The sequence below is a fragment of the Sciurus vulgaris genome (genome assembly GCF_902686455.1).
Source record: "Sciurus vulgaris genome assembly, chromosome: 10".
Taxonomy (NCBI): domain Eukaryota; kingdom Metazoa; phylum Chordata; class Mammalia; order Rodentia; family Sciuridae; genus Sciurus; species Sciurus vulgaris.
In genome coordinates, this window is record NC_136470.1 from 142887090 (window position 1) to 143031268 (window position 144179).

A 144179-nucleotide genomic window follows, 5' to 3' on the forward strand; every position below is an offset into this window, starting at 1 on the left:
GGAACTTTAAAAAAAAAAATCCATTTGCTATTCTCTGTTGATTGGAGAGTTCAGTTCATGCATTTTAAAGTAATTATTCATAGGTTAGGACTTATGATTACATCTTCTTAATTGCTTTCTCTTTGTAGTTCTTCGACCTCTTTGGCTGTCTCTGTGATTTATTGATATTTTTTACAGTGACGTGCTTTGGATTCCTTTCAATTTTTCTTTTGTGTTTCTGTTGTAGGTATTTTCTTTGTGGTTACCATGAAGCTTATGAAAAGCTTCTTATAGCTAAACAGTCTATTTTATTTTTTTGTGTTTTTTATTAGAACTTTATAGTTATACATGGTAGTTGGGCTCATCCTGACAATCTCATATATGCATGATAACCATCTATCTTAAACTGATTTTTTACGTGCAAAAACTAATTTAACCTCTGTCTATATTTTGTTATTGGTGCTATACTTTACATATTTTATATTGTGTGTACATTAATGAATTTTCGCATTTATAGTAATTTTGAACACATTTGTTTTTTGAATTTCATGCTAGAGCTAAAAGGACTTCCCACATCACAGTTTTTCCTCTGTAGTATTTTTTGTACGTCCAGCCACTTCACCTTTACTGGTAAGCTTTATACTAATGTGTCTTTGTGAGGCTGTTCAGCATCCTTGCATTTTAATGTAAAAGGTTCCTGTTAACATTTTTTGTAAGAGATTTGAGCGGTGGTGAACTCTCTCAGCTTTTGTCTGTCTGGAAAAGCCCCTTCCTCCTTAATTTCCAAAGGGCGGTTTTGCCAGGTGGGGAGCTGTTGGCTGGTGATTTTCTTCGTCAGTGCACTGAAAGTCTCTGGCCTGCCAGGCTTCTGCTGAGAAATCCACTGTCTTATGGGGGTTCTTGTACTTGATGAGGCACTTTTCTCTTGCTTCTTCTCAAGTTTCTCTTTGAGCTTGATTTTTGACAAATCGATTATAATGTGTCTCAGTGTAGACTTACGGGGTTAACCCTATTTGAGGTCTCTCGAGCCTCATGAATCCATTTATCTATTTCCCTCCCCAAATTTGGGACATTTCCAGCCATTGTTTCTCTGCATAGGCTCTCTGCCCCCTTTCTCCTTCTCTTCCTACCAAGGGACTACCAAGGTACATGTGTAGGGTTGCCCAATAGCGTCTCATAATTCTCTTAGGCCTCTTCACTCTTTTTCATTATTTTTCTTTTCTCACTGGATAGTCTTAAATTGCCTGTCTTTGAGGCCGCTGATTCTTCTGCTTGGTAAGTTGGTTTTTGAATCCTTCCAGTATGATTTTTAGTACAGTGATTGAATTCTTCGTCTTCAGAATGTGTTAGGTTCTTCTTTATCATTTCTATTTATTTGTTAATATTCTCATTTTGTATCATTTTCTTGTGTTCTGTTTGTCTGTCTGTATTCTTTTGGAACTCACTAAGCTTCTTTTCGATGATCATCTTTGACTTTTGGTCAGTCAGTTCCCATGTTTAGGCTCAGTCACTAGAGATTTCTTTTGTGCATCTGATTGTATCAGTGTTCCTGTTTCTCTATGTTCCCTGTGGCTTTGCACTAGTGCTGGCACGTTTGAAAACACAGCCCCACACCCAGTCTTTATGGACTAGCTGTAATTGGGAAAGACTTTCCCTGATCAGCTTGGGTAGAGATTCTGGTTCTTCGGTCCTAGATGCCCCAGGCAGCCTGAATTTTATTTTATTTGGTAGCTCGTGATCTCTTTCTTCTCTTGATGTCTGCTCATGCCAGTTCTTTCAGCACTCTGTGCAGGACAGGACAGAAGCCAGCCTCCTGGGGAGTACATGGACAGGCCAGAGACACTGGATATTCATGATGTCCCCCGAAGAAAGAGTCACGAGGTCCCTCATTATTGAGCTGATGCAAGTTAAGTGAAATTGTTCATCTAATCCGTATCAGTGTGACTGATCCTGATTTTGGCTCATATGGGAGTACTACAACTTCTTAACGAGATTCTGAACTTCTCCTAGAGGTATTTTTGTTATTTATACTGTTGTCAAATTGTGTTTCTGTGGGGAAAGAGGACTGGGACTTACTAATCTGCTCTTTTGCTGATGTCGTTATTCAGGTGATGAACAGCAAATGCTAAATTTTGGAGCCACTGGCCAGAGTGTTTCTGGGATTCATCCAGTTGCACAAGTTCAGGACTGTGTTAGTTATTTGATTAGTTAAGGCATCATTTTTAAAACTTATCTGATCATAAGAAACAGCTGGTATGATTTTAAAATACTCTAGAGATCCTGATTAAGCTGGTCTTGGGCAGAGAGGGTCTTGGAGTCTTATTTTTTAACAAACATCCATGGTGATTCTTATACTATAGAAATGTGAAAACTAGAAAGTCTGTAGAAAATAAGTATTTTCTACATCAGAAAAATGACTCTTTTCTAGAGCAGAAAAAAATTCTTAAAGAGAAATCAATTATATGGAAGGAAAATGAGCTCTTTGAAACAGGACCTTAAAAGCTAAGAATTATCTGAACATTGTAAACGGAATGAGATGAACTTTCTTACCTTTTGTAGGCCGAGACTGGGAAGTTCTCTTCTGCACAGCCTGCTCTGGTGTTCTGCACCAGCACTTCAGGTCTAGACACAGCAGATACTAAAAATGTGCTACTCGACATGAACCTTGCTTGTTTATGATGTGTGGACCCCTGGGCCCCAGAGAGCTTGGGCAGGTGTGGAGGAGATGTTTCAGATGTCGGCACTGCGGAATCAGGCAGCCTTCAAGCCTGGGTAGGGTGAAACCTCACCTCCAAAAGTGCCGCAATTACACAATGTGACGGACTTAAAGTAAAAATAAGCAAACTTAAAATAGTGTTCTGGGCTCCTGTATCACCTCACTAAAGGGCTACAGCGCTGCTTTTTGATAGAAATCTTATATATATCGGAACATCAGATTTGCTGCTATACATGGTCTCATTGCAGGACCACAGATGAAGATCCCACTTTATACACAAGAAGATTGGAAGGAAGGAAGGGAGGAAGGGCAGAAAGAGGGCAGCATCTTACAGTCTTCGTGTGTTCTTGACTTACATGCTTTAGAAAGTCTTAATTATGTCCTCCTTCAGAGTTCTCCGAGGCTCTTTCTAGAGATTCCTGGGTGCGATCACTCGTCTTTATTTTGATGTGTCCAGCCACTCTGCTTCCTTCTTTCAGCTTTAGATTCACTCGAGGAGCAAGGGTGTGTTTCTTTATTCCTATTTCTTATTTCTTTTTGCTGGTCCTGGGGATGGAACCAGGGCCTCCTGTATGCTAGGCAAATGCTCTACCACTAAGCTACCTCCCCAGCTGTACGAGTGTTTAAAAATGTCACCAGTGTCAACACCCAGCTCCAGTGCACGCGTAATCATGAGCTGAGGCACCTGTGGATGGGGCCGGCGCCAGGACCGGACTGGGCGAGCATCTCGGGCCGGGGGGTGCTCGGGGACACGCTCACACGCCCTCCTTCCTAGGAGGTGTTTTTCTGAGTTTCTTGGCGTTCCGGGGTAGGAGGTGACCTTAGCAATCAGCTTAGGACACAACTACGATATTCAGCAATACAGAGAGTAAGTACCGAACGCTGTGGATGTGACTTCTGGATCCGGTATTTTCTGAAGTCAGAACCAACTCTAAGATCTTGGTCGTCCCGCCCAGCGCTCAGGCCCAGGGACCGGGCTTTACCAACAGGCCTGCTACGGTCAGCCCTGCGGGGCCGAGGCTGCCCTCGGGGCTCCCTGCTGTCCCCCAGCTCAGGCTGCAGGGCACCAGAAGCGCCCTGGGAAACTGGAACGCGCGGCGGAGTGCAGCCCGTGTGGGCGCCCCCTGGGTGGGCTGCTGGCGGTCTGAAGGGGCGCCACGAAGGCAGAGGGGACCCAGGTGGAAGGGAATGGGGGCGCGGGGCCTTGGTGGGACCAGAACGATGCCATGCGCAGGTGCAGGAAGCCCCGGCACCCGGCTGCGCGGCCAGCCTGCGCCCGTCAGAGGCAAGGGGAGGGAGGGCGGACCGCAAGGAAAGCCGGCCTGAGCTGAGGTGGAATCCATCCCCGTGTGAGTCTGCCGGGTGAACCCAGCTGCCATGTCCGGCTTGTAAAGGGGAAAAGCACGCAGAGCACCAGCCGCCGACGCCCTGTGCAGTAGGTGTGAGCGCCACTTTACAGGCAAGGAAACCGAGGCTCAGAGAGGCGCAGCGATGGAGCCGGGTGCCCAGCACTCAGCGCGTCAAGGCGCGTGGCCCTCCATGCGGGCCCCTCTGTGCCAGTCCCTTGCCCACCATTAATATTTAGCTGTATGTACTCTGTTTTATTCTTGCTTAAGATATTTTTAAATAGGTTCGTTGTTTCATTTTATTTTGGTTTTGACATGAGCACATTTTGAGAGTTAATTTGACAAGAGTGATATTCAAAGTGGGTGCAGGGACTTCGCCAAGGGAACCAGACCAGGATAACTTCCAGGCAGTCGCCTTCGGTGGGCTCTCCTGAGAACAGGGTCCTGCCCCCCGCCCCAGCCCACTCTCACTGCGCAGGTTTGCCCTGGGGACACAGGCTGCAGGGGCCCAGCAAACGGACCCTCTGGAATAAAAGCTCAGGTTCTATTGACTGGGTAACAGCCTTCTGCTGCAAAGGAATTTCTGGCTTTTGATTTTGGCAAAACTGAAGAAAGACTTAACTGAGTTATGAACTTCTTGACCACTAAAAATAATACCCGATGAGAGATCACTGTGTGGATTTTGGCACAGAACTCAAATGGACTCAAATATTGATACTGATGTAACAAACTCCAACTCTTATCTACTTAAGTCAACAAGACTCTTCAGAGATGACATCCACAAAAATGAAAACAAATGGAATCCGTGCCAATTCTGTCTTGTCCGACCAGACACCATTCTCAGCCTTGAATAAATGAATTGATCAAAAAAAGATTCCAGGGGCTGGGGAGACAGCTCAGTCGGTAGAGAGCTTGCCTTGTAAGCACAAGGCCCTGGGTTCGATCCCCAGCACCCCCCCCACCACCAAAAAAAAAAAAAAAAAAAGATTCCAGCCACCGGGTCAGGGGTACAGCCTGCTGGGAGAGCACTTGCCCAGCATGTACAAGGACTGGGTTTGTTCCCCAGCATCGGAAAAAAGTCACCACCCATACTGCCACATCCATTTTATTAGAGTATGTGTTTTTAAATTTAGAAATTGTCTATCTAGTGGGCACAGTGGCTAATCCCAGCGACTTGGGAGGCTGAGGCAGGAGGATGGCAATTCCAAGGCCAGCCTTAACTCAGCAAGACCCTAAGCAACTTAGACCCTGTCTCAAAATAAAAATAAAGTGGGGATGTGATTCAGTGGCTCGGTGGTAAAGTGGCAATGATTCAAATTCCCAGGACCCTTCCACCAAAGTATCTATCATAAATTTTAATATAGATTTTTGACCAATTCTGTATGGATATAATTATGATCATTAAGAAAAAATTTAACACCTTGAACTTTATGGTTGTGGGTAATAAAACCATATTTTGCTTTATCAGCATATTTTTATAACAGCAAGAAGAACATGGCATCGATGAGACTTTGAGGCTTAAGCATGTGTTGCGGGAGTTGGTGTTTCTTAAGGGCAGCATGCTGTGGGGCAGATGGTTTTCTGCTGCGTAGGGTGGGGTTGGGAGACCAGCCTGCACGCTGAGACCAATTAGCAGCGTCCTGACCTCAAACAACTGGACTCACGCAGCACCTCCCACAAAGTGGTGTTGCCAAACTGCATCCAGATGTTACCAGAAGTTCCCAAGTTGCCAGTGGGGAGACTCACCCATGGTCGTGACCCACTGCAGTAGGTGAAGTCTGTGGGGGAGTGGAGCTGGAGGAGGGCCTGGCTTGTGGTAGAGCGCTTGCCTGGCCTGTGTGAGGCCCAGGTTCCATCCACAGCCCTGCAAAAGCAAACAAAGGAAAACATGAGTCACCTCTGCCTGTCACCCAGAGCTTGTTCATTTGGGGATGATAATGCGCATCCAGTCCCTGGGCAACTTGGATTCCACTCAGTCAGCCTGAAAGTGAGACGACACTTCTTTTCTCCTTCCCATTGAGGCGTACATACACAGTAGAGGCTGATATATCACTTCTATTTCACATACCAGTTTTCATAATGGCCTCCTTGAGTCTGTTAACCTGTGCAACTGTGCAAATGAACGGGCTTCACTGTGGCGTTCCCACACACGCCTGGGTGGAGCTTCCTCCCGGTCTCTGCACCCCTCCTGCGCACCCCTTCTGGATCCTCATTGTCGCGTCCTCTCTCAGGTCAGCTCCTTTTCCCCCCACAGGTGAGTCTGTTCTGTTTTCATTCCACAAGATGACCTCCAGTCCGTGCAGCTCCTGAAATGAAAGGGTTTCACTCTCCTTCTGGCTGAACAAGACTCCCCTGTGTGCGTGCGCGCGCTTTGTGTTCGTGTTTGTGTGTGCGTGTGTGCGTGTGTGTTCGTGTTCCTGTTTGTGTGTGTGTGTTCGTGTGTGTTCGTGTTCGTGTGTGTTCGTGTGTGCACGTGTGTGTTTGTGTGTGCGTGTGTTCGTGTGTGCGTGGTGTCTTCTGCTTCCGTTCCCTGTTGGCAGGCACAGACCGACGCTCCCACGTCTTGGCCACTGCGAACATCGTGAACGTGGACACGCAGGGGTCTCTTGCACGCCGACCTCGTCGCCCTCGGAACCGTGCCCCGGGGTGGGAAGGCTGGACCCGCTGGGGATCCGGGTTCGCTTTCCGAGGACCTCCGTCCGGTCCGCCTGCTGCCTGACTCAGGCCCGCCGGGGCGGGCTTCCCCGGGCCTCGCCAGCGCCCGCCGCTTTCTGCAGCGTGACCACGGCCATCGGCGGGGGCCAGGCGGGTGGAGCCCGGGTCTGCATTTCTCCGAGCACCCCACTCTTCACCGCCGTCCGCACGCCCTCCTCCGAGTCGGATGGGGCCGTCTGCCGACCGCACCGCCGTTTTCCGGGGCTCGGATTGCGCAGACCCGAGGCTCGCCCCGCCCACGTTCCTGGGGGGCGGAGGCTTCTTGACCCGAGGGGACCCAGCTGTCAGCCCCGGGCCCGTTTCCTGGGCCCTGGAGGCCTGTCCAGCAGGCTCCGCCGGGCCGCCGCAGTCCGCAAGCTGCTGCGTCCCTTCCAGGGCTCGGTGGTGGCTCTTGGCCTCAGGGCCTGTGTCCATTGTCAGGCGCGGTCTGCACGGGGCCGGGGTCCAGTCCCGGGTCTGTCCGTGTGACGCGGAGTGGGTCCAGCGCCCTCGGGAAGAGGCTTCTCCGCAGCGGGGGCTCCTGGCGGCGGGCCTCCTCTCCGCGCTCTCCGGGGGTCCGTGGGAGCTGCGCCCAGCCCGACGCCCGGCCCCGCGCCTGCTGCGGACGTGGGCTCGCTCTGGGCCTCTGCGCGGTGCTGGGCGTCGGTCCTGGCCGGGCCGCAGGTGGACGTGGACGACGGTCTCTGCTTCGCGAAGAGCACCCTCAGCCCGAAGCGGGCCGTGCAGTCACGGTCGCCCTGGGCAGTGTGGGCCTGCCAACGGCGTCCACCCAGCCCCCGAGTGTGCGAGGCACGTCCATCTTCTAGCGTCTCCTCCCATGTCGTTCACGGTGGAGGGCTTTCAGGTCCTCAGTGAGGTCTACCTTTCTGTCAGTGTGTGTGTGAGTGTGAGAGTGTGCACGTGAGTGTGTGAGAGTGAGTGTGTGTTTGCACGTGTGTGATAGTGTGTGAGTGTGAGCGTGTGTATGAATGTGAGTGTGAGAGTGTGTGTGTGAGTGTGAGAGTGAGTGTGAGTGTGTGTGAATGTGAGTGTGTCAGTGTGAGAGTGTGTGAGTGTGAGTGTGAGTGTGTTTGTGTGTGTGTGAGTGTGAAAGTATGTGTGAGTGTGTGTGTGAGAGTGTGAGTGTGTATGTGTGTGACTGTGTGACTGTGTGAGTTGTGAGAGTGAGTGTGCGTGTGTGAGAGTGAGTGTGAGAGTGTGTGCATGTTTGTGTGTGTGTGAGAGAGTGTGTGTGAGTGAGTGTGAGAGTGTGTTTGTGTGTGTGTGAGAGTGTGTGTGAATGTGAGATTGTGTGTGAGAGAGTGTGAGTGTGTGTGAGTGAGTGAGTGTGAGTGTGTATGAATGTGAGTGTGAGAGTGTGTGTGTCAGAGTGTGAGAGAGTGAGTGTGAGTGTGTGTGAATGTGAGTGTGTGTCAGTGTGAGAGTGAGTGTCAGCGTGAGATGTGAGTGTGAGAGTGTGAGTGTGAAAGTATGTGAGTGTGTGAGAGAGTGCGAGTGTGTATGTGTGAGTGTGAGTTGTGAGTGTGTGTTTGTGCATGTGTGAGAGTGAGTGTGAGAGTGTGTGTGTTTGTGTGTGTGAGAGAGTGTGTGTGAGTGTGAGAGTGTGTTTGTGTGTGTGAGTGTGAGAGTGTGTGAGAATGTGAGATTTTGTGTGAGAGTGTGAGTGTGAAAGTGTGTGTGTGTGAGTGTGTGTGTGTATGAATGTGAGTGTGAGTATTGTGTGAGAGTGCGTATGTGAGTGTGTGTGAGAATGTGAGTGTGTGAGTTGAGTGTGAGTGTGCGCGTGTGTGCGAGTGTGTGAGTGTGTATGAGAGTGTGAGAGTGTGTGTTTGTGTGTGAGAGTGTGTGAGTGTGGGTGTATGTTTGTGTGTGAGTGTGAGTGTGTGTATGAATGTGTGAGAGTGTGTGTGTATGTGAGTGTGAGTGCATGTGTGAGTGTGTTTGTGTGTGAGAGTGTTTGTGTGTGAGTGTGTATGAATGTGAGTGTGAGAGTGTGTGAGTGTGTGAATGTGAGAGTGTGTGTGAGAGTGAGTGTGAGAGTGTGTGTTTGTGTGTGAGTGAGTGTGTGAGTGTGAAAGTGTGTGAGCGTGAGAGTGAGAGTGTGTGTGAGTGTGAGTGTGAGTGTGAAAGAGTGTGAGAGTGTAAGTGTGAGAGTGTGTGAGAATGTGTGTGCGTATGAGTGTGAGTGTGAGAGAGTGTGTGTGTGAGTGTGTGTGTGAGAGAGACAGTGTGTGTGCGTGTGTGCGTGTGTGCGTGATTGGCTTCCTCTCAGTGCCAGGAGTCCCTGGTGCAGCCCTGGTTGCCCTCTGTGTGTAGATCCCTATCGGCAGCAGGCTGGGGTCACAGGACTTCCTCCTTTCCTGTCCCTGGGCCTTTTCTTTCTTTCTCTTGCCTGACTGCTCTGGCTGGAACTTCCAGCGCTGCACTGAGTGAGTGAGAGAGTGACAACCTCATCTTTTTCCTGATCCCGGAGGAAGTGCTCTGCGTCTCTCCCACTCGGGCAGGGTGACGTTGGCTGTGGGTTTGTCACACAGTCTTCCTGATGTGCAGGTATGCTCTCTCCACTCCTAGTATATCAAGAATCTTATCCCTGGTATCGTAAAGAGATGCCGAATCTTACCGAAGGCCTTTTCTGCACCTGTTGAGATGATCATGTGACTTCTACCCTTGATTGTACTAATGTGATGGATTATGTTTCCTGATTGACATCTGGTGAACCTTACTTGTATCCCTGCAATGAAAACAGTTTGGCGTATGCACTTTCTAATGTGCTGTTGAGTCTGACTGGCAAGTATTCTGCCAAGGATGTTTGCATCTATGTTCATGAGGGATATTGATCTGTAGTTTCCTCTCTCTTTCTTCTTTGTTGTGTCCTTGTCTGATTTCATAACGGGGTGATACTGGATTGGCAGAACAAGTTTGGAAGGTTCCTTCCCTTTCTATTTTGTGGAATAGTTTGAGGAGCATTGGTATCGCTTGCTTAAATGTCTGGTAATACTTTGTGGTGAATCCACTGATGCCGGGATTTTCTTTATTGGGAAACTTTTTAATAACTATTTTAATTTTATTGTTATTGGTTGATTTAGGATTTTTTAATATTCTCTTGGTTCAATTTCAGCAGGTCATATGCATCCAAAAATTTGTTAATTTCTTGATTTTACAAATTATTGGTGTGCAGTTTTTCAAAATATTTCCTAACGGTCCTTTGAATTCCATTGGCATCTGTTACACTATCTCTTTTTTCACCTCTAATTTTATTTATTTGGGGCTTCTCTCTCTCTTGTTAGTTAAGCTAAGCATTGGTCAATTTCCTTTTCAAAGAAGCAGCTCTTGGTTTCATTGGTCCTTTGCATCGTTCTCTCAGTTTTTATTTCATTTATTTCTGCCCTGATCTGTATTGTTCATTTATTTTCCTACTGATTTGGGGCTTGGTTCTTACTTCTCTAAGACTTTGAAGTACATCACTAGGTCACTTATTTTAGATGTCTATTTTTTAATGTAGACTTTCATCGCTATGAATCTTCCTCTTAGCATCACTTTTTCTGTACGGGTTCTGGTATATTGTATTTCCACTTTTCCTTGATTCAGATCGTGTTCAAATTTCCCCTCTGATTTAGTCAATGACCTACTGTTCCCTCAAGGTGTGTGGTCAGTCCATGTGTTTGGATAGCTTCTGCAGTCTCTCTTGCTGTTGGTTTTTAGTTTCATTCCATTGTGTTTAGATGAGATCGAAGAAATTATTTCCATCCTTTTGAACTTTTAAGATTTGCTTTGTAGCCCAATATATGGTCTATTTTGGAAAAAGTTCCATGTGCTGATGGAAAGAATGTGTGTTCTTCAGCTCTGGATGGAACACTCCGTAGATGTCTGTTGAGTCAATTTGATCTGTAGCGTGATTTAACTCTGAGTTTCTTTCTTGACTTTTTGTCTGGGGGATACAATGATTGGTGAGAGAGGGACAGTGAAGTAACCCCTGTTATTGTAACGGGGCTCAGCTCACCTTTATGTTGAGTTATGTTTGTTTAATGAACAAATATATTCATAGTTGTCATATCCTCTTGATGTAGTTGGTCCTTGACCAATGCATAGTAACCTTCTTTGCCTCTTCAAACTGATTTTGTCTTGAATCCTATTTTGTTGCATATAAGTATAGCTACTCCTGCTTAATTTCAGCCTGATTTGCTTGGAATATCTTTTTCCATATTCCCACTTTCTGTCTGTGTATGTTTTTGCAGGTGAGGTGAATTTCTTGTATGCAGCATATTATTGGTTTTGTGGGTTTTGTATTTGTTTTTGTTTTGGTGCTGGGGACCAAACCCAGACCTGAGCATGCTAGGCAAGCGTGCTACTGCTGAGCCACATCCATAGCCTCGATCTTGTTTTATTTAATCCATTCAAACTACAGTCTGTGTCTTTTCATTGGAGATTTAGCACCATTTACATTCAGAGTTGTTATTGAAAGGTAGGTAGGTGCTTGTTCCTGTTTGTTGTTTTTCTTCTGGTTGTTCTGGATACTCTGTTTCTTCTTCTTTCATTCACCCTACAAGTTTGATGGTTCCCTGTATTGGCAGTGTTGGGTTCTTTCCTGTTTTCATCTGTGGGTCTACTTTTCTGATGTGATCTGTTCTTTCACACACTAGCAGGATTCGTCTTTCTCTCCTTTCTGGATGTGGAATCCCATCTTCTGTAATGCCGGTCGAGTGGTCTGGTGGCCATGGATCTACCTAATCCATGCTTTTCCTCGGCTCCCATTGCTGGGTATAGTGACCTTGGTTGGCAGTTGTTTTCTTTCAGGACTCTAAATTCATCATTCCACACCCTTCTGGTTTTCAATTTCTGATGAGAAATCTGCTGTTACTCCAATAAGTCTGCCTTTAAATGTGACTTGGGACTTTTGAAGCTTTTAATACTACTTCTTGGTTTTGTACTTTTGGCACTTTAATTCTCTTACGTCACGGAGAAGTTCTTTCCTGGCAGTGTTTATTTGGGGTTTTAAGTGTCTCCTCTACCTGGACGTCCTCGTCTTGCCCAGTGTCTGGGAACAGTGCTGCTATTTCACTGAGCGTGCTCTCTGTGCCTCGTCCTGTAGCTCTCCTCCCTCTGGGCTGCTGACGAGATGGTGGTCACACTTTTAGTGGAGTCCAGATCCTGTATGTTCTCTTCATTCTTGCTGTTTTTCTTCATTGCCATCTGAATTTAAGATCTGGGTAGAGTTGTCATAAAGCTCCCATCTTTTTCCTTCTGCCGGATCCAGTCTGTTGTTGAGGATTTCAACTTTTTAAATCTGACTTACTGAGTTTTTCGTTCCCAAGATTTGCTTCTCTCTTTTCTAGTCTCTGTCTCTTCATCAGACAACTCATCCGCAGCCCACATCGTCGTCCTGAATCCACTCAGCTCTATTAACAGATCATTTTTCATCAACCTGAAAATATGTGATGGGGACACAGTTGTCCAGAATTCCTTCAGGAAGAAGATCACTGCTTTGTATTACTTTATAAGTGGAAAATCAGTTGTTCTGATTGTTAGGAGTTGAATTGCATTTCCCCACACATCAGATTCATTGAAGTTCTAACTACAGAAGTTCTACCTTCCATTAGGGCTTTTAAAGGGGTAATCAAATTAAAATGGGGTTATTTGGTTGGGTTCTAATCCACTATCACTGTTATTCTTATAAAAAGGGGAAATTTATACACAGACACACACGGAAGGAAAATGGTGTAGGAAGGTGGATTTGTGGTGGCAGAGACAGAGCTGGACTGACAGCCGTGAGTCAGGGAACATCAGGGATTGCTTGTCACCAAGAAATTAGGGAGAGATTTGAAGAGTCTGCCCAGAGTCCCACGCCCCAGTTTTGTACTTCTGGCCTCCAGAACTGTGAGGCGATGATCTTCTTTTTCTCTTTTTTTTTACCATCCAGGTCATGGTCCTCCCTTAGGAAAATCCTCATAAATTCACACACTTGCCATAAAATTATATAATAAAAAATATAATAAAAACAAGAAGTGGCCTGGCAGGTATGAGACCCAGCTAGTGACGTGCGAGCGTCCTGAAGACAGGCTGAGCCTCACTGTCTCCTTATTGAAAGAAGACTTGTCAGTGTCGCCCACGTTCACAGCGGCTGTTTGCAGCAGTGACAGGTGGAAGTCACCTAACACCCATCAATAGTGGCATTTCGGGCTGGGGCTGGGGCTCAGTGGTGGAGCATTTGCCTCGCACGTGCAAGGCACTGAGTTCAATCCTAGCACCACATAAATAAATAAAGATATCACGTCCACCTACAACTAAAAAATATATTTTTTAAAAAACAGTGGAGTTTCAGGGGGAGATTAAGGGACTTTACAGCAAAAGCAAAGTGCTGAAGTGAAGAAGAATGACCAGAAAAAAATGCAGAGCCTTTATTGTATCATACGATGTCCTCGAAGAGGAGGGGCAGGGACAGACTGAGCTGTCCGGTGTGGGTCTCCTGGGAAACCGAAGTCACTGATCACTGATCACTGTCCGTTTCACTCCTGTTTCGTTTGATAATTCTGGCCCTGCAACACACACAGGTAGTTACTCAGGGAGACCAGGAGACAGACACTTAGAGACTTTTAATCTGGGATTAGAAGCAAGGAAGCTTGGGGTTAATTTCGAAAAGTAGAAATGGGAGTAGCTGAATCTTTTCAGAGTAGATATTATTTGAAACACAGTTAGTGCACCTGAAAAATACACATGTAAAATGCTGATTTAAAATGAGTTCAGAAATTGCCTTTAAGCAGGGTTGTGTGATCTGCTGGAAAACGAGACCTCATTAAACAGGCCTCAGGGAAGAGCTTGGGGGCTGCGCAGAAAGCGGCCGGGCGCGGGTCGCTTGCTGCCTAGCTAGTCCCCAGAGGTAACTCCTCCTCCTTTTTTTTTTAAGTATTTATAACTTCAAGTACATTTCTTCTAGCTTGTGTATTTTCAGAAATAGTCTATATGAATTTGCATGCGGCTCTTCACTTTACTTGCTTTTATAGGGTTCTCTACCTGAGGGATTTTTCTTGGCCCGACCTGCGTCCCCACACGTGGGCCAGCTGGTCTCTGCTCGTCTTTCCTTCTCTAGGTTCCTCTCCATGGAGTGCTCCTCTGTGAGGTAAACCAGGAGGACCAGGGCCATTCCCACACGCTGTGAACTGATATGAGTGCTCTACATTATGCAGAGTCATGTTTTCTAGAAAAGTCTTGTGAAAATGAAACTTTCCTACCTTCCATATTTAGGGTTGCCCTCCAGGGTGGTCTTAATGTTTGTGAGAGTAACTGGAGGAAGGCTTTCCCACACCACTTGGGTGCAGAGGGTTTCTCTCCAGTGAGTTCTTCCACGTACTCGAAGAGAACGCAGACAGATGAAGTTTGTGATGTCATTTCATTGCTTTGGGTGTTTCCAAAACTAGACTATTTAGAATTTCAGATATTCCAATTATGGTGGTTGTTGTTTTTTTATTTTATTTTTTTTGGTACCAGGAATTGAACTTGAACTCAGGGAAGTTTATTATTTTTTAATGTTAAGACAGGGTCTCGCTAAGTTGCTGAGGCTGACTTCGAACTTGTGATTCTCCTGCCTCAGCCTCCCGGGTCTCTGGGGTTCCTGACGTGTCCACCACTCCCAGCTCCGATCCTCCAGTTATGGTTGGAAACTGCCTAGGTGCATTTTGGGAGGAAACTGCCTAAGATTAAATCATTGAAACAGGGCTCATTGATATCATTTGTATCTTTTAAAAATCTGCTGTCATTCCAAGATTCTTGAAGGACATTGCTTTTTTTCATGAATGCAAATTACCTTGGATTTCTTCTGGAATGTTTCTAGTCAGTTTCAGAATTCTGGCCCATTTCGCTTGCCACAGAGGCCAGCTCCCTGAAGGCCTCCCCACAGCGCCTCCCCACAGAGCATCCATCACAGCCACTTCTCTGGGGCGAAGTTCTCTACGCAATCCCCACAGGTCACTGGCTCCATTTCCGGCTTCTGGGGTGTCCTGGTGTCTTCCCTGGGGGTCAGTGTAGGTCATAGTGTGACAGGAGCTGAGCCACTGGGACCCCTGTCAGCATTAAGGGTCCCGCCTGTGTCTCTAGCGGTCATTCTAGAGAGATGGGGAAGAGAATGAAGGGTCAATGATGACATCACAGCTGGGACGTGCGTTTAAACGCTTCGGCAGAGAAAAAAGGCGAATCACCACCCTGTGGCCACCACAAGACAGCACCACGAATTTGGTGGCTTACAACAACTGCAAACTATTCTCTCTCAGTCCTGTACCCTCTCCGAAGACTCTAGGGGAAGATGAAGTTAACTCCACACCTACCCCTCGAACCTTGACTAGGTATTTACCCAGGAGAAGTGGAAATGGTACCTCCACCCAAAGACTTGTACGTGACTGCTCAGGCAATTTTATTCAAAGTAGCCCCAAACTGGAAGCAACCCAAATACTCATCGACACTACTGGACAAACTGGTTCATCTCTGCAGTGAAATACCACTCTGCAGGACAGAGCAGCCGACCTCTGATCCGTACATGTGTGAATCTTCAAAAACACTGCACAGAGCTGGAGAAGCCCGCCAGTGCTGACGATCGACTATTCCCGACTCCGCTCACATGAAGCCCCAGAGAAGAGAAGCTGAAGCATCAAACCCAACCAGCCTGGGCAGAGATGGGGCCAGCAGGAGGCAAGGTGCCACCTTGGCTCTGGCTGTGGAGACCTCTATGCCCATTTGTCAAAACTCATCAACCCATTTATTTAAAATGGTGCATTTTAGCAAACCAAACATCTCTCAGTAAAAATTGATGTACTTCAAGGTATATTTTGCCTGTTTCTCTGCTCTGATCAGCCTCTTTGGAACACCCAGGGCCTGGCCATTTCTGCTTTTGTCTACAGGTCTTTCCCCTGGAGGCAAAGTTATTCAGCTAGATGCAACAGAGGAGCACAGGGTTCAAAGAAGCACAGCTTTTGACATTTGGGGAGTCTGGGTTTTTGAGCTGAGCAATGAGTTTCTGCCCTAATGACACATTAAACCAACCGACCAACCCTAAGTTTCCTCTTTGTGCACCTCAGCCTCTACTTTCCTACGAAATGGCGTAGGAGTAGCTCACAGCTCTGCCTGCCTCTCCTCTTCGCCACGGGAAGTAAAGGCAGAGGACTACAAGAAACGTTGGCCATTTTCATTCTGAAGAAATTCTCATATGACTAGACATAGATGCACAGAGAAGCAATTTCAGTTACCAGAAAAATAGGGTGCCAACTAAATGTCCGTTAGCAGGGAGATATCACGTGGTGGCTTTTTGTACAGTACCACACGGTCACTGAAAAGGTTAACGACAATCTCCGTGTCACCATGGAAGGAGGCCACCATGACTGTGGATTTGTAGAATGTGATTGAAGAATATGTTCAGTATGCTCCACTTACCTTTCTAAAAAGTGCAATATGTATGTGTGTCTTGATTATACACAGAACTGCTAGCACAGATTACAGAGTGGAACTAAGGATGAGTGAGGACAGAGATTTTGCTTTTTTCTTAAAACATTTTTGTTTTTGCACTGCTGGGATCAAACCCAGTGCTCACGCATGCCACACGAGCATTCTCCCACTGAGCTCTGTCCCCAGTCTCAGATTTTGCTTTAATAAAACAAAACAAAACCTCTACTGGAATTTTTCAATGAATGATACTTATTAAGAAAACACACACTTCTAACCAACTCACTCAACACCTTTCCCTGCACGAATCGAGGTTCATATGGAGGGGGACCTACCTTCTACCCTTCCAAGGAGGATGTGTGGCCATCTGCTCTCATTGTGCCCATCTTCTGTGGCCATCTCTGAATCATAGAGCCACCTCAATGAGATCAAACAGAGGCATCAACAGGAACCAGCCAGGTACAGCTTCAACCCCGTTTGTTCCAGAAAAGAAGTTCCTCCTTCCTGTGACCTCTGACCCAGTCCATGGAAATGGGAGGAGACGTGACACACCCGGGCCCTGGCTGTAGTCCAGTTCCACCACCTGGAGATCTGAGGTCTTGGGTAGATCTCAAGCTCTTTGGATTCTCTGAGCCTGTTTTCACAACTGTCCAATGTGCAAATACCTGGTTTTTCCCCAAGTCTCACCAGTGCAGTTGTGAGATTCTAAAGAATTGGGGCCAGGGACAGGGGCAGGTTTTGTCAGAAGTGCTGTAAAACTTGGGTGTGTTATTACTTGGACAAAGTGCTGAATTTATCCAGCTGACCTGATTTATTAGAGGTGCTATTTCCAGGGACTAGAAAATTTCCCCGTCTTTTTTCTAGAGCTTCTGTTCAAGAAGTGACGAGGAGAGGGCGTGGCTTTAACCAGATGCCCCCAAAGAGGTCACGTGGTAAGGGAAAGCAGGCCCGGGTCCCTCTGGGCCGGGTCCCTGTTAACTGACTGACATATTTTATCTGGTTTAATCCTCCCAAGAATCCTATGATGTGGTTATCTCATCAGAAAACTCAAAAAATGCAGATAGATGTGGATCCTCCCTCGTTTGTCCATTCACTGATGAGTACCAGGTGCCAGGAAGCCAGCTGTGCCTGGAGGAGTCCCTGCTGGCCCAGCGCGCCTCCATCAGGGATCCCGTTGACGTGCCCGGCTTCTGAAGGGCAAAGGGGAGTTCCCATCTCAGCTTCTGCTTCCACGCCTTGGCACCCTGGTGCCATTTCCTGGGCTGTCACTTCAAGTCCACATGCAAGGGCCCAGGACACCGCTGCCCTTTCTCCTCCTGACCCGGCCTCCCCTCCCCCGGCTGACATTCTCGAGTGTCCAGGGGTGGAAGCTGGCTCCACCAGAGTCTCCTCCCAGGGTGTGATCCTGGGACAGGAGGTGGCCTCCAGGAGAGCTCTTTCCCAGATGACTCAGTCAGCTGTCATCGCAGCCATTACCTAATGCTGAACCGGGATGTTCCGGAAGCCGAAGTCAGCAAGAAGCCAAGACTCCCAGGGCTGCAGCTCCAGATCCCGGCAAGCAGGGGGCTGGCCAGTTCCCACAACCACCGCCAAGTCGCCACTTGTTGGCCCTCTAGAGGGCAGGCCGGGCCAGTCTGAAGAGCCCCGTTTTACTGGAAGCTGATAGATATTTCTGGGGACTCCTTTCCAATTTTTCTCAGTGACTGCTTTGGCAAGAATGGGCTACTAGGCAGGGTGGGATGGAGGCGGGAGGAGAAGGGAGACCATGCGGGCTTGCGGTCCTTCAGAGGGCCACGGAGACCCCGCCTCTGTGTCAGCTGCCAGATCCCCGTTCGCGGGGAACTGGGGATTGAGCCCACAGCCTCAGGTCGGCCAGGCAAGGGCTCTAACACTGCTCTGCAGAGACAGAGACTGGCTCTCTAGATACTGCTTTCCAGGAACACTTTGCCTTGGGGCCACATCCCTAGCCCTTTGGGGACATTTTATTTTGAGACAGGGTCTCCCTAGGCCGCCCAGGTTGGCCCCGACCTTGCAGTCCTCCCCAGTAACTGTGCTTTCAGGCGTGCCCCACCGTGCAAGACCAGGCCTGTGGATTCTTAAGCAAATGTCCCACCACTGGAACTTCCTAGTGTCTGGGGACACGCGGCTGTGGAGGAGCCGTGTTCACAGGGTCCCGCGTGGCTGGCAGAGGTCCTGGGCGACTCGGAAGGGATGCTGCTCTCCCGGGGGGCCGACCCCCGCGCCCTCTTTGAGGAGGCTTTCTGGCTGGCGCGCGTAAGGACACCGTCCGGTCACCACAGGGTGGGCCGTCCGCTCGGGATGCGTCCTCGCCTGTGTAACTCCACTCCCTGGGCCCTGAGGCCATGCCGGTGCCTGTTCCTAGCTGCCGGTGCTCCCGGGAAGCCCCGCAGCTCTGCGGGCCTCCTACCCGCTGCCCAGGGGCCTGCGCAGGCCGGGCCCCTCCTGCAGACACCTGTTCTCGGGGCTCTCGGGTGCTCTTCCTAGAGCCGCCGGCCGCACGGCTCCGCAGACCCTCGCTCCTCCGCGGCACGCAGTCTGTCACTTTGAAGACTGGACGTGAAAGGAGAGGGTGAGGCCCCGGCCTTCTTTCCAGGAACTACCCACAAGGCCACCGAACCTGTGGAGGGAAGTTTCTCTCTGGGGACGGAACGACAGAATCAGGAGTCTCCAGGGCGTGGGAGGTGATCATCGATGTGTCCACATCCCAGGAGGGGGCGACCCGGCAGCGGGGACAGAAGGGGAGACCGCCACTTAGGACCTGCTTGACAGAACGCAAAATCTGATCAGGCTGGAGAGCTAATTTGCACAGAAGACTCTATAGGGCTGCAGCCCAGGAAACTCGGACTTCAGGGAAAGCCGCAGGACAGACGACCCGGACTCAGAGAATTTCAGGGAAAGGCGGCAGGGCTGGAACCCGTGGATTAAAGCAGATTCGGAGGCAGCCCACCAATTCAGTGTGTAGTCCTTATTTTAACCAAGATTCACACCAATACACTAAAAATTTTATGACAAGCAGGGAACGTGGACACTGGGTGTTTAGTGACACTGAGGAACCACTTTTACTTTAAGGGTAGGAAAATGGTATTATGGCCATTTGTTTCCAAAAAATCATTATCTTTTTAGATATATGCTGAAATATACATAATAATGTATTTTATATATATCTAAAGTCTGTGATTTCTTGGATTTCCTTCAAAATAATGCCAAGGCTCAAGGGGGAAATGGGCAGGAGCCTAAGATCAGCCATGAGTAGATAATGGTCCATGCTAGGTGACGCCACACAGGACTTCGTTGCTCTTCACTTTCCCACGTGGTCAAAAATGTCCTGAACTTAATGTAAACAAAATTTAAGAAAACCACCAGAAGAAGGGCTGTGGAATGTACAACCTCCCAGCCATAAGAGGGGCCAAAAGTGAGCAAAGCAATCAACAGGACAGGGTGGCAAGGGGAACGTGGGAAGGGCCGTAGGAAGGAGAGAACAGAAAATCAGATGCCAGTGATAATGACACATGGGAATGGAGAAAGTTCATCCATTAAAAGGCAGATTGGGCTAAAAAATAAGAAATTCAGTTTTACTTTGTACAAGAGAACCTCTTAAAAAGGAAAATAAAGGCATAGAAAACTATTGATGACACTAATTAGTTGGTAACAAACAGGGATGGGGCCCAAAGAGCTCAAAAAGGTAAGAACTGAAATGTGTGAAATAGAACGAGTAGCAATGATCAGTGGTGGACCCAGGAGGACAGCCGCAGGGCTGCAGCGGGGCCAAGGCCAGGCTGGTTGGGGTGAGCCAGACCCAAGGGGAAGTGCAGAGGAAGAGGCACTGGGAGAGGCCAGGGGGCTGCTTGTCTGCCATGGGTGTGTTTGTTGAGCCTGTTGGATTCCCACGTGCAGATGCAGAGGAAAGACGGAAGCAGAATAAGCGGTGGAGGCAGAAACATTTCTGGGGAGAGAAGACTGAAGCTGCCAAGACCCAGAGTGCCAGGGGCAGAACGCACGGACAGAAGCGAATGCCTTCTGTTTTGTTTTGTTTCTAATTTATTGATTTGCCATTACACAAACAGTACATGGATGCATATTCAAAACATGGAACGTTACAGTTAGAGCTAACGCACGCCCAGACGGCTGCCCACAGGCTGGCTGGTATCCTGCTGGGCCTCTGCAGTGCACAGCCGCTCTGTGGGTGCGAGCTCCGGGCTCCGCTGTTACAGGGTGTCACCTGGTTACATGTATTGCTCTTCAGTTTTGCCCCGAACTTTTAACATTGTATCCTAGATCCTTCCCGCGGGTGCGCTAGGCCTCTCATTGCTTCTCATTGACAGCGTTTTGTAACCTATGCTGTATTCCACTCCCTTGTTTTGGTTGTCCAATATTATACTATAACAAGCAAAGGTGCAGAAGACATTACTGTGTAAGCTGCCCTGTGAACACATGTGTTTCTTTTGAGTTATATATTAAACATTGGAAATTCAGGATCACAGGTGTGGGAATTTGGAATTCTAACGGCACCACCCAGGGGCGTTGAAAGAGCTGGGCTAGCCTGTGCACTGACCGCACGGGTTCCTGCTTCTCCACCCTCTGCCAGCTCTTGATGGGTAGTCTTCTTAATATTTGCCAGTTGGCTGAGAAGTTACTTTGTGTTTTCACCTGCATTTTCCTTATTTTGCTGAGGGCAACTCTCTCTTCATGACCTACTTTTAAAATGATTTGCTTTCCATAGCTTTCAATTTCTACGAAGGATATGGGAACAAAAAACCAGAAGGCTCACCGATAGTCCAGGTAGAATTGATTTCTGTGAGAGATCTAAACTTCTTACTTTCTTCCCAAATGGCCTTGCTGTCCCAGTACTAGCTAACTCCTTCTTTCCATAATGATTTGAAACACCACTTTTATCATTTACTCCATATAGATATGTGTTTATTTCTGGATTCTCAGCTCTATTAGAGATTGATTTTTGGCATCGGGCACCTGAGTTATTCTTAACTTGGGTCATTGACTACTAGCTGTTTTTGTTAGCCAAGTTGTGTTGCTTGTGAGGCAAGAGACAATATAATCCACGACACATATCCTGTTCTAAGTTAGATTTAAATCAGCTCCACTGATTTAAATCAGCAGGGTATTAAAAGACGTGTGAACTTCTCTCAGGCTAGATCCCTGTTGCAGGGACACCTCACAGGCTGCAGGTAGAGGTGGAGGCGTCCTAACAGATCCCCTCTTATTAACAGCATCGTCTGATGTTACAGCTCTCTTGGTGATTTGAAGCAGCTTCCTGGAATAGCAAAGTGTCTCTTGACAGGGCCGTATTACCGCTGTTTACAGGAGCCTTTCATCTCACTAAGTCCGAGGTCCCCCAGCCATGACGCTGTCACCTGGTCCTGCACCACCTCAGCTTCTGCGTGCATGCTGACCTAGGAGCCCCGGCTCGGCATAGATCACGTCCATTCATCTTTCCGTCCCTAATCGTCTAATACAGGGCGCAGCACCTAAACTGAAAGAGCATCTAATCGCATCCCTACAGTGTTTTTATAAAATTAAAAATGTACCCCAAATTTCTCCTGAACTTCACTTTTGGTGCTTCACGAATTTATGTATTTTTTTCAGTCCATGCAAGTCTGCCACTTGATTAAGTGATATCTAGTTACTTACTTCATTTCTAGTGATAATACTAGAACTGGACACTGACCTGAGGCTACATCATGCCCCTGTGGGAAGGTGTTCCTTTGCTGCCCATGGACCTCCTCGGGCTTCATCTATCTATAGATACGTTGCTTGCCTGTGAAATGAGAGCAAAACCATGCTCTAGAAAGTCTTTGGGGTGCAGTGGGCAAGAGTGCTTCACAATTGTTATCTGGAAGCATCGCAGGCATGCGAGACTGCAATGGGAAGGCGACCTGACTTCCTCCTGGGAGAGTTGACAAGTTGCATTTGCCTTGTTTTGAACTTCAGCTGCTTTTCCATGTTGGCACGCCTTTGCCTTCTCTTTTCGGAAGGGTGACCATGGCTTCTGTAGGCAATGTCTTACTTTGTAAATTTAAATACTTTGGATCTGAGACGTCAGGTTGCTGGAAAATTCCTCTATCAGCTTCCCTGGTGCAGAGAAAGGAAAACAAAGTGACTCGCCACCCAGCTACGTTGGCCAATTCAAGGACCAAGTGGCTGTGCCAGTGCAAAACAGGCTTCTGACTTTGCCATTGCTAATCCTGAAAAGCTGTCTTATTTTCCTTATTTGATGATTCCATTAAGGAAGAGTGCAGATGTCTGTGAACTTGAACTTGCCTTATGTGTGCCTCACGTAGCATTTTTATCTCTGAACACAGCATGCCATACCAACTGTACCCACTCAGTGCATGGTAATCCTCCCACCGACAAAGGGACGTCTGCACGTCAAGAGCAGATCTCGGTATGGACTTCTGGGACCTGCACAGAATTCACGAGACAAGGATATGTCTGGAATGTCGAAAAGGGGTAAACTGGTGCAGGCATACCTCACGAAACAACATAAGTAGTGTTGCTAGAAAACAAACAGGGACTACCAGGAGGCTAGAGATGGGCAGAGGTGCGGGACTGCGGCCTCAGCTGGGGACTGATCCACCTCAAAGGCCAAAAGGCTAAAAGCACAGCAAAACCTGTCTGCCTGGGGTTGTCAGGGCCAGAAGCCAGTGCTGCTTTCAGAGGGCAAGGTACGGCTCTCAGGGAAAGGCTTTGGAATCATGCTAATCCTGGTCACCATAAAAGGATTAAATTTTATTTACCTTTAGGGCTGAATTGCCAGAGGCATAAAGTGACCACCAAGGTTCCTCCATGTCCCCCACCCTTTTGTGAGATTCTTGAAATTCTTTTAACAGGAAACAAAGACTTGGGTTTCATAGAGCAGTATGTGGTTGCTGGACATAACAGACCGAGCTTTCCAGTATGAGCTGGGGCTCTTTGATTTTTCTTGAAGGGGCAAGGACCTGGGACATATTAGGTTGGGAGTGGAACACTGATTGACATGCAAAGAAAAACCCCAAACTTTCTCCGTGAACTTCGCAGGAACTGCCTGCGTAGCTCTGCCTTTTCATCACTTCTTGTCTGGATTCCTGTTGTCCCTCCAAAATTACTTCTCAGCTCTCAGTCTCAGTCCCCCAGTCGACTTTCCACCTGCCACTGAGCACTACCATCCCGCCTAGCATCTTCAGGAAGTCGCGCTTGCTTTCTAAATAGGTGCCACAACCATCAGGGCTGGTGGGGCGGTCACGGCCCGGCTCTCCCCTGAAGCCCCGGGGCTGCCCCAGGACCCTTGTTCACGCTCTCTCCTCTAAACCTTTCTGCATTGTTTTCTTGTGCTTGGAATGTCCTTCCAAGGATCTTGCTGTAACCTCCACTCAGATGTCACCTTTTAGGACACCTACCCTGACAAAGCCATCTTTTGTACAAGTACTATGTAAGGATTTGCTTTTGTTTTTCTTTCCAGTTTCTGCTTTTTATCTGTTGGCCAGTCTGTAACTTTAAACTGTAAATCCTGAGGACTGCGCTTTATCCTTTTAACACGATTACTGAACTCAGTCATGTCTTAAAGAGCCTGCCACAGGCTATATAGCTTCATTTAACTTAATTATGAGTTAAAGTAACTATCGAATCCCAATTATCTAGTTGTGTGTTGTTTTAGGGGTGTTGCAAGTTGTAAGATCACACTGGAATTATAGAAAATGAATTATCTTTGGGGAAAATTGTTTTAAATTGTACACCTATTACTGTATTAAGAAAAATTTCTACTTATGAATTCCTGGTTGGCTAAATAAACCAAAAGAATGCTTATGTAGCACCCTGGTCTGTAGACACTGCTCTGAGAAATTAAAAATACATGACATACCTATACAACTGCCCCCAAGTTGGAGTTTCAACCAGTTAATATTCTAGCTATTTGGAGCAAGAGACCCAAAGCTTCAAGGTAAGACTGAAAGTTATTCATGCTCCTAAACAAACTAACCGACTGGGGGAATGCTTGGCACTTCAAATACAAGCCTGACAGCTTCTCCACTGTGCCCACAGGAGTGTGGGGCGTGCCTCGTGGGAGGGCTGGATATAAGGACTTCTCCTCGCAGCTGTTTTTTTTGGCAAGTGGAGGTGCGGAGCTAAAGAGAGAGTCTGAGTGCTGATGGAAGGAGGTAAGCAAGGGCAGGCACAATAATTTTGCATTTTTGATGCTGCACCGTGAGTTATCACATCGTCCAACATTGAAGAGTACTAGCACTAGTATTTAAGGCTCTTGAAACATATTGCCAAGTTGCTTTCTCAAATACACAGAAAAGCCTGGCTTACTACACGAAGCCCTGCACTTCAAAGACGCTTTACAACTGGCTAAAAATATCGACTTGCATTTCTTAGGTTACTAGAGGTCGGACCCTTGGAAACCACATTTCATTTCTTCTGTGAATGTCTTCCTCCTCTTCTGTCTTAACAGGAGTAGAAGTGACTGCTGCTGTTACCATTTGAAACTTCAGCATATTGATTTCCTTGATGACTGCTCTTCTCCTTTACGAAACATGACTCTATCCCCAGAATCAACACTTATCTCTTACTTTCACAAAAACTGCGACTCTTCCAGTGCTGGGGATCAGTGCAGAGCCTGGAGCACACGTGCCAGGCAGGTGCTCCACGCCGAGCACTCCCAGCTCCGCAGCCTCTTCCTGGGTTGCCTTCTCAGCCTGAGTGCCTGCTGCAGGCCAGCCCCGGAGGGCACCCCGGCGGGTCTTCGGTCAACATCCCCACCGCGAGCTCGCGCTCCACCTCACCAGCGTGGTCTATTCAGACTCACTCCGTGTTCTCAGGGTGACTCAAGCCTATAGTTAGTTCCTTCAAATATTTCTAGTTACTGACATTAAAAATGTGTCCGCTGAAAGTACATCCTGCAGCACAACTAGAATATAAAACATTTGGTAATCCCATGTACATCTCAACTTTATGCCTTCTGTTTGTGGATAATCTAATCAAGTTTTTATTCAAATAAAGAACACATCTTTTTCAACACGGAGAGGTAACTTCTATTTCCCATTAACTCCTGATTGGTTAGCTGGCTACAGATACAGCACATGTTAATTTCTACAGGCACCTTTCTGAATTCAAGTAAAAGTTTTGGTAGACAAGGATTTCCTACTTAATGTAATATGAATATTGAGTACAAATATTGCTCACCATTCTTCCAATCTTTAAAGTATTCACTTTGAAAATTTAAGAACTATCATTAAGTCATTAACAACACAGGTTTTCATTTAAGGAATACTCTGAACTGTGAAAATACAAATCTAGTCAAATTTTGAACACATATAGAGCCAAATATTTCAACAAAACTGCAGTTTAATTTCAGAAAATGTGTTAAAATATATATTTATACATCAATTTCTGACATACACTTAATGTGTTAGTATACACAAAATGATGCTTTCTCTTGAAACTGTATTTATGAAATGTACATTTTAATTTAAATACTCAGTATACACTGCACTTAATCTGCATGTTGCATTTATTAAATACATTAAAATCTGCAATGTAACAAAACGTTTTCTGCATACGAAATTCAAAACACCATTTTAAATGAACAAAAGATGGCTCACTTCATTTGTTTTTGTACAACTGGTGTACTGCACACCAGCTCAGCTCCACCACACTACCTGTTCGTTCTTTTTTATTTGACATTGTTCACAGACTAGTACATATTACAATAAGAGTGCTGGATAAAAACATGAGGTACGAAAGTGGTTCAAAGATTATAGGTCATGCAGATCATGCTAGACAGCAAAGAAAATTGTGACCGAGAAAACACTAAATAAAAATACATAAAGAATGTGCATTATAAAAAAAAAAAAAAAAAAAAAAAAAAAAAACAACAAAACAAAACTCCATTACACAGCTTTGCTTCTTTGGTTACAAAGTGGGTTGAACAATTTCACAGCTTTTTATCCCCAACCGAAAGAAAAGTCATACGAAATGTCGAAAAGCAGAGGAATCGTGGCAATTTCTCTATTAGAAAGTAGAAACAAATGAGCAAAAATTTCTTCATCAAAATAGCCCAATTATTCATTATATCACAATAACTGGTTGACTACCTGTACAGCTGCACTATGTTCTTCATACTTACACTATACAAAATTTACATTCAAGCTGGGTCTTCACTACTGAAAATAAATACCAAAGCTAAATTGCCATTAGTGTTAGAAATATGCCAGGATTCTTTTGTTCAATTATTGCCTAAACGTTTTATCTATTAAATGCAATCCTGTCTTTCAGTTCCTTTACTGATATTTATAATTATTCAAAAAAATTAAAAAAAGTTCTGTGACATTGTTCATGTACATTATGAAAATAGCAGCCCTGTAATAAATAAAATACAAATAAATGAAAACTTATGTAGGCAAATATTACTGATATTGAAAGAAAAGTGGCTCTTTAGATGAACTGTTATCTATAACGTGGTAAGAAGGCTCAAGGTAAACCCATGGTAACAGGAAACGCGGAGAGCCACCGGGCTCTTAAAGACCTGCTCGTGCGCACCAGGTGAGACGGGCTTTCTACTCGTTTTACTACGCCCCACCGATCACTCTCCTTGTGTACTGGTGACACGGAACGGGACAAGGACAGCGCTGCATGACATCTCAGAGAGGAAGAGCTCTTGCAGAATGATTGTCTAATACTGAAAAGGCCAAACACAACCAAAGCGCGGCTACTTGCTTTCTACAGTGGGAGGAACAGCCGTGGCAGACGGCCGCCGCGTCCCGGTCCCGTCCCCGTCCCCGTCCCGCAGAGTCGGGGCTCAGGCGGAGGAGACGTTGGGCTGCTGCGGCGCCTGCGCGGGCTGCGGGGGCTGCGCGAGCGCGGCGGGCTGCGGGGCGCTGCTACCAGGGTTGGCCTGCTGGGCGGGGAGCTGGGACAACTGGTCGCTGTTGGAGAGGGATTTTAACAGTGCGTTTTCTCGTTCAAGTAAAGAGTTTCTTTCGACTAATTCTTTATTTGTTCCTTTAGAACTTCCACTTCTTCTCTCACTGCGTACATCAAATGGCTTTTCACCAGATCCTGTGAAAACGAAATTCGGAATGTCAGAGTGAAAGGAAAAGGCGCTGCTTTTTGGTTCTAGACCACCTGGTGCCCATGAACATGATTTGTTTTGGTTTTCGTTTTCCTGCTCCTGCTTTTAATGTTTCTCCTATACCACAACTGGCCTGGGTGAGGGGTCGAGTAAAATCTAGTTCTCAAATACAGCAGCAAGCCCCAAATCTCCTTTCTTTTCTTTCTTTTTTTGAGACAGGTTCTTGATATGTTGCCCAGGCTAGCCTCATATTTGCGATCCTCCTGCCTCAGCCTTCCAAGTAGCTAGGATTACATGTATGCACTATCAGTCCAGCTCAAAGTCCTCCTTTCAAAATTTAGAATGATTTCCAAAAATATTCACTCCCCTAAATCAGACATTTAAGCTTAGAATTAAAAAAAAAAAAAAAGTTTTAAAAAATCACATGCTTCAACGTTACATCGAGAGGACAAAGGAGTTATACTCCAATGAAAAAATGATATTAAATCAGTCACAGAACTACTTCAGAGATAAAGTGACCTGGAATTTCCAACTTTAAAATCTTAGGATTTATAAAATCCTAATAGTTTGAGTCCTTATTTATAGCTTACCTATACTTTTAATTTTTTTTTTTTTCCTTGTGGTGCTGAGATTGAAGGCAGGAGGTGCTTTACCACTGAAAGAGATCCCATCCCTTTTTATTGTTTGAGACAGGGTCTCATTAAGTTGCTTAGACTGGCCTTGAACTTGTGATCCTCCTACCTCAACCTTCCAAGTTGCTGGGATTAGGGTCAGGGTGGCGCTATGCCTGGCTACTTTTAATACACTTGAATCAGTGTATTTTATATAACAAGAACAAAATCTTTAACAAAAAAAAGTAGCAAGAGCAGAAACCAGAACCTGAAACCAGTCCACTCACTGAAGCTCACGGAGACATGGCTTTTGATGGGCAGAGGATGATGACCATGCTCAGGTGTGTGATCTCACCGGTCCCTCCAATGGCCCTTTTCAACTGAGCTGCATGACATGTGAGATGTCCAGATGGCAGAAATATTTACTCAACCTGTACCTTTAGACTAAAAATTCTCAATGTTCTAACATTTTCAACTAAATCTCATTATTAAAAAATATAATTTAGTCAACTTTTAAGAAATCAGTTGTTTGTTATCTAAAATTGGTGAGCACCGAGTGCCTCATAGGACCCACAATCTATGAAATTAGAGCACTATAAGCTTTTACTTACCATTGCTTGTTCTATTTTGTTGTCAATGGCTACAACACCTCCCCCAGATGCACTGGAAAAAATTAAAATATTTCATTAAATTATTCTATAAAATTTAATCTCCCAACTTTTCATAATGTAAAAGACATGTTTTATTTAAAACCAAATATGATCACTTAAAATAGCTTATTAATAAGTCTATTCTCCCAATTTCAATTACTCAAGAGTTCTGACTCTTAAAAAGAGGGTCTCAGTAAATTGATGGCTTCTCAAATTCCTTTGTAGTTCCAACATTTGTAATTTGCCTGTGACATGTGTATGCTGCCTTAAAACTCCCAATTTTATACAGGAGTCCTCCTGTCAGTGAGCAGTACCCTTTTATCTCTTACACTTCATAGAACAACTACATAGTCTCATCCTTCTCATGTGGAAATCCCAGTGATTACGTGTGTTAAAACTCAGATGATGATTTGGAGATGGCTTCTAAAAACAATCCAGAGGGCTTTTGGGGCACAGCTGGTTAACGAGGAACTCAACATTCTGGCAAACCTACAAGCTTTGACTATAGGTTACCTGCTGGCAAAAATCACCCAATAAGGCATGTGGTTTAGACCAGTTTTTCCAGAAAACAATTGAAAGCAGTCTAGCGAGGAAGTACATCCCAAGTTCAAATGCTACTTCAGCACTTGTATGAGAATGACACAGAAGGTTGAATATTTGTCCTCTTTGGTGGTCTATATTTTCTCATGTATTAAGTAATAAAAGTAGGAAGATGTATCTACATTTTCTTATTGATATTTTTTATCAGTTTTGAAAAACAGTAGTAGGTATTAAAAATTACTCTTGTAGGGCTGGGGAGATAGCTCAGCTGGTAGAGTGCTTGCCTTGCGAGCACAAGGCCCTGAGTTCGATCCCCAGTACTGCCAAAAAAAAAAAAAAAAAATTACTCTTGTAAAAGAACATCTGATACTTTAATATATAAACACAAAGAGGTATTTAGAATAATTTTTACACAAAACATTACTAAATATACAAAGTCAGAAGACTTTGGTACTAAAATACCAGAAGAGAATTCTACTTTAAATGGTTGTACCCTTAATGTTATATCAGATTAAGTCTCAGAAAATAATTGTGCCTTTCACACTGTGATCCAAGGAGGTCTGGTTGTAATTCTGGTTCTGGTTCTGACTATCTGTGTGACCACCAACAAATCACCTAGTTAGCACCCTATCCATAAAATGAAGGTGTTGGTGTCAAAACTTCAATGGACTTTCCACTTCTAAATCCCTGGAACTCTGAATACATGGAAAACACTACTTTTGTTTATTTGAGCATTAACCACATTAATTACAGCACATTGTTTCACTTTTTGCTATTGCTATTTCTTAGATGGAAAGGGTTTTGTATACCCAATAACTGGAAAGGACATACAGATATATAACAAATACTTTATACATGTTGGGCTTTAAATCCTTGTAGAGGGCTGTGCAAAGCAAAGTAAGACTACATGCAACTATAAATTACAGAACTATATAAACTGTGAGGCTTTAGTGTAAAGTTCAGTGCCAGAATTCAAGTAACTATGTTTACCACAACTATCAACCATATTTGGGCAAAAAAGATGATGACAGGGAAAATTCTAATCATACTTTCTGTATTTTTATTTCTACCAGGGAAGATTGAGTTAATTCTATTCCTTCAATATATATGAGTTAAATACTTTGAAATGTTAGCTTTAGTATCAGTTTTAAACAACTGAAAAAACTCTAAATGGTTTATTGCTTCTTGTTTAAAGATGAAAATCCTATACCTAAGGAATAATTACCATGCTATTCTTTGAATATTAATCTGACAAACTCTTGTCCTTGATTTCTTTTACAAAAGAAACAGGCTTACAGGATGTAAACGGATAATGTTGTAGATACATATCCCTTAAAAGGTGTCAACCCTTTTTGTCCCATTGTTCCAGATGTGAAAATCTAAAAAACTTACTGTGTATATCCATGTATTTATACAATATTATTATGTAATTATAAAACAATGTAATTATATATTATATATGTAATGTAATTATATAATATATAGTAATTTATTATAATATCAATATGATATATATACATATAAGCTCTAGAATATTGTTGCCAACTTATTTTAATGTGTCAATTTTGTGGAAATTTTGTGGAAATATTTGCAGGATTGAAACCTTGGGACTTTGTGGGTTAATATTTCAAGTCTGTTGGGCACTGTACTCTAAAAGAATTAAATCAGTCACACACATGATTACTATCATTATAATGACCTTTGACTATTTTGAAGGCTGTTATTCAATAACCTAATGCAGTGGTCTCAGGATAGCATGCACAGAATCATCTGGAGGTTTGGTAAAAACAAACTGCTGGGCTCCACCCACCTCAGAGTTTCTGATTTAGCAAGTATAGGGTAGGACCAAGCAATATGTATTTCTAACAAGCTTCAGATGATGCCGATTCTGTTGCATGAACATGTGTGAGAACCACTGGCTTACAGAGATTATAGAGAAAGAAGGAAAAGGAAAGAAAGAAAATAAAAAAGAAAGGAAAAACCCCCTAACTCTTGTTTTAAAACTTTAAGGTTGGTATACAAATTCGTCATGACCTTGACCTCTGCCTTGGATGGTCTCTTCTTACACTCCATCTGGCCTACTGCTCTATGGTCTTATATCACTACCTGCAATCTGTGGAATATAAGCTCTCTCAGGTTTCTTTGGCTTTGCAGGAAATGCTCCCTCATTTGGAGATGCTCACAGTTCCAATTCATGTGGCATCTTCCACTTGTCCCACAAGATTCTCAGTGCCAACTCTAATGTCTTTTGATTTTCTAAGGTAGAGTCAATCATCATTCCTTCTGCAGTCCACCAATAGTCATAAATTTTTTTGCAATGCAAGAAGGTGGAATAGAAAATTCTGGCTCCTCATATATGTATTGTGTAAATTCTTAGAAATTATTTAACATTTACAGACTGCTGTTTTTTCATCTAAAATAAGGATTATATGTGCTAATTGATGAAACTCTTGTGAGGATTAAATGAGTTTAAATAGTACTTGGCATAGTTCCTAGAACATTGAGCACTCAATACATAATAATGATTATTTTTACCATTAAAATACTACTACTGTTGATCCTATTAGGCTGAGATTCTTTTTTTTTTTTTTTTTTTTTTTGGTACTGGGGATTCAACCCAAGGCACTATACCACTGAACCACATCTCTTTTAATTTATTTTTATTTTGAGACAGGGTCTTGCTAAGTTGCTTATAAGGGGCCTCGCTAAATTGCCAAGGCTGGTCTTGAATGTGCAATCCTCCTGCCTCAGCCTCCTAGTTGCTGGGATTACAGATGTCCACCACCATGACTAGCCAATTTTTTTGAATTCTGATAAATCCATAGTTTTTGAAGTGCAGCTCCTGGATCAGAGCATCAGCATCACCTAGGAAATGACTAGAAATGGAAATATTTGGATCCACTTTAAATCTACTAAGTTGGATACTCTTGGGATGGGGCTAGTGATATATTTTAAAAAACCCTCTTGGTGATTCTGATAGAAACTAATGTTTGAGAGCCACTGCTTTAAATAGGAGATTTATAAGGAGGATACCAATATGGTACTCTTAAGCAAATCAGAGGGTACTGCTCTATTTCCAGATCCCAGGATAAGGTTGAAAAATACCTTATCAACAAGGGTAGAAAGGTGTATTCTATGGTGTTCAATGTTAACAGTGATTTGGCTTTCTTTTAAAATAAGAAAGAGCAATGAAGCTAAACAAATAACTTCCCTTAAAGTTTCTTTGCATCACCTAATGTTATAGTATCATACCTTTTCTTATTACTGCATTCACCACATCATATTTTGATGGTTAAGCAGTTTCTTCAACTTAAGCTAGCTAAGGGAAGGCTTCCTGTCTTTCTTTTTAGTACTCTCAACAAAGTGGATATATACCCGGTATATAGTTAAGTATCCCAAAGGCAGACCATAGGCTTTAGGTGAAGTGGTGTGCATATGTACATCCATACTCAAACTGAAACAAGTCAACTTCAAACCAAGTGCTATAATTACTGCCGCAGAAGCATGGGGAAAATGAAGAGTTCAGAATTTTCCCTTTTAACTACTATTATATATACTATAAGTGCTAAATAAAGCCAAAGGATCATTTTTTAAGAGCTTTCTGTTTACTATGGGCCTTGATAAGCATTTACACATAAATTAAAACTTGCAGGAAGGAGTGAGCAGAGAAACAGAACTGTGGAGGCAGTAAGAAGGAATGCACTACCCTTTTACATGACAACTTTTTACTTCCTGGAACTGTCCCATAAGAACCAAATGAGCTTGAATTTGGTAAACAAAGCCAATTGCCACACTTGGAGGAGGAGTCAAACTCCCTACCAATGCCCAGGGAAGACAGCACGGCTTCCTGTGCTCTTCTAACTCGCCCCAACTGGCTCCCACCACATTTTTTTGTTACTCAGATCTCCTTGATATTTATAAGAGATCCCTTGCAACTATGAAGAAATGAGGCTAGGTAGGTAAGAACCTTCACTTCACAAGCTAAAATCGGTGAAGGCAAGGGTAATCTAAATTGATTTCACATTAAAAAAAAAAAAAAAAAAAAACTCTTCATGAGAAATCAACTTTATCTGTAGTAAAGGGGACAGGTAATCATAGCTATTTGTCTAAAATAAGACCAATGCATAATTTTCCCTAAGTGAACATATTTTGACTACTTTGTCTTCTGTCCTCTTCTCTATACAAAGCTAATTAACAAAGCAATAAGGTGGAGGAAAAGAATAATTAATCACTGCCCATTTTATGGCAGGCACAAATTATCTTCATCCTTACAATAAGCCTGAGCAACATTCTTGTACAAATAAGCCAAGTAACTTGCTCAAAGACACACACAATGCTCGAAACAGGATTCAAACCTAGACCTAACGTCAAAACACATTTCCTTCTGTAACAGACTGTAAAAGAGGGAAAGCAGCTATCTGTGATGACTTAGAACAGATCCTGAGTCACGCTTATTGTGAAGAGTGCTTTAACTAAACACCATAAATGAATTGTGAAACCATAAGTATGGATCCAAAGATTAAACCACATTCATAATACCATTTATCTTATCTAGCACATTCCCAGATGTTCAGCTCTGAGAATAAGGGAGGCAACTTCTTAGAAAAGGCACATGCTCAATGATCTTTGAACAGCCAGTGTAATTTACCTATTCATTAAGAAGCAAAATGTTCTTCTGGTTGTTAGAAAGTTAAACATGTCTTAAAACTACATGTGCAAACTAGTTATAAACTGATTCTTCATAACTCATGAGTTGAAGTAAGCTACAAACCTTTCTTGGAGGTCCATCCTCAGAAATTATATACTGTGTTCCAGTAAATCATCTACAATCTTCATTCCCCCCAACTTCCCAAAATAAAAGATACATCATTACTATCAAAATGACTAACAGTAATTCTAATCCCAGTGACAGTTTGCCTGTTCTCTAAAAAATCCATGTTTTGTTTGATTTTTAGGGAAAAAAATCATAATTGCAGATTATAAAGAGTAAGTCTAATGAGTGCACACTTCAGCAAGCCTGTGAAGGTTAAATATAATTTTAAAAAATTCACCGTCTTCTGTAAGAGAGGACTAAAGAATACTTACAGCTTAATGCAATTTAAGAGTAAACTAAAAATTCTTGTTTCTAAAGAGTCTAGATAAAATAAATTCTAATTCATACAGAATTAACCTAAGCAAAATGCAAACTTCTGCAATTAAGAATAAATTACTAGATAAATTTAACAGTAAATTAAGGCAGGAACTTAAAATTTTATGTATTCTGATTACTAAAGATAAATCCTACTAATGTAAAACAATCTGCTTAATTTTATGATTAAGAAACCCCCACAAAAATGCCCCATGGAGATTTTTACTAGTAGTAACACAAAATAAGTGATTTTAAAGCAATTATTCATCCTGAGTAAGAAGGTAAATGGCTATTTACAAAACTTATGTTATCATTTTCCTAAGCAGCCACTGTTACAGTGGTCCGATGAAAGTTTTTACCAAGGAACTATTAAAAACCAAGCTAAATATTTATGCAACAATGGATTATTATCATTTCTACAAAAATCTTGGTCACCAATGCCTTCAGCATATCTCATATTCATTCAGTTAGTTTTAGGTCAAATTCCTGGTCGGGGGTGGGGAAAAACCACGTACAAAGAGGACACATGTAGTGGACGGCATTGACATCAGAGTCCTGCTGCAGTGCTGTGCCAGTGAGGCAGGTGTTCTCATGGGGCTGGGAGGAGAGTGTAGGAGAACCCTGCCCCCTTTTTGTCTGTTTTACAATTTCTTGTGAGTCTACAATTACTTCAAAATAAACGTTTTTTTCAAAAAGATACATTCTTATGGTTAAAAATACATTCAAAGAATATGCATAAAGAAGTATGCAATCAACACAATGTCCCTCTTCTACCTCAGATGCCCTTGGTCCAAAGTCAACCATATTATTTATATTAAGGGTATCAAAAAAAGTCCACTTAAAAAGCATTTCTTTAATACTTCAGATTAGGAGAGGCTTGTCTATATATTTCTGAAAATATAGAAAAAATAAAAATTCAGCAATTTCTTTAAAATATAAAGTGCTTCTAGAAGTCTGTAAGACTAGGAGCTCAACAGAAAAACTGGGAGGATTCATATTGACAGTTCACAAGAAACACATGAAAAAATAATTAGTATTTAGATCAAGATAAAAATACAGATCAAAACTAACATAATACCATTTTCAGCACATATTCCCCATTCAACTCTCTTGACCTTAAGCCAACAATCTTCCGTCTGAGGATTTACCCCACAGATATTTACGTACGCAGGAACACTATGTGCACAGCACACTCCTCATGGCATCGTTTAGGACACCAAGGTTTCTGTCGACAGGAACATAGTTAATAGATCATGGCTGGCCATCTAGAGACTCCATTAAAACATGAAGACACTTTATGGACAGAATAGGAGACTACTTCTATCACATTTTGGGAAATACTGAAAAACACATTGCCAAATGAAAATAGCTCGTGAAGGAGTTATTAACCTGTGTGGTGTGTAGTCAAGACATGAACAAATAGCAGACAAGAGAAGTAACAACAGCAAAGAGAAGGGAAGGAAAGGAGGAGGGAAGAGCCGTCACTCCGTCAACTTTCTGCAGAATCCATTTCATTCTGTAAGGTAAGGTACTACATTTACCATGAAAACAACAATCAACAGAAGTGATATTTGTGATACATAAAATTCAGGTCCTTGGTTTAGGGTGACTTATAGCCACCTGAAAATATGATGTCAATCACATTTATAACTCCCAGTGTGACTCTCTCTCTCTTTTGGTACTGGAGATGTAAGCCAGGAGTGTGTTACCACTGAGCTACATCCCCTAGCCCTTTTTCTTTGAGATAAGGTCTCACTAAATTACTTCAGTTCTAGCCAAGTTGCTGAGGTTGGCCTCAAGCTTGCAATCCTGTCTCAGCCCCCCAGGTCACCAGGAGTACAGGCATGTGCCACTATGCCTGGCTCAGTTATGTCTATTTATTCAAAATCAGCCTGATAGGTACACAGCCATAATTTAAGAAAAACACATATGACATGATAGGCTACATAAACTTATATGTTATATTAAAAATGCTTCCCAAAGAAGGTAAAGGTAAGATTAACATAAACTTCTTTTTCCACATCTTTTTACATTTCTAAGTTATGATTTTTTAAAAGAATAATTTCAATTATTGGGGAACAAAGGATACATACCCAAGGGTTTGAAGTTAAGGTAAGAATTCAACACCACAGTGCTGAGCATTGTGAATTATTTCCTGAAGATGAGAAAACAGGATATAACTGACAATCACCTAGACTTAGAGGGACACTGGGAGCCCAGAGAGAAAGGGGGGGAAGGGATTAGAAAGGATCTTAAATCCTGCCGACTTATTTCTAGCTCATAGCAACTAACAAAACCTTAAATAGTATAGTTATACAGAAAAGAAATAAAGTGGAACGCAGTTCCATATATTCATTCTAGACATTCTAAAACCATTCCTTTAGTCTGCCAGGAGAGAAAGAAGCTGATGGTTAACCAAGCTTCTAAAAACATCAGAATTTAATAATTAAAGTAAACCTTAAGTTTTAAAAAACTACATTTTTTCAATACTGCTTTTAAAGGACTCTTTCCATAAGAGTACAAAATTTAAATTAAAAATAGGAGAGAAAAGTCCAACAAAAATTCTTAGTATGCATGAATATAAAAATTCAAATTATTTCAGCTGGTTTAGGAAAAGGATAAAGATGAAGAAAGACTTCCAATGAAAGGACTGTGATTAACAACTATTTTATAGTTGATGTTAATTTTCCTTTAAAAGGTTAATTATAGCATTCCTTTCCTTAACTAAGAGGAAATAATATTTAAACCACCTGAAGTACATGAGAAATTTTCATGATGTAATTGTATGAAAATGAACAAAATTAGGGAAAGAACATGATAGAAAAGAATGTCAAAGAAAATGAAAACAAAAAAGTAAAACTGTATTAAGATTTACATTTCACTTCAGAAACAAACAAGCATTGGATAGCCTTTCATCCAACAGTAGGGATAAAAGCCTTATGGATACAGCTGGATCCACCTAAACTTTCTAAAATTCAAACTTCTTCAGTAATGACATACAAATGTCCATCTAGGGCTGGGGAGATAGCTCAGTCAGTAGAGAGCTTGCCTTGCAAGCAGGAGGCCCTGGGTTCGATCCCCAGTACTGCCAAAAAAAAAAAAAAAAAATATATATATATATATATATATATATATCCATCAGTAACTAGCTTACTAATGAAAGGTCTTCACATTCATTTCTAATCCTGACCTTTACTATATCATTTGAAAGGCCTGCTGAAAATTTAAATTGGATATTGTGGTTTGTTAATTCCTACTTTTTGCTCAGTCTCCCTCTGACTCTCTTGTGGAAATTCTATCACTCTCCTGTAGCTCTCAGCTTGAGTGTTTTCTCTTTTGTAAAGACTTCTCTAATCCTAAACAAAAGTAACAGTATTACTATGCAGTAAGTCATGACCCCTACTGCCCCCTTAAGGCACTAACCACATACAATGTGTAACTGTCTACAAAGCTCTTAGGTGCTATACAAAATACCCACAAGTATGGCAGACATCTCTCTACTAATGAGTATATATGCTGCACGAACCTGGATTCAAAAACTGCATACTTGAAACTTGAGTCCTAACTCTGATTCTGAGGACTCTCCCTAGCTGTAAAATAGGATGGCTATGTAAGATCACTTCCAAAGCTAGTTCCTGCACTTAGCTGTGAAACCTGACTCTCTCTACAGAAATCATTAATATCTAACGGTAATACTATGTGCTAACTACATACAAAAGAATAACTGGGGCAACAGTCCTTAATCTCATTCCTTATTTTTTGCCTACAGTTAAAAAATAAGTTCTTGCAGCCAAATATCTATTTCATACAACGAGGTAATCCAAATCCTTCAGAGGCAGTGGGTTATACATTCCTGACAAACTTCACCTCTTATCTCCCATATAGCCGAATCTCAGTAGCATGTAGCTTTCTGAATGACAGTTCTATAAAAATGACAGATGGCACTCAGTATTCTCTACATAATGGCCGACATTCGACAAATACTGGCTGGAAGAATATGAATTTGGGTGGCACCCATCAGTGGAAAGATTGCTAGATGTGGAATTAGTAAGTATACATTATAAGCTTGGCCTCCCCTCAAGTGATATGTCCTTTGGCAAATATCTCATTGGACTTTTTAAAAAAGTCAATTAGTTTCATTGTTTTATGGAACCTAGTGTAGTCACGGAAATACTGTTTCTCTTTCTTTCCTTTTTGTCCCAGGGCTAGAGTTGGTGAGAAGTGAAGATAGTAGTCATATTCAAGATAAGTCTCAGGGAAAAATTATTTAAACAAACAAGGGGAAAACAGAACTGCAGACAGCAGAACACTGAGAAATGCCTGAGCATTGTACCAAGATCGAGCAGAATGGTTCTCAGCAACAGCAGCATGGTGAATCTGTGAGATTGGAGACGGAGGAAAGGGATTCACCTATGGATGACGGGGTCTTTGACCTGGAACAGCTACAAGCTGGGAGATGGTCAGTGTGTCACAATGTGAGGGCAGCCAGGTTTGGGGTAGGGGTAAGGCGGGGTGTGCATGGTGGAGAAACCGGGAATAAAGGAAAGAACATGAGCATTTAAGCTTCCTCTGAAGTGCAGATCCCGGTGGATAAACTCGTGAAGGCGGCCATGAGAAACAGGGATCTAGCACTTCCTAGTTATCTCTGGCCTGGAAGACTAGATCTGGCAGGCGGCTCACACCATGGGAGAAGATGAGCCTGTTTCAAAAGTGAGAAGATAAGCAGGGCACTGGAGAAAACCAGCAAGTGAAATACAGAGAACAAGCGGCTGGGAGGAGGTGGCCCTTGGAAAGCTATTCATTCCTTTCATCTCATGGTCTCATATTTGCCTCCTCTTTCTCTACATAATCATATTTTTTTTTCAACTAAATGGCCACTTCTGAACAAATCCTCTCAACTCCATTGATATAATGACACTTGAATGAAGTGAAAATAAGACTATTCCACTGTATACCAAAATCCAAATACCAATGAAGAGCACATTAATACTTTAGGTCATTTTTTAGCTAACAATTTCCTTTAAATCTATTTCTTGAAGACACGAGGGTGACATTTAGAATAGCTTTAAAGAAAAAGTCTAGCCCAGGTATAGTGGCTCACACCTGTAATCCCAGTGGTTCAAGAGACTGAGGCAGGAGGATCTGAGTTTAAAACTAGCCTCAGCAACTTAGTGAGGCACTAAGCAACTCAGCGAAACCCTGTCTCTAAATAAAAAAAATTTAAAAAGGGCTGTGGATGTGACTCAGTGGTTAAGTGACCCTGGGTTCAATCCCTGGTACCAAAAAAAAAAAAGATCACCACTCCGTAATAAAATGAGAAAACAACTGTACTGGGGAAAAAATTTGACCTTTATTTTACTTTTAATAAATCAGTGAATGTTTTGCAGTCGGAATGTTTAAAAAAATCATACCAACTTAGCTCTCAGCAAAGAATCACCTCCAATAAATACAAAGATGGCGTGGTGAATATGAGCCTTGAAGAGTGAAGTCACTGAGGCTGCCAGCTTACTGTCACCTGGTTTAAGTCCCTTTGTTCTCTACTTCATGCTGGGGTCACACATCCTGGGAAGTAAAACCTCTCAGAAGTAAAAAGTTGAATTCTTCAAGAATGATAAAGTATTTAAAAGCATAGGCTTTCAAAGAAGACAAGCTATTTTAAAATCCAAACTCTACCACTTACTAGTGGGGTGATCCCACCAAGTTTCTATATATAAAATGGGGTCACCGTTTTATTTATCTTAAAAGGATTGCTGCTCAGGGCTATGTGAGGCTGTTCACCACAGGAAACACGTAAGCCCCGACTGCTTTCTTCTATTGTCTGTAACAGCTTGAACTCTGATACTCTATAAGGGTTACTTCTGCAGTGTGTCTTAGATTATCAATTAAGTTAAACAACTGAGGCAGCGACATATAAATAAAAATCAATCAGTAATAAGAAAAAGGTTTTGTAGTTATGTCTAACCGAAAAGAACTGAATAATCCTAGTTATGTTGTAATAAATTTACTTGAGTTTTTGGTATTTAGTCAAATGCTAAAGATTCAATACAGTCACAGAATATATGCTAACAAAATTTGTTCATCTTGAGATTTAAATTCATAACATGGTGTATTAAACACAGAATTCCTGTGGACTGAACATTACTGATCCCCTTTAGATTCTCAAAGTTTCATTGTTTAGAATAAAATACTCTTACTTTGGGAAATTTCATAGGTCGCTGAAATATAACTAGATTAATTTAACTCAACATAAAAGTTTCAAAAAACTGTGTGAATAAAAATGTCCCAGATCTTCTTTTAGTATGTAAAATTTCAACAAATTATAACTAAAAGCAAATAAAAACAGTGGGATAAAGCATTGTTTTGCTTTTAAACAACTTACTGTCCTAGTCAAATCACTGCTTTAGAATTACCTAAGTCAAAATGGGATTATGGTAAGGACAATAAAGTGTAAAATAGTACTACTGTAAAAATCTGGAGGGTTAATAGTTTTTCACTCAATAAGAACTATAATAAATACACTGTCAGTGACAAAAAGTCTTTTAACAGTTCACAACCTTTTCTCATCTGTCCTTGAATTCTTATAAGAGTAACAATTACAGAGTTTAGACAGACCGAATCTCACAATGATCTGTACGCTTCTGTGTGAGATCTTGTATGATGAAGCCCTAATCTAGACCATGACCTAGAGTCCAGAGTCCAGAGAGGGGGCGCCATCTGAAAGGTCAGTCTCATCTGCACTCTGAGCCCCTCCCTTCCTTGCCAGGAGGTGTCATCTTTCTGCTCTTCCATGTTTTGTTGTTTTCACCAGATATTCTTTCCTAGACTGAACTTCAAAGGCTTGAGGGTCTACATCATAACACTGTGCACACAACTGACATTAAACATGTTACTCAAAGAAAATCATGAAACATGACATGATATTGATTATTTGGCAATATTTAATACAGGTAGTATTTTATTACCTAATTACATTTTAAAATTTGTCATGAATTGATGTTATGTTGGGTTATCATGCCAGGACAATGATCTAAGAAATCAACAAGTGATTTAAACTATTAAACTGACAGAATAGTTGTCACTGGAACACAGTAAAAATGTGCAGATCACAGGAACTTCTTTTTTCCCTGATAAAGTAGCTTAAATAAAAAGCCAGTGGACCCTGCCCCCTGCTGACGTTCCTCACATCTGGCTTTATTGAGAAAAAAGAAAAGTATAGCAGTTTCTATGTGACACAGACAACTGAAGTAAACAGAAAATTATACAAGCAAAATTTAGAATCTCTGTGCACTGATCACAGTGATGGAAAAGTAACAGAAAACTTCATGGAAAATAAAGTGGAGTTTAAAAAAATTCTACTAATGTTCTGGATAAAAACATTGACAAAGACCTTTTCATATCAGAATCATGGACTTAGAGAAGAATCATCTGTAAATCTAGTGAAAGTAATCCTGTATCTCTCCAAGAGTTCTCTCAACGGACCAAGCTCAGCCTAAAAGGAAAAAGCGAACACAAGGAAAGGCCAACAGGGTTTGCAGGTTTGGTCTGATAAAGAAGATAACTCAAACTGTCACACCTCTTGGCAAGCCTTGTGAACAAGCAGACGTTCTTGGTGCACCAGATGGGAGTCTGAAGAAATTCTGATATACTTCACTATTTTTACTTGATGGACACAAATAAAGGTCTCCAATGATAACATTACATCATTGCGACAATAATTAAGAAGTCAAGAGGATATCCTTGTAACCACTAAGAAATTAAGCAATGTCTCCTTATCCGTTTTTGAAAAGAACTTTAAAACTATGTTTGTACTAATACTGTTGACTTATATGGCCATGAACTGGAACCCATATTACTTATGAGGGCAGCTATAAAACAGAACTAACTAGACAATGTACCATTCCAAACTTTGAAATCTGTAGTGCAGCTAACATTCTTTAGTATGTTTCAAATGATGCTAATCATCTGAGTTTTCTGTTTCACATTTTAAGCTTCTCTGTTGTACAGAAGAGTTTATGAAAGGTTTAAACATGAAACTGTTAAAAAAATGACCATGAGACCAAGGTAAATATCCCTAGAGGTGTTCAAAGATGACAACTTGCAAGGTACAATGTAGACATGATTCAAGTGGGGGCCAAGTGTTTAGAGTAAATGGCCACTAAATTCCCTTCCAACTCAAACATGTAATTCTAGACTCAAGGTAAGCTGTGAGAGGTGGTAATGAATAAAAGCACTTTGGATCTGGAGTCACACCCAGGCTTGAATCTCAACTCCATCACTTTTTGGATACTGATTTCTGACAAGTTATTCAGCCCCTCAGAAGATATGTCTGACTCAAGGTATACATTTAACATGTAACTTATATAACATGTAACTTAGATAATTTCTAGTGTTAAGTTATAGTGGCTAAAATCTATTCACAAAGTACAAAGGAACACTGATTTAGAAGTTAGATAATCAATTTCTACATTTGTTTATTGCTTCTAATCATATTTAATTTCTGACATTCTTTTCAGATACCAAATTTTGGGATGCTACATTCAGAGGGATTTTGATATATTTAAATATTTATCAGACACTGGAGTTATAATGTCAAATAAATATAATCCCACGGTTTGAGCTTACGCTTTAATCCAGGAGATATACGAGTTATAGATATGGTAAATGCTAAGATAGGGCAAGATTTTAGAGGATGTTTGGGGAGCAAATAATATCTAGCGTTGGGAAAAATGTTTAATAGAGGAAGTGTCATAGATGGGCAGAGAAGAAGAGAACATTTAAAAAAATGTTCCAAGTAAAAAGAATAGAAGGCATGGCTAGTCACATTAGAAAACTCAAATCATAAAGACCAATTAGAAGGTTGTTGCATCTCCATATGAAAAAGAACAGTGCCCAGAAGCGGGTAGGGGCATGGGAGATGGGACAAGTTGAAGAGACACTCAGTAGGCAGACTGGCAACACCTTGTTCAGAGGACTCTGGGAGATCAGGGAAATGAAAATGCAAGAAGAGCTGCCCTACTGGAGGCAAGGGGTCTGAGTGCCTAGAACACACACCTGCCCAGGGCACAGAGACACAGCCACTCATGTGCTCCCAGCATAACGAAGAATGTCAGAAGAGGGTACGGACAGCATCCTGAGGGCACCAAGAACATTCAGGACAAGCAGAAGGAAAGTCTGTGAAAGAGTCCAAGCAGAAACAACCAGCAAGGTGCAGGAGGAAATACGAAGGGACAGTACCACAGATGTCAGAAGTATCAAGTATCAGTCTGAAATACAAACCCACTCACCTGTCAGTATGTTTTAAACGTTTTAAAAATTATTGAAAAGCTATTTAACAACCACAACTGCAACTATTAACATTATATATATACTCAAAGTCAGGAAGGAAATATGCAAACACTGAGATACTGTGTTAAAAAACTTGGATTAGATGTGATTGTTCTTGTTGTCCAAACTTTCCGAAATTTTAATTTTGAAAAGTCAAATACATTATTACTAAAGAAATTGGGGTAGAAATGCATTATCAAGAAGGATAAAAATATGATTTTCATATTCTGATAGGACTTATGAAATTATTTGTATATTCTTAACCATGGCAGTGAAAAAATGAAGTTTCTAATCAGCCAAAAAAAAAAAAAAAATCAATTTAACTGAAGAGCAAACAAATTCTTATGGTTTTAACTTGGACTTGTTTTAAGCAGTATTGATTACTTACTGTAAATTTAAGCCATATTTGGACACACAGGAACTTTATTATAAATACTTAAATACAGGGGACAGGTTATAAGGTTTGGAGCTCATCTCAGAGAAAAATAAACCAAGAGGATATACAAACCAGATAATGGGTAAGAAGTTTTTTCTTTTTCTTTTTCACTGACAAATGCATAAAACAGGCACAAAAGAGGTTTCTCAATAGAATTATTCAGAACTAAGGACGAATGGGAAATTCTCATAAAGAATTCAGCAAGGAGTTTTCTATTTGGTATTTCCAACTACCACATGGAACATTGGCAGCTCAAAGAAGTTTTTTAAAATGCCATCTAGTGCTTGCTATTTATAAATTCTGTATATTAGGGGTGAGTTCCTTAATGCTTATACTTAATACTATTCTAATAAGACTAGACTTTAAAAATATGTATATATAATACATATTTGTGCTTATAATCATAAACATTAAATCTAAACAATTTATTTTCTCACACAGCAAGTAATTTTGAATAGTAAGCAACTGACGACAGGTATCTTTTGGCCAATGCTCTACAAGATGACTTTGTAATAGAGGATGACTCACGGCTACTTAAGTTCAAGGTAAATCCAACTTTCTCATATCTTCATAAAATATAAAACTCTCCTTTGTCTTACTCTTCAAGTTAATCAGGTTTACTCTGCACCAGAGCCACTGACTGAGCGTTCATGCTCTAGTCAGAGCTAGACTTGAAATCTAGTTTCTACTCGATGGCCATGTGACTTTAGCAAGTTATTTAACCTAAGTTTTTGATTTCCTTCTCTGTAAACTGAAGATAGTGATAATATCTAAAAATTAAATTAGAAAATGTGTCTGACACATACGTTATGTTATTATGTGACTGACACATAATAACCCTCAGTAACAAAAACACAACTCCTTTGTGGAGAAATCCATCAACACTTGAGCACAGAGATTGAAATTATGAAATTCTTAAACCAGAAGCAGTGAGGCTCTGATCTGTCCCATCATTCTTATGCTTACTTAAATAAGCTAGTCTTGAATAATTATCACTAGGAATCAATGTATTTGAAAGTTTCTCTCATAAACCACTTACTTGGGTGCCTAACACGGTGTGTCCTTTCGGGCACAAAACATTCCCTGGTAATATTAACTGTTTTGAAAATCTGACAAATACTCTGAACATTTCACAGGAATCTGAACATATGAAAAATGCTGCCCCATTTCCAATTCTCTGAAGCCCTATTAAATATGGAGATCCTAGAGAAATTATTCCCTTTATAATCAGCTATGTGGATTTGTTATAGAAAATAAAGAAAACAGAACAGTATACAGGATAAGAAGTAACTTATTGGTTTGTTGTATGTATTTCCTTCCAGACTGCCATTGATCCAAATACTAATTTAAGAACTTTAGTTTAGAAAATATGATAAACATGAAGCTATGGACTACTACATCAGAAATAATTTACATTATTCAAAAGACAGAATGAGTATGAGTGCATATAAGGAAGAAAATAACCCATCTCTGGTTAAGGATAAAGTTGGAAATACACAATGCCTGTTTAGTTGGCATAACCCAGGCCTTTTGGCCCAACCCTACCCCCAAAGTTTTTACTGGTGCATAATAAGTATACATAATGGTGAGAACTTTTGGCTTTTTTGGAAAATAAATAACTTCAAATAATTTTTGATAGGTTTCACAGGCTATGTGCAAACCACATTTTAATAAGAATATTAATCCTACAAATGGATGATTATAAATATAAGTTAACCCACTTTTTCTTCATTTGCAAAATATAACAATCTTCAGTTTAAGATTTTAAAATCTTGTCTTGAGCTAAATTCTACTCTAAGCACACCCTCTCACCAAACAGACTTGTAAACAAAAGAAAAATAAAAAGGTACACAAAATAAGTTAAAATTTATTTTTTTCTTGGCAGAGTACAATTCTGAGAGGAATTAATTTTCAGGGCATATAAAAAAAGTGTATTGACTTCTAATATATCATTTTCATAAGATACTGGCACCTTAGGTGTCCTCCATGTAAAAATTAAGAAAAAAAATTTTGGCTTTATTTTAAAAACATTTAGAAGAAAATTGTCTTTTTTATCAAGAAAGTAAAATCCCCGAAAGCAATAAAATTAATCTAAACTATTTTATGAAGAGAATGGATTTTTTAAAAGAAAAACAAGATATATTATTTATCAAATATCTCCTGGAATAATAATTAGAAAGTATTTTGGGCTCTTCACTATGCTGTAAGCATTTACGGCAGAGGCAACAGCAATATTTAAAGAATTTTAATGTGATACAGGATTTCACTTTCTTTTTTAAACTGATGTATTCATTAAACACCACTGCAAAGATATGGCCTTAAGCCTCATATACTTATAAAGATTACAAACTCCAAGTATTTAAAATTTCAAATTTTAACTTATATTTAATACTATACTCTTAGTAATACAATGTGCTCATTTTGTTCATAAATAGTCATGTCAATACAATAACATCAGGTATAATACATAAAATCTAATCCATTAAGTCTTACCAATTTATGACCTGATGAGACACTCTTGTGGACAACATTCAGTCCTTAGAAGCTAGAATAACCCTCCAACCATGTGAGGGCATCACAACTTTTAAACTTTCGGCTTTCGATCATTATTATGTCACATTCCTCCTCCGATGCTGAATTCTAAAAAAAATTCTAGCAAAGAGTTTAAGTAAATAAGTGTTTTAATAAAATAGCCTTTAAAAATCTTTTATAGCAAAATTTTATGTTTTACCATGATTACACAACTGATATTTTATACTCAATATTTTAAATGTAAAATAATTTCATGTTTGATTTGGTTACTTTGAACTTTGAATTTCAACATGGACTTTCAAGGCCATCAGGAATACTTGTGAGAGTCAAGTAGAAATGGAACCAATTAAAGGTTTAAGATCATGATCCAGAAATTATGATTTAATACCACATAACCTGATACAGACAGTTTTGTACTCTATAGAATGGCATTTGAGTTCTACTGCTGGGTCCACATCCATAGATGACGTTTTGAATTAGAGTTGGATTAGTTACAATCTATGTGGATCATTTAAATGCTTAAAATAGCATTTGATTTTTATTCTTAAATCTTAGTCTGTTTCCACTGACCAATTATTAAAAGACAATATGTTAGTAAAAATAAATTTTTATGTACTCTATGTAACAGACATAATAATGTATACTACTCAGTAGTGGTCCTGAGTATGGGCAATGGAGAAAATTGAGGATAGGAAGATTTAATAATGAGAGAAACTACCTTGTTAAGAATATCATCCTAAATTTATTAAATTGTAACCAGAAAGTTTTCAACTGGGCATCTATTTTAAACCCTGAAGAATAATATCATTAATACTTTGTCTGATATGAATGCACATTTACATTTTTAGTTGCCAGTAATTCACAGAAAAGGCAACCCATGTTTGTGGGCATATTTTACCTAAATCAGCACCCTAAATAAAATGATATATACATATATATTTAATATTTATATAATTATAATATATATGTGTGTGTGTGTGTGTGTGTGTGTATATATATATATGTAAAATATATATATAATGGGGCAATGGGGAAAGGGGAAAGAAAGAGGCCATTATTGAGGAAGATCAGTATGTACAAAGCTATAGAAAACTCAGAGTATTGTAAAGGAAACTCTGCAGCTATCTCAAGATATATTTGACCTAAGTGCATGGACTGGGTTATGCTGTTACAGACTTGAACTTTCAAGGGAACGTTTCTATCACACATGGTCATTTACAAATATGATCTTTCCAAATGTAATCTCACAACACATTTGACTTCAACAAAAATCATAGAAACTTATTTTGTCTTTTTTCAAAGCACAGTTTTATAATGAAATCACCTGGTGAAGGCAAAAAAAAAATGTTTTTAGAAAGATTTTATGCAGTTCTTACTTCCTCTCAACCAAAATACTACCAAAAAAATTTTTTAATGCTCATTTTTGATGATTTATTATTTGTGGGACAAATTCCATGAGAAGATCCTGTATGCAGTCACATTTAGTAAAATAAGTGCTTCCTGAAATATGTATTCATAATGCTGGTAATGTTCTTGTGTGCAAGCTTTGATGAACTGGTAATTTAAAGGGCAGAATGTTTGACCCTTTGTTAAAGGGCCTGCCAACAAACATGCATTGTTATCATAAATGCCTGGAAAGCCTTTGGAAGACAGAATTAAACCAGAATGAAAGCGTTCAATTCTTTTACTACGGAGCTTAGAGAAGAAAATTTAAAGGTGTGTGCATTATACAAGCATGGCTTATGAGCTCTCTACATTTACAAAACACACAAAACTTTTATATCAAAAATTTCCTGAATATTCGTTATTAAAATTAGTTGTTACCAAGTACAGGGGTCATATTTGAAGAGTTTTACTCACTTCATTCCAAACTGTAGAAAATCTTTATTAAAAATCTGAAATGAAACTGGGTAACTGAAGTTGTTTATAAATGAACAGAAATTAATCAGATATTTTTTAAGAGTTAAAATTGGAATTCTTCCTAAAAATGAATATTTTAAAGAAAGTTATATATGAATCATAATCTTGAATCTCTGACAATTTACTATCAGAAACGAATCCTGGACATTTCCTATAATTAATTATCATTTCATTCTTTTTCCATTTTTGAGGAAGAAAAATCCCATTTAATTGGCAATGTGCCATTAAAGGTTCTTAAAGAGTTTGTCAAGAATTAGGCTTATGTTTGTCATCACTTAGCTCACTTTTTTCATGGAAAATCTATATTAATAGAGCAAAATAGTGAGCAGGAAGGCAAAAAGATGAATGACTTGCTATTTCCAAGTAATTACCTGAAAAGTGATATGTAAAAATCAAACAAACTGTTAAGAGTTCCTCATCTCCAGCTCAGTACCTGTTTGAATGAATGTGTTTAACTTAGTTGGATATAAAATTTCAATTTCAAGTGGAAACCACATTTCTTTCTTTCTTCCTTTTTTTTTTTTTTTTCCCAGTGCTGGGGATTGAACCCAGGGCCTTATGCTTGCAAGGCAAGCACTCTACCAACTGAGCTATCTCCCCAGCCCCTAAATCACATTTCTTTTTTGGGTGTTGGGGATCGAACCAGGGCCTTGTGCTTACAAGGCAAGCACTCTTCCGACTAAGCTATCTCCCCAGCCCCCACCTAAATCACATTTCTTTAAAAATATTCTAAAAATTCTCTAGCACTATTAATATTTTGCCACATTTTCACCCTGCTGTTCAAGAAAGTTCATTACACTGTTTTAAAAAAACAAACAAAAAACCCTAACCATGAGAAATACTTGCTCTTGAAGATCTGAAATGCTTACTTTTAAATGGAGAAAGGGGGAAGTGTGGCATTTTCTGTATGCCCCAAATAAATTAAACACAGTTGTTCCACAGAGTATGTATTGGGGAAACCACTGTAGAAGAAATACCAAAGATAAAACTTATTTTTAAAAAATCAGTCCAAATGTACATGATGCAATAACAACACTAGAAAAAAAGTTTCATTTCACAAAGTTAACATATAAAAAGACACATAACTACAAGAAAGCTCATGTTATCTGTGGTTGATCCAAGACCTAATTTAAGAGAAAACTTTTAGCTACACTAAAAAAAAAACTAAGCACATGCATCTTTTCTGTGTAAGTGTACTTCTGGGTATTGAAACCAAGGCTCTGATATGCTAGGTAAGTGCTCTACCACTGGGCTATACTCCTGTCAGTGTGTGCACATCTGTGCAGAGCTTATGCTTGATAGCAAATGCACCTATACTGGTGAAAAATATGCAAAATAAAGAATTTCATTAAGCTCTAAGGTAACTGTTAAACAGATCCTGTTTATCCACAAATGATTTATACTGCTGGTCCTTTTAAAAGTAGTAGAAACACATACAATATATATCCATATTTCTCAAGTATATGCACTAAGGACCTGCATACTTTGTTAACAGAAAGCTGTTTATTTGATTCAGAGTTTATTAGTAATTGTCAACATAAAGGAAAAGGAACTTTAAAAAAAATTAAGATAACATCACATATTATGCTTGTGAGAGGTGATATCTAATTTCTTGAGACAAAGTATATAATAACCATCCTAGCAATATATTTAGCAACATTTTCTGGTCTTGGCAATATGGAAAATAGAAACAGCTGCTGCAAATAAACACAGAAATTTTGTGATGACCAAGGGTTAACAATCACTGTGAACAGAACAAGGATTAGTTACAACTCTTTCCCTTCTTTCCTTGTTCCTCTTTCAATTGTATGGAGGACTAGGGCGAATATACCGTTTTTATTACCAGTTAGATATATAGAAAGAAAGGTGTTTTGGTTTTCAGGACAAGTCTTATTTATACTTGTTTGTTTGTGTGTGTGTGTGTGTGTACACAGAGAACAGCTTATACACATACATACTGTGAACACTACCATCAGCCTTGATACCAAAGTTGGGGGAAAACCCCCCCAGTCTGTGGACTTTGGTACGGGGAGCAGATGACAGTCATGTTGCCTGCACACATTCTGTAACATACTGAGGACACCACTATTTATGGCCTAAATATCATAATTTAAAATCTGAAAAATATAAGAGCATCTTCCAAATCTTTTAGCCTTTGTAATCAAGGACCTTCAAACTTTGAAAATAATCAGGAGATAAACTGGCATAAAAAATGCTCTTTCTTGAGAATATTTAGCATTGGCTACATACTCTAAATTATTATCACTCAGTTAAATTTATTTCTGTCCAATATGAAAAATATTTTAGAAGTAGTCAAGTAAAGTTTCAACACAGATGTTAATTTCTAGCAATATATGATATTTAAAATCTCTATGCCCATCATAAAAATCTATGATATTCTCTGATTTGAGTCATTTTTTGCTATTTTGAAGAGTATGAGCACAAAAGAATGTGAGCTATACTAGAACATCAGGCATTTTTTTCCTTGTCTACCTGACACTACAAATCTTTTTTTAAAAATATTTTTAGTTATAGATGAACACAATGACTTTATTTTATTTTTTATGTGGTGCTGAGGACTGAACACAATGCATCACACGTGCAAGGCAAACAAACACTCTACCACTGAGCCACAACCCTAGCACCGACACTCCAAATCTTAATGAAAACGAAAACTTTACTACCTTCTCAACTGATCTATATTTCACCCTGAAAATAACTGCAATGACTTCTCAGAGTAGACTGGGGTGACTGAGGTTGAGAAATTTATTAAATAATGAAGGTGGTAAACAAATACACAGAAACATGTAATGATGGGTAAGCAGTTAAATAATAATTTCTCAGTCAATTCTAAAATCTAATAATATGTTGAAAATCAGTGTCATTGTGTTGGGTTTTACCAGTTCATCTAGTCACAGAAAAACTAAGAGAAGAAATGTCAAAGAACCAATGAAACACAAGTTCAAATATATGAGGTAAGATCTCATTACTTGAAAGGTAACTATGGTTAACAATTCACCAGCAGACAAACCACCTACCACAAATATCAGTATGAAACTAAGAAGACTGGACAGTTAACAAATAATTTGTAAATCCAAGTAACGATGTAAAAATGTCTTCTAATTACACTTCTTTTTCCAATTCAAGATAATTAAAAAGGCAACTTAATAAATATGTATAAAAGTCATTGTACAGGAAATAAAAGTACATGAATATACCTCTTGCTACTCTTAGGGACACATCCATTTTAACATCTGCATATTCTTCTTTCCTGGTCTTTCTCCCCCAAATTTGAGAAATAAAAGACCTTTCCTTATAAAACTTCCCTAATCCTAGTAGTTGTTCCACCTGGGTTTCAGGCAGTACTCATGTGCCTTCCAATCCCCCAGTAATACAAACTAGCTAGGCAGATACATCTTTTCCTTAGTGTTTTATCCAGAATATTAGCACTGCCTTTTTTTTTTTTTTGGTCAATATTTAAACTTTAAATAATCCTGTAAGAGATAACAGAAGTGATGTACCTGTAACAGGAGGCAAAAACAGGAGGAAAAAAAGGCACTTCATAATTAAATGTAATCTATGGTCCTGAGCTGGCTTTTGGATCAGGTAAAAATGGTTATGAACATTTTTGGGACAAGTGTTAAAAACTGAACAGAAACTGCATATCCTTATTATACAACAGCATATTAATGTCAATTGTCCTGAATTTGGTAATTATTCTGTTGGCATGTAAGAGACTAATCTTAGGAAACATGCTGAAGTATTTGAGGTCAACCAATAATGGTATCAGAAACTTTCAAGTGGTTTCTAAAATGTTAGATTGGCAAAGCAAATAAATAAAATGTTAACAATGAATCTTGGCATGAAGACTACTGAAGTTCTTTGCTTTATTCTTGAAATTTTTCTATAAATCTAAAATTATTTAAAAATAAAGATTCAAATATTTCCCCTTCTTTTTGGTTAGGAAACATATTCCCAGGGCACTTTCATCTCTTCATACTTGATCCTGTTCTCTAATCATCAGTGGTGTTGCTCAAGGTCCTGGCCTGACCCTCTACCCTACTTTCTTCCTTGGCAATCTAGGGTCTTTACTACAGCTTGAATTCTAAAAATAAATAACAAAGTCAAACATAAGATTCTTCAATTTCTTCTAGTCAATTTCTCCACTCAGTTGCGTGCACCTTGAATAATTCCACCAGCTCATCAATTCATCCACAAAATAGTTAAATACAAAAACATCGTCACTTTCTTCTTTCCAAATAATTCTTTCACTAATACTTCCTAATAGTACCAGAATTCCCCAGTCAGGGTTTCTGACATTCTGAAGTCAACTCTGTGCTTCCCTAGAGTATCCAAGGAATTGTAACATCTCGTAATCCTACCTCCTGTTAATCACTCCTCTTCATTCAAGCCTTTGGATCCTTTCTAGTATTTTTGGTCTCTGTCCAGTCCAGATTCTCGTCTCATATTATGCAACAATCAAATTTAACCCTCTGATCCCACATGTCCTGTCCTCTCACAGCAGTTCAATACTTCCTCTAACTGGACTGCTCCCTTTTCTTCAGTTTTTTCGTTCTACAAGACCAAATCCTACCCACCTTTTAAGTTTGCAATTAAAAAGTCACCTTCTGAAGCAGCTCTGACCAATCTCTCCAGTGTTCTTGAAAGACAAAATGCTTGAATTTTACAAGACATTATCACTTTCAATCATGTGATAACATATTTTCCCATCTTTTTCCATATTAAGAGCAAGTTAATTAAGGTCAGCACTGAGTTTTCCTAATCTTGTTTCTTCCAGTATTTACTCATAGGAATAAATAAACTTTTGCTAAGTCAAATATAATTGCAAATTTATCTTGATATTCTACCTTAGCTCCATTCTGCACTATCACACAAAAGTGAAATTTCACGGGTTTAGTCTTTTGGTTAGGGAAGGTGATCTCTCAGAGGACACTTAAAATGGCAACAGGAAAATCTTTTCAGGGTTAAGTGTCTATAATTCGGGACAAATATTTATCACCAGAGACTACAGTTGTTCCTTGGTGCCTACAGGGAATTGGTTCAGGGACCTCAGATGCTCAAGTTCCTTATGTAAGATGCAACAGTGTTTGCATATAATCTATATATATTCTCCTGTATACTTTAAGTTATGGATTACTAATGATACTTAACACAATATAGATACTATAGGAATAGTTCTTATACTCTATTGTTCAGGGGATAATGACAGAAAAGTCTGTACATATTCAGTACAGACGCAATTACAAATTTTTTTTTTTCCCCCCGGAGGTTGACTGAATCCATGGATGCAGAACCTGTGGATACAGAGGGCTGACTCTATAATAAGACCAAACATCTAATAGTTAAATGAAATTTGCAGGAAGGTATTCAGAATACTACAGGCATGGTTTTCAGTTTTATGTGGTCTTCTTTCATCTTTCACTAGAAGTCCCCAAACCTGCATTCATCATACTCTACATATAACTGTATTTCCTTTTTACATACTGTTCTTATTTTTACATAACAAGAACTTGACATATCTTGAGAGCATCACTTTGATAACATGCATATAGCTTTAAAAAATTTGGAGGACCAGTTCTTATGGTCCTATGACTATGAACTGGACTAATGTCTGTGCATGTATGATTCGTGATTTCTGAATGAAGTTATTAGCATTCTTAAATTTCTAAGTCAGTTTATAACATATTAGTGCCCCTGCCCCCAGTTACTTTACCCGTGTCTGGCACCACGCAAAATGAATAATTCTGTAGTTTTTAAGATGCTGCTGCTCTATTTATGTGTGGAGGCTTCACTGCCTACCACTGTGTATGGCAATTCTCATTCCCAATAAGCTTAATGTTGTTTCTGAGGCACACTCCATCCGTTTCCCTGTTCAGGAACACTACTTCTGCCTCTGACATGGGGTTCTTTCCTAATGAGGCACAGTAGTTTATGCTAGCCTTCCATGCCATAAGCAAATACTCAGCTCTTTAAGATTTGCTGATAAACAGGGCCAACAATGACAAAGAGAAGTAAAGGAGCTTAATTTCAACAAGTACCCTTTCTCTCTCCCATTTAGAACTATGTGGGGGAATAAAACTCAGTGGAGTTGGCATTTTAAAGGTAACTGAATCTAAACCTCAAGTCAACATCCCTGATTAACACGCATGAAGACAGATTTATTATTTCTAGTGAGGCAAAACTACTTCCCAGGAGTCCCATTTACTTTCTTTAAGTAAGCTCAAGTCTGCTTGTTAATATAACACCTTCCTGGCAATCCAAGTGGAGAATAAAAAAAGTAGCTTCTCTAGTTTCTGTTTTTTAAATTTCAAACATATGCCTCTAGTTAGCTTTGTATTTAGATTTACTATTCTACAGAAATGTAATACAATGTCATTATCTTGTCCTGTTTTCTTCTACCAATAGTGCCTAAATTACATTAATATTTTATGCCTGTTACTTACTTGTTTAGTACTATAAAAATTCAGTCAACTACCTTAACACATCTGTATATAAGTTTTACTCTACCTACTCAACCTAGATTTCAACTTCCCTGAACTTTCATATTAAGTTCTTTCAACTTCTCAATTTCTGTTCATGCCTTTGTACATGTGCATAGACTGTTGAATAAACACCACCATCCAATAATAGCTTTATCACTTGCCTGCTTTAATGTCATCTGAACACTTTTTAAGTATGTCCTTAAGTTTTTATCTAAATCTGGGATCCAAGAATGAGCTTTGGAGAGAAAATACATAGCTTTCATCTGATTCTCAAAGTACCACTGATTACCTGCTTGTCCTACCTTGGCTCAGCCCTTACAGATTAAGCTAGCAACAGAAGCATACATAGGACGTGATACAAAGGAGTCCTGCGAGCACGTCCACTGTAGTAAGGACTGACAGCAAAGCTGGAAATTCAGAAGTACCCTTAGTTAACTGAATCTCCACACCAGTCAAGAACACCTTAGCACCCTGGGTATGTTTATTAGGAGAAACTAGGTAAAGAGCATATGGGTGCACTTAGCACTATGTTTTAAACTTTAAATCTAAAATTATTCCAAAATAAGAAACAGGGCGTGGGGTGGGGAAAGGAGGAAAGATGGAAAGGAGGGAGGGAAGGACACTAAAAGGTCATTAAAAATCTGCCCTTAATTGTCAGCTTCTTGGATTACCCTCTACTAGATGTCCTTAAGTGGAATAGGCTGAAATGTAATTAGGTAAATTATTAAGTACTAAGGACAAATTATCAGGGACTGTGTTTGGGGCAGCTATAACATAGTTCAGTCAGTTCTATATTCTTAGGGTACCTCCTCATGATTATTAGGAGAGAACATTTAATCAGTACTAATATCCAACAAGTATCCCACTGTACAGATAAATCTCAAACATAATACTAGGTACTAACACAGCATGGACGCACCCTACTTATAGAGCACGTGAGAAGTCGGATAGGGAGGCGACTGGAAGGGAGAGGAAGAGGTCACGAAGGAGGTCACCATATCCTGTGTCCTGATCTTGGAGCTGGTTACATAGGTATTTTTACAGTTTGAACTGTACATTTATGATGCTGTACTTTTTTGATACAAGTTGTATTTCATTAAAAAGATTTTTAAAGAGTCCTATTACCAAGTTTTCAAAAATCAGATTATCCGAGTTGTGAAACATGTTCTATTATATGGGATAACAAGTATTGGTTAATTACAGACCCAAGTTTCTTGGAGGATGAACAAAACAGAACAAATTATTTTATAAAGTACCCATGGTATTGATATAAAAACGGCTTAGTTCTAAATTTACTTCTAGATTCAAAAATGAAATCTCAGTGTTCAATGAAAAGAATGGAAATTTTTTCTAATACGAATACTTGGGTTAAGAACATACATTTTTTAGCCAGTAATTTAAAAACTAGATGTAATTAGATATAAATATCTAAACATTTTAACAGAAACCATTGAGTATTTACTAAAAGACTTTCCATAAACTTATTTAAAACATTCATTTTGATAACCCTTCTTCTACTCTCCAATCATTTCTCTTTAAATCATGGTGCTACCATAAGCAAGGACAAGCAGACTCAAGGGGATGGTGCACCAGCAACGGCTACTCTTGCTTGTTAACTACATTTATGCAGTTTCTTCATGAAGATGAAATGCTGCGAGTGCTGATCAATGAGATTAGATTCTTACAAGCTACCTGATTTCTTCCTTTAAAGTCTCTTCTCTCTAGTACTCCTTTAACCTTACTGACTTGACATTTAAGAGAGGGTAAAATTGCTTTTACAGACAGAAAACTCCCAATGAGAACCTGGTGCTCAGTGACCATCAGGACAGGTTTCTAAATTAATTTTGTAGATTTAAGAGAACTAAAAATTTGCAAAGTTTAAAAAAATCATATTTTACAGTTATTGCTCTGAAATGCTAACACACTAGAACATTCCCTAAAAAACTGACTTTGTATTAAGACACTCTCTAGAAAGCTGTTTATGGAGCCACATTGTTCACTTTAATGAGCAGGCCTTCCTAAAAAGGGATGGGCTATTTTCAAGCTCTCTGTATTGACAGTGCTTATATATGAAGATGGCCTCGCTGATTGAGTCCCTGAGGATTCTGCACAGACAGGTAGGGAAGACAGAAACCACGATGGCACACACTGATGGGAAGGCAGCTTGAGAAGAGCTTCGATACCAGTCCAGTTTAGGAAGCCCTGGATATCCCAGGAGAGGATATCTAAATACAGGAAGGGCCACAGGGTTGCTGAAAAGCTTCTCAACTTGCTAATTTAAATAGGAAAGGAAACAAAGGGCCATCAGGGAGCTTTAAGTAAATATGAGAAAAATACATTACTCATATTTTGATTAAAAATCAAACTCAAAGAATCCTTGAAAGTGTGTGTGTGTGTGTGGGGGGTGGTGGCAAAGTAAACAAAGATCCCAGTCTTTCAAGTAAGACAGAAGGGGGCATCTGCTGATATCTAGGGCAAGTCTAATGAAAACTGGCACAGACTTAAAGGCTGCCCCTACTGAAAAGCATTCCAAGATTTCATAAACCGAAGCCTGAAATATAATATCTGGCAACACTGACAGGCAAAGTAAGTGGATTATGTAGAAGATAACGGTCCCCTTAACTCCAGAATGGTTCTAGCCACCAGTTTTTCCCACTTATTTAATAAGCTAGTTGAAAAATTAAAAAGAAAGCCATTAGTCAATTTCCACTGGTTGAGCCTGTCACCTTGGTATCAATGGGCCATTTATAGCACAGAATGGCTGATCTAGAGATCTAGTATGTAAGTTCGCATATTTTGGCATTAACATACAATAGACAAGTAGCCATTAACTTCTTTGGCTTTGGATAACAGGCTGCGAGAAAATATTTTTTAACGCATGAAAAACTACAGATAAAGTAACTTGCTTATTTCTGATACCTTAAAATTTCTGGTATCTAAAAAACAAAAACAGATAAGAAGTATTTAGCTGTAACAACGAATGAGCAGTCAACTTCTATGTTGTTTTACAATGAAATGAAAGAAGCCTTTTAATACTAGATCAGAATTATACAAAATAAAGCTCAAACCTTTTTATGCTGTTTTGAGAAAATGATATATGTATTCATGCTGCTACAGTAGCTCATCAAAGTTAGATATTTGAAATAAAATACTGTTGAAAACATACATTTCAAAGTAGAGTGCTATTTCCCCTTTTTCTTCAAAGTATAGATGCATGCTAAAGTATTTATACTCTGACTACATTTGGTAAGTTATCTGAATGATTAAACCTTCATGCTTGTTTCATGCCACAAATTACATTTACATATTAATTTATACTGCTAAAGCTGAAGTATTTAAACATCGATTTTATAAACTTGGTGCTACAAATTTTAAACTTACAGTTCAAAAAGTGACTTTTTAAAAACACTTTTGGTTAAGTGTTTTTGTGTTAAGGAACACACCATCTAAAAGGTACTTCGTTAGAAAATACCTTTACAGTAACACACACAAGCAAATCAAGCCTAAGAATTAAAAGAAAGTTTTGCTATTTTTAGGCAATGTAGACCAGGTCTTAATATGGTATGTGCATGCATTTAGCAATACTCTTTTCTAATGAAAGGGATGGAGTTGAGTCCTTGAGTATTACCCAAAACTATGCCAAAAGACACAAATGCGTTGCCAGGCAGAGTTAAAAGAATCTTTGTGAATTTTAAAAACATTGTTTGCACTCAACTTTTATTAATTAAACACAGAATGATGTAGTGCTAATAAATATTCAGCAAAATAACTGAACAGAGCATACACTACTTAAAATATGTGCTAAGCAGAAAGATAAACCAAAGTATCTTTGTCAAAAATGAACTGAGACTATTCTGCACTTTAATGTTGAAAATAAAATCTGTACATTTCTGTGAGAAAGCAAACTGTTTAAGGGGCTTAGAATATCAGTAATGCAGATCTAGTGAACTCTATCAAACAAACTTGATCTTTAAATGTCTCATCACAAATTAAACAATGACTACTCAGATAACTTGGTCCTGTCCTTCCTTCAATTTTAAAATTTGAAATATTTTGTTTTATGTGATCATCGCTTTTACAGAGAAATCATATAAAATAGCACAAAAATTAAAATAATCTTTATAGAATGTTTTTGTATTAAAATAAGTGGTTATTTCGTAAGGCTCACAGAATATATAAATTCTTCAAAAATTACTTAAATGCACAAATGCAGTGGAAAAAAAAGCATGTTTATAAAACTATAGACTGTCCTTTTGGTTTATTTTGCTGCTTTGTCTCATGCTAGATACCATGTAAATTTTCCCCCTTAAAATAGCAAAGATCAGTTTTATGCAAAGCAATTCATGCATACACTTTTGCATGTATGCATTCCATATGTGAGTATTCATACCTATCCCAGAGGCTCTTTGATTCCTGAAACGTGTTCAAATGGAACGCTTGGTAGAAAGCAGTTGAAGGATTCCTGTGAGATCCGAGAATCAAATGGAAATGAGGTTGAGAATATACAGTACAATCACTACTTTAAAAAACAACAAAAAAGGAAAATTTTAGATTTCTGATACAGTGCAACTGCTTTACTGAAAATAATATGAAAAAATCATATAAACTTGCTTAAAACACTTTGAAAGAAATTAAAAACTAGACAAAATCCAACAGACGCCAATAATAATTCAGGATCAATTTTCTAAAAGGGGTAATAATAAAACGTTAAATGGTTAACATCCAATTGTGACACTGTGTTTACATATGAATGTGACTAGTTTACAGCCTATCATTTGCCTTTATAAATATCTATTGGCTTAGCAGTTTAACAAAGCTATTCTTAGGTATTCATATAAAATGTTAAGTTATACCTTTCCTAGGATGTGCTGAAGTGGGAAGGGTTTGAGAGTGAACAAGTGACTTTTCCTGGGTTGGATGTGACCCATTTCCACCTTCAGAATTCGTGTATTTATGTGTGGTTTTTCTTCCAGCTGGTGCAAAAACTTGTGTTGCAATGGCACTTTTAAAACTTATATTACTACAATATCTCTTTAAAAGGTAAAAGCTTATTTACCATAATTATCCTTCATTTTTACCATTCCCTAGGGACACATTCCAGAAAGCTAACTGCACAGAATCCTAACTGATGGGCTCATCTGGCCAAGTCCCAGTATGTATGATTCACCTTATATTTCAGGACTAGTTTCTGAGGGAACTAAACTTTTGATAAGCCTGCTTCCTAACAGTTCTCCCTCCTCTTCAGCGTGGTTCTATAGTCTCCCTAACCACCAACTTGTAGTTTAGGGGAACTAACAAATATCTGTCACTTCATTTTTAAAATTCTTGATCCATGCTGCAGCAGAAGAATAGCAGCAGCTGACAATGTAAATGTTTACTGTTGTACCAGATCCTATTCTAAGTGCTTTATGGTTTATTAGCTCAACTTTTGGAACAGCTTAACCCAAGAGGTCTACTACTTATATATTCCTACCTCACAGATCAGATAATTCTATCCAACAGAACTAACTTTGCCTGATGTCATAGACCTAGAAAGTCAATCTGGTTCCAGAGCTTATGTTCTCAAACCTCTATGTTCAACATGTAGCAGCATTAAATTTTGACTTGTCTAGATCTCTGTTAAACAGTGATACTACTATTTAAGTCTTGCAGGATGATTTAAGAATTAAGACAATATCTAAATCTCCTGGAATACAGTCATTGCTCAACAGCTATCATTTTATATACAAAATGAACTTCAGACACGAATATAATTCTGAGGCCCTAATAAATGCATTCAGAAAGTCTGCAGAAAATTAGAAAACTACTTCTAAGGTCTACTGCAAGAGTACTACTCAAGTATCAGTGATCATCAAGACAAATACACAACAGAACTCTGATTTCCAAACTCTGATTAAGACTAAGTTGTGTAATGTAACTGTACTTAGAAATCGGGCTGCCAAATCAAATGAAAACCAGCTGAACCAACTAGAAACTCAACTGTTTTTTTTTTCCCCCTTTTCTTTTTCAAACCAGACCTGCCTGGTTTGAAACATATGGGAACTAGTTTGCTGTCCTCACATGTCTGTCTAGAAACCTCAAGTTTAGTCAGAATGACTCAAAGAGTTAGGTAGTAAATACTTCCCTTCTAAGTAAACTTGGAAGTTATTCTCCAAGTCTGGAATTAAAAATTCATAAACAAGTACTTTAAAGACACTTAAATATAAGGATGACATTTTAAAAAAAGAACTTCAGACTTTGGCCGATTCATCTGCCAAATAAATTGGTTTCAAATGAAGTCATGACTTAAATTATGGAATTCTAGCATTTTTTCGCGTAACAGTAAAATACTTCTCGTAAGTTAAGTGGAAAAAAATCTATCTTCAGTGTGAAAAGAACCTATGAAATGAAATACAATGGACCTAGCCTTTAATACATGTCGAGAATATGCTTAGATTGCAAAAGCTGACTATCAACACTTTTTCTACATATACTCAAAATGAAGAAGCCATTTGGAGTTACATAGTCTATATACCAAAGAAAATGTAAAACAGCCTAGAATCTAAAGAGAAAAAATGTAGAGAGCCAAATCATGAGAAATGAGATCTTCGAGTGGGATGCTGCTGAGTGATAAGAATGCTTGCCTAACGTGCATGATTCTAGCGGGCACTGGATTTGAACCCAGCATTGAAAAGAAAAAAAGAGAAAAAAAGGGTTTGTTGTTGTTCCTGGAATGCTTCAAGTGAAATGTTATCCATAAACTGAGCCCCTCCCCCCTTTTTTTCAAAAGCAAGTAGCAATACTTTAGTCTCAAAATATTGATTATTAGGCATAAAAGATTTCAAGTCTGTGAAATCTAGTTAATCAAGAACTCTAAGGGGTCAGGGAGAAAAAGAGCCATTTGTAAATAGTAATGGGCCTGATCATCGAAGACTACAGTTTTGAAATGGCATAAAAATTAAGGGGATCAAGAGTCCAAGGAAAACTTAATAGGATCATTTCAGAGTTACAATCTATAAAACCTGAAACATCAAAAGGTAAGTGAAATGTAAAAATTTATTAGAAATAAATACTGAATTTCATGCAGTTTTGGTTGTACACTATCTTCTGCCCAAGAAATAAAATCTGAAACTGGTTTCCTAACAACTTACTTCATGTCCATACAAACTACCATTCTAAATTCAGAGCCAACCAAACAATTCTTAGGAAGACTGAGGTGTTTCAACCACTAAATGAAAATATTGCTTTACTATTTGGAGCCAGTTTTCAAAATCATTTAACAAAATATATTCCTTCCTTCCTGACTTTACATACTGAATAGTCTATCATGACTATTCAAAATACGTGAAAATAGTGCATCAGAAAGTGACACAAAGCAAGGCACTTTAACAAGACACTATCTTTGTCAAGTATCTATCACAGGGAGGAAAAAATATATGCATATACCCCACACTACAGAACAAAGGTGACGAAGCTTTAACGGATATGTGAGTCCTGAACTCAGCGAACACTTTCTTTTATTTATGTCAAAACTCAACTTCAGAGACTCTCTGAATAGAAACCAGGAAATATAATAAGCAGAAGATCAACAAGGGCCACTTCGATATTATTATCTAGGGATTATAAATGATCAAAAATATCCTTTAGATAAAGGGTTACAATACAACACATCAGTGGCTACAGTAACTTTTTCTTCCTCCCATATCTCATACTCTGCCAAGTAATAAAAGCAAAAACTGGAAACATATAAGAGCACCAGCGTGGGGGGTGAAGATCTAAGTAGGAGGCTGTGCTTTATCACTCAATAGCTGTGTGCTTCAAATTTCCAGAGCCTCAGTTTCCCTAATCTGTTTTTAAAAAAAGGAAGTGGTTACTGAAAATAAGATTATGTATACAGAGAGCCAGACACTATTAAGCTTGGTTTGTGTTTAATATAGGGTTATAGTTTCCAAATTATGCTGTATGAAAACCAACTTTTGGTAGAGTATCTTAACATATACCAAATGTCTCATCTCCATCCAGGTAATATGGAGGCAAACAATACTTTAATTTAGAACTAGATGTATCAAACTATGCAACACATTCCAATAAGTGAGAATTTTAATGTGGGGGACTCAGTGGATCTCCATGTACTCCCCTAAACACAACCCTGTTGCAAGGTTTTAATTTAAAATACAATAATCACTGAAAAGGGTATTGAAATGGCTACAGTAAGTATTACTTGAACAATTAAAGCTTCAAGAAACACCTTTAAATAGCAACTACGAGCTTATAAAAACTTAAATTTACCAAGATATTTATTTAAGCTTTTCACTCTGGTTCCTGTCAAATTAATCAAATTATTTTCCAAAATGACAAATTCTTATTCTTCCCTGTCACTACATAAGCTGCCTTTTCCTTCAGTTTGGAAAATTATCCCTTTCTCTTTATCAGTGACCTAATCTGAATGACCCTTTTAAGATTTATTTCAAGAGTGAGTCTCAGAAGCATGCACATATAATGGGTTGACCCTGAGAACACAAAATGGGTGCCAGGAGCTCAGAGATGGCAGAGCAGCTTGTGATTTTTCCTTTTTGTATATTTTGAATTTTGAACTACATAAATATATAGTTATGCAAAGAATAACTTTCAAACAGAAGTCAAGTCTAACTAATACCTCGTAATCCCCAATGATTTGATGTCCCAAACTGTTCCCATTAGCACCTTATATTCATAGCCTACGATGTATATCAAAGTATAGATCTGAAAATCATTTCATAGAGTCTGAGATCTTAGAGAACAGGATAATCTTATTTTTGCATCCCGGTGCTTACTACTCAGAAAATACACTGAAAGATGAATGATTGACATATTGTTGCTTTAACATTTCCTTGGACAGTCAATCTGCTGAATGAATATTTGCAAAACTTTACTATCACATAATGGTCTAGTGACAAAAGTTTTAAAACAAGAGGAAGATTTAAACTGGCAGCACTCTCATGAAGCTTACCGAAATGTGTTAACTCAAAAGGGCTGAAGGAATCTTAAAATCTGAGCCCTAAATTCTAGCTTTACCAATGAGAAATACTAAGAGAAGTTAAAGAACTTGACCAAAGAAACTAGCAAAGTTGTGGCAGAGCCAAGTTTAGACTATAATTTGCTGCCAGACATAGTGGCAAACGTCTGAAATCCCAGCAACTCAAGAGGCTGATGCAGGAGCATCACAAGTTCAAGGCCAGCCTCAGCAACTTAGTGAGACCTTGTCTCAAAATAAAAAAAGAAAAAGGACTTGGGAAGCAGCTCTGTGGTCAAGTGCCCCTGGGTTCAATCCCTTGTACCGAACGAGCGAGAAGTGAACACGCACTACAATTTGTCATATTTCTTACGACCTCGTGAGCTTACTGGCCTAAAACAACATCTCCTTTTCTCTGACTACATCCATGACATATAATTATACTCGCAGAATCAAAGTCAAAGACTACAGGTTCAATTTGTAGCACGTCAAGAGGTGATCTGGGACAGATAGCAGTTGGGATGCTAAAATGATCACATTTCTGTGATGCAAACTTGTCATGCACATTGCCATCTCTTAGTGATTATTAACACATTACCTGCAAACCTTATTTAATACTTTAAGCCATCCAAGATGGGCATTATTCTCATGTTTCAAGCAGGGCAACAAGAGACAGGGCAAAGCAACTAGTTTAAAGTCAAGCACCTCAAGTATGCACAGTTCAGCTACATCTGATTCCACTGTTTGTAATGGTCACTCACATGGGATGTTAAAACACAATTAAATTGGTTTTGGTTGATCAAAAGAGCCCCTCCCCCTTTTCGTCTTTGTCGTTTTCAAAGGTAAGTCATATAAAGGATCTATTTTATTTTAACATGAAATCAAAACCGCTTGCTAAAACTGAATTCTATTTTAGAAACTAGTGAGCTTTAAATCTGCTTTAGAAATCCTTTATTCATAGACTGAACAATTTACTTGTGTAATAATGAAGCTGGATAGTCTGAAACATTAAAAATAACATTTACAAACACACTAGTATTACTTAACAATGATTGACACATTAATCACAAAATTTATCTTCTACAAAGTGCAATTTTCTTTAGTCAAATTTAGAGAAAGCTTATGGAATAGGAAATTTTAAGTGTTTTAACATTCACACTTCACTTATTTGTCCTGCCTACTCTGACAGTAGGCGTGTGTCCTGGGCAACCACTAATAGAGTCACCATCTCAATCACCTGTGGAATTTCCACTTAACCAACCTATAACACACATAAGACTCGAAGAATGAGAGCTCGAGCTCTTTCAATTCTTTAGAACGATTGTCAGTGTAAGTACGAAGAAACAAAGATGAAATGCTTTAGTCTAATCTGAGGTCTTGAATCTGGGAGGTTCAGAGTAGCACACGTGAAACTGAATCTACAACTAAAAAGCAGAAACCATGAGAATGTTTTTTAGAGATAAAGTGGCCGACTACCTTAAACATTACCAGAAAAGTTCAAAGTATACACATTAAAGTATATTTATCAGTGTCACGGAATAACACAAACTGGATTCTGTTCCTAGAATCTTTATGTGACAAACCCAATTTCAGCCCTGAACAATGCCAGATTAAGAATACAACAAATATTGAAAATATTTTAAGAATTGCTGTTGGAAACACATCAAATCAGATTCAATGATTCCACATTCATTTGTGGATGCAGTAATTAGCATTACACCACCTAAAATAGTAGCCTCAAATCACAAGCCCATGGGTTGATATAAAGAAAAACTATAAGTTGAAAGAATTTACTCCAATTTAGGAATTTTGCTGCATATACTCTAAATACTGTCAACTCCTAAGCTTTCTTACTGGAAAATCTCTTCTTCCCATTCATAAGGAATTACTTAAGGAACATCATTCCGGCGACATTTAATCAGACAGCTCTGCTTTCGTAAAACCTCTTTTTTCATACTTAAGTATTTAAAGAGTAATATTAAGAAATAGCATCTCTTCAGAAGAGGAAATATATACTGGTCCAAAACAATTATTCGAAGAAAAAAATGAAATCACTATTCCTTACTATTAACAAGTGTTCCTATTTCTTCTAAAACCATGTCACATGTTATGCCACCTTATTATCTTCAGTCTTGGTTATCAGCTACCACTTACACTTCTCCTCCCCCAACTCCTTATCATTTTAGGAAAGGAAAGTCAAAATCCTTTTTCACTCTCCTAACAACCATTCTTGTTAGGAAAGAAATTAACTTTGATTTATCATTTGATTGGCAGGGCTGCTACTCATTACTGGAGGATCTGAGAGCACGGCTGTTTCCGCACTTCTGGGCAGAGAAAGATCAACTCCACTAGAAATTAGCAAGTACCAGACCCATAAATCCAATATCTTGCCATTTCCCAATCAGTGCTACCAGAACCTTGAAGAATAATATCAGGGAGTACATATATACCCCTCCAGTCCTGTATAAAATAACCCTTTATAAAGGTGATTTAGTTCAGATTTGTGATCTTATACCTATCTCTCTTCCTCTACAGAGAAAAAACCAAGTATTTCTAAAATAGTTGTGATCTGTATTATTCCCACACCTGATAGGTCCTTACGTTTTCTCAAAACATTAACCAACATTTGGCCTATATTAATTAGCACACAAAAAAATTTTAAACAATATTTGTCACTTTGAATATAAAGGCCACACTCCTACTGATGTAACTCTTGGTTTTAGAAACTTCAGGTATTCTGGGAAATCATCCAGCCTTTCTGGAAATCTGTAATTTTCTTTACTCTGAGCCATGTTTATGACTAAAATATATTTTAGTAATTAGGCACTCTGATGAATGCACCAATATCAGTTTTTATACTAAACAATGTCACATATGCATATAATTTTACACTTCAATTACTCACTCTTTGGTAAAAACACCCTCTCAAAGGCTTATATAGACATAAGATGGTATCTGTGATTTATACAACAAACAAAGTTGGAGAAGAAAAATTACCTCTATAATTCAACATATAAAGAAATGTAAAGCCCAGTGTGGTGGTACAAACCTGTAATCCCAACTAACCTGGAGGTTAAAGCTCGAAAACCTCAAGTTTGAGGCCAGCCTGGACAATTTAGTAAGATCCCATCTCAAAATAAACAATGAAGAGTGCTGGGAATATACACATGCTCAGTAGTAGAGCTCTTGCCTAGTGTGTGCAAGGCCCTGGGTTTAATCCCCTGTACTGCAAAAAAAAAAAAAAATGTAAGCTCCCAAGAAACACAGATTCAAGTAAGGAGTTTCCATGTTTTAGACTTAAGTGCAGTGAGAGTTTCATGCAATACAACTCTAAAAAGTACCTATAGGTTTTACAGTAAAAATAAGTTCTGCCTCCTGGTATATATTTATATAATCCTCTCAAACTTAAAAAAAAAAAAAAGAAATAGAATTTCATTAAAAATACATACACACACATTTTTACACGAATGCACAAAATTGTATTTATAGCACATCTCAGGGCACATCACTTAGTATTCACAATTTATCATAAGTCATTAGCAAACCACAAAAATAAAAATCATTAACCAGATAGATAGATACATACATACACACACACACACACACAAAACACTAAGGGATCCTTACAATTAGGTCTTGAGCTGCAGTTGACAGTTCACAATTGCGGCCATTCATGGGAGTTTCTGGAATGTGGCCTACAGTGTTCACACTGGTCAGTTATCTATGGAAAGCAATCTCTTACTGTATTCCTTTTAGGGCCAGTGATATTTTACACCTTTCCCCATTTAAAGGAGTCTGTTCAATGTACAGGTAGTTTAATACAAATTCTGTACCATTTAGTCACTGTAAAGATGGCTACACAATTCTTTATGATCTATATTTTCAACCATTGTTATATCCATCAGATTACACAAAATCAATTTGAAGTGTCTCAACCACTAATCATAAGCCTTTCTAATGAAAATGTCCAAAAAACGTATCAACTTCATGGTAATTAACATCATAGTCAGCAAGTAATGAAAACTGCAATATAATCATCAGCCCTTTCAAAGGTAGAACATTTTAGATTAATATAAGGCCTGGTCCGTCAATATGAATGACCTTGAAATTGAACTTATAGAGTCTCATATTAGGTAATGGAACCAAAAATCACAAAAGTAAGTGTTTGACCTAAAACCCACACCAATTTTTTTTTTTTTGTTTGTTAATCTCTCATTTTCCCTCTTCTCAAAAGATTGCACTTACTAAAGTCCTAAATTTACAAACATTTCCTTGGGATCTAAAGGATTTGTCATCTAGTCACAAAGTTTATCATAATTACTCAGGACCTCTCATTCCAATTTATTTTACTTTGAATGACTGCAAATAAAACTTCATGCAGAATTTAAGAAAATGACCAAAACTAACATTAAAACTGAGATTTTTTTAGTAAAACTATAGTTTCCTCAAAACCACCCATCTCATAATTAAATCACATGCCAGGAAAACTCTTTGATTTCAAACTAAAAACTTTAACATGCCCTCTCTTTTACAAAGGTTTTTCATTAAAAAAGAAAAAAAAATTACTATTTCTACCTAATGGATTCAATCCTTCACCAGGTGCGCTGGTCCTGTGATTAGAAAGTCAAATGTGTAAGATTACATCTTGGAAACTAGCATGTTAAAAATCAATGAAAGGCTATAACAAAAATCAGAAGTGTACATTTGATAAGCAACACAGATTTTAAAAGACTGGGGTGAGGGAGGGAAATGTCATGTTTAAAACAGGACTACACACATATCAAAGCCTGTAAGAATGATACGGTAGTATCTGTACTTCAAACATTCAGGTGTCTGTGAATGAGATTCTTGAGATGATCAAATTTTAACACAGTAAGGACAAATAAATGCATCTTTGAGGTCAGAACTTAACGAATACATTTCAAGAGTTTTCATAGGTCAACAGATGTCTCTGCTTCGGGCCATAAGATCATATTAAAGTTCTGAGGAGTATAATCACATATTTACAAACTAAGAAACATGTGATGTATTTTTCATTCATAGGTATACTTGTGTATGCAAAGGAGGGTGGTCTAGAAACCAGCCATTACTTGAAGAGATATGGGGCAGTGTACAGAAACAGAGGGGTAAATAAAAGGTTATTTACCAACTTATCAGAAAAAATTTGCATCTGGCAGTTAGAAAAGGTAAGATGCCTGCCTGTCAATTATTACCAAAGGTGAAAAAAATGAACTCAATCTGAATTTCAGGTCTGTCCTTATGTATGAAAATGGGAGCATCTATAAAAACAGATTTTTCTAGGTAGCTTGTGGAATCAGTTTCTTTACTTGGTAGTCCCATCCATGTAAAGTTTCTTAAAGACTAGCTAGCTGAGCTCACATGTGGGGACTCCATACTCTCTAAGAGTTTCTCAAGGGGAAGAAAGACTCCCCACAAGCAAGTCACCTATAAAAGAAGATGAACTTTGAATTACAAAAAGTGGAGAAGATGAAAGAATTTCAGTGAGCATTTTTCAAACCAACAGAAGTCTATAACAAAAATAAAAGGCTAATTAGAAATGTGAAGTTAAGAAAAGAATGTGAAGATACTAAGAAACGAAGTTTTAACATCTCATTGTATTCTTCTACATACCAATTATTTTAAAAACCCACAAAAAAAGCTTTGACAGTTTAACGCATCTAAAATTAATCTCAAATACCCCAGTAAAATGTCTAACTGTAAAATGTCTGAAACTTACTCTAATTTTTAAATGTATTTTAAAATGTAAAAGGATTTTAAAATTTACTATATGTATTTGTAGTATGTCAAATTTCCCTGTGATGTTTCTTCAAAACCACTAAAAACCCTCATTAAACCATAACTAAAAATCAACTGTTGTAGAATGGTGTAGCAACACACAATTTTCACTAAGACCATTAAAAAAGCATCCCTTACATAGAGGGAATCAATTATTGACATTTACACTTTAACTATAAAATTACTCCTAATTTCAAGAACTACATGTTCTTTAACTATGTTAAAGAAATCTCATACCTTCCTTTCCTATATTAAAAAAGACTGATGGAAGATAAGAACATCTTTCCAATATATTTTTTGCTTAAACAAACAATAGTATCTTACAAAAGTCACTGGGAAGCCTCACAACCCCCTTCTATGAAAAGGCTGAACCAAGTATGACCTTCAAAGCTGGATTTGACACTTCACTATCTCTTCAGCCTTTCCAGATACACTGGAGATGATTCCTTACAAGGATTCTGTTTTGTACTGGTTTTTGCTAGAGGGCCTTCTGGTTTTCCAGAACAGAAAACTTGCTAATAATTTCATGTCTCAGCATCAAAACTCACACTGATAAAGCTGCCATAGTGCTGTAGTGCCCAAAGGACAATCCTTTGGGAGCACACTAGCTACCACCTCTATATTAAGGTTATGCTGAAATCCATATTTGAATCAAGTGTTGCATCCCTACCCATTTAAGCACTTAAAAAAAAAAAAAAAACTGTGACAAGTCCAATTCTCTCATTACACCCTTTTACTTCAGCAATTTAAATCAATTTCATTAAACTAAAACTTATTTAAAAATGAAGGGCTCAACTGAAAGAAGGTAACTTCCCAAAGCTGCAACCTACGCTGACGCTTGGCCAAGCATTCCTATCCAACGTTTAAAATGAGATTTCCATACCTGTCTTCATCACCATCGACAGGAATGGCGATGCTGAAGACAGAGGTGGCGAGGTTGTTCATAGGTGTTAACTGGAGGGGGTTGGCCAGGGCATCTGCAACAGGAGGCTTCACGACAGGCTTATTTTCAGCAATGAGAGAAAGTGGCGGTTGAGGTAGGGGTTCTGATTTTCTTCTAGTATCGTCAACTTGCCCGACTAAAGGCTGGGTCTGAGTCTGAAACTGGCTTAGGTCAGACTGTGGTAGACTAGTTGGAGCGCTGTGAGTGCCTGGGGTTAAGGGCAGCCCAACGTGCTGGATGACGCTGCTGCTCCTGCTGACGGGCGTATGGCTGCTCAGCTGCTGCGACTGGGCCACAGGCGCGGGTACATTTGGCATAGTAACAGAAGTGGTAGACACACTAGGCACGCTGGGAGCGGGCAACGCTGCAGGCACGTTTGGAACTCCGGGCACCACGGTGTGAGGGCCACCAGGCACGGCTGACAGCTGACCGCTGCCACCGATCTGCGGCGGAGGCACCGACTGGGGCTGCCCGGCCCCGACAGGACCCAGGCCCGGCTGCACCACGCCTCCCACGGCGGCGGGGGGCACGCCGGCCGGCGGACAAGGCGCGGCCTGCCCGCCCTGCGCAGGTCCCGGCCCCGGAGCCACAGCTTCACTGGGCTGAGAAGACGCGCCCGCCGAGGCGGCGTTCTGGCCGGCGCCCAGGGGAAAGCTGGCCGCGGCGGAAGGGGTCGCTCCGGCGCTGGTGGACGAGGGCTGCGCGGGGCTCGGCGGCTGCAAGCCCGACACGTGCTGCTGCAAGTACTCGCTCTGGCCGGAGGGCTGGGCCGGCAGCAAAGGCCCGGGCGGCATCTGCGGCTGGGGGTACGAGAAGTGCGCGGGGTGCTGCGCCGCGGGGGCGCCGCCGGCCGGGCCGGGGTGCGGAGGCAAGGACGCGGCGGGCTGCGCCAGGGCTACATTCGTCGGCGGCAGGACCTGGGCCCCGGGCCCCGGAGGGACGCCGCCCGGCCCGGCACCTGGGAGCTGGCTTGGCGGTGCGGCTGCCATCATTGGCGGCGGCCCGGCGGCGGCTCCGGCGAACGGCGGCGGAGCGGAGCTCTGGGCCACAGCCCCACCCCCGGGCGGCGGCGGCCCGACGCTGAAGCTCTGCGGCGGGGCCGCGGCGGGCTGGCTCATCTTCTCCGACGGGGGTGGCTGTGACGCCGCAGCCAGGGAGCTGTCAGTCGCCGAGTCGGGCCCGGGCGCCCCCTGCACGGAGGCCACCACCACCACCACCGACCCTCCGGTGGCGCCCAGGCCGCTGTCCCGCTCGGCGGTCGGGTCCACAGTACTGCTGTGCCTAATGCAGTCCCCGGAGCGGGTCAGGACGCTGCTGTCCGAGTCCCGCTCGTAGTACTCCATGCACGTCCATCTGCCGCGGCGGAAGGGCTCCCCGCTGCCGTGGTCCAGCTTGATCACCCGAAAGCGAGAACTGCAAGTGGTGGGGGGCTGCGCGGGGGCTGCCGGCCCGGGTCCGCTGGACGGGCCCGCCGCAGGGGCGCCACCCGGAGCCCCCGAGGTGGGGGCCGAGGTGGCGGCCGCCGCCAGGGAACTGGCGAGCGCCCCGGCCACGCTCCGGGCCGAAACGGCTCCGCCTCCGTTGGCGGGAGCGGCCGCCGCGGCCGCCAGCTGCCCGTCCAGGAGGAGGTTTGGGGAGACAGTTCCGGGGGTCTCCGTGTCCCCGACATTGTTGAGCGTCTCTTCGGAGGAGCTGCGCTCGCAGACCTCCTCGGGGCCGTAATCCGTGGCCCGGGAGACGTCGAATATCTCGGAGGAGACGTCCTCGGTGCGAGACTCGTCCGGGTCGTCCAGGCTCTCGGTGTCCTCGGTGATGCTGGTGGCCACCTGGGCAGTGGTGACACTGGTGATCTGGAAGCAGCTCTTCTTCTTGGCCGGCATCTTGGACATGGTGAAGAAGGCTGGCGGGCAGCGGGCACCGCCGGCTGCTCTGGATCCCGCTGGAAACCGCGGAGGCGGCGCGCGGCCCCCGCAGACAAAGTCCAGTTCGCGCTGCTCCGCGGCCGGCCGCTGCGATCACGGGCCGCTGCGGGCCGCCGGGCGAGGCATCCTCTGCCGCTTCCTGCTGCGGTCGCGCTGCGGGCCCGGCCCCTCGCCTCCGCGGCGGCTCCGCCTTCCTCTTCGGTCCGCGGCCGCGGCGCCTCGATTCAGCCCGCCGCGGCGGCCAGAGCCCTCGGCGCGGCGCGGCCCGCAGGCCCGGGCGCGGCGGGAGTGGGAGGCGGCGGCGGCGCGGGGGGCGGCGGCGCGGGAGCGGGTCGGCGGCGATCCGGAGCCGCGGGCGGCTGGGCGGCGCGGGCCGCGGCCCGCCCTCCCGGCTCGGCCGGCGCTCAGCCCAGGGACATGTCGCCGTCTCCGGCGGAAGGCGCTCGGGGAGGGAGGCCGGCGCGGTCCGCCCTGACGGGAGCCACCCGCGGGCGGCGGCGGGCCTCCCCTCGCGGCTCTCGGGTGAGGGGCGGCGGCGGCGGGCGGCCGGCCGGCGAGCGGAGGCGCCCGGCGGCCTGAGGGGGCGGCGGCGCGCCCGCTCGGAGCCCGAGAAACTGAAATTCAAACTGCTGGAGCGGCGGCTGCAGCTCCCTCCCCTCGGCCAAGATGGGGCCGAAATGGCCGCGCCAGGGATGCTGGGAGGAGCCGCCGAGCCGCCGCCGCCGCCGCCGACTAAAATGCCGCCGCTGCCGCAGCCGCCGCCAGCGCCGCAGCCGCCGCCGCTCCGTGACGCGCGGCGTCGTGACGTCACGCCCCGCCCGCCGGCTTCCTGCGGCGCGCGCGTGGGGGCGGGGCGGGGCGGGGCGGGAGGCGGGCGGTTTCTGCGTCGGAGGTTTTTCGAATTTGAAACTTGCGCTGCAGGTCGGTTCCGAGTCCAGGGCCGAGCAGTGCCGGGTTCACGCCCGGCGTGGCTCCGGCCGCAGCGGACGCCCCGCACGGTGGGTGGGCGCGCTGCAGGCTGGAGGTCGGGCCCGGGCCGCGGCGAGGCGGCCGGGGTGTCCGCAGGCCTGGGGTGAGCGTGCCCGCCGGCGGGAGAAGGGAGGAGCCGAGCGGCGGACGGCCCGCCAGCGGCGGAGGCAAGCCGGCCTGAGCCGGAGGAGGCGCGGGCCAGAGGCCTTCTCCGCGCGGGCGCCGGCGGGTCGGCCTCGGGAAGACCGACGCCGCGGCCGCTCGTGCCAGCGTGCCAGGGTTCCAGGGCGCAAGGGTGCAAGGGCTTCAGGTGCAAGGGCCCCAGGGTTTCAGGGCGCAAGAGTGCAAGGGCTTCAGGTGCAAGGGCGCAAGGGTGCCAGGGCGCCAGAGTGCCAGAGTGCAAGGGCCCCTGAAGCGCTCGAGGCTGTCTTCACACTCAGCACGAATTCGGCTCTGGTTGTGTGAACGTGGAGCCTCCTGCGTCCTTCCTTTTGCTTGTCCTAAGACTCCGGGCTGGAGCCGGGTGCTGTGTGGTCGGACGGGAAGCACGCCTTCCTGCCCCAGCACAGAGCAGCTCCGAAGTTCCTGGAGGCCTTACCATCTCGGAGCTGCTTTAGCAAAAGAGAATGTAAGGCTGTTTTTTTAAACCATGGTGGCTCTTGAACTTTGACACACCAAAGCAGCCCTCCTGTAGGTAAGATCCAAGAGAGCTTGATGGAAGTCAAGGTTTCCTATCTATTGTCGCTTTAGACGTCACATCAAGACATATACATCAGGGCTAGGGAGGTAGCTCAGTCGGTAGAGTGCTTGACTTGCCTGCACAAGGCCCTGGGCTCGATCCCCAGCACCGCAAGACATTCATCAGTGTATCAACTGTTCTAATCGGTTCTCTAATCTTTGAAAAATAACGATGCTTTTTTATCCCAGAAGATGTTTTGAGAATTAAACTTGCACAGAATTTGTAAAGTCTTTAGTTGTAAGTATTTATAGAGAGAGATTCTTTTTTTTTTTTTTTTTTTTAAACTCAATATGTCCTTCAAACCCAACTGACAGAGGTCAGGATGTGAAATAAGACCACATAATAACATCCCTGTTTGTTAAGGGGGTACAGAGTAAAGAGACAAAGTGTAACATTATGCTGCTATTGTGGCAGAGATAGCTAATGGAATGTTTCATTTCCAAATCTGCAATTTTATTGTTAGGGATGATTTTCCATCAATAAGTTAGATGAACTGGTTAAATCCAATGTGAGGTTATAAAAGCTTAATTAATTTTTTAATTGATTCACCAGATTGTTAAAAGTGATTTTTAATGGGTGGTGTTGACTGGGAGGTTTTTGGAAAAATAAATAATCATGTGCCTGTTAGTTCCATTACATTATGTTAGTAAACTTCTTGACTGTTTGCCATGATACTCTTAAAGCACATATTTAAAGGGGTAAAAAAAGCAACCTGTAAGACTATGTCTCTTTGAAGATTATCTAAAGGATTTATTAGGAAATGAACGCAAAGATAAAAGCTAATTTAGGAAAGATCACGAAGTAAGATAAATTCTGGTACAGAGAAGTTAAAAGACATTTTAGGAATATAAAATTTAAATGTTTCATGTAGATATGTAAGGATTTGTGTGTGTTTAAACTAATAGTTCTCTTTAAACATGTTTTTCAGAGGTTTAAAGATCCTACCTTCTTTTGTACATTTGTTCTTTAAAAATGTAGAACTTGGGAGGCTGAGACAGGAGGATCACTTGAGCTCAGGACTTCTTGAGGCCAGGCTGGACAACACAGTGAGACTCTATCTCTTAAATAACAAAAATGAAACCAAAACAAGCGAAAAAACCAACAAAAACCCTGGTTAAAAAAATAAAGAGAATTTATTACATCAATCTGTTAGGAAGAAATGATAAGAATTCTGGTTGTTGCAGTGTTTAAAATCATTGTACAGAGGACAAAAAAATGGTATTGCTATCTTCAAGTTATAGAAGGATATATAATTCATAATTGGTTCGCAATGAATTAAAAACCTTTGAATAACTAATCAAAATGACAGAACGTAGGATGGACACACAAGTACCTTGCTGGGTGTGTGGAAAGTCCCTAAAAAGTATCATGGGACCCTGACTCACTGGAACTGGAGAGGTCCCTGGAGATCCCAGCATGGAGGCTAGGGTCTCCATGCGGTCATACTGGCTTCCTGCCTGCGTCCACTAACCATACGTGGAGGCCGCAGGAATCCTTGATCACAGCTTCCAGAGCCCCAGCTTGACCGTTTGTCCTACATCTGGTACTTCCCTCAAAAATTTCAAATTGCAGCGGAGTTTGGTAAGTACATTTAGGAAGAACAATGTAGGGGGAAAACCCACAGAAAACTAAGGGCCATTTTCACTGATGAGAAAACATTACTTCAGCAAGATCTTCCCATCATTTGTAAACATGATACCCTTGCACCACCAGTTATTATCTGGCCCTATCAGTACCAGATGGGGAATCATTCATAGTCACAGGATCCTGAAATCTGAGTTACAGATAGGGATACGGAAAACCTGATTGCCCTCATGACACTATTATATTTAAAATAACATAAGAATATTACTCTAAACACTCTTGAGCTAGGGAAAAGAAACTAATACTTTTTTGGTAGAAATTAAGGAACTGGCTGGGCTAAGAGAAGTCAACTTTTAGCACTTGCTGTCAGTCACACAGTGACATTCACTGTTCATTCTCTGTATGTATTAGAAACTGGACCGTCTATATTTTGGCCATCAAGTTTTTCTGGGGTTTAGAGATACTTTGTTTTCATCACCAAATTGTTGGAAAATGCAAAGTGAAGGTGGTGTTCTCAGGTTCTGAAAAGCTTTGCTAGAAATAAAAGTTGTCTAAATATGTAGTCCTTGATCTGTTTCTATGATTTTCCTGGTGTTCAGTTTCTGGGACAATATCATATTAAGAAACCCTTGCAGTGAGACCATCGTGATATTATCCAAAAGAAAAAAAAAAAAAAAAAAAAAGTGTAGTGAAAGAGGAGGAGGACTACTGGAATCCACAACACTTTATAAAGGGACGCGCAATCTGATTGGGGGCTACACACTGTTACTTGAGAATGAGATGCTTAAGATTTTCACACGTGAGAAAACTTCTATTAGACATTTAGAGTTTGACGTGGTATGAAATGATGTTTTTATATGAAGATTTCCTTGAGTCCTATGACCTTTGAAGTTCAGGCAAAATATCGCACTTTGGAAGGAAAGGGCGCAGTTTGAAGTAATAATAGAAACAATGTCCTTTTATAGCTGTTTTATTTCAGTATGAAATTGGTTTACAATCTTAGAAAACTAAAATATTAGTCCTGTGGCTCCACCATCCAGCCTCAGTGCTTCCCTGTAAGGCAGCATGAGTCCTCCTGTTAATGACTGCTTGCTTCCTCTTTTTGGTGCACCATACGAGACCACTGGGGGTCAAATTAAAGAAATCTACGTGGCCTAATGGGAGAGATCAGAAGTACGAAAATTCCGGTTTTGCTATATGTCTGTTTCATGATTGCTGACAAGTCTCTCAACCCCTCAGTTTCCCCATTGCTAAAAAGAAATAGGATCGTGGTGAAGTAGTAGTACAGTACCAAAGCCTCCCAGCAGCATGTGGGAGAGAGAACCCACGTGGAAGTGCTTTGGTGTCTTCGAAAGAAAAGAGCAACTTCTTGGGATGGTGTTGGAAGTACCATTTTCAGCACCATTGGCTAAAAAGGAAAGCAGGCACTAGATATTTGTGATTTTATGAAGAAGTCATTCTGTCATAGACGAGCTAGCCGTTAACAGACCTTTAACGGCATGTCCTGTGATAAAGTGAAACATCACTGTGTATTCTTTCTTGTATATATCAATTTGCTGTATAAACAGGTGTGACAATGTATTGCCTAAAAGGGTGATATGCCTGTAATTTTATGTTGTAACTCTAGCACTCACAGAGGAACACTGAAAGACATGGCTAATTTCTGGACTTCTGGGTTATGGTTCCCTCTGTATGTTACTATTATCAGCTTACGAAGTTCTAAAAAATATGTATGAATGTAGAACTGGTGTAAGTTGGATATAGATGTGAAAGATGGTCCAGATGTCCCCCACTGATAATCCAGACGTCACTCTAACCTGGTAGACCGAGGTACCAGGTGTTGAAAGGCACAGATAGAACTGGACTACCCTGTCTTCTGTCATGTTCCCCCCCTCCCCACGGTGCTGGGGATCGAACCCAGGGCCTTGTGCTTGCAAGGCAAGCACTCTACCAATTGAGCTATCTCCCCAGCCCTTCTGTTATGTTTTAATTCCAAAACAACTAGCTCTTCTGTCACTGAAAACAAAACACTTTTAGTCTTTAACTTTAGAATACTTGAAATCCTACTTTGAAAGCATTCATACTCATTAAAAGCTTAACTCCTGATCCATGTTTGCATAAAGATTTGGGTATTACTTAAAATATCCATATAATGAGCTACTTCTTAGCAAATTAATACTCACCCCCCCCCCACACACACACTCATCCTTAATCTGGGCTCTTTAGAAGAAAAGGAAGCCACTAACTGAAGACATTGGAGGGAAACAAAATCAAGACAAAAAGTTAACCTTAAATTATAATTGGGGCCATCAAATTCCTAATGAGTATTACTTTGATACCCACTTTGTGGCACTTTTTCCCATTTTTAAACTAATTTGGCTACATATAAATATATTTTCATCTTCAAATGTTTAGAATTTTTATCTTTTGCCCCATTTTTTTTTTTTTTTCTGGGCTTGGGTACTAATCTTTCTTTGCATGTTGCAATGTTCTAACCTCCAAGGAAGAAAAATCAACCCCTCCCATAAAAATAATATTTTCAATAAAGATAAATTATGTGGAAATGATTCATGTTATTCAAGTATTCACCACTGAACTTAACCACTATGATCAAAATAATTTTACCTATCAATATTTCATTTGAAATATTTTACTTTGGTGTAAAAAAATTCTCATGGTAGCATCAAACATGTCTTGAACATCCAGCACCAAATGTAAAACATAATACTAGTTCTGCTTATTCAGCCCCTGAAAATACATTTAGAAACCTAATATGTGCTGGACTTGGGGAGACCAGTTGCAGACCTAAACTAGACAAGGCAAGACAGGTTCTTGTTCTAATAGGTCTTGCATCTTAGGAGGGGAAACAGACACCACAGACCTATAGAAATGTAGTTTCAAATATTCACAAGTATTAAGGAGAAACAGAATAGCCATGCAGGACGGAGGTTGGCATGGTTGGATGAGTCTCCACAGGTAGGCTTGGGGAAGGGCTCTTTGATCCAGGGATAGGTTCATCCATAGCCAGGGAGGGTCTTTTAGAAAGGGACAGGAGCAAGGACGTTGCCTCATGGTGGAAGCCATTGTGTGATGGAGAGGGACCTGGGAGAGGCAGAAAGGGACCAAATGATGTGGACCTTTTTGGCCAAGAGAAGGAGCATGTACTCTATTTTCAATGTAATAGGAAGCCACAGAAGAGAGATAAGCAGAGGATTAAGTGATCTGCTTGCATTTAAAAGGAATCCTTTGTCATCTTCTAATACACACCATGTGGTATATTGTGTTTGGAAAGAATCTTTAAAAATATAGTTCTTCTTTACATGAACAAGGTTATTTTTCTTTTCATAGGGACATAATATTTGTGTGATACCAACATCATAGAAATATTAAGTGACATTTTGAATCAAAATATTTAATAACTTTGTAGGAAAACAACTAATTAAGTACCTGTAGGAGAGACATCTTTTTCTCTATAAAACCCCAACAGAGATTTTGATTACTTGAGATGAAATTAAGTGGTCCTACTTTTTCTCCCTCCAGTACTAGGGATTGAACCTAGGAGTGCTGTACCATTGAGTTACATCCCCATCCCTTTTTATTTTTGAGAGAGGGTCTCTCTAAGTTGTCCAGTTGACCTTGAACTTGCCATCCTCCTACCTCAGTCTCCCAAGTAGCTGGGATTACAGATGTGTGCCATCCACACCTGGCTGAAATGCCTTACTTTAGAAGAAAAATGAAAAAGAAGTCATTTCATGTGGTATTATTAGATAAGGGTGAATAAAACCACCTGACAAGAACTTCCAAGAAGTAGAACTAATTTTAGGGAGGCTGAGGATTGAGCCCCATTTTTTTCAATGAGATAAAAGCACACATAGACAAGTCAGGGACACTTGGAAGTGTTCAGAGACCTGAGCTTTGGTGTGGGTAGGTCACTTTTCTTTTAGAAACTACTGTGTTTCCTTGGAAGGGACGCTCAAACAGCAGGTGGTCTGCACTGGCCTCAGGGCCATTTCTCCATTACCTAGGTCACACTCTGGGGGGCTAACCTGAGTTCTTGCTCCACAACTCCTTTTATCTCCTTCCAATTCCAGGCCTAAGTGCTGCAAGTTCAATTTGTTCTCACCAAGGTAAAATCCAAAGCAGGGTCACCAGTCTGAGTTTCAGCAGGATAGATGCGTAGACCACGATTCTCTCTGGTACACACATGGTTAATCTGCTTTCCTAGTGGCACCGGGAGAAGGGTTTTGTACCGTAGTCCCCAAGGGGAATGTGGACAGCCTGCTATACATTGCCAGCAGAAGGAGAAGAAAGTTTGCTTATCTCATCCAACACTTTTGAAATATATTGATAATTTGGTAAATGCTGATATTTTCAGATATGATTATAAAGTATTAGAAAATGAAAAGGGGGACGTGCCAGTTGCTGTGCATTTTTGTTAAATATCATTCTAAAACTCTTAGTTTATTTTACGACTTAATCGTGAAGCTCACGAAGACTGGACATATCACCTCACGATAGCACTTTTTTTTTTGGTACCAGGTCTTGCAGCAGGGCACTTAACCACTGAGTTAGGTCACCAGCCCTTTCTATTTTTGATTTTGAGATGCGGTCTTGCCGTGTTGCCTAAGGCCTCACTAAGTTGCTGAGGCTGGCTTTGAACTTGTGATCCTCCTACCCACTTGGGATTACAGGGTGCCCCACCTCACTCAGCACAATAGCACTTCTTATGGATAGACAAACATTGCCCAAACTTTATAGTCTGCCTTATTAATGAACTTTACTTGTAATTGAGTTTTATTTCAAAAAATTAAAACCATTTTGAAGATGAACATTTTTCAGTATTTGATGAAATTTTAAAAAATGTTAGACATGGGCTGGGGACATAGCTCAGTTGGTAGAGTGCTTGCCTTGCAAGCACAAGACCTTGGGTTCAAATCCCCAGCACCGCAAAAAAAAAAAAAAAATGTTAGACATGGTAGAATACCAAGTGAAAACCAAAATTGTACCTCATCTTTGAAAGAAAAGTACATGCATACACAAGAAAATAATGTGGGTAAAAACATGCCAGAATTTTAATAATGGTTAACACTGAATGATGGGATTATGATGGGATTTGGGGTTTTATTTTTTAAAAATATTTTTCCAAGTTTTCTACTGTTGTTATCTGAATGTATTACTTTTATATGTTAAAATATGTACCTATAGACTCTAGCCTAAATCAAAGACATTTTGTAAAGGTGTAACAGGATTGCAGTTTTAGTTCATGAGATGTGACAAATGGCACTCAGAAAGGCTATCCAAGGTTAAATCACTCCTTGGGAATATTACATATTTGAATGCCATCAGAGATAATATCAGGGTGATTAGTGCCTTTTTAGTTGAATCAAACTAACGCAGAGAAACTTATAAGAGTTCAGAAAGGAATTAGAAGGACATCCAGGACAGAAAACTAATTAGAATAGAAAAAGCAGAGTTGAAAGAACTTGGCAGGTCAGGAGGCCTTGGTTCTCTCTGGCTGTGTGTCCTTGAACAGGCCATAACCTCTCTGGTCTCAGTTTCTTAAACTGAGAAGAACGGAGGTTGCCTGAGGAGGACTCTTCAGTGCTATGATTTGTGAGTCCAGATTCCCAAAGGACAAGTTTGGGTTTGGGGTTTTCCATGGAGCTGTCAACATATATGTGTCTACGAACTGCCTTTCCTTAGCCCTGGTGCCCACTGAAGTGTGCTGGTGGCCGCCTGGTGCCCCTTCCCCATCTTCACCCACTCTCCTCTGCACTCCTCTGCATGCTGGGAAAATGAGGCTGTGGCCTTCACCACAGAGCTCCCTTGTTCTCTGGCGCTCTGCTGGGGAGGCCAAGGGCAGTGGCCTGGCCGGGGTCTTCCTCCTCCTGGTGGGGCTGCCCACGGGGCCCCCGTCCTCCTGCCTCAGTGTCCCTCGTTGGGTCTCCTAACTCTGAGCACATTCTGTAAGCGCTCTTTTCATCGGTTTGTCAGAACCCCGCCTCTGAATTGTGCTCTCCACATCCTGCCAGGACTGGGTGAATAATACATTCCAGGGAGTCAGTTTTTTCTGGATTCCACAACTTAGTTCAAACCCGATGTTTCCCATCTCCCCTAGGGTAGGGCCCAAGTCCTGCCCCTGACCCACGCAACTGTGCTGCTCACTCTGCTCCCACCACCTGTGCCTTGCTCTGCATCCCACCCAGAGACCTGCTGCCTCTGCTCAGGCCCCAACAGGCTGCAAGCCGAATGCCCTCGGCTTCGCGGTGCATCCTGCCCTGGCCACACCAGTGCTGGAAGCCCCTACTTCCCGGCCCTCACTCCTGCCTTTTCCCCTTTCTGTCGCACTTGTCTTTTAACATACAATATTATCGTCTTGCTTGTTTTGTTTATTGTTTATCTTTCCGTACTAAAATGGACTATCCAGCAGGGGAAGAGTTGCCATCTGTCTTGCTCATTCTTACATCCTGGAGTCTGAGGTGCAGCCCCGCACATCCTGGAGTCTTGGTAAATATTGTGTCGTGGAAGGAGCTTTTCACAACACCTTACAACATTTTCACTCAATATTTTCGAAGTAAAGAAATAAACATGCCTAAAATCATAGAACATTGGGACACTGGGAAATTCTCTGCAAAGATAGGTACTAGTTTAAACATGTATTTTGAAGAAGAAAAAAGAGATCATTTTAATTATTAGACAAAGATGGTTTCTTTACCTTTTATTAAAGCATTTCCTTCTTTGTAAAAATTTCAAAAAATTGCTGGGAATGGTGATGTGCACCTGGAATCAACAGCGACTCAGGAGGCCAAGGCAGGAGCATGGCAAGTTCAAGACCAGCATCAGCAATTCAGCAAGACCCTGTCTTAAAATAAAAAATAGAAAGGACTGGGGATGGAGGTCAGTAGTAACACATCACTGGGCTCAATCCCCAGGACACACACACACATTTTTTTTTTTCTTTCAGAAAATATGCGAGCTACGCATTGGATCATATTGCAGAAGTTTAGGGAATATGGTATCTTTAGTATCCCACGGACAGTATAAGATAATTAATACACATTATTTTGACACTAGTCATTTTTAAGCATATTTGATTCAAGGAACAATGAGGAATTTTAAATATTTGGTCTAATAGTTTAAATAACATTTCCTTTACATAGGAAAAGCAAATAGAACCATTCTAAGGATAAAAAGTTCTTTAGTATTTTGAGTGTAGGCCTTTAGATAAATCACTGCAGTAACAAACTATTGGGAAAAAGTCTTTATTTTGAATTCACAGGGTCTAAGTACTGTGGCTTAAGGAATACCTAGGGCTTTTTTTAACGTCTTTTATGGGCTCTGTGGGCTTTGTTTTCCTCTTCCGTTTGGTTTGGCTGCTCTTATTTACACACTTGTTCTCAGTGGGGTTTGGATCTCAGTGCAGGCCGCACTGCAATGGGAACAAACTCGCCATGCGACCCTAACTTCCACTACACACCGGGGCACCTGAGTGATGATCGCTCAGGAGAGGTGGAACCACCACGGGAAAGAAGCCACACGGGGACATTTTTCCTCAGTATTAATGTGGTTTCACTGTAATAAGAACTCAGAATGATCAGCTAGTGACCGAATGTAAATCATCAGCAAAACCCTGTTCCCTTGGCGTAAAATAGCCAGTGCCTCTAGTTTGATGGTGATCTTCATGGCCGCCACGGCAGCTGGCATGTCCTAAACCCTCCGAAGCAGCTCATGGCACTGACGCAGTTCTGAGCACGAGAGCAGCGCAGGCCTGGCGGGCACTCTGTAGCTGTGTGCACAGCGCCAACGCCAGGATGCCACCCTCAGCAGCACTCCGGCCCGGAAGCACTGAGTGATCCCCAGGTAAGACTTGGGTCAGAATTCGAAGCTGGTCGTTTTATTCTCTAAAAAGTGAATAAATATGTGAGGAGCACATGCTACTCCAGTAGTAGGGTCACTATTAATAGCCACAAGAATCACTTGGCATTGAATTTCCAGGGAGTTCTATGCGATTATTTTTCTAGAGGCATGCATTGTTTTACTTTTGATTAGAGAGTTACGGTCAAACAGTATTAGGAATAGCTGTCAATAAGTTGGGAGTATAGCTCAGTGGTGGGACCCTCGCCCAGCAGCTGGGGGCCTGGGTTCCTACTCCCAGCTCTGAAAAGAAGAAGGAGAAGGAGAAGGAGAAGAAGAGGAGCATCAATAAGCGTAAGAATTCACGGTGGCTGTCTTTGCTCCTCTGGTCACAGCTAACACAGGTCTGCTGCCTTGGCCATGCAGCACGTCATTGATCCCTGTGAACCTCTATCTGTGTGACCCTCGGCAGGTCACTGAACCCTGGCTTTGACTCCTGGTTAGTAAGCTGGATTTAAGGCATGCCCTCCACTGTCTATGGGAATGCTTTGGAATTTATAATAGAGCAGCTCAGCACATGAGGACTCCTTCAAAGAAAAGCATGATTCCAGTCACAAGTCTTTATTATCTCTAGTTTAGGAAACTGAAATTTAGAGAGACTAAGTAAGTCAGCCTTAAGCGTTTAACCACATTAGTGTCAAGAAACACACAGAATTATAGGTTTAAAAGGTTGATTTTTATAGTTTAGATAAGAAACTTGAAATTTAATCACACAGGGCAAAATACTGCCTCATAAACAAAGGATAGTCCTTTCTAAACAGTATAATCAGATATTCATTCTGAGCCATGAACTCATTAATTTTAATTATTTGTGTCCAACTGAACATGCTTTCATCAGTTATTGATCAGCATTCAGGTTAATTAGGACAACTGATGAAAAGATACCAATTTGGAGTTATTTTGAATCATTAGACTGAAACAGAGAAATGCATAACATTTTTGATAAAATAATATTTTCCAAATATATATTCAAAATATATATTCAACATATATATATTGCATTAGCAATAATTAAAATGATTATCCTTGCCTCCAATATTATTTCATGTAGCTTAGACATTAGAATAAAACCTCCTTAAGAATATTGTATATTTTATAAAATGTCTCAATTTGAAGAGTTACCTTTAGTAACTGAGATTTATTAAAAATATTATGACCTTAATTCATATGATTGAAATATTATTTGTATTTAGTAAACATCAAGATCAGAAAAAGATCATTTAAATTTTTTTTTTTTGGTGGTGCTAGGGTTTGAACCAGGGCCTTGTGCATGTGAGGCAAGCACTCTACCAACTGAGCTATATTCCCAGCCCTAAAGTATTTTTAATGGAAAATAAAAATACAGACACATTTCAAATATGTATAATGGAGAGAGAATTGCCTCGAGCATCGTGCTGGCGTGTTCTGCTGGGTTCTCAGAAAAGGCAGAAGCAGTGGGGAACGGAGAGAATCAGACCAGGCAGAGCGGCAGGCACTTCATAACTTCGTCTCACGTGAGCCTTATGGGATAAGTGTCATTAAGTCCAGGTTAGAGATGAAGAAATCGAGCACTCAAGAGTGTGGACTCAGAACCACAGTTGAAAGGGATCTGAGTGACACACCCCCCTCCTCTTCGTTGCCCCAGTTCATGGTTCATAATCCCCCAGGTCACGTGTCCCGGATGTATGAAGAGGAGCTACTCTGGGATTCTTTGTTTTTCTTGGAAACCACATGCTGGTGGAAGCAGGGTAAGAGAGGGCTGGAGGTGGACGGGCCAGTTGAGAAGCAGGGCAGCTGGTGGGGAGGTTCTTGCCAGGAGTGAAGGAGCAGGATGTGATGGGCTGACAGATCTGACTCCATGAGAATGTTATAGGCCAGACTCTAAGGGAAATGACTGGACAGACTCCATGTTGCTCTGAGACTCCATGTTATGTAGGAAATAAGCTTCTCCCATGGGAACACCCCGCCTCTGTGCCCATCATCAGTTACTTGGTGTGACATGTTTAATAATATACAATGGCAACTCCTATGTAGTAAAGAATTGCTCTCTTTTGATCCCTATTGCTCCTAAACAATGTACCATGTGAACAGTGATTGTGTGGATCTTAGCAACCATTCTTTAGTTTGTACCTAGGTAAGGGTCATTTTGACCCACTTCCTCCTCTGTTGATGATCTCATGATGTTAGTTTGTAATTTCGAATCATAGCAACAGACACTTATGATTGATGTGATTTTTGGTATAAGAACCCCTACAACCTGTGGTCGGGGCTGTTCTCCCAATAGCCATTTTTGGGGGCATTGTGTGAGACAGTCAGCTGGCCAGCTTAATAAAGACTCTCAAATTTGGTCTTCTCAGTGGTGATCAGTCTGTTCTTAAGTTGCCCCATAACACAGGAGAGGCTTCTCTCCCTGTGAAAGAGGCAGTGGACCAGGCGGGCCAGGGCCCCACAGCTTGCTGGGCAAGAATGGTGGGCACTGTCTCTGCGGTGGGTAGGGTTCTCTGAGGACTTCCGGTGCCCTTTTATTAAAGAGTGGGGCTTTGTCATATTGGATGAGGGTTTTATTTTTTCAGTTGAACAACGAAGGGCCGGGGGTTGGCCTGTCATTCTGTTTCAGTTCCAGTGAAGATGCGCCTTCATCTGGAATAGGGGTCACTGTGTTGGAATCAGACTCTCCAAGTCAGACTGTCTCCACAGCAGACCAGCAGATTCCCGGGATACCAGGCAGTGCTTTCTGGAGACTGCACTGTTTCCTGTCCCAGGGAAGAGGACACTTGCCCAGCCCCAGCCTTGTAGTGGGCAGATCACCTTGCCAACCTGGGACCCTGCTTTCTTCCTAGACCCCTTCCAGTCCTTCTGCTCTGCAGTTCCATGAGACAGAGACACTGCTCACGCCTGAGGCTTCGGAGGAGAAAAGAGTCAAAAGTCACCTTCCGTGTTAAAACTCTGCTCCACGCATTTTGGTGTTCCAAAGATTTAAAGTTCATCAACTCCATAGACTGCAGAGGCAGGTCCGTTGGTCTTTCCAGAGAGTATCTGAGTGTGTTCAGCATTGTTAGAAAATTCTTCTGTCAGGTGAAACTGTTCTAGGAGTTAATTCATGTTTTGTAAATCTCATTTTGAAATTTAAAGTAAATGACTTGTTTTGGGTATCCTATTCTGGTGCTTTTGAAACCTCAGATCATTTGATCTAACACCCCCCAATCACACTCCACTCAGAAGTTATTTTAGGGACCATTGTTTGCTACATGAAAGGGACAGATAGAGCTTTTTTGTTGTTGTTCTGTTTGTTTTGTAGTGCTAGGGATGGAATCCTGGGCCTCACACATGCGAGGCAAGTGCTCTGCCACTGAGCAACATCCCTAGGCCCTGGATGAAAGTTCAAAGGTTAGAACATTTCAGTTATTCCGGCATGTTACGTGATGAATGCATGCTAAGTGGAAACATTCTGCTATCGTGTCACTTTATACTTTTATAGTGCACTAAATTTTTTAGGTTGGGTAGATCATCTTGAAAGAAAACAGAAAGATTTTTAATTATGTGAAAACATGCATTGCTCTTCTTCCTTTGCTGACGCCTGCTCAGTAGACGCCTGCCGAGCTCCTGCTAACGCCATGAGCCTCCCTACTTGCTGAAGCGAGGGGGAGGGGTGATACATGGCCCTGGAGAGTGGAAAGCTGCTGGAAGGGGCTTATAGTCCCCCCGGAAGAAGAGAGCTTATCGAGTGTTTTCTACCTGATGGCCTTGTTGAACCCATCGGGTGGTATTATTTGTGGGACGTAAGGAAACTGAGTCTGACGGAAGTTCAGTTCCTCGAATGGTCGACTTGCTGTAACTTGCTCAGTATTTCTTGTCCCATTAATTAGGACGGGACCATGGCTGTCTTCTTCCCTCTGCAGCCCCAGGGCCTAGGTGGTGCATAATAGCAGTGGCGCTTAGCTGCTGAACCACATCCCCAACCTTTTAAAATATTTTATTTAGAGACAGAGTCTCACTAAGTGCTTAAGCCCTTGCTAAATTGCTGAGGCTGGCCTTGAACTTGGGACCCTCCTGCCTCGGCCTCCAGAGCCACTGGGATTACAGGCATGCGCTATCATGCCTGGAAATGTGAATACGTATTTGATGGATTAGTAACTGTTGGATTATTGGATCAAAGAAATATGGGCTGGCAGAGTATCAGCAGCACTGATCTTCCCTTAAAGACTCGCTCTTGCACTCTGCCTCATTCCTGTTTATTGTTTCTGTTTAGTTTTAACAGGGCAGATGCTTGAGGTCTGGAAAAAGAATTATGTATGATCTAAGTTTCTAAATAAGGTGAGAGATTGCCTTTGAAAAGTAGAAGCCAAACACCGTTGTCGAAGCAGCAGGATCAATCTCCCGGAGCTCGGACACCTTGAAGCCCAGCTGCAGAAGCATTCCTTTCTTTATGAAGAAGCAGCTGTGCCGTGTGCATCGAGCTCTCCCCTTCCGTGGCTTGGAATCATTTTAAATTGGCCATTAGAAGCGATGGCAGAAGTTTGAGAGTCTTGAAGTATATTTTGTGCTTTGTCAGTAATCTAGAAGCAACATGGCTGATGCTAAGAGGCAGGATCATTAGCACTTCAGAATGGAAGAATGGAGTTAAAATGATCTTGGAAAAGTGGAGTCGTCAATTCTAAGTAGGAACACACAGAGGCACAAATGACAAGTGCGCGGTAGCCGTGACATACAACTGGGCGGAACGGGATTCCCAGCACGCAGTCACCACGTCCAGGAACCACAAGCCAGTTCTTACAGGACAGTCTTCAGCCTACGGCAGGAGTACCCTGGTCAGTCTGGCATCCACAGGGTTAAGAGATCTGAGAGTCAGGTGATAAAGAGTAACTGAAATCTGGGACTGTGAAACCAAGGAGTTACTCCCGTCTCCCGAGTCTCGTCCCTCACATTCACAGCCTTGGAAGCTACTGCAGGGTGTTCTCCAGCGCCCCAGGGGACACGGCAGGAGGACGTGGGCTGGGAGCCTGCAAGGGTTTCCCAGCACCCGAGACCCGGTGGCCCTCTGTCCAGTCAAGATGTTACAGGGGGAGAGAAGAAATGGTTGTTTTAAAAAAAATGAAAATGAAAGAACTCCCGATACAGTTGATATTTGAAGAAGAAGGTCAGACTGTGGATGGAGAGTGTGGGTTAAATCAGTGACAGCGCACAGAATGTTTGGCAAAACAAACAGAAACGGACTCCAGGGTAACACAGCTTTGAGCCAAAAGGAAGAGTCACAGGGCCTTGCTGCCGAGCTGGGCTATAAATAACAGACGCCTCACACCAGCACCACAGCCAGGGCTCAGCCAGATCCCTCAGAGCCAAGGAGTGGCTGCAGAGAGGGAAGGAAGGGCTGAGGTCGGGGAGGGAGCAGGAGCACGTGCCCCCCGCAATGCCCACGCGGGAGTCAGATCTCAGCCTAAGCAAATGCAGCTGGTGAGGTGTGCATGTCAGTGCCCAAAGCACCAGCCAGCCGGTCAAGCAAAGGGCGGAACAAACCGCTCGGAACTTCACACGCAGAGGCCTTTGGAGCAGGACGTGGGCCGGGGAAGCCCCAGGACCATGTGTTCTATGATGATCCTTGTAAGTCGGAGTCTTTAAGCATATTATACGCACACGTAACTTTGCTTAAAATGAACCAAAAAAATCGAATTATATAGTGACACAAAGACATGGTCGAGGAGTGACTAGTGATATCCCAAGTGGGGTGACGACGCTCGCTTTAAGTGTGAAGCCAGCGTCTGGATCTCGTGGCCGCGTTCTCTCTAGAGGAGTTTTTCCAAGCAGGTGAGCCATGCGGGACTGAGTGTGCACGCCCATCGGGCGTGGCTTCTGTGCGGTTGTGAGCGGGGCTGGTGGGCACTGCCCCGGCCCAGCTGGGTTCCTTGCGGCTCTGGGCCTCGCTGGTGTGGGGCAGAAGACGTGCACTGTGAACACGCAGACTTCAGGGCAAACCACAGCTCCGGTACCTGCCCTCTCTGGGGTTTCCTCATCTGTGAAATGGGGTGCGTGACACTCACCTCAGAGCAGGGCTGATGATGAGTGAGACTGTTTTTGAAGCACTTGGCTCAAGCTCAAGTGCCTCGGTTCCTCCTCTCCGAGATGGTGGTCTCCTCCCAGGTTCAGAGCGGAACCATCTGAATCACATGACGACCACTCAGCTCTTACAGGATCACTTAGAGAATTGAAATATACGTCTAGGTATCTTCTCGTTTTACTTTCTCATGACACAAAACCACGGGCCCTCCTATCCAGAGGTGGACATGCTTCAGAAACAATGTGGTCAAAGTTCCTGGCTCCTTTGAGGTCCCGTCAACCCAACTTGAGGGCTTAGGCGTTTCGTGCGGCCTTGCGTGGCGAGAAGACTCCAGGGAGCTCAGGGCCTTGGGTGATGCGATGGTCAAAACACCCTCAAGACCCAGTGAACCATGGTTTACAAACAACAATTTACAGATGCAGGCATTGCCCCTGGGGCACTATTTACGAGAAGCTGCTGAAGAGCGACTTTAGCACCTGAGTCTTAAAGAGGGGCGAGGGGCGGGGAGACGTGGAGGTGGGAGAGACCCCTTGGCAGAGGGAAAGCGGCTGTTGAACGAGGCCTTTTCCAGGAGCAAGCCCGTGGTCCTCTGGTCCTCTGCATTTCAGGTGGCAGGACAAGTGCCCTGGTGGGCGCGGAGCAGCCTGCCCCTTCCCAGCTCGGGCTGCTGCTGAGGCGGAGATCACGATGGAAACCCTCTCCGCGCTGCGGCTGCTCCAGTCTGCCGGGAGAGTCGGGTCCTGCCTACAACAGGGGGGACCTACTTTCACTCCAAATCCGCCCACTCGGGAAAGACAACACACTTTAAAACAAGAGCAAGCAACCCTTCCCTCCGCTCCCCCCTCCTCTTCCGCTTCCTCCCTCTTCTTTTTTCTTTCTGTGGAAATCAAACCCAGGACCTTGGGCGTAACAGGCAGACCCTCCACCCGGAGCTACCTCCCCACCCCTGTGAGTATTTTTCATTCTCTATGATTGGCTCACATTAAATTCAATTTCTCACTTTTGATCTAGGTGAAAGATCATTCAGTTCCCATTATTATTCCACTTTCTATTCCTCAAACGGAAAAAAAAAAAAAAAAAAAAAAAAAAAACCCTTTCAGTGACTCATCAGTCGAATGATCAGTTCTTTGCGTGGAGCACTTGCTGGACTCGGGGGCCACCAAGGTGACCAAGACAGAAGCTACCCTGGCAAAGCCCGTTTCTGGTTAGAGGTGACAGTGGAGAGATGCAAACCCAGACTTGCCAAGAGGCACCGGTGGTCAGAGTGGCAGCCAGAGCGGCAGAAGGTGAGGCAACACGCGGCCTCACAGGCCCAGCTAGGGCCTTCCCAGGGCGGCCACGGGGGAGGTGGAATTGTGACTGGGTCTCGAAGGCCTGCTGAGAATCTGCCACCCGGCAGGGGAGATGGCGGAGGTGAGGTGGAGGTGGCACAGGAGCAGAGTGGGGACTGTCCGGGGAATGGCGTGAAGCACAGGGGCCTGGTGAGGAGAGCCAGGGAAGGCGAGGCGGCACGTCCACAGATGGCCAGCAGTGACAGGGTCCAGGGCGGGGACACCGCTGATCCTGAGGACGGCCTGGTGGGGAGACTCTGGCTAGGAGTAGCCCGGGGTGGGGGCGGCGTGGAGTTCTAGATTATGGGAATGGGCAGGTCAAGGAGGGATGATAAGTAATTGTCAATCCTCCAAACATAGGAAAGTCGTGGAAAAGATGGGAAAGGTCTCTCCTGCCTCGGAGCCTGTGGTGACGACCCCGCTGTGCTGAGTCGACAGTCCCGGGGCCACGAGTGCACCGTGGATCTGCAGTGGGCCACGGCACCTCACGCGGGCCCCTCGCGGCTTCGGGGATTTACGACGGAGGCTATTTATGGAACAAGCCCGTTTTAGTCTCTTTAAACATCAGAGGATACACTTAGATCGCCCATTTTATTTTCTTTCAGAAACCTACAGAAGACGATGAACTTTGCTTCTAGCACAAAAGATAATGTCAACATAACTTTTCTGGGATTGGTAGAATGGTGGAAATGAAGGCTGTGAGTGAAGGTGTCTGTGATCTTGAACGTTTTCACCTAGACGAGTGAATTGATGACTTTGCCAGAGCAGTCCCACGTTCCAGGCTTGTGGTGAAGAGGAGCCCGGCTCAGGTTTCCTGTGACTTTCATCTTTAGGAACCTGGGATCAGACATGCAGACACATATGAAGATCCACGTCGGATTTGGTGGTGATTTCACATTTTAACTAGATCCCCTACAGCCGTGAGGGAGACAGTGAGGCAGGTCTCTGGGGAGTCTGTCGCTGCTGCTCATTGTTCCGCAGGCAGGAAGCCACGGGAAGTAATGCATTGTGAGGCGCGTTTCCCTGCAGGATTCAAGGGTCCCTCATGGTGTAAAGCTTTGCTTGCCAGCTGCCTGGAGTTCACATTTGTGCACTTGATTTTCCCTCCAGGATCATTTGTTGATGTTAGTTCTCAGAGATGGAAATATGTTCTTATTTTTTTAAAGCCAGTGTTCCCCCAAGCCTGGCCGACTGAGAGAGGAACTTGATTAAGAAGAAAACATTGAAGTGGTCAGAATTGTTTTGACATGAAATAACCAAGACTGCAATAGTCATTAGGCATTTTTAATAATCCTTAGGATAAGTGCTTTGGGATGAATGAAAATAAGATCTGTCAAAATTTCAGATCAGTTTAAGATGTAGTGAGTTAGGAACAGGAACCTGGGAGTGAACGCCGTCCTTTCCTGAAAGACTTCGCTCTTGTCTGGTTGGGGATGGTTTTGACTTTAAGGTCTCTGTGCCTGCGTTTGTCCTCACTTCTTTTCTTTCTTTATAAAGGTTGACACGCTTTACCCACTCAGTCGTAGAATAAAATGCTTTCCGGTAGAACGAATATTCCGAAGTTGAACAACTGGTTTTTTGAGCACCTACACTAGTGCCCTTCTGCCCTCCCTCCCTTTCTTTCATTAGATCTTCATAGTAGTTGGGCGCATCCCGACACACCAGAGGTCTTTTGAACCTGCCTGTGCACTAGATCACCTAGGAAACTCTCACAGACCACCAGCGCACAGACCTGGTCCCCTGAATTGCTGGTTTGATTGGTTTGGGTGGGACATGGGTGTGCCCGGTCCGACTCTACTGGATAGCAGAATTGAGACCACCAACCTTGACTGTTCCTTGTAAATGGCAACCCCGGGCTCTTTTACGACCAGCCAGACCTGACTTCCCTATTGCCCACTTAAAGATCACTCTTGGAGTCAGCGCAGCGGCGCATGCTTGCAATCCCAGTGGCTCCAGAGGCTAAGGTAGGAGGATGGTGAGTTCAAAGTCAACCTCAGTAAAAGTGAGGCACTAAGCAACTCAGTGAGACCCTGTCTCTAAATAAAATACAAAACAGGGCTAGGGATGTGGCTCAGTGATGAGTGTCCCTGGGTTCAATCCCCAGTACCAAAAAAAAAAAAAAAAAAAAAAAAGAAAGATAGATTACTCTTGGGCTAACTGTGAGAATCAAGCACTGTGGTCTCCAGAGTGAGGGGCCCAAGATGATAGAATAAGGTGTGGGGAAAACATGAAACTTTTCTTTCTTTTTTTCCTTGGTGCTGGGATGGAACCCAGGGCCTTGTTCATGCTAAGCAGAACTATACATCTGAGCTGCTCCCAGCCTCCACCTCTATTTTAAAATCTCACTCTTGAATGACATCTGTTTTTACGACTTGTCATGGTATACAATATATTAACAGATATAGATCAGAACTATAAACCGAGTAGAGCCTTTTCCCCAAGATGTGGGTCTTCTAATTCTGTGCTTTCAATGAAGGCAGCTCAAATGTTGCTTTAAATTTTTTTTTAATTTTTAATTTTTTAGTTTGTTCTTTTTAGATGTACACGACAGCAGAATATATTTTGACATATTATACATGCATGGGATAAAACTTATTCTAATTAAGATCTCATTCTTGCGGTTGCATATGATGTGGTAGTGTATTCAAATATGAACATAGAAAAGTGAGGTCCAGTTCTTTCTACTGTCTTTCCTATACCCCTCCTACCTTTCTTCTCTTCATCCTCCCTTGTCTAATCCAAAGTACTTCTGTTCTTCCCTCCCCACCTCTTATTGTGGGTTAGTATCCTCATATTGAAGAATATTTGGCCTTTGGTTTTTTGTCATTGGCTTATTTCACTTAGCATGATATTCTCTGGTTCCATCCATTTACCTGCAAATACCATAATTTCATTCTTTATGGCTGAGTAATATTCCATTGTGTGTGTGTGTGTGTGTGTGTGTATACTGCATTTTCTTTATCCATTCATCTGTTGAAAGGCATCTTGGTTGGTTCCATACTTTAGCTATTGTGAATTGAGCTACTATAAACATTGATGTGGTTGTGTCACTGTAGTGTGCTGATTTTAAGTCCTTTGGGTATAAACCGAGGAGTGGGATAGCTGGGTCAAATGGTGGTTCTATTCCGAGTTTTCTGAGGAGTCTCCATACTGCTTTCCAGAGTGGTTGCACCGATTTGCAGTCCCATCAGGAATGTAAGAGTATGCCTTTTCTTCCACATCCTCAACAAGAATGTTGGCTTTTTGGTGTGTACTGATTGCTGCAAACTTGTCTAGAGCCAGTGTGACGTCTAATAAGGTGCCTGTCCCCCATGGTGGCTGCACTGTGTGGCCAATGGTAGAACAGAGTCTGTCTGGTAGGGACTGTGCTCCTGATGCAGCTGTCTCCTGGCCCCTCTGCTAGTCCAAGTTCCCTCTGAACATCTAAGCTTTTCTAAAATGCACAAGCATTTTGGGGTGTAGTAACAGAAGAAAAAGCTTTAATGTAGAAGAGGCTTCAACATATTCCTGATATTTGATGATAGTAGGAATCATCACAAGGTATAAAAGTGTTATTGTGATTATATTTTGAAAATATAAAAGGAAAATGTGTCTTGTAGAAGCCTATTTAGAGGTAATATTCATGGACTGAGTGGCACAGTATCTGGAATGTGCGTTGAACTAATACGAGTACATTGTCACCATAATCAGAGAGGAAAGGCCTGATGTGAGGAGGGGGTACAGGGAGGTTGGCCACGGCCTGACCAGCCAGGGTTCCACACTCCTTGGCTCAGAGTCCTGGCTACACACCAGTCACTACTATGTCCCACTTACTTTTTTGTATGTCTGATTTCTCATACTCAAGCGTTATAAAATCTTTGGGATCATTTATGTTTCAATCCCTAAAAAGAATACCCCCAGCCAACAGCCAGGGGCACCAGGCCAGCTCTGGGTCTGAGCTGTGTGAGTCCCTTTCAGATGGGCGGCTGGCTTTCTCCGGGTTGGCCCCAGCCCAGGCCAGCCGGTCTGCTTTCCTCGGTGCCTGTCTGCCACAGGCCCGGTCCTGGGTCTGGCGTCCCCTCTCTGCCTTCCTGGTTTCTCATAGGGCCGTTTGTTCTCCGCCTGGCCTCGGCCCCCCGCCAGGCCACGTCAGAGCTGGTCAGCAGCCTCCTGTCTGCCCTTCGCACTGGTGCTGCAGCAGCGGCCACGGCGGCACTGTGCCTCTGTCCAGGGCCCGCGCGCCAGCAGGGCCAGGAGAGCCACCTGCCTGCCGCCCAAGCTCTCAGTTCCCCGCCCCTCCCAGGGGCTCCTCGCTGCCCGCTCTGTCCAGTCCTCCACAGGGGGTTTCAGGCACGGCCGGCTGGGAGCTGGGGACCTTTCTGCTCTGCTCCACCGCCCCGTGGAAACCGCCCACTGTCCGGCCCTCCCATCACCGGTGAGAAGTCCAGGCGCAGGTGCGGCCTTCCTTGGGGGTTTCGAGGCTGTCTACGACTTCTGGAGTTTCTGCCCCCTTGGAAGTCGAGTTGCCCTGGGGGTCCCTGCAACACTCGACGCCGTGGCTGCAGGTTTCCAGGTGACCGGCTGCGCTGTCCGCCTTGTCGTCCCTCCTGTGGCACACGCAGCACCCGGCGGGCACGTTCTGTGACCCAGGGTGACGAGGACCACTTGCCTCCACTCGGATGCCAATTCCGCTCCGCTGTCCGGGCTCGCCTCTTGACCCTGACCACATGGGCCGCCCTTCCTGCGGGCTGGAGATGCGCTATCACGAAACCGGACGGGGACCCTGACTTCAGCTTGTGTCTCAGACACCGGGAGAACCCACCTAAGACCCTCCGGCCCCACGACAGACGCAGGACCCAGACCACATGGGTGGGGAGAAAGGAGGGACCCCCAGGGCAGTGCAGATGGTCCTGGGAGGAGGGAGAAGCAGAGCAAGACGGGCTGAGGGACACGGGAGAAGAGCGGGAAGGCGCCGGCGGGGACGCTTGGGCCCCTTCCACTTGGCTAGGAGGAAGCTGGCTTCTCCTGTGCATGTCTGAACTCCTGCTGCTTAGAGTGTCCAGTCGTAGGGGAACGGTTGACGGACCAGGACGACATGAGGGGAAAAGGGCCGTTTTCAGGTCCCTCCTAAAGCAGGAAGTGCCTGACGCTGAAGAGGCGGTCGTTTGTTGACCGCTCTGCCCAGGTAGAAGTCTCCTCTTCTCAGTCATGTATTTCCCGTGAGGTGGATCTGATGAAGTCGGGGTTTGGACTCGCTTTCCTGGGCCCCTGAAGGTGGTTGCTTAGATCTTTTGCACTGGCACCGTCTGGGCAGGTCTGCCATGTTCTTTTGGTACCAACGCTGGCGGCAGCATGTAGGTGATGTGCAGCGTATTGTAAGCAGTGATTTGTTCACTGAAGAGAAACTCAGGGAATACAGAGGACGGATAACCGAGAGGATGAAGGGCTTGGCCCTCGGCCGGTGCTGCCCCTCAGGCCTGGTACGTGCGGTCCGCAGGCCTCGGTGCCCACATCTGCTCTCCCTGGCTCTTTCACCTGTCCTGGGATCTTGACGTCCACTCTCCTGTTGTTTTCCTCATGGACATTGTACGGTGGACACCGTCCTTGCACGCGACAGGAATATCACTGTGCATGACGTGGTGAATGGACAGGTGCAACCCATGGGCGCCCCAAGGAGGGCACGCCCCTGCCGCCGTTCCAGGCACTGTGGCCCCGCCCCTGCGGCCGCCATTCCAACGTCCAAAGCATGGATCCCCCCCCAACCCTCTGGTTTCGCTCTTTCTGTGAATGCAGTCACAGCACATGCAGTGTTTTGCCGGGCTCATTTGGCTTCCTCGGTCTGGTACTCCTGCCAGAGGCCACGATCCTGGGAGTGATCAGACGCTCCTGTATGGCTGGAGGGTGATCTTTTTCACTACTGTGCAGCATTCCATTCCCTGGATGCCCTGCAATTTCTTTAACCCCACCATCCGTGGTGGGCACTGGTGTTTGCCCATCCTGAGCTCTTATGGAGAGTGCTTCTCTGCATACGGTTTTACCCGTCTTCTACTGGACATTCAGACACTTGGAAGGGCGTGCTGGGTTATATGTTGGGCATGTTAACTTCATGGAGGACACCAATTTTCCAAAGTGGCTATGCCAGTCTGGCACTCTTGCTGGCAGGGTATGGAGTTTACTGTTCTCATTCTTGCCTGCACTTGATCTTTTCTGTCTCAAAAGCCCACACCACTGAAGGGAAGTGCTTGAAATTCTTCATTCCTCTGTATAGACAGGGAGTATATCTTTATTCTTTTTGGTATAAGTTTTTGTGGGAGCACATAGATATTTATTAATTTTTATTACAGGGGTTCTGTTCACTTAGAGGAACCCAGGAAAGCTCTTGTTCTGGTGGGTGGGTAGCAGTCTCTTGCTGGGGCTGTATGTGATCGGTCGTTGGGGCGTCCTGTTTTGTGCAGTGCCTGTTTAGGTCTTGGCCTACTTTTCTATCCAGCTGTCTGTTTTCCATCTTGACTCACAGGAGTTTTGATATGCTCTGTTGAGTCCTTCCCGGACGTGGTGGGAATATTCTCTTTGCCGGGGCTTGGCGGACACTCTTTATGGCGCTTCTTGGGGATACAGGTTCTGATTTAATTCAGTCAGCTTACCCATGTTTTCCTTCAGGGTTAGCCCTTTCTGTGTCCTGTTGAGGAGTTCCTGCCTCTTTCAAGTCCAGGAAGAGGTTTCTTCTCAAAAATCACATTATTGTACTTTTCACACTCAGGTCTACAATGACCTAAAACTTACTTTGACATATAATTTGAGATAGAGGGTCAAGATTCTTTTCTCATATGTGTATCTAATTGAGCCTTTACCCTTGGTTTCAAAGACCGTTCTTTCCCCATATAATGTGAGTTTTATTGAGCTCATGGTATTCTATCAAGTGAATGGGACATTTAACCATTGAGAGAACATTTCAGTTGAACTTTTCTTATTTATTTATTGGTTTTTTTTGGTACCTGGGATTGAGCCAGAGGTACTTAACCACTGAGTCTCACCCACAGGTCCCACTGAGTTGCTTAGCACCTTGCCAATGCTGAGGCTGGCTTTGAACTCGTGATCCTCCTGCCTCAGCTCCCGAGCCTCTGGGGTTACAGGTGTGCACCACCGCACCCGTAGTCTTCTTGCTTGATAGTTGGTTTCAAGTGACTATTTAAAGAAGTCTTTACTGGAATGAGTCCTAACCTATTTCATTCTATAAAGAATAAAATTCAACTCAGAGTGGATCAAAGACCTGGGTATTAAATCACAAACAACCCTGCCCGACTGGAAGGAAATGTAGGCCCAACGCTCCAACATGTCGGCTTAGGAACAGACTTCCTCCACAAGACTCCTTAAGTGCAAGACATAAAATAAAAAGTAAAAAAATGGGATGGTACCAAACTAAAAAGTTTCTTCACGGAAGAAACCATGAAGAGCGTGAAGAGAGAGCCTGCAGAGTGGGGAACATCGTTACCACCCACGCCTCAGGTAAGGCATGAACTTGCAGGATATACAAAGAACTCAAGCAGCTTAACATCAAACAACAACAACAACAAAACTAACCCAAAGAATAAGTGGGCAAAGGAACTAAACAGACAATTCTCAAGAGAAGAAATACAGTCAACAAATATATGAACAAATGGTCAGTGCCTCTAGCAATTAGAGAGATGCAGATTAAAACTACACTGAGATTTTACCACACTCAAACCAGAATGGCAATTATCATGAGTACGAGTATTAAATGTTGGCCAGGATGTGGGGAAAAGGGCACACATATCCTGCTGGTGGGACTGCAAATTGGTGTAACCATTATGGAAAGCAGTATGGAGATTCCTCAGAAAACTTGGGATGGAACCACCATTTGACCCTGTTATCGCACTCCTTGGTTTATACCCAAAGGACTTGAAACCAGCACACTACAGTAAGGTGGCCACATCACTGTTTATAACAGCCCAGTTCACGTAGTTAAGGTATGGAACCAACCTAGATGCCCTTCAACGAATGGATAAAGAAAATGTGGTCTGTATACACAATGGAATATTATCAGCTTTAAAGAAGAATGAAATGATGGCATTTGCAGGTCAATGGATGGAACTGGAGACTATCTTGCTAAATGAAATAAGCCAATCCCCCAAAACCAAAGATTGAATGTCCTCTCCAATATGAGGATGCTAACCCACAATAGGGGGTGGGGAGGGAAGAGCAGAAGTACTCTGGATTAGACAAAGGGGACCAAGGGAAGGGAAGGGGCATGGGAATAGGAAAGACAGTGGAACGAATCGGACATGAATTTCCTATGTTCATATATGAATTCGTCACAGTGAATCTCAATGTCATGACCATCCGCAAGACTGGGATCTAGAATAAGATACATTCCATGTTTACATAAATATGTCAAAATAGATTCTACTGTCATGTATTAACTAAAAAAAAATAAAAAGAAACAAAACAAACAAAAAAGAACAAGTATCAAGATGTTGAAAATGGCCAAGCATTTGTTACATATGATGAAATTCTTGGTTATAATTCCGAATTGACTGTTCCAGGCCAAATAAAGGGTAGACTTTAAAAAGTAAATTTTCTCTGGAGGCTTGCATAAATCAGTGTTTGGGGGCAGCTTAGGTTAATTCTGTTAACTGTGATGTAGATCTTATTTTATTAGGTGAACATTAATCAGTTGAGTAATTGGGTTTTTCTTCTGTATTCTGAAGATCAATTTTGGGAGTGTAACAAATTATTTGGTAACCAGGAAACCTGGTTTGAAAATACATTACACTATTAACATTTATGGTTTCTACATTACTAACATTCATTCGCTCAGAGACTTGTTTAAAGGTAACTTTATTTGAGATGACATCATTTTTTTTTTTTTTTTTTTGTTACTGGGAATTGAACCCAGGTGCCTTTTTAATTTTTAATTTTGAGATGGGGTCTCATTAAATTACTTAGGGTCTCACTAACTTGCTGAGGCTGGTCTCTAATCTGTGGTCCTCTGCCTCAGCCTCCTGAGTCACTGAGATTGTAGGCATCTGCCACTGTGTCCAGCAGAGATGACATAATTTTAGAGGTATTAGAAAAATGAAAACTTATGAAGAGTTTTACAAAGATAGCTAAAATCAAAACTTACCTAGGAAGTGAGTTCTGTATATATTCTAATGGCAAATGTGTGAAATTTATGTTTGAAATTTAACACTTTCGTGTGATTGGATCGACCATTTGGTAGGTTTAGGTTTATTCTAATAAAAAAAGCATAAAGTCAATATCCCTACTGGACTTCAAACATAGCATAATTATAGCCTAGCACTGGACAAACTTGCTATTAGTCTTATTTTTAACTACTAGGAAAGTGCTGTTGGTATTAATTAGCCTTTGACATGGATTTTCGTCCCTTATTAAGTTTCTATATTACAGTGAAATCTAATGTATCTGATTTTTAAAAAATTAATCTTCAGTGCCTAATAGTTCTGCCATTCAAAATGGTTACAATCCAAATAAGCCAGATGAATGTGTGATGAGTAAAGTTCATTATTTTTGGACCTCATTGAGCAGAAATTATTAGTTTTAATTTAAAAATCTTATAATGTACACTATATAAAATGCATTCAAACTGGACTTTTACCTTTAAGAATTAGATTTCTTTTTTTTAATAAGACAAACATCAGTCTATCTTTGCATATATTTGCTTCCACATGCGTTAACATTTTTAACTCTGTTAAAGTTATTTTAAGGCGAATGAATGTGGTGGAATTAGATCCACCAGAACCTTCACACCTTTTATTTTCACACATGGAAACCAAACCGTTACGTCTTTCCAGGAAGCACATCACCACTGTACAAAACAGAACTGAGAACTGGAAATCTCGGCACCAGGCGTGTGGGTCTGGGCAGTGCTGTGGTCCAGCGCGGCCCAGAGAGTGTGGCCGCGTCTGCGGGCAGCGCTGCGTTCAGAAGAGACAGACCCTGTGGAAAGCCTCCGGCACCGCCCGGCCGACGCGTGGCCCGGTTTTCCTGGCTGAGCTGTGCGCAGATCTCAAGGCTCCAGGGGGCGGGGGTGGCTGAGTGTGACGGTGGTAGTTGGGAGGGCAGCGCCACGTTTCCGGAGACCTCAGGGCAACTCCAGGGCTCGGCCGTGTTTCTGGAACATCCTTGGAGAAACCTTGGCTTATGGAAGCCTGCTTCCCCTCAGGTCACCAGATGGGCTGAGCCTCTCAAGATCCTCCCAAGGCCCCGAGGCTGAGAGGGGCCTGCCTCACATCTCCAGCCTGAAAGGTCACCGTGCTCCTGGTTTCCAGGTGGAGGAGTCCCCGTCCCTGAGCTAGCGTGGCTCGGATCCTTCTTCCTCTCAGCACCGAGCAGCACCGCCCTGGACGTTCCCTGCATCAGTGTCCCCAGGCGGCGCCATGACTCGCCACCTGGTCTCAGGCTGTCCTTCCCCTTCCCGACCACTCGAGCACAGTACAGAGTTCAGTGTCTCCGCCGCTCCAGGCTCCACCTGAATCACCTGGCTCAGCCCGCTGTGCGGCAAGCCTCAAGACAGCTGGGCCTCTGCCTCCTTGTTCTTCGGGGCACAGCCGTGTGACAGTGGCCAGCACACAGTAGGTCCTCTAGTGGCCAGCCTCTCTAGTCAGGGAGCTTGTTTTGAGAGGGAGAAAGAGGAACAGGCAATCCAGTGGTTGGCGGCTGGGCTTGGGGTAAACGTCGGTGCTCTGGGATCTCTAGGGAGGGCTCTGCTCCTGTGGGGTCCGGTGGTCGGGTAGGCAGAGTGTCAGAGAAGGTTTCCTACAGGCAGCCTCTGAACTGAACCTGGAAGGCCATGTAGGACATGTTTTTGGCCTAGGAAACAGTCCATGCAAAGGGCTGAAGGAAAGTCAGATGATTCAGACAAGTGCCCGTGATTCTGGGGAGGCAGCTGGCAGATGGAGGAAGGGAGGCTGGAGAGAAGGCTGGGAGAGGTGGCGACTGCCGCCGGTCACGCTCCGGAGTTGGGCTTGATCTGAATTTGATAAGGGCAGTAAAACTGGAAGGAATGGAATCATGTTCAAATTAGGGTTTTACTTCTGGCAGCACCAAGGAGGGGAGGGGCCGTGCTGGGTGGCAGTCCGGCTCGAAGCCCTCGGAGGCCATTCTGCAGAGGTCAGGCCCACTCCACCCACTGCCCCTTTCTCTTCCCTTCGTGTTCTTGGGGCACAGGCCCGGCCACGGTCCCGGCACACAGGAAGTCCTTTGCAGGCCGGCCTCCGTGGTCAGAGCACTTGCCTTCCGAAGGGACAGAGCGGCAGACGCCATCTTCCTTCCACCTCCGCGCTCCACTTCCCACTGTTTGAGGCCCAGACTGAATGAGCCAGCAGGGCCCTGAGGACCCCAAGCACCAACTCCAGGACCTGGCGCTGTCCTGAGGGCATGGGGGGAGGGCATCCTGGCCGTGCATTGTCCCCGGCGCTGGGGCGACATGGAATCATCCAGAGCTGCGTGGGTCCCTATGGGCCAGGCCAGCCTCTTGGGCCTCGCGTGCGCCACTTAACAGGGGGATGCAGTCTGAGAAGTGGGTCGTTGGCGGTTTCATCACAGGAACATCAGGAAATGTCCTGCATAAGCCCTGGTGGCACAGGCCCAGCCTCCACATGCCCACGAGACGCAGTAGAGGCCTGAGGCTGAGGTCAAAGAGGCCGCGTTTTCTTACACAAGTGGGAGGCGTCCTCCTGCAGCAGGGCAGGCCTGTGGTCTCTGAGCACAGCCTGACGTTCACCGCCGTGGTCGGGCCTGTGCTGGGCATGACAGCCTGGGCTGCTTTCCCGTGGCCGCAGGGGCCGTGGGTTGGTCACCACGCCACGCGGACATGTGAGCAGGTGTGTGGTCAGCGTCACGAGGGCTGTGACAGACGTCCCGGGGGACCCGTGCTCCCAGCTCTGTTCCAACGCGATGGGACCACTGTTGTGTGTGGGTGGTCTCTGACGGCTGCGTGGACATGGCCGGGCCTGTGTGCTCGGTGTCACTACTCACTGTAGGTCACGGGTTGTCCGCCAACGCGGTTTCACCACCTTGGTGAAGACTGAAAGTGGAATCTTAGAGTCTGAACACAACAGCATTATCTTGTTAAGAGCCCTGGACTAAAGGGCAACGGAGCTGGAGTCCAGTTAATAATTAGAGGCGACTCTTTGTCCAGCTCTATAACTCAGTGCGGGCCCTGTGGGTTGGGGATCTATGCTACTTACACTAGGCCACCCGGCTTGGGACCTGAACCCAGGCCCTGTGAGTCCAAAGTCACAGATTTTAGCCACTTGGAAATGCTCTTTCTGGTGGCTTTGGTGCCAGTTATTTGAACGGACTGTGACCTGGGTCTCAGAGTCCACCTTTGTCATCTCTAAGATGACAGGATTGAGAGAGTCCAGGATCTTTTGCTCCACAATCAACCCCTGAGCATCCTGGAACCCTTGTTGACTTTTCTGTCACTCATCTTCCTGCCTTGAGTTGGATCTGCTTCCTCAAATGATGAGGGACATGAATGGAAATCACAACCCGGATGGGCTGCTTTCAAGGTGAACAGGGGCAGCCGGACACTGAGAGAGCCCCAAGCCCAGCCCCACAGAGCAAAAGCCCAGGAGAACACTGCAGAAGTGGCCAGGGGCTGTCAAGGTCACTCAGAGGCCCAGTGAGAATCCTAAGGAAATAAACAAAGGCACGTTAGCAACTAGTGCGTGTGGGGTGGTGCAGGCCGGGGCTGAGAACGGAAGTCAGAGAAGGAAAAGCAGGATTGGCGCACAGTCTGCAGAGACCACATCGTGCTGAGAATAAAGGCAGAGGAGGGCAGACCCGTTGGGGACACCTGATCAAGGCAGTGTGTCTGGAATGGAAAGATCACATGTCATCTGGGGACATTTCCTGGGAATGTGTTTCCAGAAAACCCAGTTTTCGCAGCTGGGAAGTGTTTCAGGTGGGAAAGAGGCAGGTCATGTTTATGTGGCTAATTGCATCACACATATTTAGGGCTTTGAGGGGTGCAGTTAGTGATTTGCTTTCTTAGGGTTTTCATGTCCGGGAGACGAAAGTATAAAGGGTGAGGTTTTAAGGGAGGGAAGAAAAAGGCTTAGCTGGCTCATGATAAAGAAAAAAGTAGAACGTCCATTGTGCAGTTGGTGCAGTGGGTCGCCAGCAGGGGGTCCCCATTCCCGACCCCGCGGCCCTGCCGTTGCTCGACTCTGAAATAGGCTGGCAGAGTTACGCAGAGCACCAGTCGTTACAGGCCCAGAGACCTTCTCGTACAGGAATGCTTTCCCACGTTGTGAATTCCATGCAATTCTGTTCTTTTTAGAAGGGTTTATCTAGTCAAAACTGGAGCCCGATAATCAGAAACCCGACTCATTAGCTTTTTGTCTGATTTTCTCCACTTGGATGAGGATGAGGCTCATTTAAGTAAAACAGGCTTAACATGGAGAGACTGGTTTCAAACCAGTTAATATAGAAAGTAAAGCCATAACACCTATCGACGTGCAGAACAGGAGACAGAAAAATAAAATTGACATTTCTTGAGTTCCACATGCTATGAAATAAAGTTCTGAAAATGTCCCCCAGTGGTAATGGGGAAATAACCAACCAAATAACCATCTCCGGGAGGAGTCTGAAGATAGAAGAAGCAGGAATTAAAGGAGCCACTTCGGGGCGATCTGGTTGTCAGGAGACAGTCATTGATGACAGGTGGGAACAGGAGGCACTTCACAGGTGGGAACGTTTGGAGTAATAAGGAACCTTCCCAGCCCAGCGACACAGCACATGCCTGATCGCAGTCTCTGCGTGGGCTGCCTTCTCCGCCCTTTCTCTGCCCCTAGGCGCCCAACACGGGCAGAGAGACTCTGCTGCGTACTCTCCCATCTCTTCGATGGGACCAAAACCAATGACGTGAAGCTGCTCTAGGGAGAACAAGCGTTCAGGGAACCAGGACACTTGTTCTAGGCACAGGGAAGCATACTCTGTTTATTACATGCTCTTTTAATTCCAGGAACTTGGTATCAGAGTTTTCATTTTATGCTGGAAATAATCCACTTTCCATTTTGAACACAGGAATCAGAGAAGTGAGTTTGAACATTGGTTGCAAGTCCCGTGGCTGCAAACAGGAAACGCTGGATCTTCAACCCAGGTTGCTCCCTTTCCTAAACCGTCTGACCCCGAAAATCATCATGCAAGTTGCTGAAGGGCAACTCTTGGTGGGCAGAGGTGACGCAGGATGACATCCATGAGTTACCTGGGGGTGACCTGGGTCCACCACCTGCTGCCACCCTGCATGGTCACACATACAGCATGCACATCCACCTAGGCGTGGGTGCTTACATACAGCGGGGTGGAAAATAATTATATCGTTATTTTTCTCTTTGCAAAGATCATACAAGGGCAATTGCAGAATATTTAAACATTTAGAAAAGCAAAAACAAGAAAAAAGTGACCCAAAGAGATAACCAGGGTTGACATTTTTACCTTCATCTCTCTAATGCTTTTTCTGTGCTTAGGTACTAAAACATACTGTATCTATACAAATATGTATTTTACAAAAAGCGATCATAATGTGTATACTTGATTTGCAACCTGATTCTTGCTTATATAAATACATTACATATGAAAGAAGTTTTTTACCTTAAAGTTAGTGGGACTGGGTATCATAGCAATATTTAGACAAATGGTCCATTCCCATTAGAATTGAAAGTTTTACAATATTTATTAAATGTGTGGAGGTATCAGAGGAGAAGTAAAACTACTACTTATTATGATTAATTAAACTATTATTTAGTTATATCTGCTAAAGTAATATTTGCTGTAGGAAGCATAGTAGCCTACTACCACATAAATTTGATGTCTTTAGATGATAGGGTGTTTGTACATCCTGAGACTTTCACTGACCTGAGGACCCTTGTAAGAAGCAGGTGTGTGAAATTCACTCGACGTTCATTGCATAAATGCTGTTGAATGTGGTGTGTTCCACATTGCTTGGTGACCTTGATATTAAACTCTTTGAGAGAATTTATCATAGATTTCAGTGCTGTGAAAAATGTGTTGCTGAGAAAAGTATGTGATTCTCCCTTCATTGTGATGACCGACTTTACCGATTGTGATTCCTGAACTCCTTACCCGCAACCGGCAAGTGCAGAGCCAGTTTGACAACAAATCAAAGAAATTATGTTGATCCTTAATATTGGATTCTTGGGTTTTCTTCTTTCACGGTATTGTTTGCCGTTTTCATTTTATTACCCTCCTTGATAATTGGTGTATAAAGACAGTTCTTCCTTAATAATTCTTTTTCTTTCATCTTAGAAAATAAAAGCAAATATCTTTTTGCTGAAGGAATGTAGTATGAAATATTGTGCTTTACTACTTGGTTAATTTATTTCATGCATTTCACTCTGTATGTGAGTATAATTGTTGAAGGTTCCTCTCCTGACAGGAAGCTGCAGCTCTTTTCTTAATAACTTTACCTTGCTCCTAGTGAACCCTACCCTAAAGACTAATCCCTGTCTTTAGGTCAGAGAAATTTTCTTCCTTATTTCTTTGGTGATTGCTGCCCCTTCAACTATTCTTTCATGGAGCTGACTTTTTCTTGGAATTAAACACTCCTAAGGTGGTCAAGTCACATAATTTTCCTGGAACGTACCAGATTTTAGCACAAAGCAGGACAGTTGCTCAACCTATGCTTAACTAAGTTATTGCGTGTCTGAGAACAGTGGTTTTCAAGCTATCCATCGTGACAGAGGAGCTTTTTAAAAAAATTTTCTAATCCATTGTTGACTGATATTTTCAGAAATGTGATAAAATAAACATGACCAAAACGAAGCATGTAAAATACAAGCCTGGTTAAAAGTACGGATTCAAAAAGAGTAATATTACTTGGCCAAATTGCTCTGAAAGTTTTAAATGCTTATCCTGTGTCTGCTGGTAGTTTGTAAAATCTGCTGCCGTCCGGTGACCGTCCTGAGCAGCCCGGGATTTCTCTGTTCTTCCCTGGAAGTCCCCTCCACCTCCTCCCCCTTCGTCTGTCCCAGCCCCGCTGGACGGCTCTCCCGAGTTCGGGTACCCATACACTGAGCCAGGCCCCTGGAAGGCAGGGGAGTGTCTCGTGTCTCTGTCAGTGGGCAGCACCATCCCACTGCCAGACCATCTGCTGCCTGCTGTGTTCATTGAGTCTTTACTGGGACTAGAAAAATTACTACCAGATTTTTAGTTACGGTTGTTTAAAGCAGGGTGGGATTGTGGGGGCTTTTCTTCTTTTTCGTTCTTTTTAGGACTTCCTAATTTTTTCTGACACACACATTTTAGAAATGGGAAGCCGTAAGCATTACTTTAGGAACTGATTGTGGAAGAAGTGACAACAGCCTCATCAGGGTCAGGAAACGTCCCCTTTCACTGTGCAGCTCCGTTGCCGGGCAGAGGCCAGGCTGTGGGAGAGAAGGGAACACGGGCAAACAACGCCTGCTGTCGCTGAGGAACCCGATCCTGTCTCATCCTACTCGGACTGGGAAAATCACCCAGAGATTAAGATGACTAATTTTAGAAGGCAGTCAAGGAAACTCAGCACACATTTCCTCCTGGAAGCAGAGGATAGAAAGTGCTTCCTTTTCACGCTGTGTCCTTTTCCCCGTGGCCAGTGGGGTTGTGAAGTTCAATGCCCACCTCCTCTGTGCAGATGCTGGATCACAGGCTGTGACCGCTGGGACTGTGAGTGACGGGCCTGGGTCCCTTCCCAGACGGCAGTGCTGTCTGAACTGGCAATCGATCACACTCCAAGTGACTCATCTGCAGCGCACAGCAGCTGATGCAGCGGCGAGGCTGTTTCACCCTGATCCTGGTATCAGTGGAATTCTGTCACCTTTCCAACAGTTAAGTCATTGCATGATTGTGGGGTGACATCACTGTGCTACGAGATTATTGGCTGAAGACAAGAAAAAGCGTTTCCTGGACTGTGAGCCTTTCCGGGATCTGAACGAGTGCCTTGTGTTGTTCCCGCAGAACAGCCAGAAAGCCACGCAGGACCGCAGGGTCTGTGGCACACAGGCGGTCCCGAGCTGCCTCTCAGGGTCCCTCCTTTGAGTGGCCTTCCACAGGGCCAGTCCTGAAGGTGACACGATGGCGTTCTCCTGAAATGAGGGCGTCAGACTCTTTGGGGACTTTGCAGTCTCCTCCTTGGAAGGAACAGTCCAAAAAATGTGGCTCACCATCTGCTGTCCACATCAGCACTGGAGAGCCGGTCAGCTGGGACCCGGGGGGAACGTTCACGGCGGAAATCATGGCTTGTGTCCAAGGGGACTGGAATTCCAGATCAACCACCACTGAATACTTCCACCAAGTACATGTGACGGCACAAAATAGCTGGCTCAAAAGGCCCGTGGGAGCACCTAAAGGCCAGAGCTGTGGTGGACGGTGTCCTGAAGGCAGAGATGTGGTGGACTGTGTCCTGAAGGCAGAGCTGTGGTGGACTGTGTCCTGAAGGTACAGCTGTGGTGGACTGTGCCCTGAGGGCAGAGCTGTGGTGGACTGTGTCCTGAAGGTACAGCTGTGGTGGACTGTGCCCTGAGGGCAGAGCTGTGGTGGACTGTGCCCTGAGGGCAGAGCTGTGGTGGACTGTGCCCTGAGGGCAGAGCTGTGGTGGACTGTGCCCTGAGGGCAGAGCTGTGGTGGACTGTGCCCTGAGGGCAGAGCTGTGGTGGACTGTGCCCTGAGGGCAGAGCTGTGGTGGACGGTGCCCTGAGGGCAGAGCTGTGGTGGACGGTGCCCTGAGGGCAGAGCTGTGGTGGACGGTGCCCTGAGGGCAGAGCTGTGGTGGACTGTGCCCTGAGGGCAGAGCTGTGGTGGATGGTGCCCTGAGGGCAGAGCTGTGGTGGACGGTGTCCTGAGGGCAGAGCTGTGGTGGATGGTGTCCTGAGGGCAGAGATGTGGTGGACTGTGTCCTGAGGGCTAGACCTGGGATGGACTGGGTCTACAGTAACAAGGCTGGTGCTCAGTGTCACCCCGCATCTTGTTGGTGGTTTACATGCGTTAGTTCATGAAATCCTATGACTTTATCCCCAAATTCAGAGGAGGCGTGGAGGGTCTGGGTCACAGCTGGTAAAGTGAGAGGCCAGGACCTGAACTCACCGAGGCAGGAGGATCACTCATTCAAAGCCAGCCTCAGCAACAGTGAGGCGCTAAGCAACTCAGTGAGATCCTGTCTCTAAATAAAATCCGAAATAGTGCTGGGGATGTGCTCAGTAGTCGAGTGCCCCTGAGTTCAATCTCCAGTACCCACCTCCAAAAACAGGCTGTGATCTTAGTGCAGTCTGTCTCACGGAGCTGATGAAGCAATGTGAGGTCTTACTTCTGAGTCTGTCACACAAACAGCATCTGGTAGATGGAAGGGGCGGACGTAGAAGTGGTGATCACCATCGTTACCGTTATCAGAACGGATGTACAGCAGGCGACACCTAAGACGCGTCCTCTGTGCTGAGCTGCTGGGATTATAGGCATGTACCACCCTGCCTGGTGAGCCATGGGGCCTGTCCTGTCCATATTTTTGTTTTATATTTTGAGACAGGGTCTTGCCAAGTGGCTGAGACTGGCCTCAAACTTACTAATCCTCCTGTCTCAGCCTCCTGAGCCGCTGGAATTACAGGCATGTGCCACTGCACTTGGCTGTCTTAGTCATGTGATAGTTTAATAAAGTTAGGCACAGAGAACACTGGTCACCAGAAGTAGGTAGGTAGATGAGAAAACTAAAGTTCCACCAGATCTGTGGCAGAGCCAGAAACCCTGCATGACCACTGGACTCCATCTGCCCACACTGCCTCTGCCAGATCCTAAGCCACCGTCCCCATGCAGGTGGGCGAAGGTGAGTTAGGTTGCTCAGGAGGCCTGAGTGCACAGAGTGGCATCCTGGTCTGGGACCCCCAAACAGAGGGGTCTGGTGAAGAGGGGCCAGAGGGGTCTTGGAAGTCAGCAATCAACTAGGAATGGTGCTGTGACGGAGACGCCCCATCTGACGGCCTCGGCCATCTGTCCTTCCGAGCGTGGCCAGACCCCTCTCCTCCTCCAGCTCCCATCTCTGTTCCTGTTGCTGATGCTCCTGAGGCACGGCCCGTGCCGTCCCGCAGAACAGAGCACGCGCTCAGCTCGTCCTGTAGCACATACTCAGTTCTCGGGAACATAGCCGCCCGTAAACACGACGCTGAGTTCAGAGGCCCCAGGAGTGCCTGGGATTAGTGAATCCGCTCTGTTCAAGGGCAGGTGAATCCAACGGCACCTGTGACCTCTTACCTTCAGCGTATGGGTACTGCCTTCAAAAGCATGACTGCCGAACTTTGAATTCACAGCCAAAAGCAAAAATAAACACAGGAGAAAAAAATTGAAAAAGAGTCTGAATTTTGCAAAGATATTTACCCCACAGTTTTCAAGAATAAAGATCCCCTGTGGTAAATTTAAATTCTTATTCTACTAAAGGAAATTGATGTATTTATGTAAGGAATATTTATTTTGGGGATGTGGGGCATAAAAATATGTATGACATGTGTTACATGTAAATACTTTTAAAATGAGGTCGAATACCCTAAGAGTGAAGCACATGAGCTCGTGTTGCTTGGCACTCGGGAGCGTTGGTCAGGAAACCCACTGAAGGAGGAGACACGGCAGGAGCTGGGTGTCCCGGGAGGGTCACAGTGGCTGACAGCAGATCTGTCCACGCAGAGAGGGAGCCTGAGATGCAGAGAGGGGCAAGAGGTGTGGCCGTGGATTCTCTGAGGACACACAGCTATCAGGCAATGTGAAAATCTCATGTAGAACCTGCCAGGGTGACCAGTTATTTGTTTTGCTTTTATCGTAGCTTCTTGAGGTCCTGTGAGCTGCCGTCTCCTGGCCCCGCCAGTCTGCCCTGAGGGAGATAAGCAGACTCAGCACTGTGAACACCTCAATGACGCCCGGAAGGTGTGCTCCTCTGGAACTCACTGGTGACCCTCGGTGGGCGGGAATCCCTGCCCAGGCTTTCTGGCCGTGCCAGTGACCTGGGCTCAATCACCCCATTTTCCCTGTTCTGAATTTATAGTTCTGCAAAATGGCAGGGTCCTTCCTCTGCAGGGCACAGAGAGAGGGGGACTGATTCTTGGAAACCTCTCTGAAGTGTCTTCTGCCATCCTAGTCAGTGTCTGGGGATGACATTCCCAGCCGGGGCTGCCCTAAGCTGAATGAATCGTCTGGTTCTTTGGTCACTAGTGCTTGGGGTCCTGAAGCCATTACTTCATCCCTGGGCTCAGACGTGGAGGGAGGCCTGCTGGGGTGGTTGGCTCCTCCGGTGGGCTGCTGCCTCCCTGCACGCCCGTCCCGCATGGGGTGGTGGCCCAGCAGGTATGGTGACAGGGACGGTGTGTCCCTTCAGAGATGATCATAAAGGAAACTGAGCTGGTGCCTTCTCTCGTGCCCCTGCTCTGACAGGGGCCGTTGCCACGTGGTGAGGAAGCTCGGCAAGCTGCAAGGGGCCCTGGTGAAGAAGGAGGCTGCTGTGGACAGCCCAGGAGGGGCAGCGGTTTCCACAGCAGCGGCTGCGCCAGCCGCCCAGCCCAGCCTTCAGGTGGGGCCACCTGGCTAAGCCTATGAAAGACCCTGACCAGGACCCACCTCCCCAAACCGCTGCATTCCTGACTCCCAGAAGCGGCAGGCCATGGTGAACGTCCCTCGCTGTCCCCTGCTGGCGTTGGAGGCAATAGATGACTCTAGGCCTCTCCTGTGAATTCCCACGTCTGAAACTGGGATGCAGGGAGCTTACTTAGACTTGGCCTCTAGCAGTTAAGAGTAATTAGGAAACAAATAATCCACAATGGAGAAACCCGGGCTGGACACAGGGGCTCCCGGGACACCTGGGACATCACACACCAGAGTGCTCTGAGGGACCGTCCCTACCACAGGCCAGAGGAGGCAGGAAATGGAACCATGAGCCCCATCTGGAGAGAAGGGGTCCAAAGAAGCCCCACGATTTGGAACTCTGTCTGTAAAAGAATATCAGCCCTTCCCTGGGGTGGGGGGAGGACAGAGTACCCGCAAGGACCGGCAGGACGGCGGCCCCGCTGAGTCTTAGGGAAGGTGTTCACTTCTGTGCAAAGATGGCCACTGAGTCACGTGACAAGTCCCTGCGAGGGAAGACAGATTTGCCCTCAGACATGAGAAACCATGGGCAGGCTTTGAGCAGGAGACGGACAGAGTCAGAGGCGAGTTCTGGACAGACAGCGGGTGGCTCTCTAGAAAGGCCCTGCCAGCCTCGAGGCAGGAGGGGACGGAAGCCATAGAGAACACTGCTGTTCTTCCCTACAGGTGCTGATCCTAGGGACTCGGACTTCTGCTGTGTTTGTGTCACTCACAGGGTGCCTTTGTTTTTCGAGCTTTCATTTTGGAATAATCTCAGATGTACCAAAACAATGCAGAACGAGTGTGAGGAATTCCTAGACACGCTTCTTCCGGCTTCCTCATATGTTAACATTTTTAGAACCACAGAAGGATTTTGAACTCAGAACGTGAACACTGACCCAGGTCTAGCCGCCTGCTGGCCTCAGTGGACTCTCGGGAGTCCTGTGACGGGCGCGCCTGGCCTCAGTAGGATCTCGGGTGTCCTGCGATGGGTGCACCTGGCCTCAGTGGACTCTCGGGAGTCCTGCGACGGGTGCGCCCTTTCTGGTCAGATGGCACCTGTGTTTGGTTGTCGTGTCTTCTTAGCCCGGGACGATCCATAGCCCTCTTGGTGTTCCAAGCCTTGACCCGGGAAGAGCGACCCACTTGCCTGGAGACAGTTCCTGGCTTTGGGTTTATCTCCTCTGATGTTTCTCCATGATTAAATTAAGTTGTGTGCTCCTGGTGGAGACGCCGCAGGAGTGATGGCAGGTGTCCTCAGTGGGTTACACTGTCTCATCATCGGTGATGCTACCTTTGACGACTCGGTTGCCGTTGGTGCGGCCCCATGTTTCCTCTGCGGCATCCTTGGATTGCTGTGCATCTTAGGAGAAGATACTTTCACACTCTGCGCATCTCCTGTTTCTCATCAAACCTTCACCCAGGAATTTTTAAAATTATTGTATTAAAATCACTTTATCGACGCCCAAACTAATGATTGCGGGGGAGCCTAGCACATAAAACTCATGCCAGGGAAGTGTGCCTGGCGCATAAAGACCCATGCCAGAGGTTGGTAATCTTCCTCTGGAGGATGATAGCAAGGACTCGTCATAAGTTGGGTGCTGCCAAGGCCTTCCCTGGAAGACCATAGCAAGGACTCGTCGTAAATTGAGTAAAGCTGGAGCCCCTTCCTCAGAGTGTTAATCTCTCTTCCTTTTTTGTTTTTCACCAGAACTCACAATATTACGCGGATTAATCATGTTTAATAAAGTTCTTCGGTTGAAGGATGATGGGAACACAAACAGTTCATATGAGTTAACTCAATTCCAGTAAAATAAAGTTCATTTGTTTACACAAAGCACTAATATTCCTATAGGGAATGGTGGACATTCTGAAGCAATATGTCTTGTGATGTTTTTGCTAACTTTTACAAAACTCCCAGACATCTAGTTGCATATAAGTGATTCTCTTAGCTTCAGTGATCAACATATTTATTACATCTGGTTTCTTCTGCAAAGTAATGAGCCTCCCACAGAAATACATTATATTTAGTTCAAAAGAAAAGTTTTAGTTCTTTTAGATGAAGATTTTTTACTCTGAAGATAATAACTTGGTTCTTAATAGTATAATATGATTTAACATAGCATAGACATGTAATTATAGTCATAAAAAATTAATAACAAATTACTAGAAGTTATAATTAATCTTAGCAGTAAGAAATCAAATAAAAGTTAAACTTCAAGGAAAAACAAGTAGTATACAACAACTTGCTTTTGTAAGTTTCGAGTCAAGGATACTTCATTGTGGGAAAATGTCAAGTAAGATAAGATATTACCAGATGGCGCCTGTTGGCTAAATGCCCAAATCCTTCTTCTGTTATCTATGCCCTTGAAACTCCCTCCTTTATTCTTAGTAAGTTTGTAAAGGGTATAAATATTGCTGGTGAATTCAATAAACTTGTCAGCAACCTAACACTGACCTGAGTCTGTGTGGTTGCTGTCCATCGCCGACGCTGCGCCGCCTAATCACTCGGGGCTTTTACATTTCAGGCCATCAAGGACCCCTGGACTCTGCTGCTTGGGCTGGTCCCCGGCAAATGATTACTTGGGTACTGCCAAATGGTGAGAAATCACAAGGTTTTGAATCACGTTTTCTGGTGGCTCTAAAACATGTGCATGATTTTGTTTTAAAAAAACCCTTTGAATAATGGTGCCTTCTTGTCCTCTTCTTGTGGGTGAGCCGTGCTTGCTGCCTCGTTAGTAAAGAATGGGAAACACAGACGTGGTTTCTGAGGCCGGATCAGGAGGGACACGCTGTGCGGTTCTCTCCTTGCCCTCTCTCTTGAGTGGCCTTCTTTGGGGAGGACAGCTGCCATGTCACAAAGACCCTCGGGGCAGCTCTCTGGGGACGTCCATGTGGACAGGAACTGCCACGCCTGCCAACAGTCAGCACTAACTTGCAGGCCTGTGCATGAGCGGCCTTAGAAGCAAATCCTCTGGCCCCAGATAAGCCTCCCAGGACTGCAGCCCTGGCAGACCTGCTGGCTGCACCCTCACGGGAGACTGAACCAGCACCACACCAGGAAGGCGCTCCAGGGTTCCTGACCTACACAAATGGGTGTGTGAGATCATAAATGCTTATTGTTTTAAGCCACTGAGTTTTGGTCTAATTTGTGATGCAGAAAAAGGTAGTGAATGCATACTGATAGGGAGGTAAGAATCAGCAGAAGAAAGTTCAAGAGGCGCCAATACCAGGAAAGAGAGGATACTCATGTCACTCAAATCCATGGGGTCGGCATTCATAAGAAATGATAGTGAAACCTGCCTTTCACCAAGTCAGTTAAAATTAACATGTTAAGGCATCACATACACTGCTGGTCACGACATAAACTGGTGCGGTCATTTCAGAAAGCAGTTGACATACCCTGGTAAAGAGAAGGAACACGTCCTCATGACAGATTACCTAACTCCTACTCCTGACACACAGGGAACAGAAACAGATGCTCGGGTACATCAAAAGGCAAGTGTGAGAACGTTCCGAGCAGTGTGATTGTAACAGCTGGAAACTGGGAGAAACCCCAGTACCCACCAGCAGTAGGTGAACAAATTACAGAACGCTCATTCACTAGATCATATACGTATAAATGAAAATCAGACTACAGCTGCAAGGTAGACAGGATGGATGGACCGACAGGATGGATGGATGGACAGTTTGGATGGATGGACAGACAGGATGGATGAATGAACAGACAGTATGGATGGATGGACAGAGAGGCTGGATGGACAGACAGGATGGATGGATGGATGGACAGACAGGATGGATGGATAAACAGACAGGATGGATGGATGGACAGACAGGATGGATGGATAAACAGACAGGATGGATGGATGGACAGACAGGATGGATGGACAGACAGGATGGATGGATGGACAGACAGGATGGATGGATGGATGGATGGACAGACAGGATGGATGGATGGATAGACAGGCAGGATGGACAGACAGGATGGATGGATAGACAGACAGGATGGATGGATGGACAGACAGGATGGATGGATGGATAGACAGGATGGATGGACAGACAGGATGGATGGATGGATGGATGGACAGACAGGATGGATGGACAGACAGGATGGATGGATGGATAGACAGGATGGACAGACAGGATGGATGGATGGACAGACAGGATGGATGGATAAACAGACAGGATGGATGGATGGACAGACAGGATGGATGGACAGACAGGATGGATGGATGGACAGACAGGATGGTTGGATGGATAGACAGGATGGATGGACAGACAAGATGGATGGATGGATAGAAGGATAGATATCCTGGTTCTCTTTATGTAAAGTTCAGAAGGAGGCAAAGCTTAACTTTTTTTTTAGAGATGATTTCTTAAGTGATAAATCCACAAAGAAAAGCTGGAAAGGAGAACACCAGGAGTCACTGCGGGCTTCTCAAGGGAGGAACACAGCCTTGGGATTGGAAATGGGCTGTGTAGGGGGTGTTGTGAGAAATACATCATTCCTTTTTTTAAAAATCATTCTTATTGATGTTTATTTTAACACAATGAATCAATGTAACATCTTTGTATTCATGTTGATAAATGCGACCCGCATATGAGCTGCACGGATGTTGGTGGTGATTCATGGAATGACGCCCTGGTGGTCCACGAGCTACGTGCCTTCATGTCTTACAGTCACCAGGTGGAACATGGGGTATGAATGCAGCCCAGGACCTGGGGACTGGACGGGGTCAGGAGTCCTAGCCAGCCGCTGGGCTCCACTGAGAGACAACTCGCCAGTCAGGTGGGAGAGTCACTGGAGCACGGCGTAGAGGCAGGCTGTGTGCCTGGCTGGCTGTGGAGGCCCATGGCGGAGGCCCAGGGGTCAGCTGTACTAATGCAAAGGCAGTCCCTCGCTTGGTGGTGAGGCCCAGATCTTCACCCTGAGGCCAGGCAGCAGATGGGTTGAGAGCGGGACTGGTCAGCCTGGCTCTGAAGGAGGTGGGCCTTCTGCCCTATGCCCTGCTGGACACCTGCACACCTCCTGCCCAGCACAGCTCTGGACTCCAGAGCTCAGTGGTGCTAGGTGTCAGCTGGCTGAAGAGCGTGTCCGTCTCGACTCTGGCCTCTGACTGGGAGCGAGGTCTGCTGACCTGGGGCGGCTGAGCGAGAGGCGTTTTGGGGCAGGGCCTTCCTGCCCCTGAGTAGCACTGTGTGAACCCGGGCACAGCACGCCTGGGGCAAAGGATCTGACCCTCAGCCTCACCCAGGTGACTCATGGACTCACCATATCCTGTGACAACCTGCCTTCCTCCACACCCGCCTCTCTGGGAACCGCCTGGACAGGAAGGTCACTCACGCCCGCGCCCTCCACTCGGTGGACAGCTCTTCCCTGAGCTCTGCTGTGGGCCTGGAATGGTGACTCAGGGTGGAGCAGCAGCAGGAAGGGCCCTGCTTTGGAAATGGTTTAGCACAAGACACACTTGAATTAAATCGGGCAGATAAATGTGGAACTGCTGCTCAGGTGAGTGCTGGAATCTGACTGTTCCTCATAGAGAGAGGCGACCTGGGAGGGGATGCTAACAGTGTACACCAAGAAAAGACAGAAGAGACGCAGAAGGAAGGAAGTTTGCCGTCACATAAAGAATTTAAAGTGATGACTATCAGAGGACCTGCTTCAGACCAACCAGGGTGTTCAGGGGTTTATAATACCACTGAAGTGATTATTACATGTTACTATTTATTAACTTAAACATATTGATAAATCCTCGCAGAATCCTGTAGAGATAAGAAACCGAGAATAAATAACCTAAGGTTACAGGTACACAAAAACTCACATATATTAATAAGAGCTTTACTGATTCACATTCCATAAAACTTACCCTTCGAAGTATACAGTTGGTGGTTCTTCGTATTCTCAGAGTTGTGAATTACCATTGCCTAATTTTGGAACATTTCCATCATCCCCAGAAGGGCCCCAGGGTTTCCTTCTGCGTCCCACCCCAGGCCCTGGTGACCACTAACATGCTGTCTCTCTGAGTGGAGCTGACTCTGTGGACACTTCACCTAAGTGGAGTTGGGCAATATGCAGCCCTTGATGTTTTCGAGATTCTTTCATGCTGTAGCGTACATCAGCATTTCATTTCTTTTTTTCCTCTCAAATAATATTCCCCTGCATGTTAAAGCCACATTCTATCCATGTATTCATTTCTGGGCTTTCAGGTTGCTTTCATCTTTTGACCCTCATGAACAATGCTTCTGTGGGTATTTGTGTACGATTTTCGTGTGGAAACGCGTTTTCATTTCTCTCTGCTATGTTCTTCGGGGTGGAATTGCTGGGCAGGCCATTTGTCAACACTGCTTTAACCTTTAGAGAAACTTGCAGACTGTTTCCACATCCTGCCCACTGGATGCCCTGCAGTGTCTGAGGGTCCAAGCTCCCCCACGTCTCACCAGCTTCATTGTGGTCTGCCGTTTCGGTGGTGCTGTCCTGGAGAGTGGAGGCGCTGCCTCCGTGCCTTTGATCTACATTTCCCTAATGGCTACTGAGGCTGGTGTGTCCGTGTGCTACTGGCCATTCATGTCTTCTGTCACCTCACATCTTTTGTCCACTTCTAATTGGGTTGCCCTCTTACTTTTGTAGAGTTTTTGTGTGTTCTAGATACCAGTCCTTAATTAGATGTATGATTTGTAAAACATCTCTACTATTCTTTGGATTTTCTTTTCAACACCCGTCTTTTTTATGGAAAAATATTATTCCACTGTATGGATATGACACATTTTGAGCATTTATCCATCGACTGATAGGCATATGGATATTATAAGATATAATAATAACCATCTCCACCTCTTGGCTGTTGTCAGTAATGATCTGAACCCGTGTGTCCAAGCTCCTGTGTAGCCCTCTGTTCTCAACACTCTGGGTGTATGTACAGAACAGCAGCTCCCAGGTGTGACTGGGAGGAACTGCCAGAGCCGTCCACCATGGCCGTCCTGCATGACACAATAATGTCCTCATGTGGCTTTCGTTTGCACTTTCACTCGCTCTGCTCTGCACAATCAAAGTTCCTTCATTCTTCCCTACTCTCCCCTCCACCATGGATTAGCATGCCCTTATCAGAGAAAATATTCCGCCGGGCTTATTTCTCTTAGCATGATATTCTCCAACTCCATCCATTTACCTGAAAATGCCATAATTTCATTCTTCATTTTAAGGCCCAGTAATATTCCTTTGTGTATATGTTCCACATTTTCTTTATCCATCCATCTGTTGAAGGACACCTTGGTTGGTTCACAATCTAGCTATTGTGAGTTGAGCTGCTATAAACACTGATGTGGATGCATCACTGTAGTGTGCTGATTTTTCTTATTCTTTCTTTTTTTTTTTTTTGCGGTGCTGGGGATTGAACCCAGGGCCTTGTGCTTGCGAGGCAAGCACTTTACCAACTGAGCTATCTCCCCAGCCCTGATTTTTCTTAAGTTCTATATTCTGCACTAATTTTTACAAAAGTAATTATACTTTTATTTTATAATTATAAAAAACAAAGCACAGTGAAGTTTATTTTTTAAAAGCCCCAAATCTCTAGACTCTGGGGCACGGGAAAATTTCCCCTCCACTATATTCCTTCCTTTGAATCCAAAATGGCAGGAGAGAATGGAGGGAGGGTGGCCCAGTGACTTCCTGAGCGCGTTTCGGAATGTATTTCCTTTAGAAATGATGCTGTAAATGGTGTTGCCGTCCCCAGGCTGACCCCCTCTACTGCGGGTGGCAAGGGAGCTTCCGATTCCTCTCTGTGAACCCAGCTGCCCACTCTGATATTGGTGCTCACTGGACACACAGGTCCTGGTGCAGCTGGCAGCTCTGGAATGCACTTCCCCATCAACAGGGAACTGCCTCTCCAAGGGGAGGGGATGGAACGGCACCCGGAGTGGGAAGGGGGCTTGTCAGGGCCAGGGGTCAGATGTTTGTTTATTAACTATTTTATTTGTTCCAATTAGTTGTACTTGACAGTAGGATGCACTTATGCATTTTGACAATCATACATTAATGGAGTGTCATCTCTCATTTTTCTGATTGTACATGTTGCAGGATCACATTGGTCATGCAGTCATACATGTACATGAGGTAATAATGTCTCTTTCACTCCACTATCCTTACCCCCAGACCCCTTCCCTGCCCTTCACTACCCTCTACCCAATCTAAGATTCCATCTCACCCAGTCAGAATGGCAATTATCAAGAACACAAGCAACAATAAGTGTTGGCATGGATGTGGGGAAAAGGTACACTCATATATTACTGGTGGGAATGCAAATAGGTGCAGCCACTCTGGAAAGCAGTGTGGAGAGTCCTCAGAAAACTTGGAATGGACTCACCATTTGACCCAGCTATCCCACTCCTCAGTTTATACCCAAAGGACTTAAAATCAACATACTACAGTGATGTAGCCACATCAATGTTCATAGCAGCTCAATTCACGATAGCTAGATTGTGGAACCAACCTAGATGTCCTCGGTTTGAAGAATGGATAAAGAAACTGTGGCATATATACACAATGGAATATTACTCAGCCATACAGAATGAAATTATGGTATTTGTTGGTAAATGGATGGAGCTATCACACTAAGTGAAATAAACCAGACCCACAAAACCAAAGACGGAATATGTCCTCTCTGATATGCAGATGCTGATTCACAATAGGGGGGCGGCTAGCAAAGAATAGAGTTACTTTAGATTAGGTTTGATGTTTTTGACTCTTTCCTGTATAATGTTTGTCTGATTTCTCACCCACTCTCTGTGCGAACCATGACGGCAATCCTGTATCTGCTTCAGGGATGCGAGGGGACAAAAGCTGATGACAGGGTGTTTGACCCTCTCAGTGGATAGTGTTTCCCTGATTTTGAACGGACTGATTTCCAGGATCTGAAGGGAATGAGCAGCACATACTGGATTAGAGTCAGAATTTTTTTCAGACGCTTATCCTGTAGTGAGTATTTATGGGCTATTAGAATCCACTGAAAATAGAAACGTCACATTCTTGTTTACATGCGATACTTATTACAAGTGGCAGGAGATGCTAATTTTAAACTAACTTTTAAAAAAATCAGCTCAGAGGAGCTTAGTTTAGAACTAATATATGATAAGCACTCCAAGGGACTATTTGGATCAATTGTTATCCCTGAGATTGCATAAATGTGTGTGCTGACCATTCTGATCCCACCTCTGGCCTCAGGCTACTTTTGGTGAAGTTCTGGAAATGCCATGCCCAGGAGCATCCAGGCTGTGTTGTCAGTTTGCCTGTGGACGTGGGTGTGGTGTGTGTGTCTGCATGCACATGACCTGGTGTGTGTGTCTGCACGCACGCGACTGATCCTGAGTTACTCAGAACATTGACAAAGAGTATTCTTCACATTTCGTGTTGGCCTGGTGACCTAGACGGATACGTGGTTGCTGCGTGAGACCCTCCCAGCCGCTTGCTGAAGACTGGTTGTATCCTCTTTTGGAGACCCTCATCCGCATGCCGGGTGTAGACAGTGAGCCGGTGACAGGCTCTGGGAGAACAGAGCACATCTCTGCCCACGGAATTCCAGGCACCAGGATGAACACATATGCCCTGTGTACTTAGCATGTTTATATGACTCAGTATAAATGGATGCATTCAGAGCCTCATGAGTGCGTGTCTGCAGAGGGTCTCAGTGACTTCATGCGTTTTCCTCACTATCAGTGAGTTCTCTGGCACATTTAATAAACCCTCTGCTATTCCTGATTAGGAAGTACTGAATTTCTGAGGTCTTAACAAATATCATGTTTCTCTTAAATAGCATAGAAGCTATCCCAACCTATGTACACAAATCGATTTGTTTTTGACTTAACGTTTATTATTTTAAAATAAGATGTGTAATACATATTCATAATGGAAACATACAAAACGCAGGTAAATAACAAGAATATCATGCCTAATATCAGTCCCTGGAGACACAGCAGCCGTGGTAAACCTGATACACTCCTCAGACTTTCTTCTGTGGCTATACACACGTGCACGTAAGCTCTCACAAAACAGTTTCCGTATAGGCGGCTGAAAGCCTTCAGACTCTGCTTTTAAAAGTGAACACGCCAAGGATCCCTTTCTATTTCCAGTGTGCTACTTAATGGCTGCCCGTCAGGGAGGCTGGCTACAGGGGTGGGACCGCTTGCCCCCAAGGGTCTGGCACGAAACTTGTCCAGGCCCGGCCCCGGCCGCAGCTCTGCGCAGGAATGGGTGGTCAGGAGGCTGGGATGGAGCTGTGGCAGAGCCTGCCTGCGACACAGGAGCCCTGGCTTCCATCCCCAGCACATAAAAAAAAAGAAAAAGAAAAAAAAGGATTAGCCAAGAGGTGGCTGCTAGGAGGACTGGGTGTTCTCGTGAGTGTGTGAGTGTGTGAGTGTGCGAGTGTGTGTGTGCGAGTGTGCGAGTGTGTGAGTGTGTGAGTGTGCGAGGCACTGGAACTGAGCTGGGGATAGAAAGGGGAGCGGATTACAGCCCAGAGACAGGAACCCATGGTCAGAGTCAGGGGCTGGGTTTCTCCACGCTGCCACTGAGAATCCTAAGTTTGCTTCCGTCGTCCAAATCATTTTGGAGTTTTATTTTTCAAGGTAAAATGATAGACGTATAATTTCCTGTGATCATTTAAAATCATTTTAGCATCTGATAGGTGTGTGTTTCTCTGTTTATTTCATTTTATTTTTTGCAGTGCTGAGGTTCGAACCCGGGGCCTGTGCGTGCTAGGCAAGTACTCTACACCAAGCCAAATCCCCAGCCCTGTTTCCTCCACTTATACTCCAGCTGGGTCCCCAGAATGTCAAGAGTGGGCGTGGATCTCCTCGTTAAATGCCTTTCTGTGTGGTTGAGGAGACGCGTGCATAAGAGCGTTCCGCGTCGACTGGGAGATTCACGCGATGTCCACTGAGGCTGTGTCATAGGCCACACTCCCCTGGGCCCGGGCAGGTGGAATGGCCCAGAGTAGTTAACAGGTCACAGACGGGAACAGGGCACAGGGGCTCAGGGGGCCAGGAGGGTCCTCGGCAGGTCAGGGTCGTGGGATGGATTCATTTAACTGGTCAAGTACGACCTTTCAGAAGCCTTGAGGACCCTCCACCACCACCCGGTGTGAAATGAGTGGCAGAGCCTCTCTAAACAGTTTAACCTCTGTAAGTTTTGGAGGAACTTAGTAAGTTGGACTTTCGACAAATTGATGAATTCACTTTCAGCAACTGGTTTTTGTCTAACTGGCCTCTTCTCCCGGGGCTGGTCTCAAGGGACAGTCACAGAAACCGAGTTGGGATTTTGAAATGCTCAGGGGCTCGAGCGGGAAGAAGGTGGTGAAACGGTGAGGAGGACGGCGGTTGGAGGTGAGAGGAAGCCGCTCAGGGCAGGACGGAGCTGCGGGGCTGCAGAGAAGGCACCGGGGGAAGCGGAAGGAGATCAGGACAAAGGCAGGCCAGGCGTGGAGGCTGTGTGGCCCAGGACGCCCCTGCGTCTCCCCGTAGGAAACAGAATCTGCTGGAGGATTTGAGGGGGAGGAGACGTCAGGTTGCATTTTAGACCGAAGGGCTTGGAGGGTGGACTGAGCGGAGGGGTGTGGAGGGAGGAATCCAGGCAGAGAGAGCAGGATCCACAGGCGCCATGAGGGATAGGCTCTGGAAGCCGGGTGCTGGTGCTCAGCACGGCTCCTTGCGCTTAGCAACTGTGTGCTGGGGCAAGTTCCCCAGCCTCATCTTGACCTGGTTTCCTCGTCTGTAATATGCAGATAACAATAGCTATTAGATGAAGACAAGTACACAGAAGGAGTTCAAGCCAGAGCAAGCCACACGGAAAGCCCTCCATAGCCGTCACTATGGGAAAACAACGGTCATTGTGTTTCAGAAGGTTGGAGACAGACAATGATGGTCCAGGCTCAGGAGGACGTCGCAGAGATTGTGCAGGGGGCCTGGGGATGGGAAAGATAAGAAGAGGATTTGACAGTGTTCAGGGGGTTAAATTCAGGAGCAGGAACAGGGTAATGGATGGAAGAGAATGGATTCTGCTCTGGACATGAAGAGTTTTAGGTACTTTTGAATCATAGAGGTGGAGATGTTCAGCGGGCAGATCAGTATGCAGGCCTGCAGCTCAGGAAGGAGAGGTGAAGGCCACACATGCTGAATGCCAGGGTGAGACACTGACCAGAAATAGCTGCTGTGCTGACACTGAGGTAGGAAAGCCACTCTCCACGTGGCCCTGATGAACAACTCTGTCTACCCACAGGGGGACCTTGATGGTTGGCTGAGGTGCAATCTCCACCATACAACTTCCGCTCATCCACCCGACCGAGTGGGTCTCTGGACCCTGACACCCTTTATCATGGGCTGAATGATCTTCGTCCCTCCTTTGCATTCACGTGGTGAAGACTAACCCCAACTGGGGCCTTTGGGAGGGAAATTAGAGTTAAGTGAGGTCACAAGGGTACGACTGGTGTGGTGGGGTTAGTGACACTATTCCCTATACAGGTACACACAGGAAAGGCCACATATGCCCTCAGTGAGACGGTGGTCGTCCACAGCCAGGAAGAGAGCCTTCACCAGAAACTGACCCTGCAGGATCTTGATCTTCAGAACTGTGAGAAAACATATTGTTATTGACAAGCCATCTGGTCTCTGGTATTTTGTTACAGCAGCCTGAGCTGACTGATACACATCGATATAAAGGGCTCCATTTCTCAGGGGCAGGTTTCCCTCTTCCACTCTCTATGTTAGGGTGTTTCCCGCCATCCCTTCCAAACACTGCCCTCCCTGGTACTCATGCTGGCGTCTCCTGCAGCACCCTGCACAAGACTCTACCCACAGGAGTTCAGTAAACACCAGATACACTGAGGCCAGCTGGGACAGAGTCAAGATCCTGCAGCAATTTGTGAAGAAGTCACCAATAATGAGCTTAGAGCAGGGCACTGGGCAGAACCCCCGGACAAGGTCATGGCCGTGGAGACAAATGGGGTGTTTTCAATGTGACGTTTGGAGAGCAGCAAGAAAGACTGGAGTTCTCCCTGATCAGTAGGAAGATGCAGCAGCAAACACATCTCGAAGGGAGGAGACTTTTGAGCGTTTTGTATCATGCAGGCCATTGGAGAAGGGTGTGGTACTTGGCTCTTTCAAATTCAATGAAAAAAACCTTGTGGTTTTGAATCAGGGTTTATCTAACGCAATGGAGTGTGAAGGTTAAAATCAACAATGGTTCACATCCCTAATAATTCGGGGCGATTGTTGGTATTACCCACGTGCATACACACATTAGCTCACACATGAATTAAAAAAAGAAAAATCCCCACACGAACAACAACTAGCAACAATAATGAAACCACACAAACACAGCCAACCAACAAGAAGACAACAGAAAAACACATAAAAATTCAACAATGGCAGTTGTCTCCCCCAGAGAAACAAATGCTATTCTGCTTAGCGCATTTCAAACGCTCATTAACTCTCCTGGGTATCATTTAGGGTTGGCAGAATATTCTCTGGTGGAAACCCAGAGGTGATGCTGTGATTCTAGGTCTTTCTGTGGGATGCCAATGCACTCTGAAGATCATGGTGGGAAGAAGGAAGCTTGCCTGGGTGTCTCAGGACCCCCAGGAGGATGAGAAGTGGCGATGGATCAATGCCTTTCCGTCTGGAGCGTCTTCCAGTGCCACCCGCTGACCTCTTGAGTGTCCGACGCTGGGCCTACTGCCTGTCCTCCCAAGAGCATGCAGAGACCCTTGGAGCATGGGTGACACTTGCAGCTTAGCTTGGAAAGCTCCTGTCAGGGGACACCAGTCACAAGTGGCCAATGAGCTTGAAATTTGGCTTGTCCAAGTGGAGACGTGCTGTGACTTTAAAATGCTCGCTAGACTTCAAAGAGCTTGAACATGTAGAATATTCATACTAAACTATTAGTTTTAGTTAAGATAATATTTTAAATGTTAGGGTAAATCAACTGTTATTAAGATTGAATTCATGTGTTCTTTTTTTAATTTACTTTTTTAACCTGGTAACTTGAAAGTTTAAAGTTCTAGACGTGGGTTGTACTATACTTCTGTGGGCACACTCCAAGACTGCGCCATCGGAAGGTAGGTGTACTTCCTGGTCTTGGCAGGATGCAGAGTTCACGGGAATCCGTCCCTTCCCATGTGACTCATGCCCAGCTGTGTACAGATGCAGTTTTGTTTGTGTAGTAGCCCTCTGCACATTCAGAGAGCCTTTCATTAGAACACCGCAAACATTCATTAATCCTCGCTGGCCGGCGGAGGGAGACTGGTGCTCCCAGCTCTGTTCTGCAGGCTGTGGAATGGGAGATGCAAGCCATTTGCCCAGGGCTCTCCAGGGCAGGATGAGTCTGAGAATAGAAACCGAGTCACTGCAGTTAATCACGCATCAAGCAGCAAACAAAGTATCTATCTTCTGAGGGATAAACCTCTTCCTGGTAGGAACCATGCTCCTTCCAACCAGCAAAATGTCAAACGTGCAGAGAGCAGGACAAGGCGGTAATCGCTTTGCTCTAACCTAACCCCTCTGGCATCAGCTCTTAGTGAAGTGCAGAATGACGAGTGGTCTGTTAGCTGTCCACACTGTCTCAAATGCCGCTGGAAAGGCAGCAGCTGCCTCAGTCTGGAAGCAAATAAGCACGATCCACTTTTGATGAGCTCACTTGTTTTTAAAATTCGGTTTCTCACTTTTGAAGAGAAGGCGCTGCGGGCAAGAGTCTGTGGTCTAGATTGGATTGCAGACTGGCAGAAGAGAGGGCCGCTTTGGAACTCCGCGGTGGCCCTGCTAGCTTTCTTCCGTCCTCCTCCATCGCTGGAGATCTCCTCTCAGAAGCACACGCATCAGAGCTTTGGTGAGTGAGTGTTCTCAAAGGGAGGCCAACTTCACACACCTCACACGGGAGGGAGGTCATCAAACAGACCTCAGGCTTTCCGGCCAAAAGCGACTCGAAGCAGGTCTGGTTTTCCCCCCCCTGTTTTTGTATTATTATTATTATTATTAATTATTATCATTTTGCACCAAGCAGAATGGAGGCTGTTACAGCCTTGGTCAACGTGACTAAAGTGCTGGCCCCTGGTGCACGTGACGGCATGGCTCCTCCGTCCCCCTAGCCCCATTTCTTTGAAATATAATTTGAATAATCGCAAAACCTCCCAGGAATGCTTGCAGGGCGCCCATTTCTCCCATGTGTGCCTGCCTGGCAGCCGTGTGCCCACCAGTGCCCTCTGCTCCCACCCCCTGGCAGCCCCACACCTCTCAGCGTCCCTCGTCCTGTGGCAGGAGTGTGGTGGAGGCTGCCAGCAGGTTCTTAATCATGCCCTGGCCGCCTGGGGCGCGAGGCCTGCTTGTGGGCGCACGTCTGGGAGGGCCGCCTCCTCCGGGGTGTGAGACACATCCCTTCGCTTCCTTCACCTTTTGCTTGAACCAGAAAAGAGGCTTAGAGACATTCATGCGTGCTTCCCTGCGGCCCCACCCAGCAGCGAGGCTGGAGGCTGGGCGTGAGCAGAGCCCCGGGCCCTTGGGGTCCTTGATACCCCTGGGCGCAGAGTGGAGAGAGGGTGGGCGAGGCAGGCAGGACCGTGAGGGTCAGAGGCCGGAGGGGCTCCTGAGGTTCCTTATCCTTCTGAACTGGCGAATCCTGCTTTTGGGATAGTGGGAGGAGGCGGAGGAAGGGTGAGGAGGGGAGGTGCTTTGGGCACGTTGAGTCCTTGTGAAATTCTCTAGAATGGCCTCTGCCGCTCTTACTGGCCGCCACTTCCTGCGGTCCAGTTTGCCCAGGTGCCTCCCCTCCCCTCACTCGGCAGTCCGGGTGGTTCTGTAGGCCTCCCTGGCGTCTCTGCCACCGAGGTCTTCTACACAAGTGACCTCCTTGTTCCGAATTCGTGCCGATGGAAAGCCGGAGAGGTGAGCCTTCCACACCTGCAGGAAAGGCTGCCTCGGGGCCGCGGTGGAGACAGGTCTGCAAGAACAGGCCACCTTCCTCCTCTCACCTGCGGTGCCAGAGGTGCCATATCTGGAGCAGCCAGATCTCCAGGGAGTACCATCCAAAGGGCAATTGAACAGACAGCGGGTAATCGGTCCCAACTTCGGTCTTTATTTAAGGATGACTAAGCAAAGCGTAGATTTTTAAGTGATGCTGAATTGAAGTAACAAGAATGTAATCATACTTGCACAGAATTAATGAATCGAGGCCACTTCTCAGCAGGGGAGGTGGGGGCTGTAGGGGTGATATCATACACTGATGGAATTTGAGAGTGTTAAGGATCCAGAAAACATATTTTCCCCTTCCAGTGGACCCTCCAGGGCTGGTCTTGGAATGGGGCCCACGGTTCTGCATAACCACAGGGCTCTTGGCTCCCTGGCAGCTGTGAGGCACTGCCGGGGCAGGAGCTTGGCGCCTTCTGCCCAGGCTCTGATTCAAGCCTACAAAATAGCAATCTGCTCTCCGTGCACCGAGCACAATGCGAGCCCTCTGAGCTGCCACTCAGGCGGGCCTGCGAACACTCCCGGCCCTTGTTCCTGATTCTTGGCATTGTTTGGGGCAGGAGTTCAGGGAGAGTCACACACTTCCATGCTGGGAAAGGCAGGGCCCCTGGCGGCCTAGCAACTCATCCGATGGCCAGGAGGTCACACCTCTTGGCAAGTTTGTCAGACATTTAGGTATTTGGGGATGGTGGTTCTAAAAAGTCTGATTTTCCCCCCCTTCATCTCCCAACTCAAAGAACAAGAACAGTGAGCCGTCTCAGGAGCACTTCCTTCGACGGGCAGGTTGCTGCACAGGCTGGCTGTTCTGCTTCTGTCTTCTTAACATCCTGCCGGCGTCAGGGCTAACAGTGAGGCCGCCACCCGAGTACCTGAGGTGACGGATGGAGGGCGATAGCAGCAGGCGGTGACCTGGGAATCCTGGGCCTTGCGAGCCGATGGCTCATCCTGACGCTGTGGGAAGGACGGTAACGTCAGGAATGTGGTTCTGGTGGCAGGTTCGTCACAGGAGGGCGAAGTGTCCCTCAGCTCCCAGCACCGTAGGCCAGGCACAGAGCGGGCTTCACGCAGACGGGTACCGACTTTTCACCCACTTACAGGCTGAAAGGGACCATGATACCACTTTATAACGATAATGGTTGCTACTTTTTGAGTCCTGGGTTCCAGGGATCTTTAAAAAATATTCTTGTAATCTTCTAAGGTGTTTTTAAATTTAAATTTATTTCAACTGATACATAAAAATATAAACGTACAGACACTTTGTGTAATGTTTAAATCAGGTTAGACATGTCTATCTCCTGAAATGTCTGTCATTTCTTGATGATGAAAACATTCAAGATCTGTTCTTGCAGTTTTTGTAACATGCAGTGCATAACTGCTACCTGCAGCCCACTGGCCCGTCCCCCTCCTGGGTGACTGTGATGTAATGCTCACTGATGGAGCTCTCCGCATCCCTCTCCCAACCAGGAATTTTGAATACATTTGTTAATTTAAGCCTAATGACAGCCTTCAGTTCCCGGATATGTATACTGTGGATCCCGGGGGTCGGGCAGTTAGAATGTTCTGCCTGACCCCCACGCCAACACTCCTAGATTCACTGCATTGAACTACCTTTCTGGGGATGGACATGAAATCAACGGATTTCTTCTCCCCTCAAAAAATGACCATTTTCAGCCGGGCGCAGTGGTGCAGGCCTGTCATCCCAGAGGCTTAGGAGGCTGAGGCAGGAGTTCAAACCAGCCAGAAAAAGAGAGTGCTAAGCAACCCAGGGAGACCCTGTCTCTAAATGAAATACAAAATAGGGCTGGGGCTGGGGCTCAGTGGTCGAGGACCCCTGAGTTTAACCCCAAGGACAAACAAAAAACAAAAAACAAAAAAAAAAAAAGAAAGACCATTTCCTTTGATCTTGGACTGCACCTTATCTTAGAGAGCCGACCACAGCTGCTCTTGCAGAGAAGACGCGACATCTAACCCTGAGAAACACTTCCATTTCTTCTGAATGAACTGGAACTGGACCAATGGCGTGTACCAGAGTGACCAGGTCTCCGCCCTGACGAGAGTGCCTGGGCACACTGAGCCAGGGTCAGCGCTCCCTGGACCTTACCCACAACTCGCCAGGCGTCACTGGAGGAATTCCAAGCCAGGCCTGGGGAGAGCCGCTGCTCTTCTCACTTGTTTGTTTTTCAAGTCTTTAGTGGTGCTGGGGATTGAACCCGAGGTTCCATCATCCCCTGCCCTTTCTTACTTCGAGATAGGGTCTCCCCGAGCTGCCCAGCTGCCTCAGCCTCCTGGGTTGGTGGGTCACAGGTGTGCGCACCACTCCCAGAAGTCACCGCTCTGAAGTCAGGAGAGCTGAGGATGTGTGGGCTTCAACCCCTGAGCTCCCGACGTGGCTCCTTCGCTCACCCAGCTGTTTATTCAGTCAGTAGAGGTCTCTTCTCATCGACCCTTTTAAATACGAAATGCTGGGTAAAAGTTCAAGGAGTGAAAATCAGCACCCGGCCAAGTCCAGCTGTCTCACCCCAGCTCCTTCGCTGTACTGCTACCCCTGTCTTGGGAATCCTTCTAGAACTATTCTAGGCATGCCTTTCCTTTCCTTTGGCCTTCAAAACTGTGCCGTGCGTCTCTGCAAAGCCTGGGCACTGGCTTACATGAGGTGAGGACCAGCACGTGGGCCCTGCCCCGAGGAGGCAGAGACACAGGAGCTGGTGTCCCAGGAGGGCTGACCGCACCCTGGTGGTGGCCTGAGTGGATCGGTGTGTCCGTGAGTGTCACAGTCCGTCACTGTTACTAACGGTGAAGGGCTGGTGTTTGCAGATCACTTTTAAAATAGACTAAAGCTTATTCCTTTAATAATTGTGTTGCATCCTGATTTGCTTTTGTGAGAGAAGAAGTGTGTAGATCAAGCTGCTTCCCTCAGGGTGGTGTGTGATCCTGTGCACGCCTGCGTGTGCCCTCCGTGACTGTGACCTGGTGGACATTATGGGGGTTGAGAACCGCAGACACTTCAGGGTGCAAGGGCACATAATTCCTCTATTTTGGTGGGATCCACTGGAGAGCTTTCCCTAAGTACTAGGTGCTTCCCATTCAGTTGGGATATTGGTCTCCTGGTTACCCCACTGCAAAATATTCACACTTATAACAGAAGCCAAGAAGGAAAGTGGCAAAGCTGCCCGTCTGGACTGAACTCAGCTTGGGACAGTAGTTTGGACACGGTCAGGTAGATAATGCTTTGCAGATTTAAGAGACAGCTGAATCTGTGCATGGGATGCAAGCTACTGGTGGAAGGCTTGCGGCAAATCCTCTCAATGCTGCTGGGATTTGTGGGAGTGTCTCTGGAGCCTGCAGGCTTTGAAGAGGGATGTTCTGCGGTGATGTGGTTCACAAAGAGTTCACGCTTATTTTGGTTCACCTGGATTCTCACCCCAGATTGAATTCTGGTTCCAGTATGCTTGAAAACCCACTCCTGACCTGGATGCACTCTCTCTTCCGTGTCTGATTGGGAGTTAACGAGAGAAAATAAAAAACAGCATAAATAAATTTCACATGATTTTCGATCCAAGGTATGAGCTGGCCTGGCTCCCTCAATCAGCCAGGGGCAGAGAAAGTTTTGCAAACTCCAGTGACCCTTGCAGGAAGCCTGGTCTACATCCTGCCTTCAGGAGAAAACCCAGAAGCGTTAGATGTGCCCTGTTTCTGTTTCTATGGCAGCTGACCTCGCAGCCGTCCTAGGAGAGAATGTGGCTCAAGTACGTTCTCAGCTTCATCTTCCCAACGTGCCCTGCGAGGTTAAGGCTTGCCGTCATTATGACACATGGGCCAACACGCATGTGGGGAGCAGGCACAGCTGGGTCACTGTGCTGCAGGACGAAGCAGTCTGTCCAGGGAGCTCCTTCCATGGGCCTCGAGTGGCAGCCCAGCTGGACGGCAGGGGCTTTCGTGTTTGCATCATGTCAGAAGAAGATAGGTATGGTTCTCCTCTCTCACTGAATGAAACTAACCAAACTTGTACGGGTATTCAAATTTCAGCTGAAAAAACATACTGACATGTGTCACTACCTTTTAGAAATCAACTCTAAATGCTATGATATGGGGAACAGGGTCTGGAGCTCCTTTCTGCTTTTCTTAATGTAATATGAAGCAGAACTAGATCTGAGGGAAACCTTGCTTTTTCACCTAGTCCCCCACAGCCCCCCACAGCCCCCCACAGCCCCACACAGCCCCAGCTGAGTTAAATGAAGCACAAAGTATGTTTTCCAAGCACCTTACAGGATCCTACCCATTTGTTTCTTCCTTTTGCTTTGAAAATGACCCACAAAGAGATAAAATTACTTGCATCAGTTCCTACAGAAAAGCAGCCAAGGTTTTATTGAAAACATTGTCCTCAAACTCTTACACGTTGTCTCCTGCCTCCAGTAGAGAGGATATCAAGTGTAAAGACAGGAACACACACTACTGCACTTTCCTCTCCGCTCCATTGCCAGACTGTTCCAACCCGCCATCTTGTTTTTCTTTATTACCCTGTAAAGCCAAGCAAAAGGCACGGTGCGTTTGAATCTCGAGGGTGCACAGGACTGGCCAGGGACTGTCCACACTGCATCACCAACCAAGTCTCATCACCCTCTCATCTTGCACTGGGCCTGGCAAGACATTTTTGTACCTTGGGGAACATGCTCGAACTCCCTGGTTTCTTATAAAGCTCAGAATTCTGGAAGTTCATATTCCTTCATGTGACTAGATTCTTTAATATTTAAGAAAAAAAGATAAAAGTGTCATTGACATCTGGTTGGAAAAAAAAAGCCAACAACTTGAAAACAAGTCAGGATTTCCTCTCAAATGCATACAGTGTATTCTGGAGTATTGCTCAGAAGAGTGATGCTTTCAAGTGCTATGAAAAACAATTTCTTGATGAAAAATAATTTAATGAAAAATGTTTGTTGACCTGAATTTCTTTTCTCTTTGAAATAATTCTCATCCTAACTTTGCTCACCCAAACCTGCCCTGTCCAAAAAACAGTACCTCTAAAAGCTGTAGTTCTAAAGTAGATCTTGAATCGGAAGAGTGACAAAATGCTAGTTAGAGGTTTAATGGGAAAAAAAACTCAAAATTTTATGTTTTTAGAAAGAGACTAAAAGGCAGCATGCTGAAAGAAGAGCCTTGGGTTATTTGTTTTCTTTTTCTTTTTTCTGTTTTCATTCTTCCTATAATTTGGGAAAATATTTTTCAAACAACAATAACGAAAAGACAAACTGTAGTTTTCATATTTTTAGTGGATTTGATTTATCCTGGATCACCCTGTACTTGGAGACACTGACTTCTGACTTATAAAAAACATGTGCCTTAAACTTCAAGAGCTTATCAGAAACTATCATGGAGTCTGATAAAATCTCTGCCCTAAAAGAAAAATGTTGGAGCGGCACAGTACGTGCTGAGATAAACATCCTGGAAACAGTGAACAGAGAGGCTGTTGATTGATGATGGGCACACCTGAATTTTGGTGAGCACAACGCACAGCACATGGTGAAACCCTGCGTCCCGAGAGAGTGTCTCATCCATGCTGAACTCACTGGACTGACACCTAGTCCATATAGAGCAAGGTGCAATCAGTCAGGGGAAGGCCACCCATCCCGTCAGACCTGCCTGCATTCCTTTCCCTCCCAGAGATTCCTGTTAAGAGAGCTCATCCTTGGGGAATGCTTCGACACCCTTTGGAATCAGTGCCAAAAGCTGGCGCTTTGACAAAACCTTATTTCATCCTGAGATGGAGAAAATCTGCCTCTGAGAGGGGCTCAGTTATCAAAGGCAAGGTCAGATAGCAGCCATAAGTCAGCTGGCAGATCCTAGAGATGGGAGCCCCTTTGAACTTGTGGGGCAGTTCAACAGCAAGAGTGCGGATTCCTGGGAGAAGGTCTGTGGCTGCCAGAAGATAAAGCGGGTAAGTAGCTTCCCCGCTGGACCCAGGGCAGGAGATGGAACCCAGGTTTGGATTTTGCGCTGGGGAGGGAGTAATGGAGAGGTTTATGAGAAGCTGGGCAGACTTGATCACTGAGTGTTGTGGACCAGAGTCCGACGAGTCAGTTTGGAAGAGGGAAGTAACTGGGGCGAGCGGACGACAGGGCGGGAGCAGCCCCGGCGATTTACTAAGGCCTTGGAGTCCCCTTCCTGTGGACTCTCTTTGAAGTTAGGGGATGCTGGGAACAGGTGTGGGGGTGAGGGCTGGGGAGGGACCTGGGGTGCCCTGGCTGGCATCATTTCCCCAGACATCCACCGCTTCCCTGCCCACTCAGTGGTGGGTGCTGCGTGACCTCTCTGCCTGGCGCTGTGCTGGGCACGGGGACTCAAAGATGAATGCACACAGGACAACTGCTCTCAGAGTGTGGAGGTGAACTCAGATGTTGACCAACCTCCAATCTTATCCTTAGGGACAATCAGCTGCAAGGTCTGCACGCGTGGTTCCACGTTTCTGTGACCTACAGCTATTTTTTTTTTTTTTTTTTTTTTTTTTTTTTTTTTTTGCGGTACTGGGGATGGAACTCAGGGCCTTGTGCTTGCGAGGCAAGCACTCTACCAGCTGAGCTATCTCCCCAGCCCACCTATAGCTAATTTAAATGCCTTTTTAATACAGGCAATTCGTGAAATGTATGAAAGTGCATTGGATGCTGATGTTATTTATAAGGTTTATTTTAACCTGAGTTTATTCATTAGGAAAGAGAAATCCCAGGTGGACAGACCTTCCATTTTGATTGCTGTTTTTTAACAATATGGTTATCAATTCCACATGCTGGAATGCATGGATAGTATTAGAAAGGTATTTGACCAGTTGAGAGACATGGATGATTTTTATTTTGATCAACTAGACATTGAGTTACTACAAAGAAAAAAAACCACAGAAATGTTTTGTTTATTTTTGCCTATAAAGACATCAACTGGCAGTTGGTCAACCAAATTATAAAAGTGTTTTTAAAAAAATAAAATCTCTGTTTTACTACCTAATCCTCTCTGAAGGAGGGGGAAAAACCTATTAGCTTCCCAAGACATGAAAGCCAATTAACCAATTAAGAAGTCATATTACAAACTAGGGAATGATACTGGCCAAATTATATTCTTATATCATGTGCATGTACCAATATATAACAATGAATTCCACCATTATGTCTAATTATAATGCACCAACAAAAACTTGCAAAAAAGTCACACTACACTTACAATCTGTGATATATTGTTTTCACAAGAGCTGCTTCTGATCCGTCAGAATATAAAATAGGGGGCTGGGGATATAGCTCAGTGTGTAGAATGCTTGCCTGTCAAACGCAAGGCCCGGGGTTCAAACCCCAGCACCGCCGGAAAGAAAAAGAATATAAAATAGGATTCTACTTAGGATTCAAATGTCTATTTCCTCCATAGATGTAAACTACTTTGCATAATAGTCACACATTTCTTGCTTTATGGAAAAGCTTTTTCTCAGGAGCCCATGGAGATTGGATGTGATTTTTGAGGGTCCCCATTAATGAGCTCCGTCCTGGGTATTTATTCTCTGGACAGCTGTCTCCCTCACCACTCAGGACTGGTCTGTGTCATGAAAGCCGAGGGCAGACGCGATGGTATCCTTTTCTAGGTTGGACCTGAAAGACGCAATGGTTCTCTCTCTCTCTCACACACACTTCATTCCTTCTGGGTAAGTAGCTGCTATGCTGCAGGATGCTCAGGGCTGCACGGAGAGGCCCGTGGCCAGGTCCCAGGCCCCTGCCCACAGCAGTGTGCGTGGGCCACCGAGAAGCAGGTTCTCCAGCTCCTGTCAGCCGTCAGATGACGGAGCCCAGGGCTCCACCCGACCCCTCAGCCAAGGTGCGCCCAGACCCCCAGCCCACAGAAGTGGTGTGCATACAGCCCACGGTGAAGCTGTCCAGTCTGGGGTAATTGTGACACGACATTAGATAATTCACAGAAGGGCCCTTCCGTGAGTCCGGGCTCACGGACTCTCTCACCAGCGGAACGTTCCTTCTGGGAGGCTTGGGAAGTTTGCTAACTGATACATGCATCATGAACACAAGGTCAGCGCTTGCTTTCCTAGATGGTTTTGAAGTTCGGTTTCGATTTAAAGGCCGTCCACGTGTGTTAGACAAATTGTGAGGGGAAGGTTAAAAACACGCACGATTCTGAGACCCGAGGTGCTTCCCCATATTTTTCTTTCAGGGCGTTCGTAGAGCAGTGTGATCACGCACTGTCTCCCGCGTGCTCATCATGCCAAGTCCGTCTTTTAAAATAACGAAGTTGCTAACAGCCCCTGCTTGTCCTTGCCACTGGGCTCTGCTCAGCGGCACTTCTCGGGAGCTCAGAGGCAACCACGTCCTGCGTCTGCAAAAGGTGGGAGGAGTGTCTGGGGTTGAACCAGGCCCTGGCAGGGAGTGACCAGTGCCCGGGCGCCAGACACAGGGACGATGATGCACACTGACCCGAGTCGCCCCCTGGGCCTGCTCCTGTTTCCATCCGGCTTGCGTGGGAAGGGCCATCCTCTGCCCCTTCCACTCGAGTTTCTGTCTATGAACTTGTTACGGCATCGACCCCTCTGTGCTCTGCTCCTCCTCAGGGGACAGACGTGGATCTACTGAGCTGGTGGCAACGCATAAGCACCAGGGCCCCTGCAAGGCCACACGAGGGCCTAGCACTGTGCTCACGTGGTCGTGCATTTTAATAAAGCATCTGCAAGCGGCTTTGGTCCGGAAGCTCACTGCCTTCTTCCCTGCCAACCCTCAACACCTGGTCTCAAAGCAGGCAGCCCGGGCAACACTGGGAGCCCTCTGCTTTCAGTGGAGTATTGCTTGTTTGGTGCTGGGGTGGGACCTGAGCCTCAGATGCTAAGCATGCTCTCTCCCACGCAGCACAGCAGCAGCGTCATATTCTCTGTCTTAACAGTGCGTAAAAATCACGTACGTGAACCTGAAAACCTGGAGATACCTCTTGGTCTCCAAATTGCAAAAAATGGCAATTTCAACAGCGAACATACTTCGTTATTTGCTCATCTCACCTATCAAGTTTGTGGGAATTTCAGAGCCTTAAAAGGCACAGAATTAGAGGATTCTAAATTGCTCAGTGTGTTCCAGATGGTTGCATGTAGCTCCCGGGGCGGCTTCATCAGGACCCAAAGGAGACACCCTCCTCTTTTGATCTCAGAACCTCAGCCATCGACTGTGTGGACACTTTTAGAAGAAAATGGCTGTTTCTGCAGTTGTCCACTGCAATTCCTCAGTTAAGAAAGACCTAAAGAGATCTAACCTAATGAACTCAACACCTCTGAATAAAAAAGGAATGCAGAATATACGGGACTGAGCAGGGGCGAGGAACAAACTGAAAGGTTGTGCTAGATTCTGAGGGTTTATTCGCTTCACCAATCAAGGTATCTGTTTTTTTAAATGCCTTTGAAAATCTGAAGTCCCATCCATGTCTGCCTGGCAGCTGTTGGCATGAACTCTGCGGCCGTCCCTTTGCGCGCTCCTCTGTGGGTGTGCAGCAGAATGACAGCCCCAGCTGAGCCGAGCAGCATGCCTCTGGGTCGCTCCCATCCCGCCTGACCGGATGCCCCTGACGGGTAACTTCTGCTGGACCACTCCCTCTCAGTCTGGTTTCTGAGGCTCTTCCTGGCCAGCTTTCCTTGCCTCCCTTTCTGCGCAGGTGGCAGACATGACCAGCATGGCCTCTCCCCTCCCTCCTTCCTGGTCCTTCTGGGCAGTGCCTGACCTGCAGTCCTTGCCTCAGCACTGCTGCTCTCTCTGGGCAGCTGAGTGGACATGGACCCAGGAAGGCTCTGTGGAGAAGCCACAGCACCCTGTCCTGCCCTGGACGCCCCCTCTGCCAGTGCTGTCCTGCATCCATGTCTAAAACAGCATGTTAATGCTGATTGTTTTTATTATTCATTGCTTGTTACTACGATATTTTAGGTTCGACGTATGCACACATATGTAAATATATGAAGCACCTTTGTCGTTTATTGCCATACATTTATATTGCATCTTTCCTCTTTGACCATGAGAGACAAGTGACACAGGTGGACTACGTTGAAGGCACACAGTCCGGTGTGCACCCTGAGGCTATCACCACACCCATCCCCAAGTTCCTCAGACCCGGCTGCATGCCCCTTCCTCCCTCTGCACACCCCCTGGCCTGTTTTCTGTCACTACAGACTTCTACATACGCTTACTAATATAGAGATACTACGTGCCAATGCCATAGCAATCATAAGAACACCAGTAAAATACACACTAATTGCATACGGTCCTATCGGCCTGTTAGCTGCAGGGACCTGGACAAAGCGCAGGCTACTTTTCCCACTTCTTGGGCGCGGGGTGATGGGTCTGAGACCCGCCCGCAGTTCGGCTGAGGTCCAGGGCTCCTTCTCGCTCCCTGCCTGGGCGTGCGTTCCGCCCTCTGAGATTAAGCACAGTTTGCTTAGCAGTTGCCCTTTTCTGCCTGTTTTTTGGTCTGAATTGACCTGACTCGTCATGGGGCACCGGGGCAGCACGGCTGCGGGTGCCCCTGGCCCTTGCAAGCCCTTTGATGGGCGCGAGGGTCGCTCCCAGGGTGGGTGTCACGTGGAGCCACCAGGCGTTCCGGCACGTGCTTCTGTGCCTCTGTTGCTGCCTCTCCTTTTGGAGATGGGCGTGTGTTGCCCTCGTCCAGAGTTGTGAGCGCCTTGGTTTTTTCTGTGTCCAGCAGGTGGATGGGGAGTGGAAGTCCTGCCTCCTCCTTGGACTTCCTGGCCCTTGCAGCCACTCCACCAGAGCCGAAGGGTCCCGCACAGCTCTGTGTCTTCCCCCGCCTCTGCCTTTACCTGGTGCGAAGCCTTCAGGACATTATTTTCTTCTTTCTCTATTTAACAATCTTAGATATTATCTGCTGATTTCTCTGATGTTGGATTTGGATTTAGCTCACTTGTTTCCATCTTCCCTTCCTCTGTGTCCCAATAAAACTTCCAACACTGTTTTCAGATCCTTTCTTCCAGTTACCTCCACAAAGACAGATAGCACCCTTGCATCCTCGTGTCTGATTCCTTCAACCATGGCAGTGGCCCTGGATTCTTCTTGTGAGGTGGAAGTACGAATGTTCTTATCCTTTCCTCTCTTTCCCTTATCCGTGTCAAATGATTAATGCTAACATATGTTGTCAAGAACAAAGCCTTGTTCTGCAGTCAGACCCAGGTGTTTTCCTTTGCCTGGCAAGCGGGGTGCGTGGGGGGTGCCAAGACCGGAAAGGTGCTCAGCAGCGTTACAACATCGCGGCTAGTGAAGAGGGTTACATTGGAAAGATGTGACCACCAATCTCTTTCACGCAGTCTTGTGTTTTTCTATTATTTTTAATCATCTTCTCCTCTCCATCCCCACTTCTTTTAGTGCTGCTTTTTTTTGCATCTTGATAGTCCAGCTTCTTAATATCAAACATGGAGATTCTTTCTATGCAAGTTCATTCTCTTCCCAGACATCTGCCTTTGAAGATCTTACTCTACCAACTCCAACCTGGACTGTGCTCTGCAGATCTGGTGAGAAGGTATGGAGTAGACCAACGTTCCATGGTTTCTCCTGGTGAACTTGATTTTTCCACTGAACTTCACATTTTTCTCTTTTTTGGTTTACTCTCCTGTTTTGCTGGAACACGTCCTTGAATTACTTGATACAGAATATGTGGGTGGTAAATTTACTAAGTCTTTCCAAGATTTAGAATAATCATTACAATGTTTAATTTCATTGATAACTTGATTGATTTTTGAATTTTTCACTTAAACTTTCTCCCTCAGAATTTCGAAGCCAGTGTTCCCTTGTCTTCTAGCACGTAGTACTCCCGAAGAGAATTTGGATGCCAATATGATTTTTAAAAAATGATTTGTTTTTTTCCTTTGAACACTTTTTGGATAAAAAAACTCTCTGATATTCTGAAATTTCACCATTTTGTGACCCATTTTATGGTGGCTAATAAATAATCTTAATATTTAAAAAAATTCCCTCTGAGGATGCTAGTGTTAAAATATCATTTTCTAGCAAGCATTCTTAAAATGTGCAAGTTTATGTTTATCCTGCATGGAGAACAACTGTGGACATATATTTCTCAAGCGCTGGAAGTTTTAAAATCTACACGAGACATCTTTTTCCTCTTGGTAGAGTACAACTTTTTTCAGTTTTCAAAATATGGAGCCCGTGTGTTCAAAATATTCACTTCTTCACAGATTAGCTGCTGCGTTGAATTAGCTCTAGTGAACGTTTTTGTCTCTCCATTCAAAGGTTTGATAGGTCCTTTCTTTGTACTGTGTGTGTGTGTGTATTCTGTGTGTCAGGTGACAGTCTGCGGCCAAGTGGCCAGGACTAAGACAGTGTGGCTGGAGTCCCAGGGGCACACCGAGCAGCTGGACAGCTGCCGTGCAAGGATGTAGAAACCACTGTGCCCGTGGAGGGGGCCGGTGGCTGGAGGGCGGGCACCCCCTGTGGTGGCTCTCCATCTGCCTTCCTCCAGGTGGGCTAGGCGGCCAGCCAGGAAACCGCACCGAAATGCTGGCCAGGCCTGTTTCTGGGTTTCCTTTTATTAAAGAGTACGTATCTTTATTTCTAGTTATTTTCACAATGAACACAATTAATTGTGCCACAGGTAAATAATTCATTGTCAAAGTGTGTCCGTAAAGCTTTCTTCTGAATCTTCATCTACTATATAGAAAGTAGTAAAAAGGACAATAAAACAAAATAAATTTAAAAATAATTTCAAATTGAGGGTACCAAGTATATTACCTAAAATGAAAAGATCCCGCCTTGAGAGCACCGAGTGAGTGATAGGAGACGGAGAGGAGGCGGCGGGTGTGGGGGGCTGGAGGCCTGGGGAGGACGGGAAGGAATACCGGCCCACACCAGCCGTAACTGCGTGGTGCGGGACCTGATGGCAGGTGCAGGTGAGCTCTCACTGCAGTCTCCAGAGAAGGTGCAGAACACGGTTGGCCAAGCCTGTCCGTTAAAAGAAGAGTGAGGATCCTGCTGCCGTAGTTGGGTCTGGAATGTCCCCCAAGGCTCAGGTGTTGAAGGCTTGGTGCCCAAAGCAGCCACGTCCAGAGGTGTGGCCTGCGGAAGCCTTGGATCACCAGGGCGTTGACCTCATCGGTGGGCTAATCCACTGGTGGGTCGAGGTGGGAATGGGCGAGAGGGCAGTGATGGGCACCAGGAAGGGCCAGTGGAGCGGGGCAGCTCCTCCCCAGCCCCTCCTCCTTGCTCTCTGCTTCACGGAGGCCCTGAGGGGAGCAGCTCTGCTCCACCATCACTCCCTGAGGCCGTGATGCCTGCCTGGCCAGAGGCCCAAAGCAGTGAGGCCAAGTGACCATGGACTGAAATCTCTGAAACCATGAGCCAAAATAAACCTTTCCTTCCTTCAGTTGGTTTTCTCGGGCATTTTGTCACAGCAAGGCAGAGTTAACACACTGCCTTGTTAATTCAGGGATTGCGTCCGTGGGCATTACTAGGAAATACTTATAAATATCAAATGGCTTATTGGGCTTTATTTTAGACTGTTTGAGTCACTGTTTGAGGCCAGTGATCAACTGGCCTCAGACTTATTTTAACTAAGTCTGGTGTATTAAAGAAGACTTTAAAACTAATCCTGACTTTAAGAGAGGTCAGATTTCAGGATGGCAAAGTTCAAGCCACAATCTTTTATGGTATATCTGACTTAGTGATTATTGCTAAAAATGAATTAACGATACCTAATAATAAGTTGAAGGACAGATTCTAACCCTGGCGTGCCTCTCCGTTAAGCTGGTGAGCAGTGCAGGGGCTCACCATGCCTCGTCCTACCTTCTTTGGTATCTTTGGTCAAGAACTGCCACTTCTCCAGTTTTGCTGTATTCTGAGATTAAGACCTGCAGCCCCGCTGTGTCCAACCACTCCCTCTGAGCAAGCTCCTCCAGCAGCACTGACGGGCTTTGAAGGGTGGACCTTCCGTCTGGCATGACAGGTTTTCGAAAGCATCCTCATGCCACCTGTGTTTGAGAGCTGGCAGAGTGCTGGGCAGGCACTTCACACATGGTAACTCACTTCATCCCCACCACCGCCGGTGGCCGAGTCACAAAGGCGAGGTGGGTAGACTGCGGCCCCTCCCCAGGGAGGTGGCTGGCGTCCTAACGCCGCACCTCAGAATGTGTCGGCCTCTGCAGACAGAGCCTTTCCGGGGTGGCCAAGTTAAAATAAGGTCACAGGGTGCCCCATCTAACCAGTGTCCTTATAGAAGGACACAGAAACAGACCTACCCAGGAGGAGATGCCGTCTGCGAGCCAGGGGGAGACCTGGGACGGCTGCTTTCCCACCTCCCTGGGGAGGAGCCAGCCCTCCACGCACGTCCAGCCTCCAGGTGGGAGAGTCTGTCTTAAGTCGCGCAGTTTGTGTTTTTGTCCCAAGAACTCTGGCAAACCAACTTCACAATGCTGATTCATGGCTTCTCCCCTTCAACAGGTGAGGGGGTGGAGGGCAGCGTAGCTGCGGCCTCTGCTCTCCCACCTACCGAGGCCGTTGACCCCTCGGCTCCACTGCAGCCTCCTTCCACCCCTGCAGGGCCAGGTTGTGACGCACCATTGGCTAAGGTGCACACAGAGCAGGAGCCAGTAACAGCAGGACACGGGCTCCCCAGGTCCAGTCCTTACGCCGAGCTCTCGTGAGCTAAGAACGCATCTTGGGTGTGTGTCCTCCGGGCTCCTTCCGTGAGGCGAGAACCTCCAGGCAGAAGAGAGGAGAGATGCGTCGGATTTGCTGAAAGAGGCAAAGACCCCTTGGGAAAAGACCCCATGGAGCGGTCGATAGATTGAAACCAGGCAGTCGGTGAGAAGATAGAGAAAGCTCTAGAAGTCGTTTTGTTTGTGGCAGTAGACGTCAGCAGCTCTGGGTTTAAGGCTGAGCGGGGGAAAGAGAGGCCCTGGATAGGCAGCGGCCCTTGGCAGTGCTGCTCCCGTGGACTGAGAGGTGGGGTCCTCCTCTCAGGCCTCCTCTGAAGGCCACTGGCGGAAAGTCCCTTAAGCCGCGAGACCTGCGGGAGTCCGGGGAGCCTCACTCACACTCAGGAGTAATGGAACCGCATAGGCTGAATCTGAGGGACTGGGGGAGGGGACACTGAAGGGCGACCCGCGTTGCAGAGGTGGCGAGCCTGTCCTCCTGGGGATGGGTCTGGATGAGTCACATTTTGTTTGACCTCCACAGTATTGGCCGACGCTGAAAACCAGTCGTTTTCTTATAATATTCAGAATTTCTGTCTTACCCAAAAAAAAAAAAAAAAAAAAAAAAAAAAAAAAAAAAAAAATCAAAAGAGCTGGTGGTCCTGGGCAGCATGCCTCCAGGGCCCTCCCCCTGTGTCGGCCACAGTGGGTGATCCTCTGCGGTCGCAGCAGCAGACCGAAGAAGGTGTGAGGAGCGGGCATAAGAAGACTTTGTTTCTTACCATCTTTCCAGCACCAGAATCCACATGTCGAGGTGATTTTGTCATCTCTTCCAGGAGGTGACCCGGGGACCAGACCTCTGTTCTGTGACTCTGTTCCGTTCATTCCATGGCTCCTGAGACTCCTGGGTGTCTTCCCTCCTACTTGAGTGGGGGGAATGAGAGCGTATGATTGGGTGAGAATTTTTTCATGAAGCAGGCCGGATTCAGCGTTCAGTCCTACGACGTGAGTTCTATCAGATGGACTGGTCAGCAGCCCAGCCAGAGCGGGGGACAGTGGGAAGGTCTGGCCGGAAGGAAAGGAAACCGCTTTTAGTCAGATTTGGAGTTAGGCCTATTTGAGGACTGGTGGGTCCCGGTATTGCTTAAGATAGTAGGACTTTGAAAGAAATTCTACTGTCCTGTATAACTAAGAAGAGCCAATTAAAAGAAGAGAACTTTAAAAGAGATCAAAACACAGTGACTTCAGTGAGAGAGATGAGAGTTGGTTTTTCCTCCCACCAAAGTCCAAGTAGATGGACGATCCTGGAATGCATGGTGGTTCCAAAGAGTGAGGTCACTCAGGAGCCGAGGCTGCTTCTGGCCTGCTGGTCTCCTGCCCCTAGTGTTGCCCTGGTCCACGTGGCTGAGGATGAGTCACCGCCGGCACCTCTGGGAAGAGGGAAGGAGACCTGGAGGGCACGACCCGGCAGCCGGTCACACCCCTTCCTTCAGCTCCTGGTCCACCAACCAGAACACAGGCCTGCTGCCCACAGAGCTCCCAGGGAGCCTGGAAAGCTGCCCCTTTTCTGGCGGCCATGTGCCCAGCTGTAACTTGGGCGGTCAGTCACTAGGAGGAAAGTAGCAGGGACAGTTATCAGCAGACCACAGCCACTTACTATTTGTGTGGCTTTGGAGAAATCCTGTCTCCACGTCCTGGTTTCTCTGCTCCCTACATGTGTTAGGGACGTTGGTTCACAAATGACAGAAAGCCTGCCACCACGATTAAGTAACAGGAGTTCGGCTTGCTTACGGAGC

At 44.4% G+C, this 144179-nt stretch overlaps 1 protein-coding gene and 1 long non-coding RNA gene across 2 annotated transcripts; one reads left to right on the forward strand and one right to left on the reverse strand.

The window, feature by feature from the left end:
* Window positions 1-25518: 25518 nt before the first annotated feature.
* On the reverse strand, window positions 25519-73272 carry TSC22D2 (TSC22 domain family member 2). The gene is given in 5 exon segments (XM_079100934.1): window positions 25519-27186; window positions 27189-27249; window positions 28485-28536; window positions 59297-59368; window positions 70557-73272. Coding segments are annotated over 5 exon segments (2331 nt in total). The 5' UTR covers window positions 72506-73272; the 3' UTR covers window positions 25519-26989.
* A 59975-nt stretch (window positions 73273-133247) lies between these two features.
* Window positions 133248-137616, forward strand: LOC306637980. Its single transcript, XR_013757329.1, has 3 exons — window positions 133248-133656; window positions 135337-135396; window positions 135915-137616. It is a non-coding gene; the product is annotated as an uncharacterized lncRNA (long non-coding RNA).
* Window positions 137617-144179: the final 6563 nt, after the last annotated feature.